General features: G+C 35.7%; 9 protein-coding genes across 21 annotated transcripts in view; 8 read left to right on the plus strand and 1 right to left on the minus strand.

The window, feature by feature from the left end:
- The first annotated feature begins 3,813 nt into the window (after positions 1 to 3,813).
- On the plus strand, positions 3,814 to 15,155 carry LOC115955333 (protein HESO1-like). The gene is made up of 7 exons (XM_031073429.1): positions 3,814 to 3,978; positions 5,251 to 5,397; positions 8,320 to 8,526; positions 9,577 to 9,752; positions 9,832 to 9,933; positions 12,878 to 12,947; positions 14,279 to 15,155. Exons 1-7 carry the CDS (start codon positions 3,903 to 3,905, stop codon positions 14,353 to 14,355), a joined length of 855 nt encoding a protein of 284 aa, XP_030929289.1. The 5' UTR covers positions 3,814 to 3,902; the 3' UTR covers positions 14,356 to 15,155.
- A 1,158-nt stretch (positions 15,156 to 16,313) lies between these two features.
- Positions 16,314 to 30,201, plus strand: LOC115955330 (protein HESO1-like). Of its 4 annotated transcripts, XM_031073426.1 has the most exons (13): positions 16,314 to 16,421; positions 16,540 to 16,999; positions 19,087 to 19,233; positions 22,048 to 22,209; positions 23,362 to 23,534; positions 23,604 to 23,699; positions 24,053 to 24,122; positions 26,070 to 26,200; positions 26,520 to 26,615; positions 26,754 to 27,205; positions 28,665 to 28,752; positions 29,304 to 29,363; positions 29,788 to 30,201. In XM_031073426.1, exons 3-13 carry the CDS (start codon positions 19,095 to 19,097, stop codon positions 29,800 to 29,802), a joined length of 1,482 nt encoding a protein of 493 aa, XP_030929286.1. In that variant the 5' UTR covers positions 16,314 to 16,421; positions 16,540 to 16,999; positions 19,087 to 19,094; the 3' UTR covers positions 29,803 to 30,201. The 4 variants fall into 4 exon arrangements, 3 of the variants coding, with proteins under 3 accessions (XP_030929286.1, XP_030929285.1, XP_030929287.1); XM_031073425.1 differs by lacking the exons at positions 16,314 to 16,421; positions 16,540 to 16,999 and adding an exon at positions 18,118 to 18,305; XM_031073427.1 differs by lacking the exons at positions 16,314 to 16,421; positions 16,540 to 16,999 and adding an exon at positions 18,333 to 18,462.
- Positions 30,202 to 32,906: 2,705 nt separating this feature from the next.
- On the plus strand, positions 32,907 to 44,591 carry LOC115955331 (protein HESO1-like). The gene is made up of 12 exons (XM_031073428.1): positions 32,907 to 33,207; positions 33,832 to 33,978; positions 36,524 to 36,685; positions 37,724 to 37,896; positions 37,966 to 38,061; positions 38,411 to 38,480; positions 40,418 to 40,548; positions 40,877 to 40,987; positions 41,124 to 41,590; positions 43,057 to 43,144; positions 43,696 to 43,755; positions 44,180 to 44,591. The coding sequence occupies exons 2-12, from the start codon at positions 33,840 to 33,842 to the stop codon at positions 44,192 to 44,194; spliced, it is 1,512 nt and encodes a 503-aa protein (XP_030929288.1). The 5' UTR covers positions 32,907 to 33,207; positions 33,832 to 33,839; the 3' UTR covers positions 44,195 to 44,591.
- Positions 44,592 to 47,623: 3,032 nt separating this feature from the next.
- LOC115955329 lies at positions 47,624 to 71,758 on the plus strand. Of its 4 annotated transcripts, none has more exons than XM_031073422.1 (22): positions 47,624 to 47,798; positions 48,577 to 48,723; positions 52,653 to 52,811; positions 54,082 to 54,257; positions 54,337 to 54,438; positions 54,792 to 54,861; positions 56,193 to 56,317; positions 56,636 to 56,737; positions 56,870 to 57,063; positions 58,518 to 58,608; positions 60,256 to 60,318; positions 61,196 to 61,337; positions 63,892 to 64,053; positions 65,062 to 65,237; positions 65,307 to 65,402; positions 65,751 to 65,820; positions 67,756 to 67,886; positions 68,222 to 68,332; positions 68,459 to 68,925; positions 70,403 to 70,490; positions 71,042 to 71,101; positions 71,526 to 71,758. In XM_031073422.1, exons 2-22 carry the CDS (start codon positions 48,585 to 48,587, stop codon positions 71,538 to 71,540), a joined length of 2,739 nt encoding a protein of 912 aa, XP_030929282.1. In that variant the 5' UTR covers positions 47,624 to 47,798; positions 48,577 to 48,584; the 3' UTR covers positions 71,541 to 71,758. The 4 variants fall into 4 exon arrangements, with proteins under 4 accessions (XP_030929282.1, XP_030929281.1, XP_030929283.1 ...); XM_031073421.1 differs by lacking the exon at positions 47,624 to 47,798 and adding an exon at positions 47,818 to 47,952; XM_031073423.1 differs by lacking the exons at positions 47,624 to 47,798; positions 60,256 to 60,318 and adding an exon at positions 47,818 to 47,952.
- Positions 71,759 to 75,971: 4,213 nt separating this feature from the next.
- Positions 75,972 to 83,749, plus strand: LOC115957443 (protein HESO1). Of its 6 annotated transcripts, none has more exons than XM_031075684.1 (10): positions 75,972 to 76,431; positions 76,889 to 76,959; positions 77,085 to 77,236; positions 78,697 to 78,861; positions 80,327 to 80,505; positions 80,588 to 80,683; positions 81,031 to 81,100; positions 82,123 to 82,253; positions 82,917 to 83,027; positions 83,124 to 83,749. In XM_031075684.1, the coding sequence occupies exons 3-10, from the start codon at positions 77,092 to 77,094 to the stop codon at positions 83,559 to 83,561; spliced, it is 1,335 nt and encodes a 444-aa protein (XP_030931544.1). In that variant the 5' UTR covers positions 75,972 to 76,431; positions 76,889 to 76,959; positions 77,085 to 77,091; the 3' UTR covers positions 83,562 to 83,749. The 6 variants fall into 6 exon arrangements, with proteins under 6 accessions (XP_030931544.1, XP_030931542.1, XP_030931546.1 ...); XM_031075682.1 differs by having other exon boundaries at positions 76,894 to 76,959; XM_031075686.1 differs by having other exon boundaries at positions 75,972 to 76,280.
- Positions 83,750 to 84,237: 488 nt separating this feature from the next.
- Positions 84,238 to 90,186, minus strand: LOC115955768 (probable methyltransferase PMT11). Its single transcript, XM_031074090.1, has 9 exons — positions 89,365 to 90,186; positions 88,946 to 89,095; positions 88,584 to 88,854; positions 88,105 to 88,215; positions 87,482 to 87,641; positions 86,333 to 86,590; positions 86,123 to 86,245; positions 85,342 to 85,419; positions 84,238 to 84,901 (listed from the first exon to the last, which is right to left on the minus strand). Exons 1-9 carry the CDS (start codon positions 90,040 to 90,042, stop codon positions 84,694 to 84,696), a joined length of 2,037 nt encoding a protein of 678 aa, XP_030929950.1. The 5' UTR covers positions 90,043 to 90,186; the 3' UTR covers positions 84,238 to 84,693.
- Positions 90,187 to 101,643: 11,457 nt separating this feature from the next.
- On the plus strand, positions 101,644 to 107,115 carry LOC115955950 (BTB/POZ and MATH domain-containing protein 3-like). Its single transcript, XM_031074373.1, is given in 5 exon segments — positions 101,644 to 101,667; positions 101,669 to 102,027; positions 103,590 to 103,938; positions 105,532 to 105,808; positions 106,670 to 107,115. Coding segments are annotated over 5 exon segments (1,227 nt in total). The 3' UTR covers positions 106,888 to 107,115.
- Positions 107,116 to 124,190: 17,075 nt separating this feature from the next.
- LOC115955448 (ultraviolet-B receptor UVR8-like) lies at positions 124,191 to 131,315 on the plus strand. Of its 2 annotated transcripts, XM_031073569.1 has the most exons (11): positions 124,192 to 124,635; positions 125,271 to 125,344; positions 125,717 to 125,801; positions 126,122 to 126,253; positions 126,350 to 126,586; positions 126,682 to 126,918; positions 127,312 to 127,355; positions 129,228 to 129,410; positions 129,799 to 129,889; positions 130,630 to 130,673; positions 130,899 to 131,315. In XM_031073569.1, exons 1-11 carry the CDS (start codon positions 124,416 to 124,418, stop codon positions 131,019 to 131,021), a joined length of 1,470 nt encoding a protein of 489 aa, XP_030929429.1. In that variant the 5' UTR covers positions 124,192 to 124,415; the 3' UTR covers positions 131,022 to 131,315. The 2 variants fall into 2 exon arrangements, with proteins under 2 accessions (XP_030929430.1, XP_030929429.1); XM_031073570.1 differs by lacking the exons at positions 129,799 to 129,889; positions 130,630 to 130,673; positions 130,899 to 131,315 and adding an exon at positions 129,702 to 129,792 and having other exon boundaries at positions 124,191 to 124,635.
- Positions 131,316 to 140,137: 8,822 nt separating this feature from the next.
- The window catches only part of LOC115954420 (wall-associated receptor kinase-like 20), a 3,666-nt gene continuing 187 nt past the window's right edge, over positions 140,138 to 143,616 (plus strand). The window contains exons 1-3 of the mRNA XM_031072271.1: positions 140,138 to 140,995; positions 141,093 to 141,146; positions 142,596 to 143,616. The exon at positions 142,596 to 143,616 is cut by the window's right edge and continues 187 nt beyond it. Of these exons, the coding sequence (XP_030928131.1) occupies positions 140,209 to 140,995; positions 141,093 to 141,146; positions 142,596 to 143,616 (1,862 nt within the window). The 5' untranslated portion in view covers positions 140,138 to 140,208. The remainder of the gene's footprint in view (positions 140,996 to 141,092; positions 141,147 to 142,595) is intronic.

Genomic DNA, 143,616 nt, shown 5'->3' on the forward strand with positions numbered 1-143,616 from the left:
TACATAGAAACCGAGTTTAACAAACTTGGTTTCTGTACATAGAAACCGAGTTTATTAAAATCGATTTCTATGTATAGAAATCCAGAGAGCTCATCTTTTGCTCAAAAAATCCAGAGAACGAAGAAGAAAGAAGCAACGGAGAGTTCAAAATGAAGAAGAAAGAAGCAACGAATGAAACCCAAGCGCCGATTCTGACCAAACCCAGGCGCCTGAAGCTTCATCGTTTTTGTATCGTCGCGGCGGCAATTCTGACCAAACCCAGGCGCCGATTTGACCAAACCCAGGCGCCTGAAGCTTCAGGCGATGCAACGCAGAGATCGGACGTGTTCTTGGCCGCGGCGGCGAGACACGTCCGATCTCTGCGTTTTGCATCGCCTGAAGCTTCAGGCGCTTGGGTTTGGTCAGAATCGCCGCCGCGACGATGCAAAAACGATGAAGCTTCAGGCGCCTGGGTTTGGTCAGAATCGGCGCCTGGGTTTCATTCGTTGCTTCTTTCTTCTTCATTTTGAACTCTCCGTTGCTTCTTTCTTCTTCGTTCTCTTGAATTTTTGAGCAGAAGATGAGCTCTCTGGATTTCTATACATAGAAATCGATTTTAATAAACTCGGTTTCTATGTACAGAAACCGAGTTTGTTAAACTTGGTTTCTGTACACAGAAATTGAGTTCACTAAACTCGATTTCTATGTATAGAAATCGAGTTCAGTAAACTCGATTTTCTACTTTCTCCACGTCAGCTTTCTGGGTAAATCGAGTCTACTGAGCTCGAATTGTTAGAAATGCAATATGTTTCAAACGTTGTCTAACTTATAATATAGAATGTGTTTTATGGTTATTTTTTTAAAAAACCCATGGTATTTATACCTTTATGGGCATGTGCTTAACCTAGTAGCCATTATGGTTACCCTCTAACTATATATGGATGGATGTGATTGGTCTAGACCTACTACGCTGGCCTGGATGCTCTTTTTTTTTTTTTTTTTGAAAGGGATGCTCTTTTCCATTGGTTGGGAACCTTACCAGGAAATAGGTCACATTGCATTAAAATGATAAGGAGTAGACCTTAGTGGAGGTTGGTGGAGTAATTAATATAATTATGATTGATATGGACCTTAATGCAACCTTTTAGATAATGGTAGCGGTCTTGTTATGTGAAATAATTTTGATACCCTTACTCTTTTATTGACTATCCACATTATGATCGGTAGTATTCTTTGTGCGGATATCACTACGTGAAATTACTTCAGTACCCTTACTCAATTTTTGACAACCCACAATAGGTAAAAGAGAAAAATTGAGAATTTTTTTTTGTTAATTTTACACCTTATTTTAAAAAATTATTGAATTTTTAGATGAGTGTCAATTTCATCCTTAACTTTCAATTTGAATAATTAATCCATAAACTTTAGGTTTATGATAAATTAAAATATTTGTAAGTATTTAGGACTTTAATTAGACAATATGCACATATAATAATAATATTTTCAATAAATTCCTATATATATATATAAAAAAAAAAAACTAAACTCATCAATAATTTGATAGGATAAGACATATGACATGTGAATTTTTTCTTATAAAATGAAAATGTATTTATTTATTTATTTAAGAGCATTCTCATCAGGTGTATCAAATGCCAAATATTTGGCATTTGGCACACCAAACACTACTGTTCAAGCTTCATGAGGTGTTCTATATGTTCTATAATTTTAAAACATGCTACAGTATCGTCTCAAATATGAGACGGTACGGACACAAATGCTATTTCCAGAAAATAGTTTTTTATTCAACATTTTCTCTCTCCTCTTAATATTTAATTCAATGTTTTCTCTCTCTTCTCACTGTTTTCTCTCTCTCTGACCCATGTTCTCTTCCTCTTTCTTCTTCAGATCACCTCCCTTACCCTCAAAACAACGGTACGGCGGCCTCACCGATCAAGTTGCCGATCGCAGATCACCTTCCCTCACCGTCTCATCGTTCTACGTACGCCATCGTTCAACGGTACGGCGGCCTCTCCGATCAATGGTACGCCATCATTTTACGTCTCTGTCTAGCATTCTCATCGCTGATCTCGCCACGCCGATCTCGGGTTTGTGGGTTTGTGTCGGTGGATGTGGGTTTGTGCCGGTGGTAGATGCGGATATGGGTTTATGCTGGTGGTGGGTTTAGGATGTGGGTTTGTTTTGGTTTGGTAAATGTGGGTTTTTCTCTTCCTCTTTCTTCTTCAGATCACCTCCCTTACCCTCAAAACAACGGTACGGAGGCCTCACCGATCAAGTTGCCGATCGCAGATCACCCTCCCTCACCGTCTCATCGTTCTACGTACGCCATCGTTCAATGGTACGACGGCCTCTCCGATCAATGGTACGCCATCATTTTACGTCTCTGTTTGGCATTCTCATCGCCGATCTCGCCACGCCGATCTCGGGTTTGTGGGTTTGTGCCGATGGATGTGGGTTTGTGCCGGTGGTAGATGTGGATATAGGTTTATGCCGATGGTGGGTTTAGGATGTGGGTTTGTTTGGTTTGGTAAATGTGGGTTTTTACCGATCTCTCTAGTTGTGTTTTTGTTTTTGTTTTTTTTTTTTTTTAGGTGGCGTTGGTGGATGTGAGTTTGTGCCGATGGTGGCTGTCGGTGTTGTTGTGGCAGTGGTTGTTGGTGGCCGTTGTTGCGGCATGGGGGTTGTGCCGTTGTTGTTGACGATGAGGATGAGGATGATAGGGAGTAATTAATATATTATTTTAATGTGTAGTAAATATTATTTTAATGTATTGTAAATATTATTTTAATGTATAGAATTGAAGTATAGAACATCTGATAAATGGTATATTGTAAAATGATGTGTTAAAATGATAAAGTAGGATTTTGGAGTGTCAAAATGACATTTTTTATGAGAGAGCTGATGGGAATGCTCTTAGTAGCCACATAACTAAATTTTAAGAAGTGAACTTAAGGAATTAAAAAACAACACTTAAAGTACTGTATCTAAATTTTGTTTTTAATGTACACGATTGAGTTCATCCTCCCACCAAAAATGTAAATGAGAAGTGTCTGTACTTTTTACTAGGACTAGGAAAAATTCTCCTTCTCGTTCTTAATCTTATGTCTCTCTTTTTCTTTAGAGTGGTAGGACTCTTAGGGTGCGTTTGATTGGAGGTGTAACAGAGAGGATACAAATTTTTGAAGACAAAATAGAAAAAAAAACTTTTTTAGATTGTGTTTGATTGAGTAGGGAGGAAGAAAAATAAATGATAGGGCTCAGGTGTTTTCTCTCGTGGCCCACGAAAAAATTATCTCCAAAATGAAGAGAAAATACTCTTAAAATTCGCCTTCAAGTCTTCAATGTGTTGACTTTTTATTTTTTCCTTCTATTTTTTCTTCCTTTGTTACTGAGGTGTTGAATTTTTTTATCCTTGGTTTTTTTTTGTTACTGACTTTTCATTTTTTATTATTTTTTTCTTCTTTTCTTTTGTCTGAAGGGAGCTTATTTTCTTTGACTTTTTCTGGATGTGTAGATATATATATATATTTTTTTACTCATTAATTTTGGTTGTTTTTTATTTGTTCTCTTTTTTTTTTTAAAAAAAACATTTTGTTATGCTTTTTTTTATACTTTAATTAGTGTCTATTTATACATAATTTTTAAAAAAAAACATAATGTATTACCTTTTATTTTATTTAATAGAATCGTTTTGACCAATTTATAAGAACTTTATTTTTAACAAAAACAAAAAAGTTTTTTATGTTCTACCCTCCCAACCTATAACACAAATTAAGAAAACTAAAATATTTTTTATCCAGCTATTTTTCTATCCTTTCTGCATATTTTCTAACCTTCAACTTTTTCTTTCTCCCAGACAAACGGACCTTAGAGCACTAATGGAGGAAGGGAAAATATAGAGCATGGGCGCATGGCTACCGTCTACTTGTTTCTGCACAGACCTTATCATTATCAAATGCTACGCACAAGACAAGCAAGGTTAGTACTTAGTGAGGACCAAGACTACACTCCTCCAATCGTCATAAAAATCAAAGTACTTGTTTGATCAAAGACAATGACTGAAGCGAGGAGGAGGAGAGTGTGGACTGTGGACAATTCTAAGATAGACCCAACTTTTCCTTTTCCTTTTCCTTTATTGCTTTTCCAAACTTTCCAGTACCTCGTCAATGGTATTGGTCCCCCACAATTACAAAGGACGAGAAAAAGAAAAACTCTCTCTTCAAGCACAGCCCCTCTACTGTACTCTCTCAACACCGTCATCATGCATGTACTGATATACTATGAGCAGGATACGAAAAAATGTCACAATAATTTTAAATTAATACGTGAATTCACACCTGACCCACCATAATTTTTAATCTAAACATTTAAGTGCGTTAATTTAGGAATGTTGTAAAATTATTGTGAAGTTTGGTTGTGTCTATAACAGTACTCGTATATTATGTTATTACAGTAAAGAAAGTTTTCAACTTGGCCTATATTATAAAAGGCATTGTGATAGGGTGCCTTGACTTACTAGGAACTAGTAAACGGTGGATGAAAAGGGTCTCAGCTAAGCTTCAGGTAATGCTTTTGTTGACAGTGATTCTGATATAAGCTATTTTTGCTCTGGTGTTTATAACAATCTGAAAGATTGTGTGTCTATTTGTTGTCAGTATGATGACTATTGATATGATTAAGCAAATTTTTGATGTGGGGTTTTGTCTTTTTTTTTTTTTGGGTAAAGTTATTTACTTCTATTTGTTTATAGGTTTTTAAGTAATGTGTTTTTTGTTGATAAATCGAAATTAAGGAAATAGGGGTCCTTATGTGAAAAATTCTTGTTGGTTCATTTGTCCTCAGTTTATGTTTTACATCATTATACTCTCCAAATTTATTTGTAATGTTATTTTTCATTCGACAAATGAAACAAAGTATATGATTTTAGATAGAATAGAATGAAGTAAAAGAATAATTGTGGCTGATTCTAACTAATTTTTTGAGACTAGAGATTTGTTGTTTTAAATTAAATATGTGTTGGATGCAATGAATTCAAATGATATATGATTTCAATCTTAACTTTGTGAGCAATACTCAAAGCTCAATTTATGGTTGGTGAACTAAGGGACTTTGAGGTTTTTATTTGATGAAATTCTTCATATTGGGTATTTGCATTTTCAGAGGCGATTTAAAACAGTTTCTACCCTTTTTTGTGTGCCATTTTTGCACTTGATATTTGACACATTGAACTGCATCTCTAATGTTTTTCAGAAATAAAAATGAGTGCCTACAATACATTGGAGCATATTCTAAGGGAAGTACTTGAAGTGCTCAAGACTCTGCAGGAGGATTGGGTGACAAGGTCTCAATTCATTAAGGAATTGCGAGGGGTTGTTGAATCTGTGGAAAGTTTGAGAGGTAATTTGTGCTTTCACAGTTTCATGGCCTTTCAAAAGATTATTATTATTTTTTTGGGGATAAGATTCTGTTAAAGACTGTTGCTTATGGTGTTTGCCAACTTTTGAAACATACTTAGAATCAATAAATCTTCCAGGATTTGCAATTGAAGATACAATTGGTGGGAATGGAAAGATTCTATTCTATATCCCATAAAATTTTTATGCACAGATCCATCCACTAGAATGGTTCATGTTAAAAAAGGGAAACTTCTTGATCTCAGGAATCCTAAGACTGCTTGACCTTCATGCTGTGAAAGAACACATAGTTGGCTTGTAAAAAAAAAGTTTCAATTGAAAGGGTTGTCAGGTGGCATTTAAGGTGAGCTCTAGTTGTCATTAATTGATCTTATGATAATATTAGCAGGAAAGCCTGCCAAAGAATCACGGCTGCTGTTGAACCTGTTTGACTTGTGAGCTGTGTGTAGAGGACGGGGGATCATTTGATAAAATAACCTATGTTGTTTGATCCAAGATGGCTATGTATCACCACTGAGCCATGACTATGTAGTGGCCATGGTTTTCTTTAAGATGTTGAAAATGTTAGTTTTGAATTTACTAATGTTTACATCAGCACATACCTTTTGGCCCATATTTATTGGATAATCGATACTCAGTTGGACCTTTGAATATGAAGAGGGGGCTGGCAGCTGACATTATAGTCGAGCAGATGGTGTGGTAAAAATAGGACTTTTTGTTTGTTTGTTTTCTTTTTAAAGCATGCGTGATTGGTTTTGTGTGACTAATAATTAAATTACTTTTCTTTTTATTTGGAAAATTGAGCACCATCTTCTTCTCGCTCTTAGAACTTCTTATTTTTTTATTTAATTAATAAGATATTTTATTTATTATAAAAAAGGAGAGCTCAAGCTTCCTTAAAGAATTATAAATGAACATCCATATGGTCCAAGGAGGTCAACTAAATAGCTACATGAAACCCCTTGAATCATAATGCAATATTCAAACAAAGTTCTCTTAATATCTTGCATCAATTTCTTGTCATCTTCAAAAGTCCTATGAATACTCTCTCTCCAAATGTTCTGCATGATACAATGAGGATTTGCTTGCCACACAACCTGGTTTCGATGACAGCCAAATGCTCCTCTCTGACCTTTCCATGAATACATCAAGTCTATCACCTGCCTTGGCATCACCCATATCACTCCAAAAGCTGTAAATGCAACAGACCACAACGAGCTATAGGACAATGAAGAAGCAGATGCTCTTACTACACTTGCATGTGATACATTTATTAACAACCACCATCTTCCTCTCAATATGATTATCCAAGATTGTTGTCCATGCAAAGAAAGCCACCATAGGAGATACCTTGCTACTCCCCACCTTTCTAAGGGAATGCAGATACAGGCTTGTCTCAAACACTCATAATAGGATCATACGGTAAACTGCCCTATTGGTACTAGTCCAAAATTTCATGACCTGCTAAGGACATTCCAACTGGCACAAGGGTAGTTGTACCTGTAAAGGAACTGGTATGTGGGATTGAGGCAGTTTTTAGAAGTTACAAAGCAGCAACATTGTGACAACTGTCATTCAGGACCAAGGAAAGAGAGACAAGTAGAAGGAACAAGTGTCAACCTCAAGTATAATAGAGCTCATTATTAAGAAAAGGACACCATTCTCTACTGACAAACTTGCTAATATAGAGATCATAGTCTTCTCTTGAATTTTTAGTTCCTTAGGATATTCTCTCGTAGATCATAGGGCTTTAGAATGTGTTCATGCTTGTAACTGCTTCCTTGTAATCTTGTTACACTGTTTATATTGTTTATGCAAGTTTATTTGACTTTGATTCATGTTTTTAGCTGTTAGACTTGTTTGATCCATAGTGCATTATCTGATTTGATGTTTAGAATCTTTACTTACACTGTGATCTGTTCACTGCTTTGTATATTTTACCTCCAAAATGTTTACTGCTTAGATTGATTAGGCTTTGAATTGCTCTGTTTACAATCAGATTTAGTGTGATCCTGAATAACTTAGTAACATGGAATCCAATGGCATTTGATCTTACTTAGAAGCTTAGTTTGGTAACTTATAATTTTATTTACTTGCATTTCCTCCTTCAAGCATGGACATTCCTCTTAATTGAGACAATACCGAACCACATCCCTTTAAACATGAAGTCAAATAATCCATCACAATTCATAATCAATCAATTCGACACTTGGAAAAAGGCATTGAACTACCTGAAATCACTTCAAATAGGTCAAAATTAAAATAATCTCCAACACGCCCTTTCTCATCTAGAGTCCAAAATAAGCAATCTTCATTTCTTTTGAAATCTTCCTGGAATAAAGTAGACCCATTGATTCAATCACTCCTATCTCCCAATCTAGAAAGTCCCTAAGGAACTTAAGTTGCATATGTAGAATTCCCAACCTATGTATCTACTGTGTTATAGACAAAACTTGTCTCAAATTATCTTGAGGTTCTTTTGAATGTTGGTCTTGGTGAGGAAGCTTCACCTCCATGTGCATAGAGGATCCATCTTTTCTAACTTGAAATATGATGGTTGGGTTAGGGTTGATGTAGTTTGGTCCCCAGAGAAAAAAGAAAAGAGGAAGATTCATGCTACAAAGATTGTCAAATTAAGCATATTTTAGTGAGTTCTGTAGGTTTTTAGCACCATATAAATCTTTGTCTTCATTGTTTGCTTTGTCTCCTTAAGCCGAAAGAGACATGTAACCTATAGTAAAGATCATCAAATTAAATAAATTTTCTTTTTGGTTTCTTTTTTCACTACATTTCATTTGTTGAGTCATCATAAATTTTTTAGGTCTTATTTATATAAAGAATAATGCTTGCCATTAGGTAAAATTTTTATGATTAACAACTTAAATTAATGACTTGGCTCAAACAGGTGCAGCAGTGGAACCGTTTGGGTCATTTGTGTCTAATCTCTTCACAAGATGGAGTGACATGGATATTTCTATCAATTTACCCAAGGGTGGATATATTTCATATGTTGAAAATGACCACAAACAAAGCTTATCAAAAAAAGAAAAAAAAGAAGAAAAAGACTGCAAAATTTTTTTACTGGAAGATTTACAAAAAGCTATGCTGGGAGGTAATTTACTTTTGAGTTCAAGCATTTTTCATTTTGCCCCCCTCTCCCTTTCTCTTGAATGCTTGTATTCTTGCCTCATTACTTTAGCATAGAAGTTTCAGAAAATCCATGTTTCTTATATCTTGACAATCTCTCTTGTTTGTTTGTTAACTTTAATTATTTCTTTATTGTAATTACTTATCTCTAGTGCATGTATTGAAACACATGCTCTTGCAATCAGGACAATTTGTGATAAGGGCAGAAGGTATTTATGAATCCTGGAAATTATAAAAAAGAAAATTATGTTTGAACTGTAACATAAAATGCAAATTGGGGAATTTCAGTCCTTGTACTTATCTTCACCTTTAGCAATATTTTTCTTCCAGAATTCTTATTTAGCATGTCAGTCCAGTTGTGAAAGTTTAGTTTCTGTGTAGTTTGTAATAATGTTATACAGTAGACACTGATGGCCATTTTTCCAGGTTGTAATTGAAAATGTGCAAGATTCTATGAGTGGCTTTTATATGACATTGGAAATATATCATTCCATTGTATTGGACATTGCATTTAACTAGTAAACTAATTGCATCTAAAGGATCATTGTTGGGAGTTGGAACTTAAAGAAATGACTTTTTTATTTTTTCATCATTTTTTTTTCATTCCTCATGCATGTGCTTATGTCTTTGTTTTATCTGTCTTTAAAAAAAAGTTCTTTTAGAAACTATGAAGACAAATCTATGAATGGTGTCAGAGCATTCTCTCTCTAATGTTTGAAAATTTAGAACCTAGGGACCAGGGTTTGTGTATGATGCATAATCAAAGTGGCCTTCTAATAATCTTTTCGAAATTGGATGCTTCAGTTCCATTTGTATTGCCTTTTCGTACTCCAGAGGTTTTCTTTAAAGTTTGAAACTCAGCAGTACTTTTTTGTTATGGGAAAGTGAAAGGAGCATAAATGCATGAGGTAATGCAAGCTTACAAAATTTTTACGGGTTCAACATTGTTCTTCTTTGTTTGATTATTCTTCATTACAATGCCTCTTTCTTCATTCGTAATAGTTTTGATCTGCAGGTCGATGGCAGATGGTGCAATTAATCCGTGGGAGCGTTCCAATTCTAAAATGCAAGAGTAGCCACTATGGCTTCTCTTGTGATATATCAATCGATAACCTAGAGAGCCAAATGAAGTCAAAACTCTTGTTGTGGATCAGTGAGATAGATGGGCGCTTTCGTGACATGGTTTTACTAGTATGTTCTTGAAGCAATCTGATACTTGCTGTTGTGGGATCAGCTATAGTATTTGATGCGTTCTTTCTAGTATGTGTAGGTCAAGGAATGGGCAAAAGCACATGAGATAAATGATGCGACTCCAATAAGTGGGACTTTCAATTCATACTCTCTTTGTTTGCTTGTGATCTTCCATTTTCAGGTAATTCTTGAATCTTGATCATTATTTGTCAAGTCCCAAACCTGATCAGGGTCTAGAGAGCATGAGGTAACTACTTGGTCAATCTGTATAGGTATCTATGTCTATATAATTTTTCAAATTATCTAATCCATAAATATTAGTCTGTTCAATTGGAGACAATCCATAACAAAATTAAATAAAAATTGAACCATTACTCTAAAATTCATGTCACAACTGTCAGAGCTCTAATCCCAATTACAAAACATCAGACTAACAAAAAGAAAGTTCCATCAACAAAAGACATACTCCCTAGAGTCCAAATTACTCATGGACCAGTATTACATCAAATCCCAAAATATGATATCCTCGAAAATCCGAAGGAAATAATCCTCAAGTTCATAATTTAAAACTGTCAACATATAAAACCTCAAGATCAATAAAAATAGACTACAACTGCCTTCATCCAGGGAACCTCTAATCTGTGAGTGCCTCTAAGTATCTGAAATGAGGGGATAAAAAGGGGTGAGATAACTCAATAAATGGAATTTACTAACATGGGGTGTGGGGATGATCCATTTCCAAAAATAGTACCTTTTTAACAAAATCACAACTTTTCAATCATTCAAGATTTCAAAAGCAATTATTTCATAAAATAATAGTGGGAAAACATATCTCACTGCTTCAAAATGGTCACAAAAATGTGTCATATAACAATACAATTTTACTGAGAGCAGTAACATCATGACATATCAAATATAATCACATTAAAAATTCCTCCCTAGGCCTTTCTACTTGTGGTCAATGTTTACACCCCTTAACAGGGTTGTGCAATAGCAAGTTCTCAAGACAATGTTTCAAAAATTTTTTGCAAAGTATTCATAATCACTTTTCTCAAAATATCATGAGTAAAATTGAGCAAAATTTTTCTCAAGGAAACGCAAAGGAAACTTAAACCATATGATTTTATAAAATTTACACTTTTAAAATGTCTCATCCACACATACATAGTTATATAAATTTAGCTTGTCCCACAATATTTTCAAACAAACAAGGAATCAAGGCTTTTAATAATATCCACATCAAATATTTAGAGACTAAGAAACAAGTTGTATACATAAATATAAATATTTTTTCATTATAACCATAGTTTGATAGTCAAAACTATTTTTGGGATAACCCCCACATTAAGAAATATTGCTTACCTTAAGCTTCCTGCAAAACCAACAACTGGGTGCTCCAAAAGTCACTGGCTAGAGCCTATAAGGTTGAATTCAAAGGTACCTTAACATACATGACAAAGCATTGTAATATTAACTACTACCTGAAATAGTGTGCTAGTAACTAAGGCACCCTTGTCACCTAGTGCTGATTTTTCTGCTATAAATGAGAATCAAGTTATACTGTAATTCTATGGTCCTAATTACATTATGAAAATAGTTCCTCCAATTTTCCTTTTATCCATATTCCTTTAACAAACCCAAAACAACTAATTGAACTCTAAAATTCACCACTAAGTCTAGGTTTCACAATCCCATCTCAAGACTTCTCAAAACCAAGCCCTCTACATCAAAATTTAACCAATTTAACTTCAAGAGGAATTGCAAAACCAGCCCAAGGCTGGTTGGTTAGTGCTTAAACAGCCAATCAACTCTGACCCTTGAAATCTTATACTCCCCTTGCACCACTTAATATACTTGATAAATTGATAAAGTGGAATCTTGAACCAAATATTTTTGTGTAGAGAACCTTCTGCTGATATTCAATTGACAAGTCCAATTACATAACAACATTAGGCACTTTAGTTGATTACACAATGACAATTTCGAACTAACCACACCTTCTCATCAGTTAGTATACAAGATTAGTGTGTGTATTCCTTACCCATAACATACCAAATATAATTCAGCCCTTATCATGTGGATTTCTCATCTCCATGGACCCACCCATATATCTATGAACATCACCCAACAGAAACTATTCTAAATCAAAGATGCCCAAGAGACTAACATTAGATTCCATTGACTTACCCCAATGGAACTAACATCAAATGATTTCTAACTTTCCCAAAGACAAGGCGATAAAAGCATTGCTAGAAAACTTCAATTGACTTGCCTCAATGATGTCAACCATTCTTGTTTCTCCAAGATTCAGCTAGGCATTTGGTTGGTCACATGTTGTATAAATTCTGAATTGAGGGAAAGGTTGTGTTGGCTATAGAGTGAAGGAGAACAAATGTGGTGACAAGTGTGGGGAAGTTGTTTTGGCTACAGAGGGTAGGGAAAACAATCTGGTGACACCAGGTAGAGGAAAAATAATATGATAACTAGTGTTTGGTTCCATTGCTAAAATTGCCTAAGATCATTCTCACTTTCTATCTCTATAAGCCCACTTAAATAACTTTCCCCCTTGTATACTTGGTCCTTTGGGCTAATTATCCCATCCAATTTCCTTACCCATGTAAATACGAAATGAACTTCTGGAAAACATTTTATTTTTTATAAATAACCTCTTTTTTTGGTCATTGTGCATGTAGACTTACTAACATGTTCATAAAATTATAATTTCTCTTGTTAGGGTGTGCACCACTTAATATTGATAATTGATTAAGATGATTTAATTGCAGCGTGTTACATTATCTTGTAATGTTTAAAATTTGAAGGTGATTTACTTGCTTCTCTGTGGAATGCATTTAAGATGTTTGCTTTGGACCTGGTTTGCCAAAAACTTTTGGGATATCATGCTGTTGCATCAAACTTATTCCTTTTATGATTAAAATGTCTTGTCATGTTTTGAGACGCCAATATATTCTTCTTCCTACTTACATATTTTTATTTATGTATATATATTCTTGAGTTGGTTTAGTTTCCTGTCTTTGGTTCTATGCATTTTGAAATTTACTTATTCAGTTCTGAGTTCTAACAATTGGTAGGAAGATTTAATTTTCTTTATCACTGTTTTCTTTTAGACATGTGAGCCTGCGATTTTACCACCTCTTAAAGATATATATGATGGAAATGTTGCTGATGATCTTCGAGGTATCTTTCATCTTTAATCTTAAGCACAAAACATCGATGTCATTCTGGATTCTTGGAGTGGTGGAGATGTAAGCTGGGTTATACTCTTTTCTCTGAAAACATTAATTTCTTTTTCTATTTTGTGTGCTGCTAATGGTTTTTTTTTTTTTTTGGGGGGGGAGGGGTGTTTTAGAAGGCCATTGCAAAAATTAAAAAAGAAAAAGACTATTTTGTTTGCCTCACTTATAATAGGATTTTCTAAAGAAAGGAGACATGATCAGGTCCAATAGGTTCTAAGGAACGTATATTTATGTCCGAGGTTCATATGACTCACGTTCTTTCTCTCTGTGCTTTGGGTTTGGTGTTTCTAATTGTTATACTGCCACATTTACACTTTAGTGGTGTGGTCGAAAGGTCATGGAATTGGGGTTTTTGTTTACTTTTCTATTATCAAATCCATACGATTGGTTTGGCGAAGTACTAGGGTAAGTGAGGCATAGATAATAAAACTAGTGCTAGTATTCTTGGAAGAGAGGTAAATGGTAATCTAAAAGGTGCAGTTTACGAAGAAGAGGAGCCATCTAGAATCAGATTGTTTTGTGACTTTTGTCCTAACATAGATATTGAAGTTAAATTAATCACCATATTGGTTTATGAAAGCAGAAATCTTGTCTCAATTTAATTGATATTTAACTTAACTTTAATGTTCTTTGGCAACAGAATTTGTAGTTTTAAAGATTGTGCTATATGACCCATGTGACGGTTGTTGGGAGTACCAAATGGCATCATGTCATGATTAATTAGGAATAGATTAGAACAAATATTTATGATATAATGAAAACACTGATTAGCCAGCATTCGTTTTTCTTCAAAAATATCCATATCTATAGATGGGATGAGTCAAACTGATTATCTACATTTGTCAGTGATGGAATTGAAACATGGTGTTAGAGAGAAGTCACCTACCTAGCAGAATGAAACATTTGGAAAATGAAAGAGGGAAAAGTCTGAGTTCAATTAATGGTATTGGATTGCTTCCTTGCTTTTTGGGGGGTTTCTGGAAGTTACAGTGACATAGCTATGGGTTATTTCTTTCCTTATCAAAATTGGAGGATTGACCAACTTGGCTATAATGGATGTGCGGGATAGATGCATTATTTTGAGTTCATTACAGGTTCTTTAAAACAATTGTTTCTTTTTTTGGGGGGGAGGAGGAGGAGGAGGAGGAGGGGGGGGGGGGGGGGGAGTGATGTTATATATCAAGGGATCCAATTCTCTTCATACCATTTATATTCAATGCCTCTTGTCACCAATTTGCATTACATTGCTGTATTTCAACATGCTTTGTGCAGGCGAGAGAACTGTTGCAGAGAGACATATGGAAGAAGCATGTGCTGCTAATATAAGAAGGTTCAGACAAGTCAGATGAGTTAATCATAGTTCTTTGTCTGAACTTTTCATTTCATTCCTTGAAAAGGTGATAATTTCTGTCATGCTTTCTACCTTAATGAAGAATCTTGGTTGTAGACATTTATATGGTTTGAGATATATTTGATTAACCGTATATATCTAGAGTATAAATTCATTTTAAAATGCTGATTATGTGTTTCGGGCAACACGCCTTATTGGATTGGGTTTCTTATGTAGTTGGAATAATTTAGGATTTCATTTTAGTTTGAGTTCAAATAGGAATGTTAAATGACTGATTGTCCCAAAAGCTTAAGCTATTGGGATATGGTAAATTTAATCATTTAACCACACAATTCTAACAAGGGATTAGTATTTTAGATTGTGATCTGTTGAGTTTTATGGACATGATCTTTTATTCCTGGAAGCTCTATAAAAAGGGGTTTTTAAAAAAAATAACTATAAAACACATACTATATTATAAGTTAGCCAACGTTTCAAACTTATTGCATTTCTAACAATTCGAGTCTAGTGGAGTCGATTTGCCCAGAAAGTTGGCGTTAGGAAATTGAGTTTATTGAACTCGTTAGGAAATTGAGTTTACTGAACTCGATTTCTATACATAGAAATCGAGTTCAGTAAACTCAATTTCTATGTATAGAAACCGAGTTTAACAAACTCGTTTTGTGTACATAGAAATCGAGTTTAATAAACTCGATTTCTATGTGTAAAAACCAATAAATAAAACTAAGAATCTGCTCATCATTTCTGCTCAGAAAATCTCAACTCAATTCACATTACACCCAAAAAAAAAAAAAAAAATAGAACATAAGAAACAGAAAAAAAAAGATTACGGCATCGGAGCGGAGGGGCGACGGCATCGGAGCAGAGGGACGGCGACGGCGACGGAGTCTCAGCTCCGGTCATTCTCGCTCCGTCGCCGTCCGTCTCTCTCAGATCCGGTCATTCCCGCTCCGTCGCCGTCCGTCTCTCTCACTCTCATTCCCTCTTCTTTTGTGTAAAACGTCATCGTCTTTGGCGCCCCAGATGTTGAAACAGGAAGCTTTGATAGAAAGAAGAGAATGAGGGAGTTGGAAAGTGAGTGGCGAAGGAAGGAGAGGAGGTTGTGGGTTTGGAGGAAAGGTGGCGTTTGGCAGAGAGGAGAAAGAGAACAGAAAGGGTTTTGGGTTTTGGGTTGAAGAAGAGAGGACCCAATGGGTTTTGATGATGAGTCTGTGAGAAGAGAAGTGGAGGTTTGAAAACTGATGATACTTGGTCGAAGAAGCTGGAGCTGATGGAGGTGATGAGCAGAACTGGGTTTTTATCAAACTCGATTTCTATGTACACAAACCGAGTTTGTTAAACTCGGTTTCTATACATAGAAATTGAGTTTACTGAACTCGATTTCTATGTATAGAAATCGAGTTTAGTAAACTCGATTTCCTAACGCCAACTTTCTGGGCAAATCGACTCCACTGGACTCGAATTGTTAGAAATGCAATAAGTTTGAAACGTTGGCTAACTTATAATATAGTATGTGTTTTATAGTTATTTTTTTATAAAACCCCCTCTGCTTCAGGTGGTTTATTTTATTGTAGTGACAATTGATCAATAATATTTCAGTTTGGAGGTTTCCAAATTGTTGTGTGCTGATTCCTAACAGCTTAAGTACTGATGCCTAAGTTTTCTTGCTTGGTGCTGATTCTAGGCAACCCCAAGTGTTGATTCTTAGGTTTATCCTTTTAATTTTTTATTCTTTTATTTTCCTCTTGATTTTCCTGCATCATTATGCCCCAGAATCCAGATGTTTATATACTTGGGAAGTGCCCTTTTCTATAATAGTTTGTTGAAGTCTCCCTGGTATCTTCCCCATATCTTATTCTGAGGTTAGAATGGCTGCTATGGCATTATATGTACTTCCTAATGGTATTGATTATAATTCTTTTTTTTTTTTTGGGGGGGGGGGGGGGGGGGGGGCAGTTTTCTAACATAGGTTTCAAGGCCTCAAATGAAGGAATTTGTACCTATACAGGAAAGTGGGAGCTCAGGGGCAATACAAGATGTTTGCGCAAAACTAGGCCAATATTGGTAACTCTCTCTCTCTACACACATGCACATTATTGTCAACTCTCACACTTCATACAATACTATTATTACTGCTGCACTGCTACTGATTTAATTATTGGCACTGTTGATGACTGGTTAGATTGAGGATCCTTTTGATCAGCAAGAAAATTCCGCGAGGGCTGTTTGCAAAAGTGGATTGGCAAGGATAACTAAAGCATTTGAGATGAGTTCGGTTATTTTATCTTCTCAGAATGAGGATTTTCTGCTTGCCAGACTTTTTCGACCACAAGTATCACAGGATATTATTGCCAGGGCAGGTCTTAGGAATCCAGCTTCTAATGTTTGGGGCTACCATACCCACCTAACACGTCCACAAGTGTACAGGAATGTGAAATTACAGTCAGAACTCAGACCCAATTTCAGAACTTGAGGCTAGAAAGCTGTTCTTACAATCCAATCAAGACAGAAACTTTGAACATGAAGGAACAATATCAGTCAAAAACTTGGAACCAATTTCAGAACTTGAGGTTAGAAAGCTGTTCTAACAATCCAAACTTGACAGGAACTGCCACGGCACATCACCATCAAGGCCAGCACAGGTGGAGACCAAAATCTGATAGATAGGTTTCTCCAGCTTTTGATTATTTAAATGGATTTTTACAGCTGCTCTGATATTATGTTAAATTACCGATTGTCCCAAAAGCTTAAGCTATTAGGAAAAGTGAGTTTAATCACTTAACCATAATTCTAATAGGTTTGATTGCCTATTCATAAATGTTTTCATATGTTCGACCATTATTATTATTTAATGGAAAAGTTTGGACCTCTTTAAACTTATAGAAACATATTTGTCAAGGTTCTTATAACTCAATTGGTTGGCACTTAGCACCTTATGAAATTTTCAATGAAGACATCCTGTGGTTCAAATCACCTTATCAATTGAGGGAAAAAAGAAAAGAAAAGGAGAGACTAACCAATTTAAGGCAACATGGTGCCCCATCATATTGATATTATGGTGCAAAATTATGATTGTGGGATCAATTTAAAGGACTTTATTAAATGCATTTACAAATGTAAGTTCAACAATCCCCCCCCCCCCCCCCAATCCAAAAAAAAAAAACCAAGCTTCTTTCTTCTTCCCACTACATCACATGCTGTACTCCTAACTTGGTTCCTCTTTTTTTTTTTTGGGGGGGGGGGTTGTTTAGTTAAAGTAGAAACGATTCTTATTTTTAATTCCATAAAAAAAAATCTTATTTTTAATTATATTTTTTTATGCCAAAAAAATGGACCAAAGTTAGTAATACAAAATGTCATCCAAGTAATATATATATATATATTTATATATATATATATTTAACAAAACTTTCTTAAAATTCTATCGACAGTAATTAATGCGAAATCATGTGTTCCAACAAAAAGAAAATGGCATTAAATGAGAACTGAGAAGTGTTTGTTTTACTAGATAAGAAAATTCTCCTTCATATTCCCATGTCTTTATTTTTCTTCAAAGCGTGAGGACTGAGGAGTACTAATGGAAGAAGGGGAAATAGGCATGGCTGGTAGCTACCGGCTGCTTGATTCTGCACCGGCATTATTAACAAATGCCATGCACAAGAAAAAGCAAGGTTTTAGTACAATGAGAATGAGGGGTGGTGAAGACCAAGACTTCACTCCCAAGTCTCCCACCATCATCAAAATCAAAAGTCTTTGTTTAATCAAAGTCATTATTTCCAAGTCCACCAATGACTGAGGAGGAGAGTGTGGACAACCCAACAAATATTATTCTTTGTTACCCACCTTTTCTTTTTCCATACCTCGTTAAAGGCCCCACAAAAGCTGGAAAAAAAAAACCCCTCTCACTAAGCAAAGCCCTTCTACTATACACTCTACAACTGTATCATGGTATGTACTATGTACTAATAATATATTATTGTAAATAAAGTTCGCAACTTGGTTTGCCTTATAAAAGGCAATGTGATAGCGTAGCTTAGGATTCCTTGGGAGTTCTAGACCTATTCCTAGTAAAGGTGATAGGAAAAAGTCTCAGTGAAGCTTTCAGGTAATGGTTTTGTTGATGATGATTCTGATATAGTATATATATTTTTGTTCTGGTGTATATAACAATCAGAAAGATTTGTGTATTTATTTGTTGTTAGTTTAATTTTTTTTTATATGAATAAGCAATTTTTTGATGTGGGATTTTGTTTTTTGTTTTTTTTTTTTTGGTACAGTTATTTTATTTGATTTGTTTATCGGTTTTTAAGTAATGTGTTTTTAGTGGATGAATTGAAAATGAGAAAATAGGGGTCCTTGCGTAAAAATTCTTGTTAGTTCATTTGTCCTCAGTTTATGTTTTACATGATCAGACCTAGAATAATCATCCCCAAATCTATGTGTAATGTTATTTTTCATTCTATAAATCTAAAGTATATTTAGATGCAATGAACTTTGCTATAGTGACAAAGTGATATACGACTTACATCTTAACTTTATGAGCAATACTCAAAACTTAATTTATGGTTGGCACCAAGGGACTTTTGAGTCTTTGCTTTATGAAATTCTTCATATTGGAATAAGGTGTTACCATTTTCAGGTGTGTCTTTAACGGTTTCTACCTTGTGTTATTTGCCATTATTGCACTTGAATTTTGACACATTGATCTGCATCGCTAATGTTTTTTCAGAAATAAAAATGAGTGCCAATAGTACATTGGAGCATATACTTGAGGAAATACTTGAAGTGCTAAAGCCCAAGCAGGAGGATTTGGCGACACGGGCTCAAGTCATTAGTGAACTACGAAGAGTCGTTGAATCTGTGCGAAGTTTGAGAGGTAATCTGTACTTTCATGGTTCTGTCAAAAGAATTTTTTTATTTTTTATTTTTTATAATAATTAAAATCAGTAAAACTTCCATGATTTGCAATTGAAGATATAAGTTGCTGGGAATGGTAGGATTCCATTCTATATCCCATAAAAATTTATGCAAAGATCCATCCATTGGAAGGGTTCACTGCTCATGTTAAAAGAGGGAAGCTTTTTGATATCTGGAATTATGATACTGGTTGACTTTCATACTATGAAAAAACATATAGTTGACTTGTAAAAAAAATTTCCAATTCAATGGCTTTTAGGTGGCATTTAAGGTGTGTTCTAGTTTCCATTAATTGATCTATGATATATATTTAGTAAGAAAGCCTGCCAAAGAATCATGGCTGCTGTTCAACCTGTTTGGGTTGTGGGCTTTGTGTAGAGGGCGGGGGGAGCATTTGATAAAATTTAACCTATGGTATTTGCTCTGAGATGACTATATATCATCACTGGCCAGTACATTGGAGGGATTTGTGATCAAATTTAACCTAGTGGCCATGGTTTTCTTTAAGATGTTGAAATGCTGTAGCATTGAAATCACTAATATTTACATGAGCACAAACTGTTTGGCTCATATCTATTGGATACTTGGTTGGGTCTTAGAATGTGAAGAGGGAGCTGGCAGCTGGCAATATAGTTCTGCAGGTGGTGGCACATTGGAGGGTTTTTTGAGCATGAGTGACTGGTTTTATGCGACTAATAATTTAGTGACTTTTCTTTTTATTTGGAAAATTAAGCACTTTCTTCTCTTGGCTCTTTGAACTTTTTATTTTTCAATAAATAAGATATTTTATTATATGAAAGGAGAGCTCATAATGATGAGCTTCGTTAAAAAAATTACAAATGGACAGCCATATGGTCCAAAAACTCAACTAAATAGTTACGTGAAACCCCCTCAATCATAGTGAGATATTCAAACAAAGTTCTCATAAAACTACTCTTAATATCCTGCGTCAATTTCTCTTCATCTTCAAAATTCCTATAGTTTCTCTCTCTCCAAGTGGTCCACATAATATAATGAGGACTAGCTTGCCACACAGCCAGTTTTGACCAACTAAACACTCGTCTCCATGAAAACATCAAGTCTATCACCCACCTTGGCATCACCCATATCACTCCAAATGCTAAAAATGCAAAGTACCACAACTACACTTGCACATTATACACTCATTAACAGCCACCATCTTCCTCTTAACATGATTATCCCAGGTTGTTGTCCACATAAAGAAAGCCACCTTATGAGGTACCTTGCTACCCCACACACCTTTCTAAGGATATGCAGATGCACATGTCTCAAACTCTCATAATAGAATCATAACCTAGACCTCCTTTTTGGTATTAATCCAAAATTTCCTGGCTTGCTAAGGACATTCCAAGTGGCACAACAGGGAAGTTAAACCTGTGAAGGCACGGGTACATGGAAAGTGACCTGGGGGCAAATGTAGCAGATCCCATGGCAATTATTGACCCATATAAGTGTATGAAATAGAGAAACATAGATGCAGTTTTTAAAAGTTACAAAGTAGCATCCGATATTGTGACAAGTGTTTTTCAAGCTCAGGGAAAGAAAGACACTTGGAAGGAACAACTGTCAATTTTCATCTAGCCTCAAGTATAAATGAGGGCTGATTCTCTAGAAAAGGACACCATTATTCACTGACAAACTTGCTTATGCAGAGACCATATCATTCCTTGTAATATTAGTTCCTTAGGAGATTCTCTTGTAGCTCATAGGGCTTAAAAGGTGTTCATGCTTGTAAGCGCTTTCTTGTAATCTTGTTGCTCAATTTAGTCTTGTTTATGCAAGTTTATTTTAGTTAGACTCAAGTTTTTAGTTGTTAGTTGTTAGTTCTGTTTCATCCACAATGCATTATCTTCAATTTGATTGGATGTTTAGAATGTTTACTTAGGTTATGATATGTTCACTGCTTTGCATATTTTACCTTCAAACTGTTTACTGCGTTTAGATTGATTAGACTTCGAATTGCTCTGTTTGGAATCGAGTTTAGTGTGATCATGAATAGCCTAGTTACTTGGAATCCAATGGCACCTGATTTTACTAAAAGTTTTGTCCTTGTACATAATTCCTTAGAATATAATTTATTTGCTTTCTATAGTTCATTGTTACCTGCATTTCATCCTTCGAGCCTAAAAGGTCTCCTTCACCCCTTCTAGCTCCCAATTTTGAAAGTCCCTAAGGAACTTAAGATGCATATTTAGAATTCCCGACCTATATGTCTACTGTGTTATAGACGAAACTAGTTTCAAATTATCTTGAGATTCTGTCTCAATGACATTTTTTGATTTTTCTAGAACCTAACTTCTTTTGAATGTTGGTCTTGGTGAGGAAGCTTCATCTCCATGTGCATAGAGATAGGAATTCCTTAAAGGGGATCCATCTTTTCTAACTTGATACAGGATGGCTGGGCTAAAGTTGTTGTAGTTTGGTCCCCATAGAAAAAAGGTAAAGATGATGTTTCATGCTACAAAGACTTCTGTAGGTTTTTAGCACCATATAAATATTTGTCTTCATTGTTTTCCTTTTTTTTCCCTCAATCCGAGACAAGAAACCTATAGTAAATATCATCAGATTAAGCGAATTTTCTTTCTGGTTTCTTCTTTCTCTGCATTTCATTTGTTGAGTCATCATGAACATTTTTTTTTTGGAGAAAAAGTCATCATGAACTTTTATGTCTTATTTACATGAGGAATAATTCTTGCCATTAGTTAAAAAATTTTATGATTAACAACATAAATTAATGACCTGGCTCAAACAGGGGCAACAGTGGAGCCATTTGGGTCATTTGTGTCCAATCTGTTCACAAAATGGGGTGATGTGGATATCTCTATCAATTTACCCAAGGAGGATGGATATATTTCATATGTTGAAAGTGACCGCAAACAAAGATTACTTGTGGATTTGCAAAATCCTTTGAGAGGTAATTTGCTTTGAGTTCAAGCATTTTTCGTTTCCCCCACCTCTCTGTCTCTCTCTCTTAGGCATAGAAGTTTCAGAAAATCCATTGTTCTTATATTTTGACAATCTCTCTTGCACATTTGTTAACTTAAAATTTTGCTTATTGTAATTGCTTGTCTCCAGTGCATGTCTCGAAATACATGTTCTTGCAATTGGGACACTTAATGATATGGGCCAAAAGTATTTACGAATCTTGGAACTTATCTTTAAAAAAAAAAAGAAGACTATGTATAAAGTTGGATATGAACTGTAATTTATATAAAGTGCAAATCGGGAAACTTCAATCAGTGTACCATCTTCACGTTTTGCAATTTTTTTTATAGAATTTAGTCAAACTTTATTTAGCATGCAGACCAGTTCTGAAAGTTTAGTGTCTTTGTAGTTTGTAATTATGTTGTACAACAAACATTCATGATCATTTTTCCAGTTTGTAATAGAAAATGTGCAAGACTTTTTTTTTTTTTAATGAAATATGTGCAAGATTCTTTGAGTGGCTGTTTTCATCAATTTGTTTCATTCCTCATGCACGCGCTTAAATCTTTATTGTATCCATTTTTGAAAAAAAAAGGCATTTGGAAATTGTGAAGACAAGGACACATAATCTGTGGATGGTGTCAGAGTGGTCTCTCTATGATCTTTGAAAATTTAGACCCCAGGGTTTATATGATGCTTAATCAAAGTGGCCTTCTAATAATCTTTTGAAATGGATACTTTGGTTCTATTTGTATTGCCTTCTCAAACTCCAGAGGTTTTTTTTTTTTTTTTTTTTAAGTTTTAAATTCAGTTTTACTTTTTTGTTATGAAAGTGCTGGGTATATACGTGTGAGTGAAATCCCACATTGAATAATAATGAAAAGAGTGAGTGGTTAATATAACATAATTGGCCTCAAACTCATAAGTTTAAGCTTTTGGGTTAAGTGGCATCCCAATATGTTTCATTAATGACTCAATTGGAGGTTCTCCAAGGTGTTTATTTTCCAACTGAAAGTGATAAGAGCATAATGCATGATGTAATGCAAGCTTAATTTTTACTGGTTCAACATTGTTCTTATTTGTTTTATCATTCTTCATTATGATGCCTCTTTCTTCATTTCATAACAGTTTTGATCTGCAGGTCAATGGCAGATGGTGCAATTAATCCATGCAAAAGTTCAAATTCTAAAATGCGAGAGTAGCCACAAGATCTTTTGTGATATATCAATTGATAACTTGAAGGGCCAAATGAAGTCCAAACTCTTTTTGTGGATCAGTGAGATAGATGGGCGCTTTCGTGACATGATTTTACTGGTATGTTCTTGTAGCAATCTGATATTTGCCATTGTTTGGCATATGATGCATTGTTTCTAATTTGTGTAGGTCAAGGAATGGGCAAAGGCACGTGACATAAATGATCCAATTAATGGGACTCTCAACTCATACTCTCTCAGTTTGCTTGTGATATTCCATTTTCAGGTAATTCTTTATAATTATTTCTTGTATAAGTTATAAAAGGTTTAAAATTCGAAGAGATTTACTTTTTGCTCCATGTCATGCATCCAAAATGTTTGCTTTGGACTTGGTTTGCTTAATGTTATTAAAATAAAATAAAATAAGTATTATACTGTTGCATAAGTCTTGTTCCTTTTATGATTAAAATATGTTGTCATGTTATGAGACGCCAAAATATGTTCTTCTTCCTATCTATATATTTTGATTTATGTATATATATTCTTGAGTTGGTCCGGTTTCCTATCTTCACTTTCATGCATTTTGAAATTTACTGATTCAGTTCTGACAAGAGGTAGGAAAATTTAATTTTCTTTCAGACATGTGAACCTGCAATTTTTCCACCTCTTAAAGATATATACGCTGGAAATGTTGCTGATGATCTTCAAGGTAATTTTCATCTTTAATCATAAGCACAAAACATCTATGTTGTTTTGGAATTTTACAGTGGTGGAGACATAAACTGAGTCGTACTCTTTTCTCTGAATACATTAATTTCTTTTCTATTTTGCATGCTGTTATTATTATTTTTTTTTTGGGGGGGGGGTGATTTAGAAGGCCAATTGTAGTTTTTTTTTTTTAAAATAAAAAAAAAGGCTATTTTGTTTGCCTCGCACTTATAGTAATATTGTCTAAAGACATGGCATGGAATCGGGTCAACTAGGTTCTAACATGGCATGGAATCGGGTCAACTAGGTTCTAAGGAACATATTCCTACGTCCCAGGTTCATATGAATCATTTTCTTTCTCTCTATGTTTGGGTTTGGTGTTTCTAAATTTTATATAGCCAAACTTACACTTTAGTGGTGTGGTCCAAAGGTCATGGAACCGGGGTTTTTGTTTCCTCTTCTATTATCAAAGCCATATGATTGGTTTGGCTGAGTGCTAGGGTAACTAAGGCTTAGATAATAATATTAATGCTAGTATTCTTAAAAGATACCTAAATGATAATTCAACGGTGCAGTTTACTTGGAAGAGGAGCCATCTAGCATTAGATTGTCTTGTCATAACATAGATATTGAAGTTATATTAAACATCATATAGGTTTATGAAAGCAGATATCTCATCTCAATTTAATTTGAATTTTTAGTTAAATTTAATGTTCTTTGGTAGAAGAATTTGTAGATAAATATTGTGTTAATTATATGACCCATGTGACGGTTGTTGGGATAAATCAAACTGATTATATACATGTGTCAATGATGTAATTGAAACAAAGTGTTTGAGAGAAATCATCTACCTAGCAGAACAAAACATTTGGAAAATGAAATAGGGAAAAATATGAGTTCAATTAATGGTATTGTGAGTGGACCAAGTTGGCCCATACTAGGCGCGGGCCGAGGACTATTAATCCTTGGCCCGGTCCACAGGTGATAGGTTCGAGTTGAACTAACGTGTAAGCCATCAGCTTACTATTAAGGAATCTGCTAGCTGAGCACAGACCTTGATGCTTGGTTCAAGTTACAAGGGAATCATCGTGGCGACGGAGCCAAAGGGGACCCACTCCCTGGTTTGAGATTTGATAAGCTGGAACAACGGCTTAAACTCAAAGGGCCACTTAAACTTGGTGAATGGCGAGACTCATGCACAAGTGGAATATATACCCATGATTACTATCCCACTGATGGAAGAGTATAAAAGGACAGGGATTCAAAGGAAAAGGGGTTGGAATATTTTTCAGGGGAGAGAAAAGGAGAGACATTCTTAACCAGAATTGGGAAAAGGTGATCCAGCTTGGGACACCTAAAGAGCACCTTGGCCACCTGAGGCTGAGATCCTCCTTGGGTAGTCAGGCATTCAGTCATCAACCACCGTTCAATAACCTTGCTCTACCAGACACCAACTAGATTCCTCCTTGGACCTCCCATTTGGGCTATACCCTTAACCAGCACACAAATTAATTGGGTTCCAAGCCCAACGATCCCGACATCGTTGTGGTCTGCACCACCACAGTATTGGATTGCAACCTTGCTTTTTTGGGGTTTTTGGAAAAATAGGAGGATTTTGATTTATTGGAGGATTGACCAACTTGGCTGTAATGGATTTGTAGGATAGATGCATTATTTTGAGTTCATGACAGGTTCTCTAAAACAAATTTTTTTTTGTGGGGGGGGGTGGGGGGAGTGTGTTCAGGGGATCCTATTCTCTTATGCCCTTTGTCTTTAATTTGCATTGCTGGGTTGAGCGCTTTCTTTTTTGGTTTAATCATGTTTGTTTGTAGAACTCGAGACTATCACTAAAAAAACTTACCTATTGAAATAATCTGTTGAATCAAAGTAGCAGTTGACCCAGGAGGAATATAGTCATGGAACCTGTATTTCAACATGCCTCATGCAGGTCCGAGAACTGTTGCAGAGAGAAATATTACTGAAGCATGTGCTGCTAACATAAGAAAGTTCAGACAAGACAAATTCAGACGAGTTAATCACAGTTCTTTGTCTGAACTTTTCATTTCGTTCCTTGCAAAGGTAATCATTTCTGTCATGCTTTCTACCTTAAAGAAGAATCTTGGTTGTAGACATTAATATGGTGTTTATCAAATTTCAAGATATATTTGACCTGTGTATTATGTGATTAACGCCACATATCTGGATTATAAATTTATTATAAAATGTTGATTATGTACCAGATGTTTTTATACTCGGAAAGTGCCCTTTTCTTGTAATAGTTTGTTGAAGTTTGCCTGGTATCTTCCCCATCTCTTAAGGGATGACTGCTATGGCATCATATTCACTTCCTTATGCAATTGATTAGAGATTTTTTTTTTTGGGTGGGGGTGGGGGGCAGTTTTCTGACATCGGTTTCAAGGCCTCAGAGCTAGGAATTTGTACCTATACAGGAAAGTGGGAGTATATAAGAGTGCGCAAAACTAGTGCGATATTGGTAACTCTCTCTCTCTCTCTCTCTCTCTGTACAAACATGTACATTATTGTCAGCTCTCACTTTGACATTTCAACAATACTATTATTACTGCTGCCACTGCTGCTGATTTTGTTATTGGCATTGTTGATGGCTGGTAAGATTGAGGATCCTTTTGAGCAGACGGAAAATTCTGCAAGGGCTGTTAACAAGAGTGGGTTGACAAGGATATCTGAAGCATTTGAGATGAGTAGGGTTATTTCAGACCTGGATTCTATCCTTGCCACACTTGTTCGACCACAAGTATCCCCCGAAATTAGAGCACGTCTCAGGAATCCAGTTTCTTATGGTGGGGGCTACCAGCCCCACCTAACACATCCACATGTGCACAGGAATGTGAACTTACAGTCAGAAATTCAGAACAAATTTCAGAACTTGAGGTTGAAAAGCAATTCTAACAATCCAACCCGGACAGAAACTGTGAACATGTATGGAAAATTTGAGGCATCTGAGTCAAAAACGCAGAACCAATTTCAGAACTCGAGGTTAGAAAGCTGTTCTTACAATCCAAGCACGACAGAACTTGAGCAAGGACGAAGTCAAGGCCAGCACAGGTGAAGACCAAAATCTATGGATAGGTTTCACCAGTTTTTGATTATTTAAATGGCTTTTTACAATATAGTTCGTTGTTTCTTTTGAAAGTTTAATGGCACCCAGGTATTTTGATGTTTTCCCGAATAAACTGTTGAATATTATGTGCTGCCCCCCGCCAAATCAACTCAGAGAAGCAGATTGACTTATGTGACTTATTTCCGGTTTCTTACTAAGGTTATCAATCCTTAACGGGTAAAGGTTTTTCCAAAAATGCAATAATCTAAGTGTATTGTAACTCCCGATGGGCTGTGGAACACAGGCACACACATATTGATATGCAAATCACAAAATGAACAAATGTGGGCACCCACATTGATTTTGACCTATTTTGGATCTTGAAAACATGGAAAGATTTGTAATGTTTATTGATGCTTTGACGAAATTATGTTTTTATTAACCATTTTGATGCATTTTTTATTGTGGCCATATTTTTAAGATCCTCATAAAGTTTAAAGCTTACAGGGACAATATTTTTTTGCATGACTTTAAGATCTGTTTTTGGGATCATCAATGGTTTACTGTGTCCAGAAGGGGAGGAGGAAAAGGGATGGGGGTATACTCCTCTGTTTGGGTTTTTCTTTTTTTTTTTCTGTTGGGATAAATTACAAATTATAAAGCATGGAACTACCATGTGCTCTATTTGTGAATTGTGACACTTACATCCCCTGTGGTTAGCCGTGTGAAGTATGTCCGTTAAACGGAATCATTGATGTGGCAAGTGGCAACATTGCATATTATGAGAATTGAAGAAACAGATTGTACTACACTCATATTTCTGATTTCTCTTGAATTTTCTCCTTAAATCCTTATTTGGTTTCTCTCAATTCATATGGTGTAAAAGGGTAGAACATTCTTTTCCTTCAATTCTTCCCAATAGGTGATGTAGGCACTTGCCACATCATCAAATTCTAAAGTAACAAAAATGCTTCACGGAGCTAACTACTAAGCAGGTAAGATAAGTGTCACAAAATAAAGCACATAGTAGTTCCTTGTTTTAAAGGTATACCATTGGGGTGATAGCTGTAATTTACCATTTTTTGGGAGATGGGGAACAGATTTGTTGGGTTTGAAGGGGCATCTTGGGAATATTGTTAATTGCTTCTTTATTCTATTAATTCTGGGACTTGGGTGGTTGTTGTTTGTAGGCTATTTATTTTTTTGGTTGCTGAGAAAGCAGATGAAAGTAGAAGAAATTTAAAAATGAGTTTGTGTGATATGTTAATTTGAAAAACGAAAGAAAAAGTTTTAAACACGTTGCAGCCGCAAGACTTGAACCATTTACATTTGATGCAGTTTACAGTTAATCTTCTTTCACTTCCCGTAGAGGTTTCTGTTTTTTCCTGTTAAAAGAATCTTAGCTACTTCTCAAGTTGTAAGGATATCTTTTTTCTAAGCACTTCCTATTTTGTGCAAGTGCAGTGGAGATGCTGGAAAATCAAGTCTCTCCATTGGTGGCCTTTTGTTGGGAGGCTTGGTAGCTGGACTAGGCTACATGTTTGCACCCGAGGTATTGTTGGATTATTTAGCTTTATATATCTTACTAAAACCCAACCTATTTGGTGTTGGGTGTCTATGTTTCCTAAGGTTATCAATTAATTAGTGGAGTGGTGTATATGTTTGTTTCATCACATTAATGATTTAAAATATGATTTATTTGGTGGAAGACCAAATAGTGCAAGTATCTTTTTTGATAGTTTTGTATTGGGAGAATTGGGTGTCTCTGTTTCCTTTAAGTTTAAATTAGGTAGAGCGGTGTATATGTTTTTCGACACATTGATGTTACTAATCTTATTTTTGAGCCTGCAGGTTAAAGATTTTTCACTTAAGTTTTACTTTCACAAGATGGGTTAATGTATATAGTTATTTGGTCCAATTAAGCATGTGACATATCAGTAATTAATGGATTGGACCTTGCTAGAAGTTCACTTTTAGGCTATGACGTGGTTAATGTACTATTTATCTAAGCAACAGCTCAGAGGCTTTTTTTTTCCCCCACTAATATATTTGGCCAAAGTTCTGATGACACCAACTGATATATCGTGATTTTACTTTTTGTAGATAAGCAAGGCAGTTGATGGTTTGAAGAAGTTTAGAGATAATTCTGATGATGATTCAGATGTGAGAACTTGTTTCTGCAATTGCAATCCTTAAAAGTTGCTCGTTATCTGTGTTTGCATGTTTGTTAATGTGTTTGGTGTTTGAAAGTAAAGTCTTTTAGTTTAAACAAGAGGACTACTCAAGGTTGGTTTCATTAGAAAAACATGAATAAAAGAAATGTATAATTCTCTCTCCTAGGTTTTTAGGCATCACATTCTTGGGCCTGGGCAAGGCTTGATTTGTATGATTCATTGTGCATAAATAAGCTTTAGGATTTGTATCTTTGCTGCATTGGAACCTTCAAGAAAAGTAAACACTTTACAATAGTTTATGTTAACTTGTATTTTCATCATCTTTTAACTGTGATTGATGTTGTTTTAGTTGGGTCATTTATGATGTTTACGATGCATTGATACTGCATTGGTCGTGTGATTTATGAATACAGGAACCAAAAAAGTGAGTAGCATTTGCAGTTGAATTCTGCCATAAATGATGTTTCTGCTCAGATTTGTGGAGATGATGCCCCCCTAATGGAGCTGTAGTGAATTCAGATAAAAGCTGTAGCTTTAACGTCACAAAATATTTTGTTGAAATTTCCATATAAATTATTACTACTTTTGTGTGATTAGTACTGCAAAAACAGTGTTTGGAATCTTTTAATCCATTTTGATTTTCTTTTAGTTATGGATTGAGGTTGATTGTGGAAGACTGTATCAGCTATTAAAACTGTCACAATTGTTCCAACCTCTTTGCAAGTAAATGTAATTTATTTCCCTATATGTTAGAGAGGGTAAATGTAAATTCCCCTATATATTAGTGAAACGGAAATAATGTGTAATTGGGTTGGAGATTGAAGGATGCAGAATATGTATACGGGCATCATTTTAACCAGGAATTTTACACAGAAATGGTACTGATGTAAAATGATTAAATTGTGGGGTGTTACATTATCTCGTAATGGTTAAAATTTGAAGGAGATTTACTTCTACGATGGTACAATGAATGGTTTAATAGAATTTCACGATTTGATTTTGTTTAATTAACGAACTCTTACTCTTATTAAAGTCTCAGTTCTGAATGCCTGGGATTTGTGTGCCCAAACCATTCACTTCACTGCAATGTGGACTCATCCTTATTATTATCATTTTTTAAAGTTAAATTCACGTCAAAGATCTGACCTTTTGAACCACGGGTTCCATCTGGAGGTTGCAATCACCTTGTTCTCTTCCTGCCATGATGTCACAGCCAAGGACTTGAGTTTTTGTTTGAGAGAGGTGGAGGAAGGTGAGGAATTGTGGTGGTGATAGTGGTGGCTAAATTTGCCAAATAGCATGAATTTAAAAAGAAAAAAAATTAGGTGAATAGTACTCCGACGAAGTTATTTAGTTATGTAGCAAATTTTTTAGAACTTGAATTTGTGCTAGAGCTCGAGTTTGACAAACTCGAGTTTCAAAAATGTTCTTAATATCTAAATAACTTTGTGTGTGCTATTCTCTTAATATTTTTCTAAAATTGTGTTATAGAGCAAATTTTGCCTGAAGGTGGTGGTCCATGGGATTGGAGGGTATTTTCAGGAATTTATCTATGTATTTGGAGGTATTTTAGACTTTACAGTATACATAATAAAATATTCTAGGTATTAAAAAATTCTGTTAAATTTAATTGAAAGAGAAACGAAATGAGGGTATTTGCTCATTTTGAAAACATAAATGGGGAAATTAGTAGGTTTCAAAGATAATGGGCGAAATTATGAATCACCCCAAACATAAAGGGGGAAAGTGTTTTTTTTTTTTTTTTTTTTCCAAATAAAAATGAGTCAATTAATATATATATATATATATATATATATATATTTTGATCATTTGTTCTTTGATAATTCAATAGTTGGTGGTGGGGATTTAGTATATGCCTGGAAAAAAAATTCAGCTTTCTTTTATTAAAAAAAAAGAAAAGAAAAGAAAAAAAGAAATCAACAAAACTAGCATATATATATATATATATATATTTTTTTTTTTAATATAACAAAACTTTCTTAAAAAATAATTTACCTTTTAGCTTTTTTTTTAGAATATTAAAAAAAAAATTATATATGCAAATAAGTTATCCGAAACTACGGTCCCAAACAAACACTTAAACCTTGGATGTCTTGACGAGTCTACTGATATTATATGCACAATTGGCAGTTTTCTCTTTGACATGTGATGGTATTTTTATTTATCTATTTAGTGGGGAGAGTGAAGATTTGATCCTAGAAGTCTCAGTTGTAAATTAAAGAAGGTGGCACTGTGACAGTTTAGCCTCTTGGAGATAGTGATGATATTCATTCCCACACTTCTATAGATAGTAATAAACGCGAAATCATGTGTCCCAACCAAAAAAGAAATAAGAAAAAAGCATTAAATGATAAGTGTTTGTTTTACTAGGACTAGGAAAATTCTTCTTCATATTCCCATGTTTCTGTTTTTCCTTAGGGTCTGTTTGGTTGGAGGGATGGAAAAGTGGAAGAATAGAAAATAGTGGGAGGATGAAAAAGTGAAAGGATAGAAAAAATTTTAATTTCTCTCATTTTTATTTGGTTAGGAGTGAAAAAATGGAGGGATGAAAAAAGTGAGTTTGTATAAATTTACTTATACACTCTTGTTAAAAAATGATAACCAATTAAAACATAAAAGTGGCAAACAACTAAAAAAAAAAAATGCAATCATCCAATTTATTAAAAAATAAAAATCATGTCTAGTTAAAAAAAATAATAATAAAAAATAAAAAATAAAAACAAGACAACTATCATACAAGAAGAAAAAAAAAATGGTAACATGCCACAGCCACAGCCACAAGAAATCAAAAAATTAGTAAAAAAAGAAAAAGCAAAGTCCAGCCGTCCCGGAAAGAAAAGGAAAAAAAAATATGGCACTTTTGTTCATTAAGCAGCCTAATTTTCTTTCTTCAATTTTCTCTATATTTTGGATATAAAACTTTTTTATGGGTTCGGAGAGAAAACATCTGGACCCCACCATTTATTTTTCTTCTTCTCTACCCAACCAAACATACTCAAAAAAGTTTTCATTTCTATTTTCTCTCTAAAGTTTTTCATTTACCCTATTTCACTCCAAACAAATGCACCCTTAGAGTGTGCGGACTGAGGAGTACTAAGGGAGGAAAGGGACCTTCGCACATCTTTGATGTGATGATTATTCTACAAGTATAAGTGTCTGTGGGATGTGAGAGATAAAAAATGAGATTCAAATCTCCAAGAGAGAATTTCATGTATATATTCACTTAAATTAAGTTAGAATAGAATTTTGATCTCGTTAAAAAAAAATAAAAATAAAAATGCAAGAAAGGGAAATAGGCATGGCAAATAGCTACTGGCTACTTGATTCTGCACCGACATTATTATCAAATGCCATGCAAAAGAAAAAGCAGGGTTAGTACAATGAGAATGAGGGGTGGTGTCGTGGTGAAGAGTGAAGACCAAGACTTCACTCCCAAGTCTCCTACCTTCATCAAAGTCGAAGTCTTTGTTTGATCAAAGTCATTATTTTCAAGTCCACCAATGACTGAGGAGGAGAGTGCGGACAACCCAACAAGTATTCTTCTTTGTTACCCAGCTTTTCCTTTTCCGTACCTCGTTAAAGGTCCCACAAAATCTAGAAAAAAAATCCCTCTCACTAAGCAAAGCCCTTCTACTATACACTCTACAACTATATCATGGTATGTACATTGTACTAATATATTATTGTAAATAAAGTTCTCAACTTGGTTTGCCTTATAAAAGGCAATCTGATAGCGTCGCTTAGGATTCGTTGGGAGTCCTAGACCTATTCCTAGTAAAGGTGGTAGAAAAAAGTCTCAGTCAGGCTTTCAGGTAATGGTTTTGTTGATGATGATTCTGATATAGTATATATATTTTTGCTCTGGTGTATATAACAATCTGAAAGATTTGGGTATCTATTTGTTGTTAGTTTAATGACTTCTGATATGAATAGGCAATTTTTTGATGTGGGGTTTTGTTTTGTTTCTTTTTTTTTTTGGTACAGTTATTTTATTTGATTTGTTTATAGGTTTTAAGTAATGTGTTTTTAGTTGATGAATTGAAAATGAGGAAATAGGGGTCCTTGCGTAAAAATTCTTGTTAGTTCATTTGTCCTCAGTATATGTTTTACATGATCAGACTTAGTATGATCATCCCCAAATCTATGTGTAATGTTATTTTTCATTCTATAAATCTATAGTATATGTTAGATGCAATGAACTTTGCTATAGTGACAAAGTGATATACGACTTACATCTTAACTTTATGAGCAATACTCAAAGCTTAATTTATGGTTGGCACCAAGGGACTTTGAGTCTTTGTTTTGATGAAATTCTTCATATTAGAATAAGGTGTTACCATTTTCAGGTGTGTCTTTAACGGTTTCTACATTGTGTTATTTGCCATTAATGGACTAGAATTTTGACACATTGATCTGTATCGCTAATGTTTTTTCAGAAATAAAAATGAGTGCCAATAGTACATTGGAGCATATACTCGTGGAAATACTCAAAGTGCTCAAGCCTAAGCAGGAGGATTTGGCGACACGGGCTCAAGTCATTAATGAACTACAAGAAGTCGTTGAATCTGTGCAAAGTTTGAGAGGTGATTTGTACTTTCATGGTTCTGTCAAAAGAATTTTAAATTTTTATTTATTTATTTTTTTATATACTTAAAATCTGTAAAACTTCCATGATTTGCAATTGAAGATATAAGTTGGTGGGAATGGAAGGATTCCATTCTATATGCTCAAGCAGGAGCGTTTGATAAAATTTAACCTCTCTGATTTGCTTCTGAGATGACTATGTATCATCACTGGCTATGGTACATTGGAGGGTTTTTTGGATAAAATTTAACATAGTGGCCATGGTTTTCTTTAAGATGTTGAAATGCTGTAGTTTTGAATTCACTAATATTTACATGAGCACATACCGTTTGGCCCATATCTATTGTATACTCGGTTGGGTCTTTTAGAATGTGAAGAAGGAGCTGGCAATACAGTTCTGCAGGTGGCGTGGTAAATTGGAGGGTTTTTTGAGCATGAGTGATTGGTTTTATGCGACTAATAATTAAATGACTTTTCTTTTCATTTGGAAAAATAAGCACCTTCTTCTACTGGCTCTTAGAACATTTTATTTTTCAATAAATAAGATATTTTATTATAAGAAAGGAGCACTCATAATGATGAGCTTCAATAAAAAATTACAAATGGACAGCCATATGGTCCCAAAAAAAAAACCTAGATAGTTACATGTAACTCCCTCAATCATAGTGTGATATTCAAACAAAGTTCTCATAAAACTACTCTTAATATCCTGAGGCGATTTCTTTTCATCTTCAAAAGTCCTATGGTTTCTCTCTCTTCAAATGGTCTACATTATATAATGAGGACTAGCTTGCCACACAGCGCAGTTTTGATCAACCAAACACTCGTCTCCATGAAAACATCAAGTCTATCACCCACCTTAGCATCACCCATATCACTCCAAATGCTATAAATGCAAATTACCACAACTCTTGAGCTATAGGACAATAAGTAGATGCTCTATTGTTTCACAACTACACTTGCACATAATACCCTCATTAACAACCACCATCTTCCTCTTAACAAGATTATCAAAGGTTGTTGTCCACAAAGGAAGCCACCTTATGAGGTACCTTGCTACCCCACTTAGAATGCAGATGCACATGTTTCTAACTCTCATAATAGGATCATACACTAGACTGCCTTGTTTGTATTAATCTGAAATTTCTTGGCTTGCAAAGGACATTCCAAATGGCACACCAGGGAAGTTAAACCTATAAATTTATGGGTACGTGGAAAATGACCCGGGTCAAATGTAGCAGATCCCATGGCAGTTATCAACCTATATGAAGTGTATGCAATAGAGACAAGTGGCATTGATGCAGTTTTTAAAAGTTACAAAGTAGCATCCAATATTGCGACAAGTGCCTTTCAAGCCAAGGAAAGAAAGACACATGGAAGGAACAATTGTCAATTTTCATCAGGCCCTCAAGTGTAAATGAGGGCTGAGGGCCTGATTCTCTAGAAAAGGACACCATTCTTCGCTCACAAACTCGCTTATACAAAGATCATATCATTCTCTTGTAATATTAGTTCCTTAGGAGATTCTCTCGTAGTTCATAGGGCTTAGAAGGTGTTTATGCTTGTAAGCACTTTCTTGTAATCTCGTTACTCAATTTAATCTTGTTTATGCAAGTTTATTTTAGTTAGATTCAAGTTTTTAGTTGTTAGTTATGTTTAATCCACAATGCATTATCTTCAATTTGATTGGATGTTTAGAATGTTTACTTAGGTTATGATATGTTCACTGCTTTGCATATTTTACCTTCTAACTGTTTACTACTTAGATTGATTAGACTTCGAATTGCTCTATTTGGAATCGGGTTTAGTGTGATCATGAATAGCCTAGTTACTTGGAATCCAATGGCACCTGATTTTTATAAAAGTTTTGTCCATGTACATAGTTCCTTAGAATATAATTTATTTGCTTTCCGTAGTTCGTTGTTACCTGCATTTCATCCTTCGAGCCTAAAAAGTCTCCCTCACCCCTTCTAGCTCCCAATCTTGAAAGTCCCCAAGGAACTTAAGTTGCATATTTAGAATTCCTGACCTATATGTCTACTGTGTTATAGATGAAACTAGTTTCAAATTATCTTGAGATTCTGTCTGTCTTGATGACATTTTTTATTTTTTCTGGAACATAAGTTCTTTTGAATGTTGGTCTTGGTGAGGAAGCTTCATCTCCATGTGCATAGAGATAGGAATTCCTTAAAGGGGAACCATCTTTTCTGACTTGATACAGGATGGCTGGGCTAGAGTTGTAGTTTGGTCCCCATAGAAAAAAGGGAAAGATGATGTTTCATGCTACAAAGACTTCTGTAGGTTTTTAGCGCCATATAAATATTTGTCTTCATTGTTTTCCTTTTTTTTTCTCAATCCGAGAAAAGTAACCTATAGTAAAGATCATCAGATTAAGCGAATTTTCTTTCTGGTTTCTTCTTTCTCTGCATTTCATTTGTTGAGTCATCATGAACTTTTATGTCTTATTTACATAAGGAATAACTCTTGCCATTAGTTAAAAAAAATTATGATTAACAACATAAATTAATGACCTGGCTTAAACAGGGGCAGCAGTGGAGCCATTTGGTTCATTTGTGTCCAATTTGTTCACAAAATGGGGTGACGTGGATATCTCTATCTATTTACCCAAGGAGGGTGGATATATTTCATATGTTGAAAATGACCGCAAGCAAAGATTACTTATGGATTTGCAAAATCCTTTGAGAGGTAATTTGTTTTGAGTTCAAGCATTTTTCATTTCCCCCACCTCTCTCTGTCTCTTAGATGCTTGTATTCTGTCACTTAGGCATAGAAGTTTAAGAAAATCCATTGATCTTATATTTTGACAATCTCTCTTGCACATTTGTTAACTTAAATTTTTGCTTTATTGTAATTGCTTGTCTCCAATGCATGTCTCAAAATACATGTTCCCACAATTGGGACACTTAATGATATGGGCCAAAAGTATTTATGAATCCTAGAACTTATCTTAAAAAAAAAATAGATTATGTATAAAGCTGGATATGAACTGTAATTTATATAAAGTGCAAATTGGAAAACTTCAGTCAATGTACCATCTTCACCTTTTGCAATTTTTTCTTACAGAATTTAGTAAAACTTTATTTAGTGTGCAAACTAGTTCTAAAAGTTTAGTGTCCCTGTAGTTTGTAATTATGTTGTACAGCAGACATTCAAGGTCATTTTTCCAGTTTGTAATAGAAAATGTGCAAGATTCTTTTTTTTTTTTTTTTTTAAAGAAAAATGTGCGAGATTCTTTGAGTGGCTGTTTTCATCAATTTGTTTCATTCCTCATGCACGTGCTTAAGTCTTTATTGTATCCATGTTTGAAAAAAAAAATGCTTTTGAAAATTGTGAAGACAAGGACACATAATCTGTGGATGGTGTCAATAATCTTTGAAAATTTAGATCCCAGGGTTTTACTTTTATGTTATGAAAGTGTTGGGTATACATGTGTAAGTGAAGTCCCGTATTGAATAACAATGAAAAGAGTGAGTGGTTAATATAACATAGTTGGCCCCAAACTCATAAGTTTAAGCTTTTAGGTTAAGTGGCGTTCCTATATGTTTCATTAATTACTCAATTAGAGGTTCCCCAAGGTGTTTATTTCCCAACAGAAAGTGGTAAGAGCATAATGCATGATGTAGTGCAAGCTTAATTTTTAGGGGTTCAACATTGTTCTTCTTTGTTTGATTTTTCTTCATTACGATGCCTCTTTCTTCATTTCATAACATTTTTTATTTGCAGGTCAATGGCAGATGGTGCAATTAATCCCTGCAAAAGTTCCAATTCTAAAATGCGAGAGTAGCCACAAGATCTTTTGTGATATATCAATTGATAACTTGAAGGGCCAAATGAAGTCCAAACTCTTTTTGTGGATCAGTGAGATAGATGGGCGATTTCGTGACATGATTTTACTGGTATGTTCTTGTAGCAATCTGATATTTGCCATTGTTTGGCATATGATGCATTGTTTCTAATTTGTGTAGGTCAAGGAATGGGCAAAGTCACATGACATAAATGATCCAATTAGTGGGACTATCAACTCATACTCTCTCAGTTTGCTTGTGATATTCCATTTTCAGGTAATTCTTTATAATTATTTCTTGTATAATTTATTAAAGGGTTAAAATTCGAAGAGATTTACTTGTTACTCCATGTCATGCATCCAAAATGTTTGCTTTGGACTTGGATTGCTTAATGTTATTAAAAAAAAAAAAAGTATTATACTGTTGCATCAGTCTTGTTCCTTTTATGATTAAAATATGTTGTCATGTTATGAGACGCCAGGATATGTTCTTCTTCCTACCTACATATTTTGATTTATGTATATATATTCTTGAGTTGGTCTGGTTTCATGTCTTTGCTTCCATGCATTTTGAAATTTACTGATTCAGTTCTGACAAGAGGTAGGAAGATTTAATTTTCTTTCAGACATGTGAACCTGCAATTTTTCCACCTCTTAAAGATATATACGCTGGAAATGTTGCTGATGATCTTCAAGGTAATTTTCATCTTTAATCTTAAGCACAAAACATATATGTTATTTTGGAATCTTATAGTGGTGGAGACATAAGCTGAGTCGTACTCTTTTGTTTGAAAACATTAATTTCATTTCTATTTTGCATGCTGTTATTATATATTTTTTTTGGGGGGAGGGTGATTTAGAAGGCTAATTGTAGTTTCTTTTTAAAAGGCTATTTTGTTTGGGACAAGATCAGGTCAACTAGGTTCTAAGGAACATATTCCTTTGTCCCAGGTTCATATGAATCATTTTCTTTCTCTCTATGTTTGGTTTTGGTGTTTCTAAATTTTATACCGCCATATTTACACTTTAGTGGTGTGGTCCAAAGGTCATGGAACTGGGGTATTTGTTTCCTCTTCTATTATCAAAGCCATATGATTGGTTTTGCTGAGTACTAGGGTAACTAAGGCTTAGATAATAATATTAATGCTAGTATTCTTAAAAGATACCTAAATGGTAATTCAATGGTGTAGTTTACTTTGAAGAGGAGCCATCTAGCATTAGATTGTCTTGTCATAACATAGATATTGAAGTTATATTAAACATCATATAGGTTTATGAAAGCATATATCTCATCTCAATTTAATTTGAATTTTTAGTTAAACTTAATGTTCTTTGGTAGCAGAATTTGTAGATAAATATTTTGTTAATTATATGACCCATGTGATGGTTGTTGGGAGTACAAAATGGCACCAAATCATTTTCTCTTTTCTTCATCTAGAATGGATTTAGATGGGATAAATCAAACTGATTATATACATGTGCCAATGATGTAATTGAAACAACGTGTTTGAGAGAAATCATCTACCTAGTAGAACAAAATATTTGGAAAATGAAATAGGGAAAAATTTGAGTTCAATTAATGGTAATGTGAGTGGACCAAGTTCGGCCCATACTAGGCTCGGGCCAAGGACTATTGATCCCTGGCCTAGCCTACAGGTGATAGGTCTGAGCTGAACTAACGTGTAAGCCATCAGCTTACCATTAAGGAATTTGCCAGCCAAGCACGGGCCTTGATGCTTAGTTCAAGTTACAAGGGAATCATCATGGCGACGGAGCCAAAGTGGACCCACTCCCTGGTGTGGGATTAGACAAGCTAGAACAGTAGCTTAAACTCAAAGGGCCACTTAAACTTGGCGAATGGCCAGACTCATGCACAGGTGGAATATCTTCCCATGATTACTATCCCACTGATGGAATAGTATAAAAGGACAGGGATTCAAAGGAAAAGGGGTTGGAATATTTTTTAGGGGATAGAAACATGAGAGATAAGGAGAGACATTCTTTACTAGAATTGGGAAAAGGTGATCCAACTCAGGACACCTCGGCCACCTGAGATCCTCCTCAAGTAATCAGGCATTTAGTCATCAACCACCGTTCAATTACCTTCCTCTACCGGACACCAACTAGATTCCTCCTTGGACCTCCCATTGTGGGCTATACCCTTAACCAGCACACAAATTAATTGGGGTCCAGGCCCAACGATCCCAACATCGTTGTGGGCCACACCACCACAATATTGGATTCCAACCTTGCTTTTTTGGGGTTTCTGGAAAAATAGGAGGATTTTGATTTATTAGAGGATTGACCAACTTGGTTGTAATGGATTTGTGGGATAGATGCATTATTTTGAGTTCATGACAGATTCTCTAAAACAACTTTTTTTGGGGGGTGGGGGGGGGGGGGGGGGGTGTCGGTGAATGTTATTTCAAGGGATCCTATTCTCTTTTGCCATTTGTCTTTAATTTGCATTGCTGGGTTGAGCGCTTTCTTTTTTGGTTTAATCATGTTTGTCTGTAGAACTCGAGACTACCACTAAAAAAACTTACCTATTGAAATAATCTGTTGAATCAAAGTAGCAGTTGACTAAGGAGGCATATAGTCATGGAACCTGTATTTCAACATGCCTCGTGCAGGTCTGAGAACTGTTGCAGAGAGAAATATTGCCGACGCTTGTGCTGCTAACATAAAAAGGTTCAGAAAAAACATATTCAGACGAGTTAATCACAGTTCTTTGTCTGAACTTTTTATTTCGTTCCTTGCAAAGGTAATCATTTCTGTCATACTTTCTATCTTAATGAAGAATCTTGGTTGTAGACATTTATATGGTGTTTATCAAATTTCAAGATATATTTGACCTGATTATGCAATTAACGCTATATATCTGGATTATAATTTTTTTTTTTAAATGTTGATTATGTACCAGATGTTTATATACTCGGAAAGTGCCCTTTTCTTATAATAGTTTGTTGAAGTTTGCCTGGTATCTTCCCAATATCTTAAGGGATGACTGCTATGGCATCATATGCACTTCCTAATGCTATTGATTAGAGATTTTTTTTTTTTTTTTTTTGGGGGCGGGGGTGGGGGGGCAGTTTTCTAACATCGGTGACAAGGCCTCAGAGCAAGGAATTTGTACCAAAACTGGAGAGTGGGTGTGCAGAAGGAGCAATAAAAGATGGTCGCTGAAAACTGATCCAATATTGGTAACTCTCTCTCTCTCTCTCTCTGTGTACAAACATGTACATTATTGTCAGCTCTCACTTTGACATTTCAACAATACTATTATTACTGCTGCCACTGCTACTGATTTTGTTATTGGCACTGTTGATGGCCGGTAAGATTGAGGATCCTTTTGAGCAGCCAGAAAATTCTGCGAAGGCTGTTAAAATAAGTGGGTTGACAAGGATATCTGAAGCATTTGAGATCAGCCGCCGTAGGCTTAGTTCAGCTGATCAGAATCAGGATTCTCTGCTTGTCACACTTGTTCGATCACAAGTATCCCAGGAAATAAGAGCATGTCTTAGCAATCCAGTTTCTTATGGTGGGGGCTACCAGTCCCACCTAACACATCCACATGTGCACAGGAATGTGAACTTACAGGCAGAAACTCAGAACAAATTTCAGAACTTGAGGTTGGAAAGCAATTCTAACAATCCAACCTTGACAGAAACTGTGAACATGTATGGGAAATTTGAGGCATCTGAGTCAATAACGCAGAACCAATTTCAGAACTCGAGGTTAGAAAGCCGTTCTTACAATCCAAGCATGACAGAAATTGTGCAGGCACAAAGTCAAGGCCAGCACAGGTGAAGACCAAAATCTGATGGATAGGTTTCACCAGTTTTTGATTATTCAAATGCCTTTTTACAGTATAGTTCGTTGTTTCTTTTAAAAGTTTAATGGCACCCAGGTATTTTGATGTTTCCCCAAATAAATTGTTGAATATTATATGCTGCCCCCTGCCAAATCAACTCAGAGAAGCAGATAGACTTATGTGACTTATTTCCGGTTTCTTACTAAGGTTATCAATCCTTAACGGGTAAAGGTTTTTCCAAAAATGCAATAATCTAAGTGCATTGTAACTCCCGATGGGCTGTGGAACACAGGCACACACATGTTGATATGCAAATCACAAAATGAACAAGTGTGGGCACACACATTGATTTTGGCCTATTTTGGATCTTGAAAACATGAAAAGATTGTAATGTTTATTGATGCTTTGACAAAATTATGTTTTTATTAACCATTTTGATGCATTTTTTGTTGTGGCATATTTTTAAGGTCCACATAAAGTTTAAAGCATACAGTGACAATATTTTTTGCATGACTTTAAGATCTGTTTTGGGGTCATCAATGGTTTACTGTGTCCAGATGGGGAAGAGGGGTGGGGAGGAGGAAAAGGGATGGGGGTATACTCCTCTGTTTGGGTTTTTCTTTTTTCCTGTTGGGGTAAATTACAAATGTTAAAGCATGGAACTACCATGTGCTCTATTTGTGAATTGTGACACTTACATCCCCTGTGGTTAGCCGTGTGAAGTATGTCCGTTAAATGGAATCATTGATGCGGCAAGTGGCAACATTGCATATTATGAGAATTGAAGAAACAGATTGTACTACACTCATATTTCTGATTTCTCTTGAATTTTCTCCTTAAATCCTTATTTGGTTTCTCTCAATTCAAATGGTGTAAAAGGGTAGAACATTCTTTTCCTTCAATTCTTCCCAATAGGTGATGTAGGCACTTGCCACATCATCAAATTCTAAAGTAACAAAAATGGTTCACAGAGCTAACTAACTAAGGAGGTAAGGTAAGTGTCACAAAATAAAGCACATAGTAGTTCCTTGTTTTAAAGGTATACCATTGGGGTGATAGTTGTAATTTACCATTTTTTGGGAGATGGGGAATAGATTTGTTGGGTTTGAAGGGGCATCTTGGGAATATTGTTAATTGCTTCTTTATTCTATTAATTCTGGGACTTGGGTGGTTGTTGTTTGTAGGCTATTTATTTTTTTGGTTGCTGAGAAAGCAGATGAAAGTAGAAGAAATTTAAAAATGAGTTTGTGTGATATGTTAATTTGAAAAACGAAATAAAAAGTTTTAAACAAGTTGCAGCCGCAAGACTTGAACCATTTACATTTGATGCAGTTAACAGTTAATCTTCTTTCACTTCCTGTTGAGGTTTCTGTTTTTTCCTGTTAAAAGAATCTTAGCTACTTCTCATGTTGGAAGGATATCTTTTTTCTAAGCACTTCCTATTTTGTGCAAGTGCAGTGGAGATGCTGGAAAATCAAGTCTCTCCATTGGTGGCCTTTTGTTGGGAGGCTTGGTAGCTGGACTAGGCTACATGTTCGCACCCGAGGTATTGTTGGATTATTTAGCTTTATATATCTTACTAAAACCCAACCTATTTGGTGTTGGGTGTCTATGTTTCCTAAGGTTATCAATTAATTAGTGGAGTGTTGTATATGTTTGTTTCATCACATTAATGAGTTAAAATATGATTTATTTGGTGGAAGACCAAATAGTGCAAGTATCTTTTGTGATAGTTTTCTATTGGGAGTATTGGGTGTCTGTGTTTCCTTTAAGTTCAAATTAGGTAGAGTGGTGTATATGTTTTTCGACACATTGATGTTACTAATCTTATTTTTGAGCCTGCAGGTTAAAGATTTTTCACTTAAGTTTTACTTTCACAAGATGGGTTAATGTATATATTTATTTGGTCCAATTAAGCATGTGACATATCAGTAATTAATGGATTGGACCTTGCTAGAAGTTCACTTTTAGGCTATGACGTGGTTAATGTACTGTTTATCTAAGCAACAGCTCAGAGGCTTTTTTTTTCCCCCACTAATACATTTGGCCAAAGTTCTGATGACACCAACTGATATATCGTGATTTTACTTTTTGTAGATAAGCAAGGCAGTTGATGGTCTGAAGAAGTTTAGAGATAATTCTGATGATGATTCAGATGTGAGAACTTGTTTCTGCAATTGCAATCCTTAAAAGTTGCTTGTTATCTGTGTTTGCATGTTTGTTAATGTGTTTGGTGTTTGAAAGTAAAGTCTTTTAGTTTAAACAAGAGGACTACTCAAGGTTGGTTTCATTAGAAAAACATGAATAAAAGAAATGTTTAATTCTCTCTCCTAGGTTTTTAGGCATCACATTCTTGGGCCTGGGCAAGGCTTGATTTGTATGATTCATTGTGCATAAATAAGCTTTAGGATTTGTATCTTTGCTGCATTGGAACCTTCAAGAAAAGTAAACACTTTACAATAGTTTATGTTAACTTGTATTTTCATCATCTTTTAACTGTGATTGATGTTGTTTTAGTTGGGTCATTTATGATGTTTACGATGCATTGATACTGCATTGGTCGTGTGATTTATGAATACAGGAACCAAAAAAGTGAGAAGCATTTGCAGTTGAATTCTGCCATAAATGATGTTTCTGCTCAGCTTTGTGGAGATGATGCCCCCCTAATGGAGCTGTAGTGAATTCAGATAAAAGCTGTAGCTTTAACGTCACAGAATATTTTGTTGAAATTGCCATATAAATTATTACTACTTTTGTGTGATTAGTACTGCAAAAACAGTGTTTGGAATCTTTTAATCCATTTTGATTTTCTGTTAGATATGGATTAAGGTTGATTGTGGAAAACTGTATCAGCTATTAAAACTATCACAATTGTTTGAACCTCTTTGCAAGTAAATGTAATTTATTTCCCTATACATGTTAGAGAAGGTAAGTGTAATTTCCCCCATATATTAGTGAAATAGAAATGATGAGTAATTAGGTTGAAGATTGATGCAGAATATGTATATGGGCATCATTTTAACCAGGAATTTTACACAGAAATGGTACTGATGTAAAATGATTAAATTGTGGGGTGTTACATTATCTCGTAGTGGTTAAAATTTGAAGGAGATTTACTTTTACGATGGTACAATGAATGGTTTAATAGAATTTCACGGTTTGATTTTGTTTAATTAACCAACTCTTACTCTAATTAAAGTCTCAGTTCTGAATGCCTGGGATTCGTGTGCCCAAACCACTCACTTCACTGCAATGTGGACTCATCCTTATTATTATTATTGTAATTTTTAAAGTTAAATTCACGTCAAAGATTTGACCTTTTGAACCACGGGTACCATCTGGAGGTTGCAATCACCTTGTTCTCTTCCTGCCGTGATGTCACAGCCAAGGACTTGAGTTTTTGTTTGAGAGAGGTGGAGGAAGGTGAGGAATTGTGGTGGTGATGGTGGTCGATAAATTTGCCAAATAGCACGTATTTAAAAAATAATAAATAAATAAATTAGGTGAATAGTACGCCGATGAAGTTATTTAGTTATGTAGCACATTTTTTAGAACTTGAATTTGTGTTAGAGATCGAGTTTGACAAACTCGAGTTTCAAAAATGTTCTTAATAACTAAATAACTTTGTGTGTGCTATTCTCTCAATATTTTTCTAAAATTGTGTTATAGAGCAAATTTTGCCTGAAGGTGGTGGTCCATGGGGTGAAAAGATTAGAGGGTATTTTCAGGAATTTATCTATTTATTTGGAGGTATTTTAGACTTTACAGTTTACATAATAAAATATTCTAGGTATTAAAAAATTTTGTTAAATTTAATTGAAAGAGAAATGAAATGAGGGTATTTGCTCATTTCGAAAACATAAATGTGGAAATTAGTACGTTTCAAAGATAATGAGGGAAATTATGAATCAGCCCAAACATAAAGGGGGAAAGTGTTTTTTTTTTTTTTCCCAAATAAAAATGAGTCAACTAATATATATATATATATATATATTGATAATTTGATCATTTGTTCTTTGATAATTCAATAGTTGGTGGTGGGGATTTAATATATGCTTGGAAAAAAAAATCAACTTTCTTTTATAAAAAATAAAAAAAAAAAGAAAAGAAAAAAAGAAATCAACAAAACTACCATATATATATACATTTTTTTTTTTAAATTTAACAAAACTTTCTTAAAAAATAATTTACCTTTTAGCTTTTTTTTTTTTAGAATATTAAAAAAAATTATATATGCAAATAAGTTATCCGAAACTACGGTCCCAAACAAACACTTAAACCTTGGATGTCTTGATGAGTCTACTGATATTATATGCACAACTGGCAGTTTTCTCTTTGACATGTGATGGTATTTTTATTTATTTATTTAGTGGGGAGAGTGAAGATTTGATCCTAGAAGTCTCAGTTGTAAATTAAAGAAGGTTGCACTATGACAGTTTAGCCTCTTGGAGATAGTGACGGTATTCATTCCCACACTTCTATAGATAGTAATAAACGTGAAATCATGTGTCCCAACCAAAAAAGAAAAAGAAAAAAGCATTAAATGATAAGTGTCTATTTTACTAGGACTAGGAAAATTCTTCTTCATATTCCCACGTCTCTGTTTTTCTTTAAGGTCCGTTTGGTTGGAGGGGTGGAAAAGTGAGAGGATAGAAAATGGTGGGAGGATAGAAAAGTGGGAGGATAGAAAAGATTTTAATTTCTTTTCTTTTTGTTTGGTTGGGAGTGAAAAAATGGAGGGATGGAAAAAGTGAGTTTGTATAAATTTACTCATACACTTTTGTTAAAAAATGATAACCTATTAAAACAAAAAAGCGACAAACAACTAAAAAAGAAGAAGCAATCACCCAATTTATTAAAAAAAAAAAATCATGTTCCTAAAAAAATCATGTCTAGTTAAACAAAAAAAAAAAAAAAATCAACTATCGTACAAGAAGAAAAAAAAAATGGTAACGTGCTCACCCACAGCCACAGCCCCAGGAAATCAAAAAATTAATAAAAAAAGAAAAAGCAAAGTCTAGTAGTCACGGAAAGAAAAGGAAAAAAAAAACGAAAGGAAAAAAAAAAAGGGCATTTTTGTCCATTAAGAATGCGTTTGGATTGGGATGAAAACTTCTGCATTTGCGTTTTGTTTGGTTTTTTTTTTTTTTTTTTTTTTCACGCGTTTTTGAGCGTTTTGAGTGTTGCGGCTACTGTTCATGTACTGTTCAATGAACAGTAGCCGCAAACTTTGACTTTTCAAATTTTTTTGACCAATCACAGCACATTGTGTACTGTTTACGGACCCACAAATTTCATTTTTCAGCAACTTTTTCATTAAAAATGGGTCCCACGATACTATTCATACATTTAAAAATTATTTCGCTACAGTGTTTTTCAGTTTTCAGTTTCAATTTTCAGTTTTCAGCTGTATCCAAACGGACCGTAAGTAGCTCAATTTTCTTTTTTCAAATTTCTCTATATTTTGGATAGAAAACTTTTTGGTGGGCTCGGAGAGAAAACACCTGGCCCCATCATTTATTTTCCTTCTTCTTTACCCAATTAAACACACTCAAAAAAGTTTTTTTTCCCCATTTTTTCTTTAAAGTTTTCCATTCATCCTATTTCACCCCGAACAAATGCACCCTTAGAGTGTGCAGACTGAGGAGTACTAAGGGAGGAAAGGGACCTCCACACATCTTTGATGTGATGATTACTTTATAAATATAAGTATCTGTGGGGTGTGAGAGGTAAGGATTGGAATTCAAATCTCTAGGAGAGAACTTCATGTTCATATATAATTAAATTAAGTTAGAATAAAATTTTTATTTTATATATAAAAAATAAAAATGTAAGAAAGGGAAATAGGAATGGCAAGTAGCTACTGGCTACTTGATTCTGCACCGACATTATTATCAAATGCCATGCAAAAGAAAAAGCAAGGTTAGTACAATGAGAATGAGGGGTGGTGTCGTGGTGAAGACCAAGACTTCACTCCCAAGTCTCCTACCTTCATCAAAATCGAAGTCTTTGTTTGATCAAAGTCATTATTTTCAAGTCCACCAATGACTGAGGAGGAGAGTGCGGACAACCCAACAAGCATTCTTCTTTGTTACCCACCTTTTCCTTTTCCGTACCTCGTTAAAGGTCCCACAAAATCTGGAAAAAAAACCCCTCACTAAGCAAAGCCCTTCTACTATACACTCTACAACTATATCATGGTATGTACATTGTACTAATATATTATTGTAAATAAAGTTCTCAACTTGGTTTGCCTTATAAAAGGCAATCTGATAGCGTCGCTTAGGATTCGTTGGGAGTCCTAGACCTATTCCTAGTAAAGGTGGTAGAAAAAAGTCTCAGTCAGGCTTTCAGGTAATGGTTTTGTTGATGATGATTCTGATATAGTATATATATTTTTGCTCTGGTGTATATAACAATCTGAAAGATTTTGTATCTATTTGTTGTTAGTTTAATGACTTCTGATATGAATAGGCAATTTTTTGATGTGGGGTTTTGTTTTGTTTCGTTTTTTTTTTGGTACAGTTATTTTATTTGATTTGTTTATAGGTTTTTAAGTAATGTGTTTTTAGTTGATGAATTGAAAATGAGGAAATAGGGGTCCTTGCGTAAAAATTCTTGTTAGTTCATTTGTCCTCAGTATATGTTTTACATGATCAGACTTAGTATGATCATCCCCAAATCTATGTGTAATGTTATTTTTCATTCTATAAATCTATAGTATATGTTAGATGCAATGAACTTTGCTATAGTGACAAAGTGATATACGACTTAGATCTTAACTTTATGAGCAATACTCAAAGCTTAATTTATGGTTGGCACCAAGGGACTTTGAGTCTTTGCTTTGATGAAATTCTTCATATTGGAATAAGGTGTTACCATTTTCAGGTGTGTCTTTAACGGTTTCTACCTTGTGTTATTTGCCATTAATGGACTTGAATTTTGACACATTGATCTGCATCGCTAATGTTTTTTCAGAAATAAAAATGAGTGCCAATAGTACATTGGAGCATATACTCGAGGAAATACTTGAAGTGCTCAAGCCCAGGCACGAGGAATTGGCGACACGTGCTCAAGTCATTAATGAACTACGAAGAGTTGTTGAATCTGTGCCAAGTTTGAGAGGTAATTTGTACTTTCATGGTTCTGTCAAAAGATTTTTTATTTTATTTTATAATTAAAATCAGTAAAACTTCCATGATTTGCAATTGAAGATATAAGTTGGTGGGAATGGAAGAATTCCATTCTATATCCCATAAAAATTTATGCACAGATCCATCCATTGGAAGGGTTCGCCACTCATGTTAAAAAAAGGAAGCTTTTTGATCTCTGGAATTGTGATACTGGTCGACTTTCATACTATGAAAAAACATATAGTTGACTTGTAAAAAACATTTCCGATTCAATGGGCTGTTAGGTGGCATTTAAGGTGTGTTCTAGTTGCCATTAATTGATCTATGATATATATTTAGTAAGAAAGCATGCCAAAGAATCATGGCTGCTGTTCAACCTGTTTGGGTTGTGGGCTTTGTGTAGAGGGCGGGGGGAGCATTTGATAAAATTTAACCTATGGTATTTGCTCTGAGATGACCATATATCATCACTGGCCACGGTACATTGGAGGGATTTTTGATCAAATTTAACCTAGTGGCCATGGTTTTCTTTATGATGTTGAAATGCTGTAGTTTTGAATTCACTAATATTTACACTAGCACATACCATTTGGCCCATATCTATTGGATACTTGGTTGGGTCTTAGAATGTGAAGAGGAAGCTGGCAGCTGGCAGCTGGCAATATAGTTCTTCAGGTGGCGTGGCACATTGGAGGGTTTTTCGAGCATGAGTGATTGGTTTTATAAGACTAATAATTAAATGACTTTTCTTTTTATTTGGAAAATTAAGCACCTTCTTCTCTTGGCTCTTCGAACTTTTTATTTTCAATAAATAAGATATTTTATTATATGAAAGGAGAGCTCATAATGACGAGCTTCGTTAAAAAAAATTACAAATGGACAGCCATATGATCCAAAAAATCAACTAAATAGTTACATGAAACCCCCTCAATCATAGTGCGATATTCAAACAGAGTTCTCATAAAACTACTCTTAATATCCTACGTCGATTTCTCTTCATCTTCAAAAGTCCTATTGTTTCTCTCTCTCCAAATGGTCCACATAATATAATGAGGACTAGCTTGCCACACAGTCATATTTGATCAACCAAACGCTCGTCTCAATGAAAACATCAAGTCTATCACCCACCTTGGAATCACCCATATCACTCCAAATGCTATAAATGCAAAGTACCACAACTACACTTGCACATTATACACTCATTAACAACCACCATCTTCCTGTTAACATGATTATCCCAGGTTGTTGTCCACACAAAGAAAGCCACCTTATGAGGTACCTTGCTACCCCCACACACCTTTCCAAGGGAATGCAGATGCACATGTCTCAAACTCTCATAATAGGATCATACACTAGACCTCCTTGTTGCTATTAATCCAAAATTTCCTGGGTTGCTAAGGACATTCCAAGTGGCACAACAGGGAAGTTAAACTTGTGAAGGCACGGGTACATGGAAAATGACTTGGGGGAAAATGTAGCAGATCCCATGGCAGTTATTGACCTATATAAAGTGTATGAAATAGAGGCAAGTGGCATAGATGCATTTTTTAAAAGTTACAAAGTAGCATCCAATATTGCGACAAGTGTTTTTCAAGCCTAGGGAAAGAAAGACACTTGGAAGGAACAACTGTCAATTTTCATCAAGCCTCAAGTATAAATGAGGGCTGATTCTCTAGAAAAGGACACCATTATTCACTGACAAACTTGCTTATATAGAGACCATATCATTCCTTGTAATATTAGTTCCTTAGGAGATTCTCTCGTAGTTCATAGGGCTTAGAAGGTGTTCATGCTTGTAAGCGCTTTCTTGTAATCTTGTTACTCAATTTAATCTTGTTTATGCAAGTTTATTTTAGTTTGATTCAATTTTTTAGTTGTCAGTTTTGTTTGATCCATAATGCATTTTCTTTGATTTGATTGGATGTTTATAATGTTTACTTAGACTATGATATGTTCACTGCTCTGCATATTTTATCATCAAACTGTTTACTGCTTAGATTAATTAGACTTTGAATTGCTTTGTTTGGAATCAGGTTTAGTGTGATCATGAGTAACCTAGTTACTTGGAATCTAGTGGCATCTGATTTTACTAAAAGTTTTGTCCTTGTACATAGTTCCTTAGATTATAATTTATTTGCTTTCTTTAGTTCATTGTTACCTGCATTTCATCCTTCGAGCATAAAAAGTGTTCTTAATTGAGGCAATGCCGAATCATTCTCCTTTAAACATGAAGTCAAATAATCCATATCACTTCAAATGCAATCAATTCTAAACTTGGCAATAGGCATCAAACCACATATTATCACTTTGAATAGGTCAAAGTTAAAATACTCTCAAATACACCCTTTTCCCATTTGGAGTCCAAATTAAGCAATCTTTTTATCCTTCACCTCTTCTCGCTCCCAATCTTGAAAGTCCCTGAGGAACTTAAGTTGCATATTTAGAATTCCTGACCTATGTCTACTGTGTTATAAACAACACTTGTTTCAAATTATCTTGAAATTCTATCTTGATGACATTTTTTTTTCTTTGAACTTGAGTTCTTTTGAATGTTGGTCTTAGTGAGGAAGCTTCATCTCCATGTGCATAGAGATAGGAATTCCTTAAAGGGGATCCATCTTTTCTAACGTGATACGAGATGGCTGGGCTAGAGTTGCTGTAGTTTGGCCCCCATAGAAAAAAGTGTTAGGGTCATATTTTATATAATTAGCTAATCCTTTGAAAAATACACTTTACTTGTAATTTGGTAGATCTAAGTTGGATTTAATACATCAAGAAATATGTTGTTCAAGCATATCAAGTGTTCGTATTAAAAGACAAGAAGATTGGTCCAAGAAACAAGTGAAGAAAAGTTGTTCATTAAATCTCAACAAATAGCTTGACAGATGATTGCTATTGAGACTTAATACGAAACTTGATAGATAGCTTGACACATCCTTGATCTATCGAGAATTATGATTTCATAATTTTCAAGTCTGGAATTCGGCTCAAGCTTATGTATTTGTGTAGGGTTTCTTTTCTCACAACCCTAAACATATATATGGCTTATTTTAAGAGCTGTCACATATGGATACAGAGACAAAGAGATTTATTTTCTCTGTGAGAAGCTACTGCATTTGTACGCTATAGGATTTTGTAACCGAGTGCTTCCTGATATTCATTGTTGATGAAGTGAAGAATTTTGCAGCCAACAATATCATTCAAGTTGCTAGAGTTAGTCACGTACTGAGATCCATGCAAAGGGTTAGTCACAGATTGGAGATTTGTGAATCAGGGGAAAGAAGACTACTACAAGATCAAGTTCGATTGGATATTGAAGCGAATGTTCAATTGTAGGTTGGTATTTTGGGTTAGGCCAGGATAGTGGTAAGATTCTTTATACTTGTAACCACTTGATTATTAATTAGTGGACTCTTTGGAGTAGTGACCTTAAAATCACCTGGTGGAATTTTTGCCTTGCGAGAGGTTTTCCTCATTTATCAACAAATCAACGTGTTAATTTATTTTCCGCTGCATATTAGTTTATTTGGTGATTTGTTGGTGCCTCCACGATTTGCATGCAATTGAACTTAATTAATCAACTTGGGTAAATTGAATTAATTAACCGAGGTCAAGCTATCTTAATTAACCCAACAAAAAGGAAAAGAGGAAGTTTCATTCTACAATGACTTCTTTAGGTTTTTAGCACCATATAAATATCTGTCCTCATTGTTTTCTTTTTGTTTCCTCAATCCGAGAGAAGTAACCTACAGTAAAGATCATTAGATTATGTAAATTTTCTTTCTGGTTTTTTTTTTTCTCTGCATTTTATTTGTTCAGTCATCATGACTTTTTATGTCTTATTTACATGAGGAATAATGCTTGCCATTAGTTATTTTTTATTATTATTAACAACATAAATTAATGTCCTGGCTCAAACAGGTGCAGCAGTGGAGTCATATGGGTCATTTGTGTCCAATCTGTTCACAAAATGGGGTGACGTGGATATTTCCATCAATTTAACCAAGGGTGGATATATTTCACATGTTGAATATGACCGCAAAATAAAACTACTTGGAGAATTGAAAAAATATTTGATAGGTAATTTGCTTTGAGTTTGAGCATTTTTTTCCTTCTCTCTCTCTTGGATGCTTGTATTCTGCCACTTAGGCATAGAAGTTTCAGAAAATCCATGGTTCTTATATTCTACAATCTCTCTCACCCGTTTCTTAACTTTTGTTATTGCTTTATTGTAATTGGTTGTTTCCAGTGCATGTCTTGAAACGCATGTTCTCGCAATTGGGACATTTAATGATATGGACCAAAAGTATTTATGAATCCTGGAACTTATCTTAAACAATATATATATATATATTTTTATATGTATGTATGTATGTATGTATATGTGTGTGTGTATGCATGCATAAAGCCAGACATGAACTGTAATGTCTTTAATTTATATAAACTGCAAATTTGGAAACTTCAATCAGTGCCGCATCTTCACCTTTTGATATTTTTCTTCCAGAATTTAGTAAAGCTTTATTTAGCGTGCAGATCAGTTCTGAAGTTTAGTGTCTCTATAGTTTGTAATTATGTTATACAGCACACTCATGGCCGTTTTCCAGTTTTTAATTGAAAATGTGCACGATTCTTTTTTGAAAAGAAAAATGTGCAAGATTCTATGAGTGGCTGTTTTATGACATTCGGAAATATATCATTCCATTATATTGGACATTGCAACCGTAAATAGTAAACTAACAGCATTAATAATGAACTTTCTTATTTTTTTCAAAAATTTATTTCATTCCTCAATCCTCATGCACGTTCTTATGTCTTTATTGTATCCATATTTGAAAAAGAAAATGCTTTTGGCAATTGTGAACACAAGGACTCAATCTGTGGATGGTGTCAAAGTGGTCTCTCTATAATCTTTGAAAATTTAGACCCCTGGGTTTATGTATGCTTAATCAAATTGGCCTTCTCTATTTGTATTGCCTTTTCAAACTCTAGAAGTTTTATTTGAAGTTTTAAATTCAGTTTTACCTTTTTATTATGAAAGTGTTGGGTATACACGTGTGAGTGAAGTCTCACATTGAATAATAATAAGAAAAGTGAGTGGTTAATATAACATAGTTAGGCCCAAACTCATAAGTTTAAGCTTTTGGGTTGAGTGGCATTCCTATATGTTATATTAATTACTTAATTGGAGGTTTCCCAAGGTGTTTACTCCCCAACAAAAAGCGAAAGGAGCATAATGCATGATGTAATGCAAGCTTACTTAACTTTTACGGGTTCAACATTGTTCATCTTCATTTGATTATTCTTCATTATGATGCCTCTTTCTTCATTTCATAACAGTTTTGATCTGCAGATCAATGGCAGATGGTGCGATTAATCCCTGCAAGAGTTCCAATTCTAAAATGCGAGAGTAGCCACAATATCTTCTCTTGTGATATATCAATTGATAACTTGATTTGCCAAATAAAGTCCAAACTCCTTTTGTGGATCAGTGAGATAGATGGGCGGTTTCGTGACATGGTTTTACTGGTATGTTCTTGTGGCAATCTGATACTTGCTATTGTGGGATCAGTTATGGTATTTGATGCATTCTTTCAAGTATGTGTAGGTCAAGGAATGGGCGAAAGCTCATGAGATAAATGATGCAACTTCAATGGGTGGGACTTTCAATTCATACTCTCTTACTTTGCTTGTGATATTCCATTTTCAGGTAATTCCTTATAATTATTTCTCTTATAAATTATAGAAGGGTTAAAATTTGAAGAGATTTACTTGCTGCTCCATGTCATGCATACAAGATGTTTGCTTTGGACTTGGTTTGCTTAATGCTAATTTAAAAAAAGGAGTATTATATTGCTTGTTCCTTTTATGATTAAAATATGTTGTCATGTTATGAGATGCCAGGATATGTTCTTCTTCCTACCTACATAATTTGATTTATGTATATATATTCTTGAGTTAGTCTGGTTTCTTGTCTTTGCTTCCATGCATTTTGAAATTTACTAATTCAATTCTGAAAAGTGGTAGGAAGATTTAATTTTCTTTCTCACTGTTTTCTTTCAGACATGCGAGCCTGCAATTTTTCCACCTCTTAAAGATATATATGCAGGAAACGTTACTGATGATCTTCAAGGTAATTTTCATCTTTAATCTTAAGCACCAAACATCTATGTCGTTTTGGACTCTTATAGTGGTTGAGACATAAGATGAGTTGTACCCTTTTCTCCAAAAATATTAATTTCTTTTCTATTTTGTATGCTGGTTAATTTATTAGGGGGTGATTTAGAATGCCAATTTGCAGGTTTTTTTTTTTTTTTTTTTTTTTTTTTTTTTTTGTCTTTTAAAAGACTATTTTGTTTGCCTCACACTTATAGTAGCATTGTCTAAAGACATGACACAAGATCAAGTCAACTAGGTTCTAAGGAAAATATTCCTATGTCCCAGGTTCATATGAATCATCTTCTTTCTCTCTATGTTTGGGTTTGGTGTTTCTAAATTTTATACTGCCACATTTACACTTTAGTGGTGTGGTCTAAAGGTCATGGAACCGGGGTATTTGTTTCCTCTTCTATTATCAAAGCCATATGGTTGGTTTGGCAGAATACTAGGGTAACCGAGGCTTAGATAATAATAATAATAATGCTAGTATTCTTGAAAGAGAGGCAAATGGTAATTCAAGGGTGTAGTTTACTTGGAAGAGGAGCCATCTAGCATTAGATTGTCTTGTCATAAATCTCATCTCTATTGAATTTGAATTTTTACTTAAATTTAGTGTACTTTGGTAACAAAATATGTAGTTGTAAAGATTGTGTTAACCATATGACCCATGTGATGATTGTTGGGAGTACAGAATGGCACCAAATCATGAGGAATTAATGAAAACACTGATTAACCAATGTTCATTCTTTCTTCTAGAATATATGTAGACGGCATAAATCAAACTGATTATCTACATGTGCCAAAGATGTAATTGAAACATAGTGTTTGAGAGAAATCATCTACCTAGCAGAACAAAACATTTGGAAAATGAAAGAGGTAAAAATATGAGTTCAATTAATGGTATTGGATTGCAACCATTCTTTTTTGGGGTTTCTGGAAGTTATAGTGACATAGCTCTGAATCCAAAATAGGAAGATTTTGATTTATTGGACGATTTGCCAACTTGGTTGTAATAGATGTGTGGGATAGATGCATTATTTTGAGTTCATGACAGGTTCTCTAAAACTTTTTTTTTGGGTGGGGGGGTGAATGTTATTTCAAGGGATCCTATTCTCTTATGCCTTTAGTCTTTGATTTGCATTGCTGGGTTGAGCGCTTTCGTTTTTGGGTTAATCATGTTTGTCTGTAGAACTTGAGACTATCACTAAAAAAACTTACCTATCTAAATAATCTGTTGAATCAAAATAGCAGTTGACTAAGGAGGCATATAGTCCTGGAACCTGTATCTAAACATGCCTCATGCAGGTCTGAGAACAGAGAGAAATATTGCTGAAGCATGTGCTGCTAACATAAGAAGGTTCAGACAAGACAAATCCAGACGAGTTAATCACAGTTCTTTGTCTGAAATTTTCATTTCATTCCTTGCAAAGGTAATCATTTCTGTCATGCTTTCTATCTTAATAAATAATCTTGGTTGTAGACATTTATATGGTGTTCATCAAATTTCAAGATATATTTGACCTGTGAATTATGTGATTAACACTATATGTGGATTGTAAATTTATTTTAAAATTTGATTATGTACCAGATGTTTATATACTGCCCTTTTCTTATAATAGTTTGTTGAAGTTTGCCTGCTATCTTCCCCATATCTTAAGGGATGGTTGCTATGGCATCATATGTACTACCTAATGCTATTGATTCGAGGTTTTTTTTTTTTTTCTTTTTTGGTGGGTGGGGGGGTGCAGTTTTCTGACAAAGAATTCGAGGCCTCAAAGTTAGGAATTTGTACCTATTCAGGAAAGTGTGAGAGCAGAAGAAGATGGTCAGACAATTCTGATGCGATATTGGTAACTCTCTTTCTCTCTTTCTCTACACACATGCACATTATTGTCAGCTCTCACTTTGACACTTCAACAGTACAATTATTACTGCTGCCACTGCTACTGATTTTGTTATTGGCACTGTTGATGGCCGGTTAGATTGAGGATCCTTTTGATCAGAAAGAAAACTCTGCAAGGGCTGTTAGCATGAGTGGATTGACTAGGATATCTGAAGCATTTGAGATGAGTAGGGTTATTTCAGAAGATCAGAATCTAGATTCTCTGCTTGCCACACTTGTTCGACCACAAGTATCCCAGGAAATTAGAGCACGTCACAATCAAGGCCAGCACAGGTGAAGACCAAAATCTAATGGAAAGGTTTCACCAGTTTTTGATTATTCAAATGGCTTTTTACAGTATAGTTTGTTATTTCTTTTGAAAGTTCAATGGAGCCCAGGTATTTTGATATTTTCCAGAATAAATTGTTGAATATTATATGCTGCCCCCTGCAAAATCAACTCAGAGAAGCAGATTGACTTATGTGATTTATTTACAGTTTCTTACTGAGGTTATCGACCCTTAACTAGTAAAGGTTTTTCTAAAATTGCAATAATCTAAGTGCATTGTAACTCCCGATGGGCTATGGAACACAGGCACACACATATTGATACGCAAATCTCAAAATGAGCAAATGTGGGCACCCACATTGATTTTGGCCTATTTTGGATCTTGAAAACATGGAAAGATTTGTAATGATTATTGATGCTTTGACAAAATTATGTTTATGTTAACCATTTTGATGCATTTTTTGTTGTGGCATATTTTTAAGATCAACATAAAGTTTAAAGCATACAGGGACATTTCTGCATGACTTAAAGATCTGTTTTTGGGGTCATGAATGGTTTAATGTGTTCAGGTGGGGAGGGGGGGGGGGTGGAGGAGGAAAAGGGATGGGGGTATAGTCCTTTTTTGGATTTTTCTTTTTTTTTTTCATTGGGGTAAATTAAAAATGTTAACATGGAACTACCATGTGCTCTATTTGTGAATTGTGACACTTACATCCCTTCTGGTTAACTGTATGAGGTATGTCCGTTAAAAGGAATCATTGATGTGGCAACATTGCTTATTACGAGAATTGAAGAAACAGATCATTCTAACCTCATATCTCTGATTTCTCTCAAATTTTCTCCTTCAATCCTTATTTGGTTTCTCTCCATTCAAATGGTGTAAAAGGGTAGAGCATTCTTTTCCTTCAACTCTTCCCAATTGGTGATGTAGGCACTTGCCACATCATCAAATTCTGAGGTAGCAAAAATGCTTCATGGAGCTAACTACTAAGGAGGTAAGGTAAGTGTCACAAAATAAAGCACGTAGTAGTTCCTTGTTTTAAAAGTATACCATCAGGGCGATACCTCTAATTTAATTATTTTTTTGGAGATGGGGAGCAGATTTGTTGGGTTTGAAGGGGGCATCTAGGGAATATTGTTAATTGCTTCTTTATTCTGTTGATTCTGGGACCTGGGTGGTTGTTGTTTGTAGGCTATTTATTTATTTGGTTGCTGAGAAAGTAGATGAAAGGAGAAGAAATTTAAAAATGAGTTTCTGTGTTATATGTTAACATAAAAAACAAAAGAAAAAGATTTAAACACGTCGCAGCTGCAACACTTACATTTGATGCAGTTAACAGTTAATCTTCTTTCACTTCCTGTTGAGGCTTCTGTTTTTTCCTGTTAAAGAATCTTTAGCTACTTCTCATTTTGGAAAGATATCTTTTTTTCTAATCACTTTCTATTTTGTGCAAGTGCAGTGGAGATACTGGGACATCAAGTGTCTTGGTTGGTGGCCTTTTGTTGGGAGGCTTGGCAGCTGGGACACTAGGCTACATGTATGCACCCGAGGTATTGTTGGATTATTTAGCTTTATATATCTTACTAAAACCCAACCTATTTGGTGTTGGGTTTCTATGTTTCCTTCTCAATTTATGTGATTTAAAATATGATTTATTTGGTGGAAGACCAAATAGTGCAAGTATATTTGTTGATAGTTTCGTATTGGGAGTATTGGGTGTCTGTGTTTCCATTAGGTTCGAATTAAGCAGAGAGTGGTGTATATGTTTTTTGACACATTGATGTTACTAATCTTATTTTTGAGCCTATAGGGTAAAGATTTTTCACTTAAGTTTTACTTTCACAAGATGGGTTAATGTATATAGTGAAAGTTCAAAAACGTGTAAAAACACCTTTGAACGTTTAGACCCCCAAATTACAATTTAATCAATTCAAGCAATATGTCAAACAACTAGTGTGCGGAAACTTAACATATGCTATAATATGAAATTGATTAAATACTATCTAAGCCATAACAGATTAAAATCCACAGCAAATAAATAAAAGGCAAAGATAGAGAGGAAGGAAGATGCAAACACAAAGACAACACGCGATGTGTTATCGAAGAGGAAACCAAAGCCCTCGGCGTAAAACCTCTCCGCCGCCCTCCAAGCGGTAAGCAATCCACTAGAAAATACAGGTGGGATACAAGGACAGCAATAGACCCTCCAAGCCTAATCTACCCAGTGCACCTAAGCCCTCCAAGCTTCTTGCTCCAACGAGATTGCGCCGAACCTTTTTCTTTTCTAGCTTCCCGGATTCCGCTACTAGACCGTAGCATCAACCAATGAAGATTGGTTCCTTCCTAACTGCTTCCCAGAAATCCAAACAGCAGTCTCACAATGATGATGATGGTGAGAACCTGGTTTGGTATAATGTCTCTCAAGGATTTGACAATGGAGAGGAAGAGAGTTGAGGAATTTGAAGAGTCTCTAAGGTATAGATTGTGTGTGAATCAATCTTGTTTTTCTTTAGGGTTTCTCTCTCAAAATTCTCTCTGGAAGCTCTCTTTCAATCGTGGGTAATAGGGGTATTTATACTGGAGTGGGAGAGGAATGTGAAACGTCAGGTTTTACAAAACAGGGGTGGCTCACGGCTTGACCTCGCGGCTTGACCTCGCGGCTTGACCTCGCGGCTTGACTAAGTCGCAAGATCTAGTCGCGAGATAACCGTATGGCCAGTTGTCCTATTTTGTCCTGTAGTGCTCCAGCTAGCATGACTGTTCATTTTCCAGCATGCTTGGCACATGTGTTGCTTCTGGCGGCTTGTAGCCGCGAGTCACCCGCGAGTCTCAGCCGCGAGTCTCTGTTTTCTTGCACACTCTTGAGCAAACTTCACTCTATCTCACTCACTACCCTTACATCAAACCCACCTAAATACAGGGTTACTAAATGCTGAATTACAAGCAAATTTGGCACGGAATAAAGCCAATTAGATGGTTGAATAAATTCAACCTTACATATAGTTATTTGGTCCAATTAAGCATGTGATGCATCAGTAATTAATGGATTGGACCTTGCTGGAAGTTCACTTTTCGGATATGATGTGGTTTATATACTGTTTATCCAAGCAACAGCTTAGAGGCATTTTTTTTCACTAATATATTTGGCCAAAGTTCTGATGACACGAACTGATATATCCAGATTTTACTTTTTGCAGTTAAGCAAGGTAGCTGGCGATCTGAGGAGGAAGTTTTTTGATGATTCTTATGATGATTCAGATGTGAGAACCTGTTTCTGCATTTGCAATCCCTAAAAGTTGCTCATTATCAGTGTCTGCATGCTTGTTAATTTGTTTGGTGTTTGAAACTAAAGTTTTTTAGTTAAACAAGAGGACTACTCATGGTTGGTTTCATTAGAAAAACAAGAATAAAAGAAATGTATAATTCTCTGTGTTAGGTTGTTAGGCAACACATTCTAGGGCCTGGGCTAGGCTTGAGTTGTATGATTATTGTGCATGAATAAGCTTTTGGATTTGTATCTTTGCTGCGTTGGAACCTTCAAGAAAAGTAAACACTTACAATTGTTTATGTTAACTTGTATTTTCAGCATCTTTTAACTGTGATTGATATTGTTTTAGTTGTGTCATTTATGATGTTTACAATGCATTGATACTGCATTGGTCGTGTGATTCATGAATACATGAACCAGAAAACTGAGAAGCATTTGCAGTTGAATTCTTCCATAAATGATGTTTCTGCTCAACTTTGTGGAGATGATGCCCCTAATGGAGCTGCAGTGAATTTAGATAAAAGTTGTAGCTTGAATGTTGCAGAATATTTTGTTGAAATTGCCATATAAATTATTACTGCTATTGTGTGATTAGTACTGGAAAAAGTGTTTTGGATCTTTTAATCCATTTTGATTTTCTTTTAGTTATGGATTCAGGTTGATTGTGGAAGACTGTATTAGCCATTAAAACTGTCACAATTGTTCGAAACTCTTTGCAAGTAAATGTAATTTATTCCCCTATATGTTAGAGAAGGCAAATGTGATTTCCCCTCTATATTAGTGAAACAATACTGATGTGTAATTAGGTTGGAGGTTAGAGGATGCAGAATATGTATATGGGCATCATTTTAACCAGGAATTTTACACAGAAATGGTGTGCCAATAGTACATTGGAGCCTATACTCGAGGAAATACTCAAAGTGCTCAAGCCCAAGCAGGAGGATTTGGCAACACGGGCTCAAGTCATTAATGAACTACGAAGAGTTGTTGAATCTGTGCAAAGTTTGAGAGGTAATTTGTACTTTCATGGTTCTGTCAAAAGAATTTTTAAATTTTTTTTTTACATACTTAAAATCTGTAAAACTTCCATGATTTGCAATTGAAGATATAAGTTGGTGGGAATGGAAGGATTCCATTCTATATGCCCAAGCAGGAGCATTTGATAAAATTTAACCTATCCTATTTGCTCTGAGATGACTATGTATCATCACTGGCCATGGTACATTGGAGGGTTTTTTGATAAAATTTAACCTAGTGGCCATGGTTTTCTTTAAGATGTTGAAATGCTGTAGTTTTGAATTCACTAATATTTACATGAGCACATATCGTTTGGCCCATATCTGTTGGATACTCAGTTGGGTCTTTTAGGATGTGAAGAGGGAGCTGGCAATATAGTTCTGCAGGTCGTGTGATAAATTGGAGGGTTTTTTTAGCATGAGTGATTGGTTTTATGCAACTAATAATTAAATGACTTTTCTTTTTATTTGGAAAATTAAGCACCTTCTTCTCCTGGTCTTAGAACTTTTTATTTTTCAATAAATAAGATATTTTATTGTAAGAAAGGAGCGCTCATAATGATGAGCTTCATTAAAAAATTACAAATGGACAGCCATATGGTCCAAAAAAAACCTAGATAGTTACATGTAACTCCCTCAATCATAGTGTGATATTCAAACAAAGTTCTCATAAAACCACTCTTAGTATCCTGAGGCGATTTCTCTTCATCTTCAAAAGTCCTATGGTTTCTCACTCTTCAAATGGTCCACATTATATAATGAGGACTAGCTTGCCACACAGCCCAGTTTTGATCAACCAAACACTCGTCTCCATGAAAACATCTAGTCTATCACCCACCTTGGCATCACCCATATCACTCCAAATGCTATAAATGCAAATTTCCACAACTCTTGAGCTATAGGACAATAAGTAGATGCTCTATTGTTTCACAACTACACTTGCACATAATATACCCATTGACAACCACCATCTTCCTCTTAACAAGATTATCCAAGGTTGTTGTCCACACAAAGAAAGCCACCTTATGAGGTACCTTGCTACCCCACATAGAATGCGGATGCACATGTTTCAAACTCTCATAATAGGATCATACACTAGACTGCCTTGTTTTTATTAATCTGAAATTTCCTGGCTTGCTAAGGACATTCCAAATGGCACAACAAGGAAGTTAAACTTGTAAATTTATGGGTACGTGGAAAATGACCTGGGTCAAATGTAGTAGATCCCATGGAAGTTATTAACCAATATAAATGAATGCAATAGAGACAGGTGGCATTGATGCAGTTTTTAAAAGTTACAAAGTAGCATCCAATATTGCGACAAGTGTCTTTCAAGCCAGGGAAAGAAAGACACATGGAAGGAACAATTGTCAATTTTCATCAGGCCCTCAAGTATAAATGAGGGCTGATTCTCTAGAAAAGGACACCGTTCTTTACTGACAAACTTGTTTATACAGAGCTCATATCATTCTCTTGTAATATTAGTTCCTTAGGAGGTTCTCTCATAGTTCATAGGGCTTAGAAGGTGTTCATGCTTGTAAGCACTTTCTTGTAATCTTGTTACTCAATTTACTCTTGTTTATGCAAGTTTATTTTAGTTAGATTCAAGTTTTTATTTGTTAGTTCTATTTGATCCACAATGCATTATCTTCAATTTGATTGGATGTTTAGAATGTTTACTTAGGTTATGATATGTTCACTGCTTTGCATATTTTACCTTCAAATTGTTTACTGCTTAAATTGATTAGACTTCGAATAGCTCTATTTGGAATTGGGTTTAGTTTGATCATGAATAGCCTAGTTACTTGGAATCCAATGGCACCTGATTTTACTAAAAGTTTTGTCCTTGTACATAGTTACTTAGAATATAATTTATTTGCTTTCCGTAGTTCATTATTACCTGCATTTCATCCTTCGAGCCTAAAAAGTCTCCCTCACCCATTCTAGCTTCCATTCTTGAAAGTCCCCAAGGAACTTAAGTTGCATATTTTGAATTCCCGACCTATAAGTCTACTGCATTATAGACGAAACTAGTTTCAAATTATCTTGAGATACTGTCTCGATGACATTTTTTATTTTTTCTGGAACCTAAGTTCTTTTGAATGTTGGTCCTGGTGAGGAAGCTTCATCTCCATTTGCATAGAGATAGGAATTCCTTAAAGGGATCCATCTTTTCAGACTTGATACAGGATAGCTGGGCTAGAGTTGTTGTAGTTTGGTCCCCATAGAAAAAAGGGAAAGATGATGTTTCATGCTACAAAGACTTCTATAGGTTTTTAGCACTATATAAATATTTGTCTTCATTGTTTTCCTATTTTTTCCTCAATCCAAGACAAGTAACCTATAGTAAAGATCATCAGATTAAGCGAATTTTCTTTCTGGTTTCGTCTTTCTCTGCATTTCATTTGTTGAGTCATCATGAACTCTTTTTTTTTTTTGAGAAAAAGTCATCATGAACTTTTATGTCTTATTTACATGAGGAATAATTCTTGCCATTAGTTAAAAAATTTTATGATTAACAACATAAATTAATGACCTGGCTTAAACAGGGGCAGCAGTGGAGCCATTTGGGTCATTTGTGTCCAATCTGTTCACAAAATGGAGTGACGTGGATATCTCTATCAATTTATCCAAGGAGGGTGGATATATTTCATATGTTGAAAGTGACCGCAAACAAAGATTACTTGTGGATTTGCAAAATCCTTTGAGCGGTAATTTGCTTTGAGTTCAAGCATTTTTTGTTTCTCTCTCTCTCTCTCTCTCTCTCTCTCTCTTAGATGCTTGTATTCTATCACTTAGGCATAGAAGTTTCAGAAAATCCATTGTTCTTATATTTTGACAATCTCTCTTGCACATTTGTTAACTTAAGTTTTTGCTTTATTGTAATTGCTTGTCTCCAATGCATGTCTCGAAATACACGTTCTTGCAATTAGGACACTTAATGATATGGGCCAAAGTATTTATGAATCTTGGAACTTATCTTTAAAAAAAAAAAAAGATTATGTTTAAAGCTGGATATGAACTGTAATTTATATAAAGTGCAAATTGGGAAACTTCAGTCAGTGTACCATCTTCACCTTTTGCAATTTTTTCTTACAGAATTTAGTAAAACTTTATTTAGCGTGCAGACCAGTTCTGAAAGTTTAGTGTCTCTGTAGTTTGTAATTATGTTGTACAATAGACATTCAAGGTCATTTTTCCAGTTCGTAATAGAAAATGTGCAAGATTTTTTTTATTTTTTAAAGAAAAATGTGCGAGATTCTTTGAGTGGCTGTTTTCATCAATTTGTTTCATTCCTCATGCACGTGCAAAGGTTTTGGAAATTGTGAAGACAAGGACACATAATCTGTGGATGGTGTCAATAATCTTTGAAAATTTAGATCCCAAGGTTTTACTTTTATGTTATGAAAGTGTTGGGCATACACGTGTAAGTGAAGTCCCGTATTGAATAACAATGAAAAGAGTGAGTGGTTAATATAACATAGTTGGCCCCAAACTCATAAGTTTAAGCTTTTAGGTTAAGTGGCGTCCCTATATGTTTCATTAATTACTCAATTGGAGGTTCCCCAAGGTGTTTATTTCCCAACAGAAAGTGATAAGAGCATAATGCATGATGTAATGCAAGCTTAATTTTTACGGGTTCAACATTGTTCTCCTTTGTTTGATTATTCTTCATTACGATGCCTCTTTCTTCATTTCATAACATTTTTGATCTACAGGTCAATGGCAGAAGGTGCGATTAATCCCTGCAAAAGTTCCAATTCTAAAATGCGAGAGTAGCCACAAGATCTTCTCTTGTGATATATCAATTGATAACTTCAAGGGCCAAATGAAGTCCAAACTCTTTTTGTGGATCAGTGAGATAGATGGCCGCTTTCGTGACATGATTTTATTGGTATGTTCTTGTAGCAATCTAATATTTTCCATTGTTTGGCATATGATGCATTGTTTCTAGTTTGTGTAGGTCAAGGAATGGGCAAAGGCACATGACATAAATGATCCAAATAGTGGGACTATCAACTCATACTCTCTCAGTTTGCTTGTGATATTCCATTTTCAGGTAATTCTTTATAATTATTTCTTGTACAATTTATGAAAGGGTTAAAATTCGAAGAGACTTACTTAGTGCTCCATGTCATGCATCCAAAATGTTTGCTTTGGACTTGGATTGCTTAATGTTATTAAAAAAAAAAAAATTATTATACTGTTGCATCAATCTTGTTCCTTTATGATTAAAATACGTTGTCATGTTATGAGACACTAGGATATGTTCTTCTTCCTACCTACATATTTTTATTTATGTATATATATTCTTGAGTTGGTATGGTTTCCTGTCTTCACTTCCATGCATTTTGAAATTTACTGATTCAGTTCTGACAAGAGATAGGAAGATTTAATTTTCTTTCAGACATGTGAACCTGCAATTTTTCCACCTCTTAAAGATATATACGCCGGAAATGTTGCTGATGATCTTCAAGGTAATTTTCATCTTTAATCTTAAGCATAAAACATCTACGTTGTTTTGGAATCTTATAGTGGTGGAGACATGAACTGAGTCGTACTCTTTTCTCTGAAAACATTAATTTCTTTTCTATTTTGCATGCTGTTTTTTTTTTTTTTGGGGGGGCGGGGAGATGGGTGATTTAGAAGGCCAATTGTAGCTTTTTTTTCAAAGGCTATTTTGTTTGGGACAGGATTAGGTCAACTAGGTTCTAAGGAATATATTCCTATGTCCTAGGTTCATATGAATCATTTTCTTTCTCTCTATGTTTGGGTTTGGTGTTTCTAAATTTTATACCGCCACATTTACACTTTCGTGGTGTGGTCCAAAGGTCATGGAACCAGGGTTTTTGTTTCCTCTTCTATTATCAAAGCCATATGATTGGTTTGGCTAAGTACTAGGGTAACTAAGGCTTAGATAATAATATTAATGCTAGTATTCTTAAAAGATACCTAAATGGTAATTCAACGGTGCAGTTTACTTGGAAGAGGAGCCATCTAGCATTAGATTGTCTTGTCATAACATAGATATTGAAGTTATATTAAACATCATATAGGTTTATGAAAGCAAATATCTCATCTCAATTTAATTTGAATTTTTAGTTAAATTTAATGTTCTTTGGTAGCAAAATTTGTAGATAAATATTGTGTTAATTATATGACCCATGTGACAGTTGTTGGGAGTACAAAATGGCACCAAATCATTCTCTCTTTCTTTCTTCTAGAATGGATTTAGATGGGATAAATCAAACTGATTATATACATGTGCCAATGATGTAATTGAAACAAAGTGTTTGAGAGAAATCATCTACCTAGCAGAAAAAAAAACATTTGAAAAATGAAATAGGGAAAATTATGAGTTTAATTAATGGTAATGTGAGTGGACCAAGTTCGGCCCATACTAGGCTCAGGCCGAGGACTATTGATCCCTAGCCCGGCCTACAGGTGATAGGTCCGAGCTAAACTAACGTGTAAGTCAGCTTATCATTAAGGAATCTGCCAGCCAAGCACAGGCCTTAATGCTTAGTTCAAGTTACAAGGGAATCATCGTGGCGACGGAGCCAAACTGGACCCACTTCCTGGTGTGGGATTAGACAAGCTGGAACAGCAACTTAAACTCAAAGGGCCACTTAAACTTGGCAAATGGCAAGACTCATGCACAGGTGGAATATCTTCCCATGATTACTATCCCATTGATGGAAGAGTATAAAAGGACAGGGATTCAAAGGAAAAGGGATTGGAATATTTTTTAGGGGAGAGAAACACGAGAGAAAAGGAGAGACATTCTCAACCAAAATTGGGAAAAGGTGATCCAGCTCAGGACACCTAAAGGACACCTTGGCCACTTGAGATCCTCCTCAGGTAATCAGGCATTCAGTCATCAACCACCGTTCAATAACCTTGCTCTACCAGACACCAACTAGATTCCTCCTTGGACCTTCCATTGTGGGCTATACCCTTAACCAGCACACAATTAATTGGGGTCTAGGCCCAACGATCCCAACATCGTTGTGGGCCACACCACCACAGTATTGGATTGCAACCTTGCTTTTTTGGGGTTTCTGGAAAAATAGGAGGATTTTGATTGAGGATTGACCAACTTGGTTGTAATGGATTTGTGGGATAGAATAGATGCATTATTTTGAGTTCATGACAGGTTCTCTAAAAAAACTTTTTTTTTGGGGGGGGGTGGTTGAATGTTATTTCAAGGGATCCTATTCTCTTTTGCCATTTGTCTTTAATTTGCATTGCTGGGTTGAGCGCTTTCATTTTTGGTTTAATCATGTTTGTCTGTAGAACTCGAGACTACCACTAAAAAAACTTAACTATTGAAATAATCTGTTGAATCAAAGTAGCAGTTGACTAAGGAGGCATATAGTCATGGAACCTGTATTTCAACATGCCTCATGCAGGTCTGAGAACTGTTGCAGAGAGAAATATTGCTGAAGCTTGTGCTGCTAACATAAAAAGGTTCAGAAAAAACATATTCAGACGAGTTAATCACAGTTCTTTGTCTGAACTTTTCATTTCGTTCCTTGCAAAGGTAATCATTTCTGTCATGCTTTCTACCTTAATGAAGAATCTTAGTTGTAGACATTTACATGGTGTTTATCAAATTTCAAGATATATTTGACCTGATTATGCAATTAAAGCTATATATCTGGATTATAATTTTTTTTTTTTAAATGTTGATTATGTACCAGATGTTTATATACTCGGAAAGTGCCCTTTTCTTATAATAGTTTGTTGAAGTTTGCCTTGTATCTTCCCAATATCTTAAGGGATGGCTGCTATGGCATCATATGCACTTCGTAATGCTATTGATTAGAGATTTTTTCTTTTTTTCCTTTTTCCTTTTTTTTTTGGGGGAGGGGGCAGTTTTCTAACATCGGTGACAAGGCCTCCGAGCAAGGAATTTGTACCAAAACTGGAGAGTGGGTGTGCAGAAGGAGCAATAAAAGATGGTCGCTGAAAACTGATCCAATATTGGTAACTCTCTCTCTCTGTTCAAACATGTACATTATTGTCAGCTCTCACTTTGACATTTCAACAATACTATTATTACTGCTGCCACTGCTACTGATTTTGTTATTGGCACTGTTGATGGCCGGTAAGATTGAGGATCCTTTTGAGCAGCCAGAAAATTCTGCGAAGGCTGTTAGAATAAGTGGGTTGACAAGGATATCTGAAGCATTTGAGAACAGCCACCGTAGGCTTAGTTCAGCTGATCAGAATCAGGATTCTCTGCTTGTCACACTTGTTCGATCACAAGTATCCCGGGAAATTAGAGCACGTCTTAGCAATCCAGTTTCTTATAGTGGGGGCTACCAGCCCCACCTAACACGTCCACATGTGCACAGGAATGTGAACTTACAGGCAGAAACTCAGAACAAATTTCAGAACTTGAGGTTGGAAAGCAATTCTAACAATCCAACCTTGACAGAAACTGTGAACATGTATGGGAAATTTGAGGCATCTGAGTCAAAAAAGCAGAACCAATTTCAGAACTCAAGGTTAGAAAGCCGTTCCTACAATCCAAGCATGACAGAAATTGTGCAGGCACAAAGTCAAGGCCAGCACAGGTGAAGACCAAAATCTGATGGATAGGTTTCACCAGTTTTTGATTATTCAAATGCCTTTTTACAGTATAGTTCGTTGTTTCTTTTAAAAGTTTAATGGCACCCAGGTATTTTGATGTTTCCCCAAATAAATTGTTGAATATTATATGCTGCCCCCTGCCAACTTAACTCAGAGAAGCAGATTGACTTATGTGACTTATTTCCGGTTTCTTACCAAGGTTATCAATCCTTAACGGGTAAAGGTTTTTCCAAAAATGCAATAATCTAAGTGCATTGTAACTCCCGATGGGCTGTGGAACACAGGCACACACATATTGATATGCAAATCACAAAATGAACAAATGTGGGCACCCACATTGATTTTGGCCTATTTTGGATCTTGAAAACATGAAAAGATTTGTAATGTTTATTGATGCTTTGACAAAATTATGTTTCTATTAACCATTTTGATGCATTTTTTGTTGTGGCATATTTTTAAGATCCACATAAAGTTTAAAGCATACAGGGACAATATTTTTTGCATACGGACTTTAAGATCCGTTTTGGGGTCATCAATGGTTTACTGTGTCCAGATGGGGAAGAGGGGTGGGGAGGAGGAAAAGGGATGGGGATATACTCCTCTGTTTGGGTTTTTCTTTTTTCCTGTTGGGGTAAATTACAAATGTTAAAGCATGGAACCACCATGTGCTCTATTTGTGAATTGTGACACTTACATCCCCTGTGGTTAGCTGTATGAAGTATGTCCGTTAAATGGAATCATTGATGTGGCAAGTGGCAACATTGCATATTATGAGAATTGAAGAAACAGATCGTTCTACACTCATATTTCTGATTTCTCTTGAATTTTCTCCTTAAATCCTGATTTGGTTTCTCTCATTTCAAATGGTGTAAAAGGGTAGAACATTCTTTTCCTTCAATTCTTCCCAATAGGTGATGTAGGCACTTGCCACATCATCAAATTCTAAAGTAACAAATATGCTTCACGGGGCTAACTACTAAGGAGGTAAGGTAAGTGTCACAAAATAAAGCACATAGTAGTTCCTTGTTTTAAAGGTATACCATTGGGGTGATATAGCTGTAATTTACCATTTTTTGGGAGATGGGGAACAGATTTGTTGGGTTTGAAGGGGCATCTTGGGAATATTGTTAATTGCTTCTTTATTCTGTTAATTCTAGGACCTGGGTGGTTGTTGTTTGTAGGCTATTTTTTTTTTTTTTTTTGGTTGCTGAGAAAGCAGATGAAAGTAGAAGAAATTTAAAAATGAGTTTGTGCGATATGCTAATTTAAAAAACAAAAGAAAAAGTTTTAGACATGTTGCAGCCGCAAGACTTGAACCATTTACATTTGATGCAGTTAACAGTTAATCTTCTTTCACTTCCTGTTGAGGTTTCTGTTTTTTCCTGTTAAAAGAATCTTAGCTACTTCTCATGTTGGAAAGATATCTTTATTCTAAGCACTTCCTATTTTGTGCAAGTGCAGTGGAGATGCTGGAAAATCAAGTCTCTCCTTTGGTGGCCTTTTGTTGGGAGGCTTGGTAGCTGGACTAGGCTACATGTATGCACCCGAGGTATTGTTGGATTATTTAGCTTTATTTATCTTACTAAAACCCAACCTATTTGGTGTTGGGTGTCTATGTTTCCTAAGGTTATCAATTAATTAGTGGAGTGGTGTATATGTTTGTTTCATCACATTAATGATTTAAACAATGATTTATTTGGTGGAAGACCAAATAGTGCAAGTATCTTTTTTGATAGTTTTGTATTGGGAGTATTGGGTGTCTGTGTTTCCTTTAAGTTCAAATTAGGTAGAGTGGTGTATATGTTTTTTGACACATTGATGTTACTGATCTTATTTTTGAGCCTATAGGGTAAAGATTTTTCACTTAAGTTTTACTCTCACAAGAAGGGTTAATGTATATAGTTATTTGGTCCAATTAAGCATTGTGATATATCAGTAATTAATGGATTCGACCTTGCTAGAAGTTCATTTTTAGGCTATGATGTGGTTAATGTACTGCTTATCTAAGCAACAGCTCAGAGGCTTTTTTTCCCCCCACTAATATATTTGGCCAAAGTTCTGATGCCACCAACTGATATATCGTGATTTTACTTTTTGCAGATAAACAAGGCAGCTGATGGTCTGAAGAAGTTTTTTGATAATTCTGATGATGATTCTGAGGTGAGAACTTGTTTTTGCAATTGCAATCCTTAAAAGTTGCTCGTTATCTGTGTTTGCATGTTTGTTAATGTGTTTGGTGTTTGAAAGTAAAGTCTTTTAGTTTAAACAAGAGGAATACTCAAGGTTGGTTTCATTAGAAAAACAAGAATAAAAGAAATGTATAATTCTCTCTCTTAGGTTTTTAGGCATCACATTCTAGGGCCTGGGCAAGGCTTGATTTGTATGATTCATTGTGCATAAATAAGCTTTCGGATTTGTATCTTTGCTGCATTGGAACCTTCAAGAAAAATAAACACTTTACAATAGTTCATGTTAACTTGTATTTTCATCCTCTTTTAACTGTGATCGACATCGTTTTAGTTGGGTCATTTATGATGTATACAATGCATTGATACTGCATTGGTTGTGTGATTTATGAATACAGGAACCAAAAAATTGAGAAGCCTTTGCGGTTGAATTCTGCCATAAATGATGTTTCTGCTAAGCTTTGTGGAGAAGATGCCCCTAATGGAGCTGCAACGAATTCAGATAAAAGCTGTAGCTTTAACGTCACAGAATATTTTGTTGAAATTGCCATATAAATTATAACTACTTTTGTGTGATTAGTACTGGAAAAACAGTGTTTGGAATCTTTTAATCCATTTTGATTTTCTTTTAGTTATGGATTCAGGTTGATTGTGGAAGACTGTATCAGCTATTAAAACTGTCTCAATTGTTTGAACCTCTTTGCAAGTAAATGTAATTTATTTCCCTATATATGTTGGAGAAGGTAAATGTAATTTCCCCTATATATTAGTGAAACAGAAATGATGTGTAATTAGGTTGGAGATTGAAGGATGCAGAATATGTATATGGGCATCATTTTAACCAGGAATTTTAAACAGAAATGGTACTGATGTATGCCTTGATACATTATGTCAGATGGTGCTCAGAGCCTAGTTGTCAAGCCTGGTTTTATTCAGTTGTGTCAGACTGGTGCTCAAGGCCTAGGCGTGAAGCTTGGTTGTATTCAAATTGAGAATCTAGTCTCTTTATGCTCTGCAGAGGTTACCCATTTTTGTTATGGCCTTGAAGTTGGCAATATTTTGGTGGAAATACTGCAAATTAACAGTTAACTTGCATGAAGTTGAAGTACAAAATACACAATGGCTGAACATGAGTGAGTAGAGTAGAGAATATACATTGGTATCGGTAGCTTAGGAACATACTTATCAAAAAAAGTTTAGGAACATGAATTACTGTGACAATCTAAACACTGTACTCAGGGTTTGAGAAAGAAGGACAAAGATCAAGTCGCATTTTCTCCGCGTGCGCGCACTCACACACACAAAAAAAAAAAAAAAAAAAAAAAAAAAAAAAAAAAAAAGAGATCAGGTCTCCCAAATGGGTTCAGCCCTCATTTTGCCCGATTTACATAACCTTGACACCAAGGTACTTTCTAATGAAACAAGTTTTCGTTCGAACATTTGTTATGTTGTAAAAGACATGAGTATGAAATCATCAATTCATCATCTTTGAGTATTATAACATCGTCATATTTGAGTAGTTTCTAATTTGACTTAAACATAACACAATTCTATTGATATAACCCAAATTTATTATGTTTTGACACTAACATTTATATGAATCCAAACATATTGACTCTTATTTATAGTCTAAATACTATACTTGACTAGTAAAGTAATCTAGGAATACCTATAGATCATAGTATACCGGATTGAGATCTAATGCAATTGTTACCGTGCAATTATCCCCAATCTACTCACAATATTTTTTTACTTTTACTCATTTTTTATATTTAATCGTTGAGATATTTATACCAATTGAATATTGCTTGTGATCTCAATCCATAGTATACCATGTAGCAATTATCTGCCACCAACCAAAAGTCCCTCATTAACTCAATGCAATATGTTCAAAACATAAAATTCTTGTATAAGACGGTGCATGGGACCCATATATCATTGAATCATAGGTCTCATGATATCGACTCATACATAGAATCCACATGACGTAGATCTCATGCGACAATCTAATACAATAATTACTCGACTTTGGATTTAATGAGTCAATGGTCCATGGTACGGCTACAAGAATCTACCATAAAAGTCCAACCAATGAAACTGTTGCCGACGAATCTTGCATGCGAAGTTTACTTCTTCCTTTTTTTAAACAGTTCGCAAGAGACAAACTTGCACAGTTGCACTTACCAATTAAAATAAGGGAACATGGAGCTCCATCATGTTGTATGAAATGATATAATTGCATTTATGGTACAAAAATATGATGGTGGGGACAATTTAAAGGTTGGCATTTATCATATGCGTTTGCAATTTTGAGTAGAGTGACATGTTTTTATTTATAATAATTTGGGTTCTTTTACACCTCAAAATAAATATTATTCTTTAAAAAATTAGATTTTAAAAAGTTATATATAAAAGCTAAACGGTAAATAGCAAACCTATATAAGTTAGTCACAAAAACATATGAGCCTCGATTTCATCTTTAAACTTTCAGTTTGAATATTTAATGTATACACTTCAGATTTATGACAAATTAAAAAGTTTATAAATATTTTTCGTTAAAACTTAACAACTTTTTTTTTATGATATGAAAATAATAACGATATTTTAAAATTCATAAACAAAGTAACAAAAATCATGTATACATCATGCGATTAAATGCATTTGACTGGTGGATTTCAGTTAGCTCAACTGGTAAAGTTTCTAATGATTGAATAATAGATATGGGGTTCAATATCCGCCTACATCAAAAATCGATTGGTATCTTAATCTGATGATAAAGAGTTATTATTAGAAACGGACGTCATCAAATGAAACTATCTTAAAAAAGAAAAAAAAAAGCATTTAATTGTGATAGAAAATACAAGTATATCCATAGAAAAAAAAATACAAGTATAATGTTTTATTTAGAACAAATCTAATGTTCAAACTTCTTTTCTTTTTTTTTTTCTTTCTTTCTCAAAAAAAAAAAAAAAAGTATCAATTGATACAAACATAAAATTCCAATGGTTAACTAACAAATCCCTTAAAATAATCCATTAATTATAAGGTGGGATTCATATTGAACCTCATACGTTACGTTATATCTTGTAACCCACGGCATGGATAAAAGCAAGTGAGTAGGGATAGTATGAAAGCATGGAATATTGACTTGATCCGGTGAGAACAGTGTTTTTGGTAAAGAAAGAAAATATAGAGCAAGTTCTTTGATTCTTTGTTGTATAAAGAAAATAATAAAAGTTTAAGAAATCTTATAAAAACATGTAATTTACACCATCAAATATAGCAACGATATTAATATGCCCCCCTAGTAACATCTGTTAGGTTTTTGTTGTCAATCCATTCAAAAGCAATGTAATTTTTTTATTTTTCCGGTTAAAAAGCAATGTCATTTTGAATAAAACATAAAATGATATTGCTTCTAGGGTAAAACTAAAGGTGAAAATGTGGTCGACTATTACGGAAAGGAACATTGGCATTGTTATAATAGTAGATGATATAAATTAGAAGTTTTGAAAGTTGAGAAACTAAAAACTAATTTATAAGTAACTTCATCAAATGTTGATGGTGTAAATTCATCCTAATATTTCCACCTTATGGTTGTTATTGTTACGATATAAATGTGACTTTTTAATAAGTCATCTATTCCATGTCTATAATTATTAGTTTATTTATTTACTTATGTAAATGTGGTTCCTTAAAACTTTTCAAAAAAGAATAAGAAAAGAAAACTTCATTTTAAAAAAATTCCTTAAATGGATAAAAGTAAAACTTAACTACAATATCTTAGCTACAAAATATTGGATTTTTTTTTTATATAAATATTAATAGATAATATTATTTGTATTTTATTGGTTAATGCAACAAATTATTTGAAATTGGAAAACCTAATATCGGTTTTAGAATTTCAACCTAAAGGTTTTTAGTGTATGCAGAGTTTAAACATTATATACTTTATTTGACAATAATAGACTTTTTCACGTTATGTTTCACGCTATAATGTGAATCTATGAGTTTTAATCTATAACGTCAACTTTTAATAATTGTACTTGTGGAGCCCAATAATTTGTGGGCCAGGCCCATTTGCTCGTGGAGAGTCCGAAGGCCCAAGCCGAGGAGAGTTATGACCCAAGCTCGATAATATAGAGTACAAGACAGTTTTGGGATACAGCCGAGGACAGTTCAGTCCTGGGCAGATCCAAAATCCCACCGGAAAAAAAAGGGTAAAACTGGTATAGGACTAAACTTGAAAGAAAATCTAAAAATATCCGGAGAAAGCTGCTCTCATCGCCATTCAATGCTCTGCACCTGACAAAGCCGTATTCTTCAACTGTTACAACCACTCCCAACCACTTTGGGTATGGGCTGATGGGACAAATATCTGCCCTAGAAACACGTGGGCGCTGGAGAATGGCTACATGTTGGTATAAAAAGGAAAGATAATCCATGTAGAGGGGTGGGTGGAAAAATGGCTAAAAAACCAGAGCCTCCCAGCCCACCTCTAGGAGAAAGACTCCAAGGGTGAAGACAACTCAACCATGTGTGAACACCACGAAAAACCCACCGCCTGGTGACCAGGGCTTAGCCTTTCCAAACCCACTCTCTACAAATCATATTGTTCGGATCTTTTACATACGAACCCAAAACCCTTTTTGGGAAATGTCAAATTACTGATCAATTTTGAGTGCAAGCAAAGATTAAACCGTATCTCATTTTCAGCTGTGAATCCATCCAACTTTTTCAATTGAGGTGACCGTACGGTCAAATTTTATGGGTGAGGACCAAGACTCCGCTCGTCCAATCATAATTCACTCCCAAGTAAACCCAACATCAAAATCGAAGTCTTTGTTTGATCATAAACTCCATCGCTTTTATGCCTCCTATAACTAGCAATGGCCCACCAAAGCAAAGCAAAAACTGAGGAGGGTCTGAACTCTGGAGTACTGGTGAAACACACATGAGAGAATTCACTCCCAACAAAGATTCAACCCCAACAAAGATTCAACCTTTGTGACTACCCAATTCAGCCCAACCCTTTTTCTTTTTACGCTTTTCCAAACTTTTCGTACATCACCAAAGAAGCCAATGAAAACCCCTTCCTCTAAGCAAAGCTAGACTCTACAGCTCTACTCTACACTATACAACTCTGAGTCATGGTATATACTATATACTGATAATATTATTTGTATTGCTCTTTAAGAAAGTTATCAACTTGGTTGCCCTTATAAACGCAATGTGATTGGGTACATTGGTGTGATTGGAGTCATAGAAAAGGTGGATGAAAAGGGTCTCTCTGTTATGCTTCTGGTAATGTTTTTTGTTGACGATGATTCTGATATATGTTTTTTGCTCTAGTTATTTTTTTAAAACAGACTGAGTTATATTGATAATCTACTGTTAAAATCTGAAAGATTGACCAAAATCTCCATGTGGGGTGTTCTCTTATTGGGTAAAGTTGTTTTCTTTTGTTTGTTTATGGGGTTCTGAGTAATGGGTTTTTTGTAGATGAATTGAAAATCAGGAAATAAGGGTGCTTCTGTGAAAATTCGTCTTTGTTCATTTGTCTTCGTTATATAAACTTTTTATCATATTTGTTTTACTTCATCGGGCTTGGTAGGCTCATCCCTAAATTTATGTTTAGTGTTATGTTTCATTCAATAAATCCTTACTTCTGCATCTAAGTATACATTAAATGGAATGAACTATATTGTAGTGACTGCATGATATATGAATATCGTCTTTATTTTGTGAACAATACTCAAAGCTCAGGTTATGGTGGGTGAACTAAGGGGCTTTGTGGCTTTGATTTGATGAAGTTCTTATTATTGGAATAAGGTATTAGCAATTGTAGGTGTGACTTAAATACTTTATACCTTGTGCTGTGGTTGATTTTAATTAACACTGAATGCCATCATTGCGCTTGAGCTTTGACTAATTGAACTGTCTCAAATGTCATCCAGAAATAAAATGAGTGCCTATATTACATTGGATTTGGAGCGTATACTCAAGGAGATACTTCAAGTGGTCAAACCTCAGCAGGACGATAGGTCAACACGGTTGCAAGTCATTAATGAATTACAAGGAGTCGTTGAATCTGTGGAAAGCTTGAGAGGTAATTTGTAATTTCACAATTCTGTTGAAGGATTATTACTTATGTTGTTTAAACTTGCCAACTTTCAGCTGAAAAATAATTAGAATCAGTAAAAATTCCATGATTTGCATTAGAATTTATGAATATATAAGTTTGTGGGGATGGAAAGATTCACTCTATATTCCATAAATTTTTAATCCCAGATCCATCCACTGGAATGGATCATGTTAATAAAGGGAAACTTTTGCATCTCAGGAAATCCCTGAAACTGGTATACTTCCCTATTGTGACTGAAGACACAGTTTACTAGTAAAAAAAGAAGGTTCCAATTCCATGGGCTGTTAAGTGGAAATTAAGGTTTTCTGGTTGCCGTTAATTGATCCTTGATTATAAATTAAAATTAGTTAAAAAGCCAGCCAAAGAATTGTGGCTGCTGATCATTGATCAACCTGTTTGGATTGCGGGTCCATTGGAGAGGGAGGGGGGTCATTTGATAGAATTGAACCTATGGTATTTGCTCCAAGATGGCTAAATAGCACCACTGGGCCAAGACTATATAGTGGGTATGGGTTTCTATAAGATGTTGAAATTTTATAGTTTTTAATCCGATAATGTTTACATGTTTGCATACCTTGTGGCCCATATTTGTTGGATTCTCAGTTGGATCTTAGAATGTAAAGAGGGAGCTAGCAGCTGGCATGATAATTGTGCAGGTGGAGTGGTTAATAGGAAGTTCTCTGTTTTGAGCATGAGTGATTAGTTTTTGTATTAAGAACAATTAGATGACTTTTCTATTTATTTGGAAATTTGGGTTACTTTTTCTGGTTCTTAGAACTTATTATGCTAAATTGCATATGTGGAATTGACTTTGAATGAGAGGTTTTGACTCTATGACATTTTTGTTTCTTGAAGGATCTAAAGTTCTTATGAGTGTTGTCTTTGGTGAGGAAGCTTCACCTCCATGTGCATAGAGATAGGAACTTCTTAGCTGATCAGCACACTAATTGGAGTCAGAGTCATCCACTATGTCTATGGATGCATGACCCACCCCCCTCCCCTGCACATTATGGGAATCCATATTTCTGACTTGATGGGGTGGCTAGGCTGGGGTTATTGTGCTTTGGTCCCTAGAGAGTGAGAGAGAAAGAAAAAAAAAAAAGCGATTCATGCGCGTGCTACAAGGACTGAAATTTTTAGTTCTGTAGTTTTTTTAACGCCATATTAACCTTTTTGTCTTCTTTGTGTCTTTTTTCTTTGATTCTCTTCAAGCAGAAAGAGACAAGTAACCTATAACACGTCTCATTCCATCAAAAATAAATAAATAAAGATACATCGCATTAATTGAATTTTTATTATCCACTTCTTTTTTTCCCCATATATCATTTGTTTAGTCATCATGTAATTTTATGTCTTATTTACATAATGAATAAGGCTTGAAATTAGGTTAAATGTTTTATGAACTCATTACTTGGCTCAAACAGGTGCAACAGCGGAGCCATTTGGTTCATTTGTGTCCAATCTGTTCACAAGATGGGGTGATTTGGATATTTCAATCGACTTACCCAATGGTGCATATATTTCATCTGCTGGAAAAAAGCGCAAACAAAATTTACTAGTTGATTTCCAAAAAGCTTTGAGAAAGATGGGTAATTTACTTTCAGTTCAAGCTTTTTCTCTCTTGGATGCTTTTTCTCTCTTAACTTTAAGTATTGCATTATTGTAATTGCTTCTCTAGTGCATGTGTTGACACATGTTCTCACAATTGGGACATTTTATGATATGGAACTTATCATTAGAAAGGAAGAGAAGAAAAAAAAATGTATGAAGCCGGAAGTGATCTGTAATATATATTAAATGCAGAGTAGGAACTTCAGTCATTGTACCATCTTCACCTGTCGCAATCCCCCCCCCCCCCCCCAAAAAAAAAAAAAAATTAGTAAGCATGCAGGTCAGTTGTGAAAGTTTATAGTCTTTGTAGTTTGTAATATGCTATACAGAAGAGACTCGAGGCCATTTTCCCAAGTTGTAATAAAAAATGGTTAAGATTCTATAAGTGGCTTTAATATTCCCAAATGCATCATTCATTATATTGGACATTGCATCTGTAAAAGAGTAGATTAATTGCATCTATAGGATCAGTGTTGGGAGTTGGGACTTAAAAAATGATGTTTCTCTTTTCTTTTCTTTTTCTCATCATTTTGGTTTATTCGTCATGTGTGTGTTTATGTCTTCATTGTGTCCATCTTTAAAAAAAAAAAAAGTGTTTTGGAAACCTTGAAAACTAGGATCATAATCTATAGATTGTGTCTGAATATCAAGATTAAAACAAAGTATATGGAATGTTACTTTAATAAGTTCAAGTGAAATTTTATAAGATTGTTATAAAACCAGATATACTCTATTGTGTTGAATGTTGAGTTGCTAAGAAGCAACATGTTCATAAAATAAGCGTAGTCGAAATGAGAATGTTAAGTAAGTGGAGATACAAGGAAAGATAGGATTCGAAATGAGATGACTCCCATTGATGAAAAGATGAGTGAGGATAGCTTGCGATCCTTTGGCATTTGCATCGGAGAGCAATTAATACACGAGTGAGGAAGAATGAGTTGATTCAAGTCCAGGGAACAACAAAAGGTAGAGGAAGATCTAAAATAACATTAGTAGAAGTAGTAAAAAAGGACATGTCCAATGAAGGAAGTAATGGAGAGTATGACTTCATATGGAATAGGATGAAGAAAAAGAATATATGTCACCAGTCCTAACTAGCATGTAGGGGATCAGTAGTCGATCCCAAAATTTTGGAACTAAGGCTTGGTTGTTGTTATCATTGGGTTTAGGTTTAATTCTTAATCAAAGTGGCCTTTTGATAATCTTTTCGATATTGAATCCTTCTATTCCATTTGTATTGTTTATTTAAACTCCAGTGATTTTGCCTATAAAGTTTTAAATTTAGTAATACTTTGTTAAAATGGAAAATCAACAAGGAGCATAATTTCATGATGTAATGCAAGCTTACCTAAGTTTTAAAAGGGTTTGATATTGTTCTTTTTTGTTTGATTGTTCTTCATTATGATGTCTCTTTCTTCATTTCTTAACATTGTTGATCTGCAGGTGGATGGCGCAGGATAAAATATATCCCCAATGCAAGAGTGCCAATCCTAAAGTTTGAGAGTAGCCGCCAGAGCATCTCTTGTGATATATCGATTGATAACCTGCAGGGCCAAATGAAATCCAAACTTTTATTTTGGATTAGTGAGATAGATGAGCGTTTTCGTGACATGGTTTTACTGGTACAATTTCATAGCAATCTAATACTTGCTGTTGTGGGAATAAGTTCTGGTATTTGATGCATTCGTTCTAGTTTTTGTGTAGGTAAAAGAATGGGCAAAAGCACATGATATAAATAATCCAAAAAGTGGAACTTTCAATTCATACTCTCTTAGTCTGCTTGTGATCTTCCATTTCCAGGTAATTCTTCATAATTATTACTATTGAATTATTATTTTTTTTAATGTTAAAATTTAAATGAGATTTACTTGCTGTTCCATGAAATGAATCCAATATGTTTACTTTAGACCTGGTTTTGATAAACATATTTTTGGAATTATTATATTGTTATTGGATCAATCTTGTTCCTTTTTTACTTTTGAGACCAGGATATAATCTTCTTCTCACTTACATATTTTGATTTATTTATATAAATTCTTGAGGTGTTCTGTTTTCCTGTCTCTGCTTCCATGCATTTTGAAATTTACTGATTCAGCTCTGACAAGTGATGGGAAGATTTAATTTTCTTCTTTACTGTTTTTATTCAGACATGTGAGCCTGCAATTTTACCACCTCTTAGAGATATATACGCAGGAAATGTTGCTGATGATCTTCAAGGTACTTTTCTTTTAGATTGTACAAGGTTAATTTCACTCATGTTTACTTTCTCTCTCTCTGTGCTTATATTTCTAATTGAGAATGTGGTTCAAGGGCACTTTCAGTTGAAGTTAAAGGATCAAGATAAACATTATAATGATGGTTCAGAATCAGAACTGATTAGCACAGGCTTTCTTCCTTAGAGAAATTCCATGTCTGTACTTTGTAGATGGGATAAAAGGTTAAACTATCTGATTGTCTACATATGTCAATGATGGAATTTAAACATGGTGTTTGAGATTAGTGACCTGCCTAACAAAACATTAAAAAATGAAGGCTAAAATGCAATTCAAACTCTTTAAGTTTGATGTCGCTTCTAAATCAGTTTCTTGACTTTCAAAACTTGCAATTTACACCCTCGGCTATTATAATGATGTCAATGTACCCCTTCGATTATGCTCTGTGACATTGTCGATATTAACCTGCCTATAAATGACAGTCTTTTTATATTTTTATTCAAAACAACATCATTTTTGGGTTGGTTAACGGCAAGAATCTAACAGACGTTGTCAGAAGGGACACTTTTACACTGTTGTATACTTGAGGGTGTGAATTGCAAGTTTTCATAGTCAAAGGACCGTTCTAGAAGCAACCTCAAATTTAAAGGGTGTAAATGGTATTTTAGCCAAAAATGAAAGGGTGAAAAATCTGAGGTCAATTACAAAGATGGTTATTTCTATCTTTTATTAAAGATAGAAGGATTTTGGTTTATTAGAGGGTTGGTCAACTTGATTGTAATGGATGTGCAGGATAGATCATTCTTTTGAGTTCATTACAGATTCTACATGACACTTTTTGACACTAATTTGCATTGATGGTTTTAACCCTTTCTTTTTTGGTTAATCATAATGGTTTCTAGAACTCTAGACTATTACTGAAAATGCTTAGGAGTACCTGTTGAAATATCTGTTGAATCAAATATCAGTTAGCTACCTCAGAAGACAAATTGTCATGGAAACTGTATTACAACATGCTTCATGCAGGTGTGAGAGCTAATGTAGAGAGACATATTGCAGAAACATGTGCTGCTAACATACACAGGTTCAGGCAAAACCGAACCAGAAAAGTTAATCGCAGTTCTTTGTCTGAGCTTTTCAGGTCATTCCTTGCTAAGGTAATCATTTATGTCATGCCTTCTACCTTGATAGATAATGAAAAATATTGGTTATAGAGATTTATATGATGTGTTCATCAAATTTCAGGATATAGTACACCTCTGTATTACTCCATTAACTAGAAAAATTACACTTCATCCCCTTAAACTATACCTCATTTTACACTTACCCCCCCTAAACTATACCCTCTTTTACACTTGCCTCCCTAAATTATGAGAATACACACTTAACCACCTAAATTATTACCTGTGTAACACTTACCCCCCTACACTATGAGAATACACACTTCCCTAAACAATTACCCATGAGATGGGGTGCAAAGTATTACACGGGTAATAGTTTAGGACGATAAGTGTGCTTTCTCATAGTTTAGGGGGGCAAGTGTTACACCGGTAATTATTTTGGGAGGTAAGTGTAAAAGAGGGTATGGTTTAGGGTTTAGGGGGGGTAAAGTGTAATTTCCCCCCACTAACTCAATACACCTAGATTTTAAATTCATTTTAAAATGTTTCAAGTCAAATGATGATGAGATTATGTAGCAGATGTTTATATGCTTTGGAAAGTGCCTTTCTCTATATTAGTTTGTTGAAGTTTGCCTTTTATATTCCCCAATCTTAGGATGGTTGCTATGGTGCTGATTAAGGTTTTTTTGTTTTTGGCAGTTTTCTGACATAGGTTTGAGGGCCTCAGAACTAGGAATTTGTCCCTACACAGGAAAGTGGGAGTATATAAGGAGCAATATGAGATGGTTGCCCAAAACTTATGCCATATTTGTACATCTCTCTCTCTCTCTCTCTCTCTTCAATGATAAAATTATTACGGCTCCATGGCTACTATTTCTGTTATTGACACTGTTGATGTCTGGTTAGATCGAGGATCCTTTTGAGCAGCCAGAAAATTCCGCAAGGACTGTTAGTATGGGTAACTTGACAAGGGTATCTGAAGCATTTGAGAGAAGCCGCCGTACACTTAATTCAGCTGATCAGAATCGGGGTTCTCTCCTTGCCACACTCGTCCCACCACAGGTATCACAGTATATTGAGAGAGCAGCACCCCTTCGGAGCCCAACTTACAATGGCGGATGCTACCATCCCCAACCAACTCGTCCACAAGTGTACAGGAACATGCACATGCCCTCACAAACACGGCATCAATTTCAGAACATGAGGCTTGAGACCCCACAAACACAGCATCAATTTCAGAACATGACGGTTGAAACCCGGTCCAACAATTCAACTGTGACAAGGCCTGTGCAGGCGAATCACAATCAAGGACAGCAGAGATGGAGAGCAAGATCTGACAGATAGGGTGTCACCGGTTTTTGATTATTCAATTGGCTTTTTACTGCACAGTACATCGTTTCTCTTGAAACTTTAATATTACCCAGTTGTTTTGTGTCTGCCAAGAGTATAATTGTTGAATAGTATATGTTGACCATTGCCAAATCAATTGAGAGAAGCTGATTGAGTTTTGTGAAGCATTAGCGGTTTCTTGAGGATCAAATTTGTATATTCTAATCATCTTCCATTCTCCTTTCTTCTACTCTACCTTCAACTCCCTCCATCCAAACATTATCGATTTTTACAAAATGAATGTTCACCGGGTATAGCTGCTCGGACCAGGCTTAGTTTTAATCCAATGACAGAAACAGGCATGATCCATTGGTCCCCTTATTACCCTCTTCTCTACTCAAAATCCTTGATCATAACAACAATGTCTGGGTCTGGGACACGAACCATTCATGCTTCCAACGGCTCAGGAATGAATTAAGCGATGTTAAAAAAGTGAAGAACTGAAGGAGAAACAAAACAAAGCCAAATACAAATCTAGAGAATTCTGAACTGTGGTATACAATAATCAACATGTAGGACATACATAAATGTACAAATAAATACGGTTTCCATGTATCTGTTAAATCTGGGGAAAACGATGTAATAAATGAACAAAACAAAGCCAAATATTAAACTAGAGAATTCTGAACGGTGATACACAATAATCAACACGGGGGGACATTAATAAATGAACAAATAAAATATGGTTTTTATGTATCTCTTACATCTGGGTAAACAACGTAATAAAATTCTAGCTTAAAAATCTTGGTTGTAGTACTATGACATGGTATATTACAGGTAAGTTACACGACGTGCTGCAATCAATTGGGCCTGTATATAGTAAAATATTGTTTCCAACATCTGTGCGCCCCCCCCCCCCCAAACCACAAACACCCACATGGTTAAGTCTCCAAGATCACAATGCAATCTCAGTGTACCAGATGTCAATAGTCAAATCACTACACAATAAAAGCAATTCTCTCTCTGCATGATTGTCATTCTCAGTGACCTTTTCAATTGCTCTTAAAACTGTCCTGTTAGAGAAAAATAGCCTGGGTTGCAGATCTTCGATTTGGGCAATACAATACGGTTCGTGATTTCCACAACTTCAACCACGCAAAAGGTGTTTATCAGCGGTCAAGATCCTATAACTCGCATGAGGGCCCTCAGATGTATCACGCATAGCGATATGCCAATCCATGGCCTTTGCAATCTCTTGAAGTTCATCCATTATGGCAAGAGTGTCACGAATATATACACGCCCACCAGGTCTCAGTATCCGATCCATCTCAAGCATGATTGAAGAAATATTGCATCTGAAACAAAGAGATCAAACAAATTAAGGAAAACCACTAAAATACACCAAGGGGGATCCCAAGCCCACATCATGAGCAAAAACCCTGATAACAAGTAAATGTAGGCCTAATCAACCTTTCTAAACCCACATTATTTGACATAATTTGGTGCTCCTTATATCAAGAAAATTCAAACATTATTTAAATAAAATCATATTTAAAAGTGATAATACAACTTCCCCACTTTAGATCTTAGTAGAGTAGAGCTGTTGATTATAACCAAGAAATTCTGAAATTCTTAGCCAGGCACAATTTGTCAACCCTACATGCCACTATGCCTGTTCATCAGTTATCTCTATTCTCTATAAAAGAACAAGACAGATGAAGAAAAACAAAAGCACGTAACAACTTTAATATGGGAATTGACTACCTAGGATTTTTTTAATAAGAGTTGGGCGTACCTTTTTCTCTCGATAGAGAAGAGGCCAGCTGCATGCAAAAAATCATAGGTTCTTGGGTATGTATCAAATGGCTCACACCTGGAAAATAATATGCAAGAATATTTCAGCCACAAAGCAACAGTAACCTATAACTCAATTAATTTTGATGCAACAATATATGCACACACCATCAATTTATAATTTAACCAGTACCAGAATTTAAGTGCAACCTATCCCAAAATGTTAAAAAGTTAACCACAGAGAGAGGAAAAAAAACAACTACTTGGACAAAGAAGGGTACATATCAATATGTCAAATATCAAGTAATCAGAACCATCAATTACAGTATCCAAAAAAAAATGACCAACTGGATTACTCCAATAATGTACATATTTGAGGTGCATATGACCAATAAGATAGATAGATATACATATATATATTGGGAAAAGTAAGTGAGTATTTTATTGAAATATAATACTTCATGAACATGGAAACGAACGCAAAAGAGTCTAAAGACTTACAAGATGCTATGTACAGAAGGAAAATTACTCTAAAAACACAAGAATGAAGTTACAATTAGTAAAACCCCACACCTGAGACCAATAAAACAACAATCTAGCAAACAATTCTATCAAATGTGTCCCTGAAATTTCGAAATCCTCAAATGTAGGACGATTACACTCCCACCATAATATCCACATCAAACACATGACTAATAAGATTATGTAATCCAATCAACTACAGTATCCATATATGTACATATTTAAGGTGAAATACGATAAGAAAAAGTTTTAGAAAGTACCAATCATGCATAACTCCAATAAGCCCTCGGTCATATATAACAGGTAAGGTGTTAAACCCGCTAACAGGGACAACATTCATAACCCAAGAATCAAGATTTTGTTGCTTTAATGCCGTCGCAAATCTGCCAATTCCAGTTTATAGACCATTAATGATGAGAGATGTATACAAATATAAAATGGAAGAGTAAAATATGACATTAATATAGTACCCTCCAAAGCCAGCTCTCATGTCCATTACATTTCTTAATCTAATCTTCTTCCAATGTAAAGCACGAACATAGCTTTCTATTATCTCATTCCAGTATCTTGACTCTGCCTTGAAAAGCTCATTTCTTGATAATAAGGCATCTAGTTGTATGCTCTGAAGCCTATCAGGTGGAGTTTGCAAACGTGCAGGCCATGTAGTAATATTTGCTCCATATCCATTCTCAGGAAGTCGAGTGATGCATGCCTTCAGATCAACATACCTAACATGGTTATGCAAAGAATACTATTACTGACGACTAAAATACCTCATAAGTCATAACAACAAGAAAAAATTTCATTGTGGATGACTGAATATTTTTCAAAACAAAATCATCAAATTATCGGCAAATATATCTTAACTGTTTGAAGATGAATAAAAATCCTCTATTCCACAGTTTGTGTGTCCACTTTATGTTCCACCAATCATAGTCTGTCACATGTATCTTCTTCTTTTTTCGTTATTAACCAAAGTTCAAAATGAGAAGGGAGAAAGAAAATAAACCAGACACATGGCATACTACAGTTGGTGGAGCATTAAGTGGAACACTACAAGTAGGACAAATGATTTATATTTTAAAAATACCATCAACATCATTCAAGCATGTGTTCTCAGATCTTTTCCACTGGAGAAAATAACAAAGAATAACCTGCACAGCTTTAATGCAGGGACAAGTAGAAAGGTCTAAGTAGTGAATTGGATTTTTTTGTATTTTGATCAGTAAAAGCAAATTTTATTCATAAATAAATAAATACAACACAACCACAGTACACAGGCAGTGTACAGGGGTCATGTAGTGAATTGGAATTAAAAAGCATCACGGTAAGGGGGGCCAGTGAATGATAGAGCACCAAAGCACGCTGACTTTGATGGTCTGAAAGAAAAAGAATCAAAGGACGGCTGAAAGATGATGAGTGAAAAAAATGATAATCTCTTGCTCTTAATTCAAGAAGTTTGTTTTAAAATATAAAGCAACCATTATATTTACTTTTTATATATGGGAAAGCTCTACTTGATCAAACAAGAGCCACAATATTTACTAACAAAATATCTTAGGTTTGACAGATATCTTAAAAAGAAAAATAGGTGATGAACGGCAGAATTGCAAACACACCAAACATTGTCTGGGTCATCATCTTGTTCACACAGTGGAGGTACAGTTCCTGCCTCACGGTTTAAATAACAGCCGTTGTTAAATGGCTTCCGCCATATTGCAACATATCCATCCTTTTTCACAAAGTCCCAGCAGAGACGAGCAGTAAGGTTAAGCATCTCTGAAATATAGAGGCAAATAAACATGCGTGGTTAATATATACAACAACCAACTCAAATAGGATCTGTTTGGATATTGCTTATTACTGAAAACTGAAAATACTATAGCAAAATAATTTTTAAATGTGTGAATAGTGCCGTGGGACCCAATTCTAAAGAAAAAGTTGCTGAATGAAGGTACTTGTGGGTCCCGTGAACAGTACACAGGACCCACAGAAAAAAAAGCTTCTGCTGGGAAACGCGCTTCCCAAAAAGAGGCTAAATGTTCAGGTCAGAAAGACCAGCAAAGTAACATCTGTTAAACTAATTATAGCAGTCAGAAGAAATAGACATGAGACAGTTTTTAGAACCCTTTCTATGCACTTCTATTCCAAAATCTGAACTCTCTCTAGTTCTAATGTTAGAACTGAACACTACCACTTTAAACAAGAATACCATGAAAAAAAAATTTGCTAGTAGTAATACCTTTCCATTGTTCTTCCAGGATTTCTTCATGCTTATAAACAGGCTGAGCTGCCCAAACAAAGTATCCTCCTGCGCGGAGCATCCTATTGACCTCAAGAAGTAATATTCCATCTTCATCACAAAGTAATGGAAGGATGAGCTTGGGGTTCAAAAAACCCATTAAGTGTGTATGCAGCATACCAATAAAAAAAGTAATGAAAGGATATGATTAAAAAAAAACAATTAAACCAAATTTATATAATTTTTTTTAGGAGGATTAAAACAGCAATGTTGGAGAAAACTTGTGTCAAAAGTTCACCAGGAGCAGTTTTTCAAACAATTGGAAAAACTAATCCATTTCACTAGTAAGTAAAAAAGTGTAAGTGAGCACAACAAAATGGCACCAAAAAACAAGAACCTTATAAACACTCTAATGCTTGATCGATTTTCCTTCTTATCTAACAAGGATAAAAACCAATATGCAAACAAAAAGGACATACCATCACGAGTCCAATTGATTCTACATCGTGAACAGTGTATCAAGTCAAAAGCTTGGCTTGGATACAATAAGCGTCGAGTGGCAAATGCTGCCACCATTGCCGGTACGCCACGCTCAAGTGCAAATTGAATCTGGTTTTCATGAACATCCTTGGGTGCAACAGACATGGTGATGACATCCCGTGACAGCAAATAGGCTCCAAAACTAGCTACACCACACCCAACATCTAAAACAACTCGGGTATGATGACCAAAAGCAATTTCAGGGACCATCTACACATACAGATGAGAAATTTAAACATTAAAAACAAGATACAATACCCAATTCCTAGATTCCATCCCAGAATTTTAAAAAAATAATAACCTTATTAATATGATCCAAGTACTCATCTGCCCCATGTATAAACTGTGTACCACCTCCAGGAAACTTAAACTTGTCCTTCTCTCTTGTAATCCAGTTTTGACCCCCTTTATCCTCGACTAGACGAGTATGAGGAACATTGTCGAACCAAACCTACAACAAAACCCAGCATCTCCATTAACAAAATACATTTATGTTTTTATTCGAACTAGTGACCTCTGCTTCATCAGGTGCAGTCCAATAAACTTTCATATTGGTAACCAATGAAATATTTGTCAACAATGAAGTGTTTACTCAATCACCATGTAAATCTAACTAGTTACCAATTTTGATCAAAACCCAGATTAAATTCCACGCATTTTCATCATAGAATTGCAAGTGAACCTAGCAAAAACGTAAAGGTAGAGAAACAAAAACAATACCTCGTCCCGGCTTTTCGGCCACGGAATCGGAGTCCGGTACTTACTGGGCGCCGGAACCAAGCAATCCAATCCATGACCTTCCTCCGGGCAATGCCGCTCGAATCGCTCCCCTCTCTCCGTCGATTCCAGCTTCTTAATCGCCTCCACATTATCCAAACACGGAATATACTCACTCATGCTCGTCGGACACATCCTAAACTTCGTAACCCTAACCCTACTCCCCTTACCGGTATCCGAATCTCCATCGCCAACCTTCGTCTCGTTCCTCCACTCCTCCACCAAATCGCCTTCGCCCAACTCACCGACGTCGAACTCCTCCGACATCGTCCCATTGTCGTTCACGATCCCGAATCGATTAAACGGCGGCGGTGGGGCCGAGATCGCGATCGAGGCTGGGACTTGGGCTTGGTCTAGGGTTTTGTCGGTGACGATGGATTGGGTGTCGTTTTGGCCAATGAGGGCGGAGAGGTTAAACGACCTGTCGTTGTTGGGAGAGAGCGCGACGGCGGAAGAAGAAGAAGAAGGGTTTTGGCGCGAGGTGTTGAAGAAAATGAGTTGTTGGTACCCATCGGACCAGTGCTTGCCCAAGTAAAAGAATGTGATCGAAATTACAAAGAAAGCTGAGATTTTCAACACCACCGGTGTTTTTAACAATTCCCCATTTACAAGGGCTTTCATTTCTTCCTAAGAAAAAAAAAATGTAGATCTTAGATCCGTGCGGCTGAAGAAATGTGAGCCTTTTGGAGTGGCTGTGTTGTGAGTGTGAGACTGGTGCTGATTTTGAGGAATTGGGGGATTTGTTAGAGTGACAGGGGTGATGGATATCAGGATATGAGGTTGTTTTTTGTTATACACGTGGTGGGATTTGGGGGTGGGCAGTATGGAAGTTTGGTTTTATTGGAGGCTATGATGAGTGGGATTGATGGGGCTAGGGGGTTCGTTACGGTTGGAATTTAGCGGGAAATTGATAGACATTCGTGTAAAATCTCTCCGGGAATTTTGACTTGAGTTTACTGGTTAATTAATGAAGTTGAAATCTTATCATTTGAAAGGAACCTTCAAAAGTATTGGTTATGGACTTACTAGAAGTAAGTTCTTTTTTTTTTTTTTTGCTGAATTAGACGCAAGTTCGATTGTGAGTATTGAATCATAAGCATGAAATCATGTAGGGTCCTTATTCATCGATTTGACATAAACCAACGTTGTAATAACTAATTAATGGCTGAGCCATTTTAGGGACCAATAGAAAACTGTTAAAGTTATTATAGATTTTATTTAGAAAATTTAGGTGCAAGAAATATTTTTTGAATCTTTTTATTAAAAAATAAATAAATTACAATTTTTTTATTTTTTTTCCCATAAAAACTTTCTTTAAATAGATTATTAACCAATGGACATTCGTTAACATTTATCTTTTTATAAAAGTAATACTCCTTCCATCCCAATTTGTTTATTCTCTATTTTATTTTGAGATATTCTAATATATTGTCCTGTTTTTAAAAAATAAAAGTCATTAATTTACTAATGTTCCTATTATACCCTTACTTTATTTTCGAAACTATTTGAAAAGAAAACTAACAAATATTTAAAAAAATTAATATAATTGGGACACATTTTTAGTTGCCTCATTAAGAATAATTTTTTTTTAAAAAAATGATAAATTTATTTAAGGGTAATTTTGTAAACTTATACATTTTTATAAGACAGACAAGATAATAAATAATGTTTCTTTAAAAAATTTGACTTTTCAAACAAGATAAACAAATTGGGACGGAGGGAGTATCAATTTTTTTTTTCTAAAATTGTCCATTAACAAATTTCATAAGCCCACATCCATTAACTATTAACATGACCATTTTATTATATATAAAACTTAAAAAAGCATATGATAAGTTGATGTGCTTTAACTATTTAATAAAGGTGAAAAACCACTTTTAGTCCCTACATTTTTAGGCGATTCACATTTTAGTCCTTACATTTTATTTTTACCGCTTTTAGTCTCTATCCTGAAAAACGCTTCTCGTTTTGGTCCCTGTCATTACATCAGAAACAGAAAAAACTGACGTGGCAAACGGCAAGAATAAATAATAGTAAATTAATGTCCACGTGGCCTAAATTAATATTAAAAAATGCCATATCAACATTTAAATTAAAAAAATTAATTTATTAATTTTAACTAAATAAAAAAATAGAATTAAAAACTAAAAATTACATGAATTGAGATTTAAGTGTGTCTTGAACAAGAACACAAACCCAAAAATTAAAATCCAAAAATTAAAAATCTCAAAATCACCATTTTCTCAAACCCAGCAATATCATCAAACCCTAAAGCCTCATAGTATCAAATCAATACAAAAATACAACACAACCAATCCAAACAAAAAAATCTCAAACTCAAAACAACCCATCTCATTTAAAAAGAAACCCAGCAAACCCACCTCAAGCAAACCTAGATCCGGTGGCCATGCTCCCCACCAACGAGCTCTTCTCCGACGAAAAGCTCATTCCACTACAACTCTCGTCGGTCAAACGTGAGAGAGCACATCCACCTGAAAATCGCATAGCCCATCCACCTAAAAACCATCGGCCCATCGTGAACCCATCAGCCCGACCAGATCAGGTCCAAGGCGGCGACATGGTGGCATTAAGTTCTCTTTCTCTCCCTCTTTCGCATTTGGCTTTTGTTGTTGGTCTTGGATTTTTGGGTGGAGGGGGGGGGGGGTTTGTTGATTGTGTTTGTTGGGAGTGGGCCACGGTGTTTGTTCTAAATTCGTGGGTTTCATGGGTAAATTTTTGTTGGGTTATGGTTCCAATTCGGGTCAGGGTGGCGGTGGTTGGTGGTTCCAATCTGGGTTTGGTGCGTGGCTTGCTTCGTGGTTTGGTTCTTCATTTGTGGTTTGGTTTATGATTTATTGGTGGGTTTGGTCACTGTGATTGTCCTTGGATTCGTGACTTGCTTCAAACGTGGTGGTTGATGGGTTGTTTTGAGTTTAAGATTTTTTTGTTTGGATTGGTTGTATTGTATTTTTGGATTGATTTGATACTATGAGGCTTTAGGATTTGATGATATTGCTAGGTTTGAGAAAATGGTGATTTTGAGATTTTTAATTTTTGGATTTTAATTTTTGGGTTTGTGTTCTTAGATCTGGGTTTGTGTTCTTGTTCAAGACACACTTAGATCTCAATTCATGTAAATTTTAGTTTTTAATTCTGTTTTTAATTTTTTTATGGGCTAATTACAATTTTCCCACCTATGATTTAGCCGAAATTTAAATTACCTACCCGTGGTTTGAAATTTGGCACTTTACCTACCTGAGGTTAGCTCAGTTAGTGTTCCGTTACCCACCTCTGTTAAAAATGTGGCTAAATATGTATTTTTGCTTTCTTTTATGTCTCTCTCCTTCAAAACATAAAAACAACATAAAAGAATAGGAGAAAACAAGATAAAAAAGTGAGGGTTTTGTAAAAATTATGAACAAACATTATCACCACTGTAGAAGCTTCTCTCGGCTCTGGGATCATCAAAATTGGGTATTTTTTGGGTTTGCCTTCACAAACCCCTTAAGGACTTGAAGTTCTGCGAGCTTCCATTGCCCCTTGGGCATACGAGCTAGCAGATAACAGTCAGAAAGACCAAATAGCTGAGGTTCATGGGTTGGGCTATCTCCTTTGGAAGCACCTTCAGATTGTGACGCTCCCTGAGATCCAAGACCAACAAATTGTTGTGCTTACCTATGGAATTTGGAAGCTCAGTAATTAGAGAGATCCCTTGAAGGCTTAATTCTTTTGAACTCGTCAATCCATTTAAGAATTCAGTGCTCTCCACTTCAATGTGATATTCAATTGCTCCAGGCCAGCTTCCCAGACAAACAACTTTGGCATTTTCATCTTCGATAACACGCTTGGCTCTTTTGTCTGTACTACATTTATATCTTTCATCTTTGTTAACAATGCCAATTCGAGATCAAAAAAATTCTCATTAACATTAAATAATGTAACGAGATTTTCCAAATCTTTTTCTGTAAACAAGAAGGCACTTGAGGTTGTGGATGAACCAGCAGTCGTACCCAAAGGAGAAACAATCAATGTTGGAACCAAGGATGATGTATCAGCTGTGAAGAAAGTTGGATGTTGCTCAACATTCTCTTTGAAATTCTATCTCATGTTCATATCTTTGTAGAGGTCAGCAACTGAAAGATTTTGTGTGTGATATGTTTTGACAGAAGCTTCTTTGTTCATAATTTTTACAAAACCCTCACTTTTTGATCTTGTTTTCTCCTATTCTTTTATGTTGTTTTTATGTTTTGAGAGGAAAGACACGTAAAAGAGAGCAAAAATACATATTTAGCTTCATTTTTAATAGAGGTGGGTAATGAAACACTAATTGAGCTAACCTCAGGTGGATAAAGTGTCAAATTTCAAACCATGAGTAGGTAACTTAAATTTTAGTTAAATCACAGGTGGGTAAGTTGTAATTAGTCATTTTTTTATTTAGTTAAAATTAATAAATAAAATTTTTAATTTAGATGCTGATGTGGCATTTTTTAATGCCAAAAAAAAAACTTTATTATTAATTTAGGCCACGTGGACATTAATTTACTATTATTTATTTCTGCTGTTTGCCACGTCAGTTTTCTCCGTTTCTGATGTAACGGCAAGGACCAAAACGAGAAGCATTTTTCAGGATAGGGACTAAAAGCGGTAAAAATAAAATATAGGGACTAAAATGGGAATCGCCTAAAAATGTAGGGACTAAAAGTGGCTTTTCGTCTTTAATAAATGAATGTTTAAATTATATTTTTATTGTTTGGTAATAAATCAATTTGCAAATTTTATGTGATGAAATTCGTAATATTATTTTCTAGTATCACTTTATTAAAATGTTTTAAAATTTTTTTTTTGCTAAACATTTCAAGAGAGAGAGGAGGGTATTTTTAAAGAGTCGGAGATATTCCCTCCCTCCAAGAACAACCTCAGGGCCTATTTGGATTGAAGGGGGAGGAAGGGTGAGTGGAGTGAAGGAAAGTAAAGTTAGCTGAAAATTGGCTAATTTTTGGCCAACTTTATTCTACTCTCCTTCCTTTCCCCTCAATCCAAACGAAACATCAAGGTTAAGCACCTCAATGCCCAAGCTTGTTACAAGAAGAACAACCTGGATGAGGACAACGCCAGAATAGCAATGCGGGGTTCTCAGAGCACATTATCTATATCCATAGAAACAAATATCTTAAGCTCGGGATATCTGCCACAAGTAAAGATTCCGCCCATAAAATGCATGGTTAGTGTCCTTCAACACAATCAAGATAATTGCAAAAATTGAGTAAATCGAACCACCCCAAGGTCTAAACTAAATCCCACCAATCTCCATTGCCAAATATGAAAGCCATAAAATAGTAAATGGGGAGCCTGGAAGAGTGTGGATATAGAGCTCGCACAACAAAATTGCAAGCTCATGTAGAGATATTTTGGCAACAGGATTGTCATGCATTGTGTCTAGTGCATCAATTGTATCAAATACATTAGAATGCAGACACATTTTTAATCTGTCCTATCATGTTCAGTGTACTAATACACTGGACACAAGCCGTGTCCTTGGCAACAACACTCACGAGGTAGATCCTTTCCTCAAAATGACGAGCAAGTGCGTTTGAACTATAAGAGGAAGTTGATAGCCCTATGGCATGCATGCGACATACAAAATATAGCCATTCAATAAATTATTTGTCAACCACTTCATAAGTGGTAAGGGGTACAAGAAGTTGACACCTACACTTTGAATGTCAAGCAACGAGAAGGTTAAGTGAAACATTGAGGTTGTACATGGGCGCGATTCAATAAGAAGATCGTTATGGCCAATGATGTGGATGAAAAGGCCACATTTGTAGCATTCATGCGAGGACTTCTACCTTCCTAGTTCCTTTTCTAGTTGTCTAGCAAAATTCACATTTTATATTTTTCTAGGTATTGTTCCTTAGGTATATCTAAAATTCTCCAATTAAATTTAACCATATCTAAAACTTTCCAATTAAATTTAACCGTGTGACTTACTGGGCGATACAATATAACCATTTCACTTAATTGGCCAATAAACTTTGTCATGTATAATTTTAGCATCCAACTCACTTAGTTGAATTTAATTGGGCTACACTTAAAGGGATATACTTAAATATAACTATCTCACATTTGTTGAAAATGGCATATAATATATATTAAAAATTATTATAATATATATAACATATAGGGTCTATTTGGGATCCGTTTATATTGTTGAAATTGAAAACTTTTTTCTAAAAGTACTGTAAATAAAAGTAAAAGTTAGCTAAAATAATACAATAAGACTCATAAATAGTACCAAAAAATGCAGTGGGGCCTATGAATAGTAGTAAAATTAAACTGAATAGTAAAATATGCTGACTTTTTAATTTTTGACAAACGCACGCTTAGAGCCAAACGCACACATACTATTGTAATCTTATTTTATTATATAATTGATTATTAGCGAGTCACCCTTGTGGACATAGGTAAACTACGGACCGTTTGGATATTGATTATTAGTGTCTGCATTTTTTTTTTTTTAAGTGCATTTTTGTGGCTGTGATTGCTTTTCCAGTGGGTCCCGTGTACTGTTCACAGGACCCACAAATCTCTTTTTTCAACAAAACTTTCATTAAAATTGGGTCCCACAATACTATTCACATATTTAAAAATTATTTTGCTACAGTGTTTTTAGTTTTCAGCAAAATAAGCGGTATCCAAACACACCCTACATAACGACGTAAATTATTTGAGTTGATTTCTCTATTTTTTTTAAATCAAGTAAACTATTTTTTTTTTTTAATTTCAATGGAGATAGTCTTTTTAAATTGGTGATAGAATTACCTGAAAAATATGTTACATTAATCACAATAATTTGTTTTTCTTACAACAATTTTTTTTTTAATTTTTTTTTAGTTTGACAAGTTTATTACAACAAATGTAAAAAAGAATCGGCGGCATTTAGTCAAACTAATGCTTCCTAGTCCCTTTTCTAGTTGTCTAACAAATTTCACACTTTATATTTTCCTCTTTTCATAATAAGTTTAATGTAGGTATTGTTCCTTACGTATTATATCTTAAATTCTTCAAATAATTTTATCAATGTGACTAGGGGCGTAGCCAGGAATAAATACTTGGGGGGGGGGGCGAGTTTTAACAGGGATATACTAAATATAATTCTTAAGTCTATTGGATACAAAATTATCAACTTTCATATATCATTATATACTTGAACATGTTGGGAATTCAACCGAAATTCCAAACCTATGAGAAAAAAAAAATAGAGAAAACAAAACGCTAAAAGAAAAACAATCACACGCACAAGACAGTATTTACGTGGTTCGGCAATTTGCCTGCGTCCACAGAGTTGCAGGAATTTCACTATTATCAAAGAAAATTATAATGTGTGGCTACAGTGTTTTTCTTTCTCAAAAACAACAACAAGACAAAACCCTAATCACCAAAAAAATGGCTTTTATATCCTGCGCACAGGATTCATAATGGGCTACAAAACGGGCCAAAACGGGACGACCTATTGGTTTCTTACTAAAAAGGTAGCAAGGTAGACAATATATCGCATCCATTGAAGGTGAGTATTCTAACCAATCCTTATGTGAATCAAACCATGAAGGTTGAAATCGACGACGATGAGTATTATCATTGTATGGATAGTCTATATTTTTAGGTTGATATGGATCTTCTATGAAATAAGCTCATTGGATTTCATCTTGTTTGTTGATAGGAAATTCACATATTTGTTTACGTGATCCTGGATCACGATCTATCTCTTCAAATTGAAGTTTTGGACATTTGGAGGGGTGTTCATCAGGCATTGAAGTATTAACATTTGTTTCTACAGCCACAAGTGTCCTAATTTCTGAATTGCTAACATTTTTTTCTTAAAAAATGCATCAATTTTTTTTCGTTTGCTCATAATTCTTTTAACTTTAAGAATATGACTAAAAAATTAACCTGAAAAGAATTTTAAAAAATAAAATTTTAATTAGAAATTTTTACTTAGTTATATGAATGTTATTCATACTCAAGAAAAAAACAAAATTTCCACTATAATTTAAACAGTCAACCCATTTTTAATACAACTTTAATTAATAATAACCCCTCAAACAAAAACAAAAATAATTTAATTAATTTGTCTTTTATAATGTATTGGTTAATTTAATTATATAGCTTTTAATTATTGTTGTTTAGCGTAACAATAAACTATATTGCTTTAATTTATTTGTTATTAATTATATTGCTTTAATTTGTTATATTGTTTAGCCCTTTGTACATATTACATTAAAAGAGCCGAGCATTATACATTCCATATGCTGCACAATAATTAAAGCAGTGTAATGTGCTACACATTACATTGCTTTAATTATTGTTTACCCGGCCCCATGAGCCCATCTACCCCCTCCCCACCCCACTCAACAGACAACAGACAAGCACAACATGCGCCCCAATCACAATAGCCAGCTGCAATCAGAAAATTTCGCAATGCTAATCACAAATCACAACACACGTTACACCAAATGACAATTAATATTTCACCAACACCAACACCAATACACTGACCAACAAAAAGGGATAAGATAAAGCCAAATTTAAAAAGACAAAAACAGGAAAAAAGCAAAAGCCAGCCAATAAGAGACTCACAGTTCAAAAGAGAGAGAGACTTACTGAGATCAGATAGGCTATTAAAGAATAAAGGGAGAGACTCGTTCATAAATTTCATTTCATTTTTTCATTCAGTGAGATAAAGAGAGAGAGACTGAGAGAGAGTTAGAGAGAGAAACCTTGAGGGAGGGCCGGATTGCCGGAGGGAGCAACGAGCACCGCTGCACCGAAGCAGAGGCAGAGCGATTTGCGATCTCTGATGACCGATCTACGATCTGCAAAAATTTCATTTCATTTTTTTCATTTCAGTGAGATAAAGAGAGAGAGAGACTGAGAGAGAAAAGGAGAGAAAAAGAGAGAAATACCTTGAGGGAGGGCTAGAGGGAGCACCGAGCATCGGAGCAGAGGCAGAGCGATCTGCGATCTACGATGAGGGGCGAGCGACGACGAGCGAGTTGCGGCGACGTGACCGTGGGTTACTGGGTTTGGTTTGCTGGGGTTTGGTTTTGGTTTGTGTATTGGGGATATTTTTTTTTTAGATAAACACCTTTGTGTTTGGTTTGCTGGAGTTTGTTTTGCTTTTGCTCTGTATAGACAGTATTGGGGTTTGATTTCTCTACCAGCGACGTGATGGGTTTGATTTCTGATTCTCTGTATTGATTTTTTTTTTTTTTTTGGTTGAGAATCCGTGGGCTTGCCGTGAGCGAGCTACCTCTGTAATCTATTGGGCTCGCCGTGGGCTTGGCTCTGTTACAATTTTTTTTTTTTCAAATTTTAGTTCAAATTTTTTCTGGGCTTTTTTTTTTTTTTTTTGCTTGAAAGTAGAATAGATAATTTTTTTTTTTTTTTAATTTGAAGATGTTCCTAATTTTTGATTAAGGGCTGGGAGAATGGGTGAGAAATGGGTAAGGGGGGCCCATTTATTTTTTCTTCAGTCTAATGGGAATTTTTTTTTTTTTTGTAGGGGCCACGGCCCCCCCAAGCCACTATGTGGCTCCCCCCTGAATGTGACTTATTGGCCAGTACATTTCGTCACACATAATTTTAGTATTCAAGCTCACATAGATGAATTTAATTGGGCTACACTCAATAGATGTACTTAGATTTAACTATCTCACATTTCTTAAGATGATATATATGTGTGTGTGTATGAGGCTCAGATGAGGAATATTACCAGGCAGTCTTGACTTGAGGAGAAAATGGGCTTGGCTTCTCACCAGCCCTAGCCCAGCACATTGATAAGTGCCCCGATATGGAAACCAAGGAAACGACTTGCCCGAAGAGCCCAAGGAGCAAACACTCCTCAGAGGACTGTAGATAAGCCACTTGAGCCAAGAGATTGTGACCAAGGAAAGAAGTGGAGCCATGCAATTAAAGAAAAGGGGAAGTTTCCAAATAAAGTATTCATTGGGTCCGGCTTGTGTCCAGTGAAAGTTTTCACTGGACACGTTAGATCTTTAACACGTGTCCAAATCTTGCCGTGTCCAGTGAAAATTTGCACTGGACACAAGTCTTGCCCGTATTCATCATCTTTGCATTCAATGCACTGTACCAACTCAACTGGCAACATTAATGGCAAAATAACCCTTGAACAATGCCCTCACAACTAACAGGACATTCTACTACCTCCAGCAAGCAGTGACAGCTCTAGGAATTTTTTTCAGGGTGTTCCTTAAGAAGCATAAATTATAAAATCTAATAAAAAGAGAAATTCATATATTAACAATAACAATTTTAAAAAAAAATGCCAATACATAAAATTTACAATTGTCTTCTACGAGTTTTCATATTTTGAAATCGTTGCATAATAGTTTCATTATCAATGCTATAAGCTACATCTCTTTCAATGTACACAACCAAGTAATCATTCATTCACTGAATGTAGAATAAATTATGGAGCAAAATTTAATTTTATTTGCATAAAAAAAAACTAAGGGTGTTCCCAATTTTTTTTTTGAAGAGTAGAGAAGTAAAAAATTTTAAATTATTATATATATAAAAATTCAAGTTAGGGTGGTCCTGGGACCACCCTGGCCTTAAGGTGGCATTGCCCTTGCCGGTAAAGCCTTGATGGGACAAGCATCCAAATGAGAAACGGTGACTGTCTAGGTGAAAGGCTGAGATGCATTCCAGGTAGCTATATAAGGAAAATAAAGTCCTCCAAAAAAGGGTATGGAAAGAGACAGAAAGAAGAGATCAAGTGTAATGAAGAACTTTTTGTAACCAAATAAGAAGTGTAATCAAACTATCAAAGACTTCTCGGACCATCTCGAGGAAGCAATTATACCTATATTTTCCTAATTTTCCCTTATTTCTTTCCTTTGGAAATCTTTCATTGACCGCACAACCCTCTCTTAATCACTGACATACTCAATTAAGTTTAAAATGTTGACCTCACCTACCTCTATAAATTAATTGTATTGGGTCACAATATAGCACCATAACATCTACTTCGGGTTGGGCCTTTGGTTTTTGGCCCACACAATATGTAACATACTATTGTAGTATTATTTCTTATATAATTGATTATTAGTCACTTGCTCTTATTGATATAGGTATGCTAACCACAAATTATAAGTCTGTTTGGAAATAGTTAGTTTAATTGAAACGGAAAGCTTTTAACTGAAAGTATTATTGATAAAACTAAAATGTAGCTAAAATAGTATAATGGGGTCTATAAATAGTATAAAAAAATGTAATAAGGCTCATGAATAGTAGTAAAAAAAAACTCAATAGTAAAAAATTTGACTTTTTAAGTTAATGGCAAACACAACCTATTTGTGTTGAATAATTTTATTTTCTTTACTCAAATAAATTAAAATTTTCACAACACAAAAGTAGTGTCTAATTGAACATTTGGGTATGGTTTCAATTGAAACAGTCATTTAAAATTAGTGATAGAATTATGTGAAAGGGATGTCACACTAATCACACCAATTTTATTTTATTTTTGTTTTTTTACAACAAATGTGTGTGTGTGACTGTGTGTGTGTTTTTTTTTTTTTTTTAAAGAGAAGTTTCTTGCAACAAACGTGAAAGAGAATCCGCCGCTTCTCGAGTCAATAAAAGTAACAGAAAAAAAGTTTAAATTTTTGGTTGGTATAGCAAATTACGCAGCATTTCTGAGTTTACACGTCACTCTAATCCCCCACCTCACCGACCACGACCCAGCGACCCAGTAGTACTACCGACTTTTCAGACCCGTACCAAAAAAAAAAAACACACAACATTTAACTCAACACGAGGCTAAATAGTTGAATGGGTAATTACCCATTTTCGCCCCCCTACTGTTTTCTATTTCTATTTTAATTTCTATTTCTAGGCCGCCCACAACTAGGTCCCGTTATATATAAAAGGCGCTCTCACTTACTTTTTTATTCTCTCTCTCACAATCATACACTTTTGATTTTTTTTTTTTTTTTTTTTTGGTTTCATTACATTCCCATCTCTCACTGCTCCTCCTCTCCGTCACGGCAAAACCCTAATTTCCCCTGCATTCCGTAGAATTACTCCGCCGAAAATTCCCAAATTGCCCCCAATTCATGCTGCGAATTACTCTCCGATGAACGGGAAGAATCAAGAACCCATGGCGAATCCGGCCGAATCGCCGAATCAAGCGAACCCATGGCGAATCCCAAGCCCGGCGTCCGACAATGGATCGTCTTCCAGCTTCATCAGCGAGACGGTGAACGGAACGCACCGTTTCACTGTGCAAGGTTACTCGCTGGCCAAAGGGATGGGCGTGGGTAAATACATAATGAGCGACACGTTCACGGTGGGCGGTTACGACTGGGCGATTTACTTTTACCCCGACGGTAAAAACCCCGAGGACAATTCGATGTACGTCTCGGTGTTCATCGCGCTCGCGAGCGATGGTACCGACGTGAGGGCTTTGTTTGAGTTGTCGATGGTGGATCAGAGTGGGAATGGGAATAACAAGGTGCATAGTCATTTTCAACGCGCGCTTGAGAGTGGTCCGTATACGCTTAAATACAGAGGCAGCATGTGGTATGTGATGGTTTTTTTTTTTTCTTGATTTCGTGGATTTTTGTTGTTGTTGAATTTGTTTTTGCATCGTGGTTTTTGGAATTAGGGTTTTAGAGCTGGGGATTTGGGGGGAATTGGGAATTATTATGGTTTTTCTAGTGGCTTGAATTCAATTTAATTGAATTGAAAGGTTTTAGGGATGTTTGTGTGCGTTTATGGTCAGTTTTAATCAAAAAAGAATGGTAAGTTTTAATTTAGGTTGATAATTGAGTAAGCTTTTGAGGTGGATTATGACATGCAAATGATATTTGAGTGTGAGAGGAATGATTTGATGTGGGACAAGTGTGTAATTCAGTAGCTAATTTAGTAACTTAATGGTCTTCATTAACAATTGTGAGTTATTTTATGTTGTCAATTTTGTATGGATGTTATATTTTGAAGATGGGTGTGCTTATATTATTTTATTATTGGTAAGTTAGGCATGCGCTCTTGATGGGTCTTGAACCCACAACCTCACCCTCCACCTTATTTCTACAAGGGGATGAGGTTCCATAAAAGGCTTTGAAGAAGGCTATTTTTAAATGGAAGAAGCAGCTATTCATGCATGTACATTATGACCATTCTGGTTAGGAAAATCATTAGGATATCACTTATTTATAACATCAATGGGAGAGCTAGGAGGAAATTGATGGGGAAAACCAGAAAAGAAAAAATCACTATATTTGTTAGAAGTGGAGGAACCAGTTATGCTCTCCTTTGTTGGACTTCTATTAGACTAGCTTATGAGTGGTGCATTGGTTGATAGGAATGCTAAATTTAAAGAGGAGCCTTGGAAGAAAAATAGGAAGAGATAGTAATGGAATTTAAGGAAAATCTGGATCTGAAAGCCTAGTTATGAAAAAAGGACATATTGCCAGAAATAGAGGATACCTACTAAGAAGTTTCATTTTACTCATTTTCTATGTATGATATGATTTGAGATAGTGGCGGATTTAATCATTTATAAATTTCTTATATAGTTTTTGTTTATATTTCCTAGCTAAATGCTCTATAGTGGCCACAGGTGGAATTTGGATTTTTAAGCCTTCTAGTTCTAGGACACATTTATAAGAATTTGAAGCATTCAATTGTTATTAGAGTTGGATCTACTAATTTTCATTTAAAGACACACTATGTAGGTTTATGATTTATTAAAATTTTCTGGATATAAATAAAATCTACTGACCTAATTGTTTGACACCATGAAGCTTTATAAGGTGAACCAAGGTTTGAATCACCCCTTCCCCGCTTATTGTAATAATTGAATTATCAAAATTAAATAAAAATTAAAAAAAAAATTATTTAACAGTTTTTTTAATTCTTGCATTATGCCCGCTGAGCTGCCTGTCATGGGATAATCGTCATCAAGCTTTCATACTTGTGCATATTTACAAATTATTCTACAAAAATTTTATTTTGAGTAATCTTTGTCCTTCTGCTACACTGCTGTGCTTTTTCATATATATACGGGCGGGGGGGGGGGGGGGGGGGGGGGGGTGAGATTTATGTGTTGTACTAATTTGGCTGTTGCACATGCATTTCAGGGGTTACAAGCGATTTTACAGAAGAAATCTTTTAGAAGCTTCGGACTATTTAAAGGATGATTGCCTTGTCATGTACTGTAAGGTTGGAGTTGTCAGAAATCATCTTGAGTGCCCTAAACTGCGTACTATTTCTGTACCCCCATCAGATATGGGTCAAGGTTTTAAGGACTTGCTAGACTCTGAAGTTGGGTGTGACATAGTTTTCCAAGTTGGCAATGAAATGTTCAAAGCTCATAAGTTGATACTTGCTGCTCGTTCTCCTGTATTTAGAGCCCAGTTTTTTGGACTTGTTGGGAATCCTAACATAGATAAAGTAGTAGTAAAGGATATTGACCCCTTCATCTTCAAGGTAATGCCTCTTGATCATATTGCTCCCTTTTGTTACAATTCTAAGGAAGAGAAATGATTTGATCATGTGAACATCCTTTAAGATTCTTCTCTATGTGTGCGTTGCACTTTGGTAGATTGGAAATGTGTTCTTTACTGCAAATGCTTTACTATTTTGCATTATGCTGTTAAGATGTATATTTTTAATTGAGTAAATGCAGAATCGTGGACACAAATAAGACAATTTGGTGTGGATATTATTGCTCTTTGAGAGAGAGAGAGAGAGTCTTGGCTATAATGTTTGAGGTATTGACATTGATGCAGTCTTTGTATATCAGCCTCTTGCACATGCATTCTGTAATTTTTGATGATCTATGATCTATATGGCTTGATACCACTAGTATGTGAAGAGCTTAGAAAAACTAGTTGCAAATAACTTGAAATACTCCTAATCCCAAAACTTAATATGAAACCTTGGAAAATTTATAAAATAAAAGGCTTCCCAATGTCACAGCATGCATATGGATATTTTTCTTTTTCTTTTTTTTTTGGGGGGGGGGGTTTGGGGGAGGGGGAAGGAGTTATGGGATATAGTTCGATTTGAAGTTAGAATAAAATTGACCAATAACTGTTGTATGAAAAAGTGAATGAAAGTAAATAGACTTTTAAACACTGCATTTTCTGTGTTTTCTAATATGCTGGAATTTGGCATGACATATTGTGTAGAGAGACATTACTAAAAGTTTTGTTTCCTGAGCTATTCCAAATTGCTAGGGATAGATGTGCTACAGTGGTGAACTATATGGGCTGGTGAAATGGTAATTTCCATTGGAATCCAAGTTTCACTCGGGCAGTGCGAGACTAGGAGTTAGAATCTTTGGTCTTTTTTCTTGATTATATTACCTACTAACATTTGTGGATTACTGATGATAAAATGATATAGTCCTTTCAAGCAGTCAGTTTTGAGTTTAAAACTTTCTACTTGGCTTTCCAATCACATGGGGATGTTTCATCTCCTTGGAGGAGAATTTGGATGGTTAAAGCCCCACCAAGAGTGGCAATTATCACATGGGCACTGTTTGATTAATGATTTAGATCTGCTGCGTATGAATGCTGGCAGAAAATAAAGGAAAACTGAGCTAGAAAAGTGGCCAAACTGTACCATTTCTTTTTGGGTCAGTACGGTGCTGTTTTGGGGGTTTCTTGATCAGTCTCAGTTCCCAGAATGGCAAAACTGAAACCCTCAGTTCAGTGCCAAATCCCTTTTCCACACTGACTGCACCAAACTGGGTTCAGCCCTAGTAAATTCTTTTCTTAAAAGAATTAAAGTTAAGTGTAAAATTTAAAAGGATAGAAGAAAGCTAATGATTGAAACCTATGATCTATGTGGTGCTTTGAAATTACTAGCAGTGATTATTTAATGGTTAGAAAAAGGTAAAAAGATTTGTAAGATGCTCTGCTGTTATTTTGTTATGTGGCTTAGCTGCACTTTAAAATGGATGTCTTGAAGCCTATTTTTTCCTGAAAAGTCAAACCATAAATGTTATCAAAGTATGAAATGCTTTTGTTTAGAACATTTATATTGAGTTGCATGGACCTTTATCTGTTTTTTCAGGCGATGCTTCTGTTTATCTACACCGACAAACTTCCTGATGTAGACGAAGTTGAGAGCACAGTTACCATGTGCTCATCCACTGTCATGGTTCAGCATCTGTTGGCTGCTGCTGACCTATATAATCTGGATCGACTGAAATTATTATGTGAATCAGAATTGTGTAAAGCAATCAATATTGACACTGTGGCGACAATACTTGCCTTAGCAGAGCAACACCACTGTCCACAGCTCAAGGACATCTGTTTAAAGTTCACAGCAAATCCAGCAAACTTGGGAGGTGTGTATTACCCATAGTAGTGATGTGCAAAGTCTCTGGTTATGTCAAATCTTTTATTATGTTCTGCTTAATCTAGAATATTAAGGCTTCATCATGCATAGGTACCTTGTCAAATATATTCAAGATATATTAATCATTTACAATGGTCCAATTTTCCAATTGTTTCTTTCTTGAAAAGGCAGTATGAAATTTTTTTTTTACATATTGTGTAACTGTTAAATACCAGTTTAAAAGTGTGAACTCATTAGGCTGTCTTCACAAGTGTATGAATAAAGCAATCAAATGCAGTTTTCAGTGCAAAATTTTATTGAAAGAGGTTAAAGCTTGTTTAAATAGCTGGCTTGCCTTCTCTTTTGTATATATCCTATGTACTAGGGCATTGCCTTCCCCCACATCCCCGTCTCCCCCATCCTCTTAATGATAACTTTTTTTTCTTTCTTTTTTTAAAATTTTAAATTATTGAATATTTTGAGCAATTATATACAAATGAAGCCTACAAAATTTTCTAATCGACTTGGCTGCATGCTTTATAGGTCAAATGTGCGAGGATGAGGCCGTGTTTCACACACGTCTTTGATGTATGAGTTCTCGCATCATTTAGGATCGCACGTTTGCAAAATTTGTCTGTATGAAAAAAACATTCCTTGTTTAAATGCATGACTTTATGTTGTCTTGAACATATTATTTGAGTGCGTCTTCACTTCTTTGTGTTGTTTATCCAAATTTATAATTTTGTTATACATGATCTTTGCCAAAGAAAGTACGCATGTTTCGCAATCTTTTGTGACGGGAGAACTCCCTTGTTTTGAGGGTAAGAGTTGTGCTGTATGTTGAAGTAATCATATCCTTTCATGTTTGTAGCGGTAATGAAGTCGGAAGCTTTTGGGCACTTGGAGGAGAGCTGCCCCTCATTGTTGTCAGAGCTGCTGGCAACATTTGCATCAATGGATGAGAACCCAAATTCTCCATTGAGTAGGAAGAGGAGTAGCAGCAGTGTATTTGGGCTAGATCTAGCAGGAGATGGTGCCGAAGCAGAATCAGTGAATCCTAATGGCAGGCGCTTGAGGAGGCGATTGTAGTCTGTTTAGTAATCTTTAGTGCTCAGAACCATTAAACCTAGAAGTTGTCTCATAAACAGAACTTTAGTTATGTATAACATTCTAGTCACTCATTATGTTCCTCTGAGTTAGTTCCTGTATAAAGTTTTAGGTTCTGAAAGGTGAAATTTGTCCCAAACTTCCACATTATCAAGTTAATTACTTTGGGTATCACTGAACTTTACAAGGGACTTGAATGGCCTTGCTGAATTTTTTTTCCTGTGGGATGTGAAGGTGTAAACTATTAATTAATGAAATGTAATTATAAAAGAGGGTAATTATCCAAATAATTTTGTACCAAGTAAATCCTAACAGCCATGGATTCTCAAATAAAATAACAGCTACACCCACCTTTGATTCTTCCATCCTTACAATGAGAGAGAATTTCTTGTGACAGGCATCTTAAATAATCCATATAAGTATGTAACAATCCAATAAGTATAAACCATGTGGGAGGTTGAGGTTGATGGGATTAATTCTGATAACGGATCACATTCTATGGGCCATTCTCTATTTTTTACCCGTATTGGTCCTTTAATGCTTCCTATTAGTTGATGAGGATGATTCTTTTTCTTTGGATACTACATATTTTAATATGAAAAAACTACATCATCTTTGGTCCTTTCATCCTCCATTCTAAGATACAGAATTCGCGAGTCCTGCTAATGGAACTTTAGCCGGCGAGGGTGATCTTCAGAAGTTGGGGGAACAAGTGTTTTAGGTCTATATTTCTCGTGGACTTTACTCTCAATCATACCCACTACTCTAATAAGGCAACCAACCAAAAAAAAACGTGGGATGGGGTTGAGAAAAAGAAAGAGACAGGGCAGCAACAGCTCAGCGACTCAGAGGTTTAAGGCCCAACTAAGTCGACCAATTTTGGGCTTTTTTAAAGAGTATTTTGGGCTCATTTTTATTTGTGGGCGTGGTACCTGTTATATGAAATAAATAAATATTATATATCTCGAGCATGTTTGAATGAAAGAAAGAAAAACAGATCATGTCATCCCATTTTAATATTGCAGCTGAAACATAATATAAAATGCATTTAACGGAGTAACAAGAACGTCTTAATATGAAAAAAAAAAAAAAAAAAAAAAAAAAAACTTCGGTCACTATCCAGCCCTCTTAGGACCGTTTAAGACTTTCAACAAGCACAAGACTTGGGTTTTGACTTTTGAGAAGGCACATCAACATCAAGATGATATATATATATATATATATATTTCATATTGGAATGTAAAAAACAACAACTATTTAGTTTTCTTGTTGGAAGAAGATGAAGTATGTTGAAAGCTATGATGATGATAAGGAGAAGAGTAATTAGAATGGTGCTGTAAATCAGGCCAGAGAAAGGCACCCATTGCAAACTCTCTCTTGTAATCCAAGTCACCATGCGTAGACAAGCCATATTCAGCAAGAAGCTGGTCGAGCTTCCACTCAGGCATGTCCAAGTATTCCTTCTTGCTGTACCTTGGGTAGTGAAGAGGCATTTGAAAGAAACTAACACCATTCTTTTCTCGACTTCCCATCTTTCTTAGTAATTAAGCTTAAGGTACATAGAAGCTTCGGTTTTATAGACACAATGGGAAGATTCATGAAGGCAGGCTCTAGAGGCATGCCCGGATCACACGGATGGGTTGGTTTACCTTCTCACTTCTCATGTAACTCGCTTGTTGCTGTTATACACTAGTGCAGCGAGCGTGTGCTAGTGAGAGAAATATCCTGGGCTAGCTAGGAAGACAATAGAGATGTATAAGCAGTCGTACTTTCTAATGAGGACCAAATTCGTTGCAGTTCGTATACAACTCCGAAACACCACTAAATTGATTGTACAAGACAGCCTTATTGGGTTCCCGTTCCATGCACAAAGGAGATTTTGTCAACTTGCACTTCTTTATCCATTTTATTTTGAAATGCTGATATAAGACTCAATAATTTTATAGGACCTATATGCCAGATAATTATTTGGTTAAACTTATTTTTATTTATTTATTTGGATTCTTATATTTTTTTTTCTTCTTAAATTTGGGTTCCATATAGAGCCTTATAGTCGGTGGCATTATCTAATTTTTCTATTGTGAAGAACCTGTTTAGTGTTAACCCTTAAGTTCAAATCCTCTTCTCTATTTAAGTATTTATTGCAAAGAAAAAAAAAATTAAGGCTGTTTTTGTAAATTTATTATGTCTTTTTGATAACATATCATATTGCATACATTGATAATGTTTAGAATACTAAAGAATTACTTTACATGGGAGAATGCATGAACTTATGAAACCTCATGATATTTTCAATGGAATGTTTAAAGTTTGAATTCCTTTTCTCTACTTGAATATATTAAAAAACTTTCTTGAAATTTGGCCGGCAAATTGGGCTAGTATTATGTATTTATGGATAAATTTTTCCAGTGGAAAAAGCCATACAAATCTGAGATGCCAAACAATCCTCTCATTTTGCTTAATTTGTACCATTGTTTCTAATATTATAAAGGGGTTTGGTTATTGGGTGCCCTTAAAGGATATTTGTTGATGAACCATTTTAGAAAAATTTTACTACAACTTTTATGGATAATTAAAAAAAAAAAAAATTAAAAAAGCCAAAAAAAGTTAGTTACTTTTTTTTTTAATTTTCTTATAAAATATTTTTTTAAATATTTCCTTAACCATTATCCTTAAAACATTCATTAACTTTTTCCTATTACAAATAAATGACAGATTGGTATCATAATTATGAAAGATGAAAGTGAAAAATATCCTTAAGTTGTTCTTCAATTAATTGAATTCTTGATTTACGAAAAAATTGGATGAATGAAACTCAATTAATATTCTCAAAGGGCTTATCACAATCCGTGGTCATATTTATTTGAGAACCAGGTACACTTTGGTTATTTGGGCTTGAATCCTGTTCAGCTAATCTAATGCAAGACAGAGTGTAGGACTTCCTCTCTTTTTTTTGGGTTTGAGTAAAAGAGTGTAGAACCTTTATATAATTATATGTAATCTATGATGGGTAAATGTTTATATCTACGTCCTTTTTCCACTCTCGAAATGTATTAACTTGTCTCCAAATGTTTTCTAAAAAAGTCAATAATTGGTATACTAGACAGTGATATTAATTTTACGAAAAAATCTTGTATGTGACGGTCTTATGAGACCCATGTCTCACTGACATGTGAGTTCCACATACAAAAGACTCACATATTAATAAAACATAGGTCTTATGAATTAACCGGTGTAAGAGATACTTTCTTTAGTTTAACACTCAGTACAAAAAGAAAGAGATATTATTATTGTGATAGTTTTGTGTGATGTGTAGTTTATTTGTGGTAATCTATTGAGTATATAATAATATTACAATAAATATTTTTTTTCTTAGAAAAACAGAAAAAAAAAAAAAAAAAAAAAAAAAAAAAAAAAAAAAAAAATTGCTATATTGACTTGTTTTCCGAAAATCGTGAAAAATTAACGTTTTCTGTTGATTTGTACTTTTCATGGTATCAAATACCAAAAAAGTATGGAAAAGATTTTCCACCAAAACCAACCAGGCACAAGTGTAAAACCATTGCTTTACTGTTTACTACCACCACTCGGGTCATGTTGTTCTATGATGCCACCATTATCAAAACCTGAATTTGCATGGTATTGCTCTCATCCTCATCCACATCCACAAGATATTAGTCCAAAAATTTTAGCTTTCATTTTCTTTTTCAATAACAATAAAAGAAATAAAGTAAGCATATATTAAAATGTATATACATGACTTAAAAAAAAACTTTACGATAATAAGATTTTTGTAATACAGTAGTATTATTTTCTCTTTTTTACGAGGCAAACAAAATTCAAATCACACTCCCTTAGTGTTATAATTATCAAATTATTAATAAAGAAAAATACCATGTGATGCAATTAAATTTTAGTTTCCAACTAGAGATGTATATAGAAACACAATGAGGAAATAATGAAGCTCAGAAACCCTTCACCAACTTAATGAGGACCACACTTAGAGGCGGGGAAAAACTTAATGAGGACCACCACATTTTGCTAAAAAAAAAGTGGTGTGTGTATCATCCAGGAACCACCATGGAAATTTCACCTACACAACCAACTGACCCATCAAATCATTTCTAACAGTCAGACACCCACCAATACCATAGAAATTCACCTACACAAACAAAATCAAGGGACCCCAACAGATGATTGAAGCCCAAAATCAAACAAATAAAGAGTGTGCATGAGCAGTGTGTGTTACAGAAGTCCCCTTAAATCTTAGTAATACCGTACTCATAGGGACAGCAACAACATTTTACACCATAGGATGTTTCAAATACAAGATCAGCCACTCAAATACAATCATTGGATCACTTTTCTTCCAAGAGCACATGATGATCTATTATACCAAAACAAGTGACCCCGTCAGATGATTTAGTAGATAAAATATGACATTTTATGAGAAGTGATAGTGTGATACGTCTATAATATTTTTTACAACAAATTATAGACGGTTAGTTATTATTGGTTATAATTTGAATTTATCACTGAAATGAATTTTTCGCTCCACTAATAATAACTCATAATAACTTGTCATTTAAGATTTGCTATGAAAATTTTGTGGAGATAACATTTCTCATATTTTATATATAAGATAGAATTTCAACATTATGTTCTTAAATTTTCAGTTATTTAATAATATGCAGCCCTGATCTTTTTCTTGAAAAAATAAAATAGAATCAACTTATAACGTCAGCATTATAATGATTATTTTTTTAATCATTAGACTAAAATATCAGTTAATTTTTTTTTTTTTTGTATAAAGAGGTTCGAATCTAAATATCTTGTTTACCAAATTTTCTTATATGAAACTTTACCGACTGAACTAAATTATTATATGAAGCTTTAATGCAAACGTTTATATAGGATATTGGATGTTTCTCAACAAAAATATATATATATATATATATATATATTTATAGGATATTGGTCTTATTATTAGCGGTTATACAGATCCGTAAGTAACTAGCCGACCATTGAAATGACAAGACCGACTACTTTTTCATGGGGATGTTTATAGACAATCATTGAGCATACCTTCCTAACCACACAATTGCTCATTCAAAGCAAGTGACCCCATCGAATGATTGAGGGGAGAGACACGTGTTGTTATGGGCCCAGTTACGATATATGGGGAACCAATGTTTTATGGTGCATAAAGCCCAAACGTAGTGGTTTGTCAAGAATAATGGCCTAACGAGTGGCCTCACGGATCCGTACCAGATAGACCGCTTATAAATTAGTGGCTTCCCTGTTTTATGAGCTTTATCCAATTATTTGAGTGTGGAAGCTTGCCAATCTTCTTTTTGGGCTGGGCCTGTGGGCCAGTTGTGTCACAATGAAATGCTAAAAACCAATTGACTCAGAAGCTAGTGAGCCTCTATGGATTCACACGCTGAGACTGAGACATACACTTGGATGAATCATGAGGCTGAGATTTCATGCCATTTATGGTTTATTTATTTATTTATTTTTAAGGTTTTAGGTTGGTTATTTCCATGAAAATGTAATAAACACTTATAATTTACTCAATATCCAAGATCAAAGTGTGAAGATGTTGCTCAAACAAGTCAAACTATGAAGATTTTATGATTTCGACCATCGTTCAATCATCATTCGATTGATCGAAATCTAGGTTTTGACAACTTTTTGATTGCAGCTCAATCTATCGAAAAATGTTCAATGGCATCTTGATCAATTGAAAATCAAGAATCCAAAATGTAATGTACTTTAATGAAGTTGATCGCTTGGTGCCATCCAAATTAAAAACAAATATTAAAGTATTCTTCTAGAGGTGAATATAAGACTAATATCAACAAACTTTATCAGTTATCTATATATATATATATATATATATCATTCTTTAACTCTTCTTTTTTTTTTTTTTTTTGGGAAAAAAAGCATCATATATCATTCATTTACTTCACTTACCTGAAAAAGAATAAAAGGGACAAAAATGCTGCTTCATTGGATTTACCATTTGCTTAAAAAATGCCAACTTTGTTTTCAAAACCCATAACCTATAATAATTTGATCACTTGTCTACATCATAATTCAAAGAAGTTGAGAAATTGTCCTCCATTATTTCCTGAATTATGGTACTAAATCTAATGATAAAGACATGAAATCTTCATGCACGTGGTTTTAGTCCTCCATTATTTCCTGAATTATGGTACTAAAATAATTCAATTACATTTATTGTTAGGTAACCTTGCAGACAGAGCAAAAATTTGGATTACCTCACACCGACAAGTTCTTAGCCTTTTTTAAATTATTTTTGAAGTCTTTAGGGACAGTTTTTATATTTTTGGTTGGTCTGGGGGAGGAGAAAAAAGTGCTCAACTAATGATCTTTCTTCAATTATTACTGTCATTTTGGCCTATTGCCTAAAATCCAAAGGTCGGAGACAGTGAGGCATGAATGGCTCATCCAAAGCCTTAAGCAAGAACAAAAGAATAAAGAATTCCTACTCTTGATTTCTTTTTTGGGGCTAGGCTTATATAAGGTGGACAATGTCTATTATACACTGATAAGGGTAAAATTGTGAATGTGAATATTCATGAATATAGTATCATGAAGCGACGTTCAAAATAGACCCGTCGGCCTCACTTGTCATAAATGGAAAGTTGACACTACTAAGTTGAAGGAAGTAGGTGAAGCTGACGACCTTGACGAGGCTGACGACCTCGACAAGGGAGTAGGCGAAGCTAACGACCCCGACGAGGGGGTAGGCGAAGCTGACGACCCTGACGAAGCTGACGACCCTAACAAGGGAGTAGACGAAACTGACGACCCTAACGAGGCTGACGACCTCGACGAGGGAGTTGGCGAAGCTGACGACCCCGACGAGGGGGTAGGCGAAGCTGACGACCCTGACGAGGCTGACGACCTCGACGAGGGAGTAGGCGAAGCTGACGACCCCGACGAGGGGGTAGGCGAAGCTGACGACCCTGACGAGGCTGACGACCTCGACGAGGGAGTAGGCGAAGCTGACGACCCCGACGAGGGGGTAGGCGAAGCTGACGACCCTGACGAAGCTGACGACCCTAACAAGGGAGTAGACGAAACTGACGACCCTAACGAGGCTGACGACTCCGATGAGGGAGTAGGCAAAGCTGACGACCTTAACGAGGCTGACGACCCTGGCAAGGGAGTAGGCGAAGCTGAAGGCAGTAAGCTGAAGGCAGTAAGCTGAAGAGAGTAGGCTGAAGAGAGTAAGCTGAAGATAGTAAGCTGAAGGCAGTAAGCTGAAGACCGTAAGCTGAAGAAAGTAAGCTGAAGGCAGTAAGCTGAAGGCAGTAAACTGAAGGCAGTAAGCTGAAGAGAGTAGACTGAAGAGAGTAAGCTGAAGGCAGTAAGCTGAAGACTATAAGCTGAAGAGAGTAAGCTGAAGGCAGTAAGCTGAAGGGAATAAGCTGAAGGGGATGCACAAAGCTGATGGTCCCGACATAACCTTGACTTGGCTTCCACGCATGGGTATATAAGGAAATACCTTGCACATCACGCTCAGTGTTAAACTCCTACAAGGAAAGGATTCCGCAAAATACGCTCATAAAGACTCCTATAAGGAAAAGACTTCTACAGCAAGAAAAAGAGGTCAATCCTCTACTACTATAAAAGCCCCAATATCCTCACTAGTTAAGGTACGCAGAATTTACCCTCTCTAACACTTTAGAGTTGTGAGAAGTTCTAACTTGACCTTCGGAGGGTATTTGGCCGGCACCACACCGGTGCTCTCTGCGAGGTCTTCTCTTTTTGTGTTGTGCAGGCATTGTTTCGAGCACGTGAGTGTCGTGTAGCTCACTGACGATTTTTTGGCATCATCATACACTGTTCTAATATACACAAAGCATACATAATTCAATTTTTGAATTGAAATTTTAGTCTTGAAGTTACCGACTAACTTATAATAGCAATTACTAACTAGACGTGCTAGTCAGTCGTCATTACTCATTACCCTTGGGCCTTGACTAGTGTTTCGTGAGTGTTTGTATAGGTGACCTTTTTTCCTGACTTGAGTAGGACTTGCACAAATAAAGAAAAGGCTTTAACTATTATTAAAAAAAAAAAAAAAAAAAAAAACTGTCTCATGGCATGAGTCGATAATTTAGTGGCTTTGAACTTTTACCAAGATTTTGTCACTTTTTAGTTTCTCAAAAAAGAAAAAAGGATTTTGTCACTATCAACTATTTTAAACTCCATTACAAACAAGGTTAAAACAATCAACGTCATTGTTAATAATTTATATATCTTGCCTGAAACAATGCTCCTATGTGTACAAAAAGATACATGTTACTGTTATTTATTATTCATTATAAATAGCCAAACCAAAGTTCCAACATGACCAAAAACAGAAATTTCAATATTATATTATTTTTCATTTTGCTAAGTGTTAGTGTAGTGTGTATCCAAAAAAAAAAAAAAAAAGTGTTAGTGTAGTGATATCCATTATTTGGTAAGCGAAAAGGGACACATGCTATAATGAACAACATTGATTATTAATGAACACAAGGAAATTAGTAAGGCTGAATGTCTCGGGCGTTGATGATCTGTGTTACTTGGAATATCCTGAAAAGACGAACACAAATTCAGAGGAGACCGGGAAAGACCGGCTAAGAATTCTCCGATGGTAAAGTTAGTATTTTTGGAATTCCAATTTGTATGGAAAAAAATGTCTGAATGCCTTACCTTCCTGTAGAAGAGCCTTTATATAGTGCTTGTCTGAGGCAGTTACCTCTTCTACCGTTGTAGAGTTCGGAGGATTCGGAGGTAACTTCCATAACCACCAAGGAAGTTACATTTTTTGGGGTCTGTCTTCCACAACCGTTTATTGGGGGAGCGGTTTGTAGCATGACAGGAAAACAGAAGTAGCCTCAACATGTTCAGGACGCAGGGAGTTCGTCCAACCGACTTTGTGGACGGACAAGCTTACCTTGGACGGATAAGCCGTATGCCATCCATCATTTCCTTAGGACGAGCCATAAGGACGAGCTTAGGAGTTGGCGTATTTTATAACACCATCAATTATTATTATTTTGTGAATGGAAAACTTGAACAACATTGATTATCATTATACCAATAAACATATGCCACATCTCGATGTCAACCATGATCATCATTTGTCTCACTCTCAACTGCTAGAATCATACTGCGAAGATTTGATTTGGTATAGTCACTTGTTGCAATTTAGACTCTTTCTACCATTGGTTATAAATGCACGTACCAATTGGTTATAAATGGCAACTTGTAATAAAATTTATTACCCTTCTAAAATAAAATAAAAATTGCTAAACCATGTATTTAGGGCATTAAAAATTTGATATTGCAACTGCTACAAATTTTATCACATAGACTTTATAAATTGATCTATAAATATTTTAAAACTAAAAAAAAAAAAAACATTTTAAATCATATTTTGTTGTTTAAGTACAGTTTAGGAAGTGTACCAAATTAAACCTATTATTTCAGTAATAACAAATGATATATTAAGTTGAAAGATAACAAATTAAACCCTAAAAAAAAAATCTCATTCCACTAAAGACAAGTTATAGTTTTTTTTGTTTGAACACGAAGACAAGTTAGAGCATTTCCATCAAAACTTTTAAAAATTTTAGCATTTAGTATCTCAAAAAGTCACTTTATCAATTTTAATAACTCATTTTACAATATACCAAACATCGAAGGTTCTATTTTTTTACTATTTCATTTAAAATAATATAAACTACTCATTAAAATAATAAAGAAAACAACTACACAAATCACCTTTTCCACCACATTCATTAAAATAATAATATTTTTTTGAGATTGGAGCTACAGTGAGCTTTCAAAGATGAAAGCCACTGTAGCTCAGTTGCTTTTTTTTTTTTTTTTTTTTTTTTTTTTTTTTTTAATTTTTTATTTATTTTTAGTTTAGCATATTTGTTGTAACTTACTTTTTGGTGCTTTTTACAAACTTGATGTTAAAATTTAGTATTTATAACATTTAGCATTCTTAATGAGAATGCTTTAGTTTAATTTGTTACTTTTTAATGCATCAAGATTTAACACGTTATTTTTGAAATTATTGCATTTTGTTACACCACTAGGCTCTGACTAGAGAATTTAAAATATATCTTTCTCCAAAATATAATTATTTAATCATTAACGTGATAACTTAATTTTTGTAATAAAATTTCCATGGTAATTGTAAGGACACGATTCGTAACGAACCGTAGCAGTGTTAGGTTCGCACGTGAAAAGGCCCAAACAATATCATTTGTTGAGCGTGGGTATGAAAGGCTAGGCCTTGGTCACCAGGTGGTGGGTTTTTCGTGGTGTTCATGCGTGGTTAAGTTTTCTTCACCCCTGAAATCTTTCTCCTGGAGATGGGCTGGGAGGCTCTGGTTTTTGGCCATTTTTCCCAGCCCCTTGCTTGGTGCACCTACCTTTTTATTATATAGTCTGTCTTGGTTGATCCTGGCCCTCCACTTGTTGGTCAGGCAAGTGCTTATTTCTGTATCCATCCCATCAACTGTCCCCTCTTACTTTCTATTAGTTGTGAAGATTGAAGTTTACACCGTCCAAACGTCTTTTCCCATTAATCGGATCTAGGCGCTGGCAGATGCATTTAATGCGGGGAAGGGGAACGCATTTTCCTTGATCCAATCCTACACCCTACTTCCTTATGGGCCCCCCTTCCACTCATATCCCCTTGAGGGGGCTGTTTGGGGATTACCTCCACCAAGATGTTGGTCTTCCCATTAAAGTTCTGGAATGCCGAGGACAGGGTAGTTTCTCAGCCGTTCCCCTTAACACCCCGGCCATCGATCATTCGTCCTCGGCAAGAGACCTCCTCGGCACGGGCCCCGGACCCAGATAGAGTTTGGGCCGGATTGTAAACTTCCCGGACCCACAATAGCCCCTCAAAATCCTGCTATCCGTCTCTTCGGACGGATAGGAGGGTTTTGATGACATCAGAGATCCTCCAATACCTGTCGATCCTTGTCACCTATCGGTTCCCGAGGCTTTTCACCTGCCCAAGGCACATTCCTAGAGCCCTTGGAAGGCGAAACGTGGCCTCATTAAATGCGGGCGATTTTGTGCTTCCCACGTTCAACGGTGTGATGGAAATCGAACGGTGGTGATCTCCTAGCCTCTTTGGGCGGGAAAAGGTGTGCAGTTACCCTACAAAGTATAAAAGATTTTTTGGAGATGGATTCGTCTCTTCAGTTCTGCACTTAAGAGTTTTAGTGCGTGTATCCTGGGTTCATCTGAACTTCCACCCAAATTCAAGTCTATCTAAAGCACATAAAGCCTATCCGAAGCGTAATTCTTCTCTTATGTAAGTTCCCTACCTCCATTAACTCGTGCTTTTTCTTTTCTGAGTTTATTTCTCTTTGGCTCCCTTTCTTTCCCGTCGCGGGTCAGGTTTATTTTAGTAAATCACAACGATGACTAAATTGAGATTGAGGAAGTTAGTTGATACTGAAAAGGCGATGAATAAGTTCATCGTTGATTATAGGATTCCCCCCAACGTAAGTCTGGAGCACTGTAAGATGGGGGAATGACACTATAAGAGGGGAACGGGCGCGGTGGTAATTCCCGTCCTCGCCTTTGTTGAGGGAGGTATGAGAATCCCTATGGGGCCAGTGACGAGGGGTTATCTCAGACATTTCCGTTTAACCCCCACCTAATGTGCCGGTAACGTTTTTAGGATTCTGGGGTGCGTGGACGCTTTAAATGAGAAGATGGGGTTAAGACTGACCCATCATGACGTGAACTGGTGCTATGACCTCCAAAAATTGAAAGGGAAAACCTACTACATGAGGTCGAGGGACGAAAGGGTTCAGTTGATCCAGTGCCTCCCTGACTCCAACAAGGGACTGAACAAGGATTACCTTATCGTCTCTAGGGAATGGCACGATGGCGATCCATGCCCCGTAGTAGAAGGAGAACCAGGTGGGGTACTGGGAATGGAAGGGGGGTAACCCTTTACGCCATTCTAATCTAATGTTGTTCGATAGCTAACCATGCATATGTGTTTGTTGTTTTCTTTTTTTTGTAGATGAACACGCCTACACACAGCATTTTCACTTAGTCAATCGGGCGGACTTGGAGACCGTTTTACAAGCGGCGGTTTTTGTGAATGACAGAGATGGCCAAGTTCGAGCAGCTCACAAAATACTAGGGTACCCTCCTGTTCAGAAATCATTTGGGGACGCAAGGCACGTGATCAGTGTCCGCCGTCCTTGGCTTCCAAAAATTACCGTAGTTGAGACGAGATTTTTAATCTCTCAGGAGCTAGCTGTCCCCGAGAACATCCCATAGGTGGGCCCCTCCTCGTCTCATCCAGTAGCAGAGGACGAAGATGAGCCAGATCAGCCCGAGGAAGGTTTTGGGGTATTTGACCTAGTCTATCAATCCGAGGACCCTCCTGGTGACGTAGGTGACCTAGCCTTGTCCGAGGCGGAATTGTCGTCAATAGGCACCTCTTCCCAAGCCGAGATGGGAGTCAAGAGAATACCCTTGACCCCTCTTCTCCAACTCCTCGAGGGCCAACCAGAGAAGGATACACAGAAAACACCACAACCCGATGCTCCTCCTCCACCACCTCGGCCCCTTACTATCCAAACCAGGTCATCCTCCACCAAGTCCCAGCCATAATCCACCCGCCCCGAACTTCCCACTTCCTCCCAACCAGCTCGGCCTCCTCGACCTGAAGGCGCTGATTCCAAGAGAAAGAGGAGCCCCAAGGGCAAGGGCGTTGTGGACGAGGGAAAATCCCAACCTCCTAAGGAGAAGGATGAGACTCCGCGCACAAAACAACTGAAGATCGGACACCAAGGCAAGGGCAAAGAAACTGAAGTTCAAACTTCTCAAGGCAAGGGAAAGGGGATTGAATCCCAGTCCCTACCGAGTGCCTGGCTTCCTGCCCCAATACTTCACGGGGGTCCACTACTGGAGACAGCCTCTCTGAGGGACCTTGGAGACAGCGATGGTGACTACGTGGCAGATGCATTAGGGAGAACCATGTTACTCCCTAATGACATGGATGAGCTGAGGAGAATGAGGATGCAGGAGGTTTTTCTCAGTACTAAGAGGTACTTGGGCATGGTAAGATTTCTTGAAACCTAACACTTTATTAACTCTTACCACTGGTTTGTCACTGACTGCACGCTTATCTTTCTTGACAGGCTTTCCAGGCAACCTATAGGATGGAGGAAGAAGTGCATGACAGAAGTAAGGCGGCCGAGAACGAACGCAAGAAGCGCATAACGTCCTCGAAAACTCTCGAAGCTTCTGAGGATGAACTTGCCAAAGTCAAGGCTGACTTAACAATAACTACCCGCGAGAGGGATAACGTCTCGGCGGGCCTAGCTAGCGCCCAAAAACAGGCCAAGGACCAAATAAAGCGTGCACTTGAAGCCGAGGACCAGTTGCAAATAGCCAAAAACCTGATCGAGGATTTAAATAAGCAACTGGCCGCGGTTGTGCATGAAAAAGGAGTGGCAGAATATGCCCGTGATGAAGTCGTAAGGGCAAAGCAGGAGGCCGAGTTTGCCAGGAATGATGCAGAGGCTGCCAAGAATACGGCCGAGGATGACGGTTACAACATGGGAGTAGCCGAAACCCAGGCCACCCTTAAGGCGCAGATTCCTGGAGTGTGCAGGTTTTATTGCTCCCAGGTTTGGGAAGAAGCATTGAAGCAAGCTAGGGTGGATGCTTCATCTGATTTGTGGAAGGCGGAGAACATATTCTACCCGGCGGCCATCCGCGAAGCCACTTCTACCAACTCCGCGGCTACGGATGATCAACTCGAGGAAGAGGTCACCCCGTTGGAAGACTTACAGGCCAGCAGTTCCTCTAGCAAGGCGCCCAAAGAGGGAGGATTTCAGGATGTGATAGTGATATCCCAGCATACGGACCCTGAGGCACCTAAAGAGGTTACTGAATCCGTGGTCGGCATTCAGGTGTCTAGTACAGAAGAGCCAACCACACTTGCCCAGCCGCCGTAGGCCATTCCCCTTGTTGTGGTCCTTCAGAGTACCAGTGCTGACCCTGTTCAGCCTTCCCCAGCAGGGACCATCCTTCCGGGCATCGAAGCTGATCCCGTTCCTTCCTCTCAGGACGTGACTGACGAAAAAGCAGAAAAGTAGAGGTCCTGGCTAGGCTTTTGTATTCGTTTCTATTTTAACGATTGGCTTGTTTCTTTTTATTTCAAAAACTTCCTAATTTATTGATGATTTGCCAGCATTTGAACATGTATATATGAAATCTTGTTTTTCCTTTTTCCTTTTGGTTACATCGTTATCTGCCCTTGTTGATATGCAATATTGTTTATGAATTCTGCGCTGATTCATATTAATATGTACGAATATCTATGCATGCAATACATTCATCATCATGTTCCCCAAACCCTAGTTTACTTGCACCCGCAGAGGCTTTAGACTCATGTCTAACCCTCGTTTAACGAAGGTATAGGCACCATTTTCGACGTCACGCATAGTAGCTAGGTCTTGCTTAATGCCCAATTTTTCTCATCCAATTAGTAGTTGGTTTCCCCATAGGCTTGAGTCCGAGGACCATGCAATGCCTTGGTTCTGTCCAAAACCTAGTTTTCCTCATCCAGGTAGTTGGTTTCCCCATAGGCTTGAGTCCGAGGACCAAGCAATGCCTTGGTTTTGTCCAAAACCTAGTTTTCCTCATCCAAGTAGTTGGTTTCCCCCTTGATAGGGCTTGAGTCCGAGGACCATGCAATGCCTTGGTTCTGTCCAAAACCTAGTTTTCCTCATCCAGGTAGTTGGTTTCCCCATGGGCTTGAGTCCGAGGACCATGCAATGCCTTGGTTCTGTCCAAAACCTAGTTTTCCTCATCCAGGTAGTTGGTTTCCCCATGGGCTTGAGTCCGAGGACCATGCAATGCCTTGGTTCTGTCCAAAACCTAGTTTTCCTCATCCAAGTAGTTGGTTTCCCCATGGCTTGAGTCCGAGGACCATGCAATGCCTTGGTTCTGTCCAAAACCTAGTTTTCCTCATCCAGGTAGTTGGTTTCCCCATAGGCTTGAGTCCGAGGACCATGCAATGCCTTGGTTCTGTCCAAAACCTAGTTTTCCTCATCCAGGTAGTTGGTTTCCCCATAGGCTTGAGTCCGACGACCATGCAATACCTTGATTCTGTCCAAAACCTAGTTTTCCTCATCTAGGTAGTTGGTTTCCCCATAGGCTTGAGTCCGAGGACCATGCAATGCCTTGGTTCTGTCCAAAACCTAGTTCCTCATCCAAGTAGTTGATTTCCCCATAGGCTTGAGTCCGAGGACCATGCAATGCCTTGGTTCTGTCCAAAACCTAGTTTTCCTCATCCAGGTAGTTGGTTTCCCCATAGGCTTGAGTCCGAGGACCATGCAATGCCTTAATTCTGTCCAAAACCTAGTTTTCCTCATCTAGGTAGTTGGTTTCCCCATAGGCTTGAGTCCGAGGACCATGCAATGCCTTGGTTCTGTCCAAAACCTAGTTTTCCTCATCCAAGTAGTTGGTTTCCCCATAGGCTTAAGTTCGAGAACCATGCAATGCCTTGGTTCTGTCCAAAACCTAGTTTTCCTCTAGTTTTTGGCGTGGGACCTTGGGTTTAGGGGAGTCAGCTCCTCAACCAAGCCCCTAGAGTTATCTAAGCGATTGACGCTAGCAAACGTAGCCCCTAGTCAAGAATCATAGCCCCTAGCGGATCTTTACACTAAAACTCTATAACCAGTTGTTAAAAATGGCAAAGGAACTCTCTCAACCTACCGTCTATGCCAACACACAAGCCTCCCCACAGATGGCGCTAATTGTAAGGACACGATTCGTAACGAACCGTAACAGTGTTGGGTTCGCACGTGAAAAGGCCCAAACAATATCATTTGTTGAGCGTGGGTATGAAAGGATAGGCCTTGGTTACCAGGTGGTGGGTTTTTCGTGGTGTTCATGCGTGGTTAAGTTTTTTTCACCCCTAGAATCTTTCTCCTAGAGGTGGGCTGGGAGGCTCTGGTTTTTGGCCATTTTTCCCAGCCCCTTGCTTGGTGCACCTACCTTTTTATTATATAGTCTGTCTTGGTTGATCCTGGCCCTCCACTTGTTGGTCAGGCAGGTGCTTATTTCTGTATCCATCCCATCAACTGTCCCCTCTTACTTTCTATTAGTTGTGAAGATTGAAGTTTACACCGCCCAAACGTCTTTTCCCATTAATCGGATCTAGGCGCTAGCAGATGCATTTAATGCGGGGAGGGGGAACGCATTTTCCTTGATCCAATCCTACACCCTGCTTCCTTATGGGCTCCCCTTCCACTCACATCCCCTTGAGGGGGCTGTTTGGGGATTGCCTCCACCAAGATGTTGGTCTTCCCATTGAAGTTCTAGAATGCCGAGGACAGGGTAGTTTCTCAGCCGTTCCCCTTAACACCCCGGCCATCGATCATTCGTTCTCGGCAAGAGACCTCCTCGGCACGGGCCCCGGACCCAGATAGAGTTTGGGCCGGATTGTAAACTTCCCGAACCCACAGTAATAATTTCCACACAAAAAAAAAAAAAAAAGTTTCTCTTCAAACTAGTTTGGAGAGAAACTTTTCAAACTTCTCATATATCTCTTTTTTTGTGTGAATTTTAAAAATTTAACCGTTGAATTTCATGTTCCTTATATTCTTAACATGCATATCAAATTTTATTCAAATTGGATATTATTTACTATTCGATCAATAAACTTATTTTTTATATACAATTTTAGATCATAAAAATTTGAAATTTCAATTGATTTTTGATCTTCTTTAAATTTTATATGCATGAAGAATATAATAAGAACATACAAACTAATTGTTAAATTTTCAAAATTTACACTTAATATAAAAATAGAATGTCTCTTTAGACTAATTTGAGAGAAACTTTGTTAAAAAAAATATCTCATTTGTCACAAAAACCAGAGGGACCCGCGCCCGACCTGTGACTACATTTCGCAAACGAGCCACCCTCGTCCCTACACGTGTCAACTCGTAATGATTAGAGCCCGCATCCGAGTCGGACACGTGGCAAGAAACTAAAGGGGATACGCCAGTACCCTTCCCCCGCTCGTGTTTATAAAGTAACAACCTTCCAGAAACTTCCGACCAAGTACCGGCTACCAGTGGACCAAAAATCTACCGGCCAGAAATTGGCCACGTGTCCATTACAACCACGTGAGCGTCTTACGTGGCACACCCCATTACCCTGAGAATGATACGCCCCTTTCTTTATTTTTTTCTTACACGCACAAAGCAAAATTTCATTTCTCATTCAACAGCTCAATTTGAAAATGACCAAAACTCTCACAAACACAGACAAACACTAATAAGTGTTAATTTTTTTGTGTGTACTTCATAATATTAATATCTTTCTCTCTCTCCCTCTCTCTCTCTTTTCCTTTCCTTTCATTTCGTTACCTTTCTTTTCTTTTCTTTTCCTTTCCACTGTTTGGTTTGGAAATGAATGGAGAGGGAATCGGAGGAGGAGAAGAAGAGGCGGAGAGAATGGAAGTGATTAGGGAGAAATTGGTGTACATGTGGGGGTATTTGCCCGGAGCTTCGCCGCAGAGGTCGCCGTTGATATCGCCGGTGGCTGTTAGGGTTCCGGCCGAGACCCTTGGGGGGGACTCCTGGAAAGATGTTTGCGGTGGCGGTTGTGGTTTTGCCATGGCCATTTCTGGTGCTTTTCTTACCTCTCTAACTAATTTTTGTTTTTTGTTTTAAGCTCAATTTGATTTTTTTTTTTTTGTATTTTTTTTTTAAAGTTTCTGGTTTATTTGGGAATGTCGTTGATTGCGTATGGTGGTTGACGTCGTTGATTGCGGCATTTGACCCTGTTTGGTTGCCGAGAAAATGTGACTAAAGGATTGGGGAAAAAATGTTATTTATTTCAATTCGTTAAAAGTGGGGCCGACAATTTTATTTTATTTTTAGTTTCTACTGTTGGTCTTTTGTTTTTTTATTTTTATTTTTTCTCTTGCAACTTATTCTTTCATTTATAGTTCCCAAATTAATACTACTTTTCTCTTGTACTAAATTCTAGTTGGTGGCTTTTTTTTTTCTTCTTTTGGGCACTCTGAAGCTTCAATGTCTGGGACTTTCATTAATAGCTTAATTGACTTTTAAAGTTCAAATTCAGAGTAAACCTGTTGTTTTGCATTCATAGTGATTGAGTCTTTCTCTGGTTGCTTGCAGAATTTTGAGTTTAGCTAGCTGAAAAGTTAAAACTTGTGTTTATAAGTGTAAATTTTGTTACATATAGCTGCACTTATAGTGATATTTTTATATTTTTATAATTTATAATTTATAAATCAGATTCCGGAAAGCTCATTACATGGGGTTCAACAGATGATCTTGGGCAAAGCTATGTGACATCTGGGAAGCATGGGGTATGCAGCAAAATTTAATCTTTAGTTCATAGAGTACTAATTTTTTCTTAAACAAATAAGTAATAGCTGAATAATGGCTTAGCCTTATTACACTGGAAGCATAAAAGAGATACTCGAGGGCAGAAAAGAAAAGAAAAGAAAACTAGGATCTATATTTGTTAAGATTTCTGAAAAAAATGAGGAAGAGGCAAAACCCGTTATTGCTCTTATTCAATCGAAGAGTGGCATCAAAAACTGAAATACATGTTTAAGCAATGAGACTTAAGTTCCATGAAAGGTCTTGGCATTTTTGTCCCACCAAATGCATCACTTGACAACTACTATCTTTTTATTTATTTATTTGTACTAACATAAATTTTTCTACTTGTTTAGGAAATTCCAGAGCCATTCCCTCTCCCAATGGAAGTTTCGGTAGTGAGAGGTGCGGCGGGTTGGGCACATTGTGTTGCAGTTACAGGTAATTTTGATTTCATTGTTGTAGTGCTTCAGTTAAGAGGGGGAAAAGAAAAGGAAGACTCTTTTTAGGTAATGAATGAAGGGTTTAGAAACATCTAAGCAATTGGTAACTGATTTTTTTGATAAGTAAATTCTTAAAAATATGTCATGGGGGTGCAAACCAAGTTCAGAAAAAGAATACAAGAATGACCCAGCCTATACAAGCTGTTGGTAACTTATTGAAATATAGAAGCCAGTCAATTCACCCATGTCTAATAGTGCTCTGTGTAATTTACTCCGCCTGGAGGCATTTAGTGAGTAAGTTTTCTTGTTTATATACAGAGAGCGGAGAAGTATACACATGGGGATGGAAGGAGTGTGTTCCCTCCGGGAAGGTCTTTGGCGACCCATCGTTGGGTGGGAGCTCTGAAAAGGATGTATTTGAAAGGCAGAGTTCATTTTTGACAGAGCAAGGTACTTTCAGCAATTAGGCATCTTTACTATGAATTATGAAAGTGGAGAGAGGTTTGTATTCCTTACTGCTGACTATTTGAGTTGGTTCTCTGACAGTGAGCCCTCGCTCTCAAGGCTCTCGATCAAGTGGCGGAACTGTATCTGGCACTGATGCTAAAGGAGGTGGAGAAGAAAGTACAAAACGAAGAAGAATATCATCAGCAAAGCAAGTAGCCGAAAGTTCATCTTCTGGTGATGAAACTCTCTCAGCTTTGCCATGCCTTGTAACACTAAACCCTGGAGTAAGAATAGCTACTGTTGCTGCTGGGGGGCGTCATACTTTAGCATTGTCAGGTGATTTAACTATGTTCTAAATTATTGTTAAGACACAGTTTTATGCGTAGTTGTCTTTGTATTCTGGTCATGATACTAATTTTCCCAACTTTCAGATATTGGACAGGTGTGGGGTTGGGGTTATGGAGGTGAAGGGCAGCTTGGTTTGGGCTCCCGGATACGTATGGTTTCCTCTCCTCATCCTGTACCTTGCATAGAGTCTCCTTATGTAAAAGATAGATCCACAGCACTCTCTAGAGGAAGCATGGGTTCTGAGGGACAGGGTTTTAGAGCTCCTGGAAGTTATGTAAAGGGGATTGCTTGTGGAGGGCGACACAGTGCTGTAATTACAGGTATTATTACGAACTAGTTCCACCTTTAGGTATGAGGTCATGAGCATTCATGCTGGATCCTCTCTGATATTGTTACTTTGAAACTTTTATCTCATCTAATTACCTGGTCATATATGCATATTCTCCGGCTCTTGTGTCTGTTAGAAATTTATGATTCTACTGATACATGAATTTTGAAAGGGAGTTGGTCCAGTTGGGTTCAAATTTACAGAAATAGGCTGGAATTTACATTTTAGATTAGTACTTTGGTAATTAAGTTTCATATATAGTATGTTTGATATTTACGTAGTACTACCAAGATGAACTGGTTGTTGGATGTTTCTATTTGGCCATCTATATGTGGTCAATATGACCTATACTAACGTTTTCCATTTACCCCTTTTTGCATTACAGATGCTGGAGCCCTGCTTACTTTTGGTTGGGGAATGTATGGACAGGTGAGTTCTTCTGGACAAGGAATCTTTTGTGTTGGATGCTTAGTGTCTCATGCTTTCTCTTCGTGAAATTTGGCAGTATTTATTTTATAAAAGTATTAATTTAGCAGTATTATTATTGTTGTAATATTATTAATTAAATAGAAATGCTAATTTTTATGGTTCAATGATCAACAAATATATGTAAGCTAGTTATGTAGTTCACTGGATCTGATCTGACTGCTCATCTGAATTTGGATGTTGATCACTGTAAGGTTTAAAATGATATCTGCAAAAGCTTCATTACTCAGAAACTTTTTTTTTTCTTCCTTCTCTCTCTCTTTCTCTCTCATTAAATGAGTGTAGCTAAAATGAGAATGTGTTAAAGATGGATAAGTGGAAATACAAGAAAAGATAAGATTCAAAATGAGGAAATTCTCCTGAAGGTAGGGGTAGTCCCTAATGATGAGAAGACGAGGGAGAGTTTATTGAGATGGTTTGGTCTTGTGTAGATGCGCATAAATAATGCACTAGTTAAGAAGAGTGAGTTAATCAAATTAAAACAATGAACAAAAGGTAGAGGAAGACCTAAAATAACATTAGTAGAAGTAGTAAAAATGACATGTTAATTAAGGAGGTGACAGAGAGTATAGCTTTGGATTGAATGGTGAAAAATAATACATGTAGTCGACCTTGTTTAGGCTATGGAGGATTCATAGCTGCCCTCAAAGTTATGGGACTAAAGATTGTTGTTGTTAATGAAGCAATCTTATTATGATGTAGGATAAATTTGATTGAATATGCTATATAATACTAGCTATATGTTATATTGTTGTTGAAGGGATTTAGTGTTCGTTTGGGATGAGCTGAAATTTTCAGCTTATTTGCAATTTTAGCTTATTTTTGCTACTATTCATGGGTCTCATTGTACTTTTTGATACTATTTATGGGTCCCATTGTACTATTCAACTTATTTTTCAACTTTTTTTCTACACTTTCAACAAAAAGTTTTTAGTTTCAGCTAAATAAACTATTCCCAAACGGACCCTCAATGTATCACTTATTAAAACCCTGATAAATACATAACTAAAGCAATTCATATAGGCCAAGTACTATGATCTAGCACAAGTTCTGTTAACCCAAACTCCTTGGGGTGAGGGATTATTTAGTTTATATCATGAGTTGTAACGGTCTCTTAATTTGTTATCGCAATTAATATTATCATCTTTAAAATTTCTGAATCATTACTTGCCTATTTACCTAACATGTGACTCAAAATATGGTTGGTCTTGAATCCATAACCTGACCCTCCACCTTTCTCTTACAAGGGTAAGAGGAGTCATTTGACCTAGAGCGCATTATTTCATCGAAGCATTCTATTAGCATTATTTCAGTCATAGAAGGATGTCTCTTGCTTAATACTAAGTTGTTCTTTATTGAGAACCTTATTACCCAATCTTTTGAGTTTGTACAAAGAACAATGCACTGGATTGAATCATGTCTGCTGCTTTGCTCGATATGGGGGAATTATTAATTACGTGTTTCTGCAAAATTGATTTCTTGATTGTGAAAAGCATTGGGTTTTGGCTTCAAAATTATACAACCAAACTGCCCAAATCATATACTCTTCTACTTCAGCTGGAATTTTTGACATTTAATCCTTATATCAATCCCTGGCATTGCTTAGAGTCCCAACTTTTAACTATTCTCAGGATTAACATGTAGGTAAAGTAGAAAATGATGGAGAAAAGCACTGTAGATGTTCAAGATGAGGTTCACTCAAAAAGGGATAACCTATTCTATTCCTTTCCAACATTATTCTCTCTTTTAACTCTCTTGTTTTGGCTAACCATGATAAAGTAGTAAACTGTTTGCTTTTCTCATGTCTTTGTCAAGTGTGGGCAAGGAAGTACAGATGACGAGTTAAGCCCAACTTGTGTTTCTTCCTTACTTGGTATCCGGATAGAGGGTGTTGCTGCAGGACTGTGGCACACGGTCTGTATATCTGCTGATGGTGATGTGTATGCATTTGGTGGAAATCAGTTTGGGCAGTTGGGAACTGGTGCCGATCAAGCTGAGGTATACTCACTTATTCTTCAGTTTATGAGTTCTCTCTTGTCCTTATTACAATAGAGAGACAATGATATTCTCATCATATCACATGGTATTGCTAGTGGTACATGATATGTTTGTCTAGATTCCTATCTTAGAATTCTATGCAACAACCTATGTTAATCGTACCATGGTTTGCAATGGTGTAGAATCCTAGCTTGACAATCTGGTGAATGAACTATCCTGATCATACTAGTTCTTGTTCATATCTTTATCTTATAATGTTGGAATTTGGATGGCTTTGATTAATTAAATCAGGAGCACAGGATCTCTACCTAACTTTCATTGTTGAGAAATTATATCCCTTGGGGGATTTTTTGCAATTAACTTCAGTATTTCCTGGACTTAAAACCAGACTATTCCAAGGCTATTGGAAGCTCCAAGCTTGGAAAATCTGCATGCAAAAATTGTATCTTGTGGGGCTCGTCACAGCGCCTTAATTACAGGTATGCCACAATGGATTTGTGTAGGCCTCCATAATTTCTTTTTGCTAAGTGCTACCTGGAAACTGCTCTTAGATCCATGAACATGTCATGTTTATGCAAATTTGAACGCTGCAAGACTTTGGCTTTATGCATCGCACACCTCCACCAATCCACACCAAAAGGCAAACAGAAACGGAAAAAGAAAAGGAAGAATCTTGGGTGTATTTTATTGTTCCCTTATATCAGTACTGAATCCAGGAGTGGGAGTTAAATGAAAATACCACAAAATTTTCTGTAATACTTTTAATATGTTTGCTCATATATAGTAATTTCTACATTATTTGGTTACATGTCAAAAATTGCATTCAATATATTCAGCCTCTAAGCATAAATATTTCCTTTTAGAAAAATCCAGCTAATTAGGAAATTTCTTAATATTGGGATAACGGAGTGGAGAAAACACGAAATAAGCTAGAACTCACTACTCCATAGACTGAGATTTTACTTTTGTGATTGCAAATAGTGGTACGGTGTCAATTAAGGACTTTGAAAGATCCATTTGTGAAAGGCTTAGAGGGGTGAATTGGTAGTCATATTCCATGTTTTACTTTGTTGGTGAGTCATGTGCAACAAAGCTAATTGCTACCCGGTTGCAACTAGATGTCATTTATGTGAGAATTTTAGCTTTAATGATTTGATGCTTACAAGTGTGTAGTTATTGATATACCTGTTGACTTACTTCTTGCCTCTATTTTTTGAAGAGGATGCAAAAGTATTCTGCTGGGGTTGGAACAAATATGGCCAGGTATAAAGCTTGGACTGATCAATCATCAAACCAGGGTTTCCAGGACACCTCCCTGCATTGATAAAATTGCATTGTTTTTTATTTCATATCAAATGAAATGAGTTTTTAAAATGTTTTACAGAACTTAAAAAGGACCAAGTTATGCTAGGGAATGGAATTTAGCATTATTTGGTTTCCACTTCCATACTTTAGAACTAATTGAGAATCTTTGCGTGCATTTAACAGCTTGGGTTGGGCGATGTAATTGACCGCAACATTCCTTCTCAAGTCATTATTGATGGTGGTGTACCTAGAAATGTTGCTTGTGGCTGGTGGCACACCCTTCTTCTTGCTGAATCACCCACTTGAATTCCAAACTTGCTGGAGGCCTTGGCACAATTTTGTAGTTAGCAGTTGTTTAGATTGGTAAATTATTTAGTTATATGTGTATGTACATACAATAGCCTGTAACGTATACATATATGCTTGTGTTCATTCTTTGATGTCTGATGTTCACCATCACTAGCACTATTTTTAACACCGTTGCGAGAATGAAGCATCGGTTTCAAGATGTGCAAAATCGTTAATCCTTAATGTATGGATCTATTATGTAATTGAACTTTATGATATGAAATCAAATGTATTTAAACTTTGTAATTTTTATGTATAGGGGTGCTTTTGGATTTCTTCCATTATATATGGAATGATGGAATATGGAGGATGTTTTGCATTGTATCACCTAAACGCAAATTTGCCTGTCTTCTATTACGATCCAAATTCAATTCCAAGAAGTTCAGTAGATCCATAGGTGTCTCCTTAGGTCCTTCCCTATTCCTTAATGGAGAGTAAAACAGTAAAAAAGCAACATAAAATTTTAGTTATGTTTGGTGGGATGGTGATGTTACATATCTTGGTCTTCAAGACTAGACTAGAAAGAAATGGTTCTCCACTCTACTTTCTTTACGGTTACGAGCTAACGAATTGATGATGATTTGTGAAATATATTATGAGATTTTAAAAAAAATCTCCAAGTGAATAATAGAAATGAAATAAACGGAAAGAAAAGAAAAATAGACAATCACACAAAAGAGAACGTTAAGAATTTATGTGGTAGCTTATGTCCATGGCCACCTAGCACTAGAAAATTATATTAAGGGTTTTTTGTTTTTTTTTTTTTTTGTTGTTGTTTTTTATTTATTATTATTATATAGAGAGTGGTTATTATCTAGATTTAATTTCCTGATATATCTCGAGCTCAATAAAGTTTTTCTAGATAAAATTTGTAGGATAACATTAAAAGTTATAAAAAATTTCACCAACTTATTAATTTCTCATTTAAGGAAAATAATTATTTTGCCCACCAATAACAATTGAAGGAGTAAAGGGCCCAAGAGTATATACTGGGTTGTGGGCTTTGTCTGAGCACGTTTAGTAGTTCAAGGACAAATAAACGATAGTGAAGACATAAGAATCAGAACTCGATGAGCAAGTTATGACTGAGAAGATTGGGGAAGGTGGGCCGAGGAGGAATGCCTCCTCGGCTAAGTAAAGCAGGGGTCAAAAAGTGTGGTCTACCATTCAGAGTAACGTTCTAGGATATTCTATTGATAAGAGAACACCTCATGAAAGCACAGGACAAAGGGAAGCTATAAAATATTTAAGAGAAAGCTGCCATCACTGCATTAAATATTTTGCAGCTAACTTTGTGGCCACATTAATGTGAAAGTGATATCTGAACAGTAATTTTAAGCCTTACAGCTACTCGCAAAGATTTCAGGAAGGTATTGATGGGACAAAGATCAACCAGCGACCTAATCTATAAGTGGAGGGTGGAGATGAAAATGAAGAAGATAGTATAAAATAAAGAGGAACAAGAATGGGATTTGTAACCAAATTCAAAAAAGATATATACAAGAACTAATTTCCTTAGATTGTGCCAATGACGATTTTCTTTGAGTAAAATTAGTTTATCTTTGCTTTCTTATCATCTGGGCCAACTATAATCGTTGTCTGACTCATTAGAGTTTAATTTTCTAACACATTTTCTATAAATTCATTGTATTAGACTCTTTGGGCCTAAATCCTTTAATCTTTTGGGCTTAGGGATCAAATTTTGCCCTTACAACAACAAATAACACCATATTGCCTAAAATTTATTGTGAAAATGTTGTGAATATATAATTTTTTTTTTTCAAAAAAATATATTACTAATTGAGTTATCTAGAAGGTAGAGGCTAACCTACCCATATGTTGACACCGTCTCTTTTCTTTTTTTAGGCAATCATTGTCATTGACACCATCTTAATTACACATTAATCACAATTGATAAGATTTAACAACAATAATAAACTTTCTTTATTTCACTTGATTTTGCTTTTTACCATTATAACCCTTCTACATTCATTTTCAACCATCAATAAATAACTACACATTTTCACCCCCACCCCCCACGTTGTCTCTTATCAAATGGAGGCAACGCATAAGCTTTTCATCTTCACTTTCGCAGCGCTGGTGCTAATACTCACATCCTCAGCCCAACAACAACAACAATGCTCGGACTGTGGCAACACCGCAGTCCCATACCCACTCAGCACGGCTCCCACGTGCGGCGACCAGTCCTACAAAATCCGCTGCGACGCGGGCAGGCTCTTGTTCGATACAGTCAACAACACGTACCCCATCACGTCCGTCAATCCCACCAACCAACGGCTCGTGATCAAGCCAGCGACATTATCGTCCAACGACACGTGCGTGACCTCGGACATTGTCTACGAAGGAATCCAGCTCAGCAGTTCGCTGCCTTTCAATATTACGAGCAGTAACACAATCTTGTACCTTAACTGTACCGAAACCCTGCTTCAGTCTCCGCTGAATTGTACGTCGGCGAGCTTGTGCCACGTGTACGCTAACCAGACTGACAGCGTGGCTCCTTGTAGGGACGCTGGGTTGTGTTGTACGTTTAGGACAGGTGGGTCCAGCACTGAGCATAGGATTCGGGTTAGGGAGGCTGGGTGTAGTGCGTACACGAGTTTTGTCAACTTGGACCCGAACTTGCCAGTGGACCGGTGGCCTGAACCGGGTTTGGAGATTCAGTGGGCTCTCAGTGGATGAGACCCAGCTTGAAGGGTTGTGAAAATAAAGTGAGCATGTTTGCTTATGAGTTGGTCCAAATGATAATGATACGGGAAGATTATATAATAAATAAGATTATTTGTATTAATCATTTTTGTTTATTATATAAATTTATCTAGTGGGAAAAGAGATTCAACATGCCTCTTATATATCTTGTGACCTGATTCTCAAAAAAAAAAAAAAAAAAAAAATCTTGTGACCTTGTCATAAAAGATCTAACATCAATATCAATTTGAAAAATGCTAATAATAAGTCAATAAGATTCTCAATAATGTATGATGTGAAACTCTAAAATATGAGTTTGACTTACTTTTAGTACTTTATTAATTTCCACATTTTATTTAGTTAATGGGTGATGTGACAGTTTCTCGTTAAAACAAAAAGAGATTTCTTTTAAAAATGTATTGGAAGTAAGTCAATCCCCTAAAATATGTGAGAAAGTTACTTTGACTTAATTATTACCTATCCAAAATGATCCAAATAATAATAATAATGATAATAATAATAATAAGGGCCGAGAGTTATCGTGGAGTGGGACAGAATTAATAATTTAAAAATAAAATTATAGTAATTTTTGTAAATCAATTACACCTCATGTTTACATTTCAAGGAGAACTAGGGTTTAAATCCTTCATTCTCCAACAAACGAATTATCACCAAAAAGTAATTCTCATATGCATAACATCAAAATAAGATTGTATGCATGTTGATATACTATATATCCCAATCGGCATTGATTTCACTCCTGGTGGTGTAGTGAGAGGTCACATATATGCATGAATTGCTTTACCTTAGAGGAAAAAACACACACATACACACATTTTTTCTTAGTCCATAATTCAAAGAAGTATAACAAAAACAAGGGCTAATTAAAATTATTGTGTGCCCATAAAATACAAATGACTTTGTGATTTGATCAATGATAGCTAACTCTTATGTTCTTAGATCCTTTAGTAAGTTTGGTTAACTTAATTTGAATTTAATAATGTGATGAATGTATGTACCGTCTATTGTTGTAGAACTTAAGGAGAGGGGGGGGGGGCATTTATACCTTTTTGATGCACAATAAACAATCCAACACATATTTTAAGAGGTGCAAACCAGTTGATACAAGACACTTGGTATTTTCTAGTTGTAACTTAACATTTTTATGTATAATAAGTTGAATGACTTACAATTTCCTCAAAAAAAAGAAAAAAGAAAAGTTGAATGACTTACAATAAATATTTGTCTCTTTTTTTCCCCTTCTTTTTATTTTAAAGAAAAAAAAAAGGAATTTGAAGAGGTGTGATATGGATTGGTAGGTGAAATTGTTCGACTTTGACAAGATATGAGTTAGGGTTAGATTCACGGATTGAGATCCCTAGGGTATTGCACGGGGAGTAATAGCTCTAATTTCAGCCCTTGATGTAATCTTATGACTACATTGAATTGACACGTCATTGATCCTCGTCAAAAAAAATTTCCTCTTTGTTTTTTCCCCTTCTCTCTAGATATACCAAATTTAAAAAAACTCTCTCTCAATCTCTCTCTTTAACCAGAAAAATTTGTGGTTGAATCCCTTTTCTCTTTGTCGCTAAATCTCCATGGTTGCAGCCAGCAACCACCAAGTCCCATACACCACCACATTTGGTGCTATTTGGTGTTGCGTTCTCCTCTTTTAAGGCCTCCCTCTCTTGAACCACGGATTGAGATCCCTAGGGTAATGCACGGGGAGTAATAGCTCTGATTTCAACCTTTGATGTAACCTAACGGTTACATTGAATTGACATGTCATTGATCCTTGTCAATTTTTTTTTCCTCTTCGTTTTTTCCCCTTCTCTCCAAATATACCAAATTAAAAAAAATATCTCTCTCTCAGTCTCTCTCTTTAACCAGAAAAATTTGTGGTTGAATCCCTTTTCTCTTTGCTGCCGAATCTCCATGGTTGCAGCCAGAAACCACCAAGTCCCATACACCACCACATTCGGTGCTATTTGGTGCAGCGTTCTCCTCTTTTAAGGCCTCTCTCTCTCAAGCCCAGTCGAGCTTCTGTTTGCACCTATGCCACCGCTGTTGGCAGCGCTTCTCCATCACCACCACTCATGGTTTCCGAGTTCCCTCGATCTTTCCCTCTAATGTCTTTTCTATTTTATTTTTCTTTTTGTTTCTCATTTTGTTTGCTTTTTAAACATGAAAAAAAGCTTAATTTCGCTTGGGTTTGAAAAATGGATATGGAAGAATGTACTATGATTGAATGAAAAATTGCATGCTTGTAGTTTTGTGTATAGGTCTCTTGGCTTTGGCATTAAGGAAATTTTGACATCAAATTTATTTATTTTATTTTACTTTCCTTGATTTCTTTACCAAAGATTCATTCCTTTCTTTCATTTATGTTTTACAACACTAAAGATTATCACTTAGTATCTTTCATTGAAATACTACTATGCTTCTTAGCTTAATAATATTTCTTAGTTTGAATTAGTTTTCTTTCATTCCCCTTAGTTTGTTGCTATTGTGGTTTGGGTTTCACAGTGGTTTATTGTTTTATTTTAATATTGATTTTGGAAATGCACATAAGATGTTTGTGAAAATTTTTGTTCAAAACATTTGATGTGAGGTTAATTTATTTTATATGCATACTATGCAGGCTTGAGGATGATTCATCAAATTGAGAAATGCACCAAAGTACTCTCTGAATGGGCTGATTCCCTTCACTTCCTACTCACGGAAGAGAAGGATGTAGCTGAGATCAAACAAGTTTTTGTATTTATCATCATATATCGTGTAAAAGGGGAAAAAATGAAGTATGTAATGGATTTGTCCCAACCATTGTGTTCTGCCATTTGTTGTTGCTATGTAATTGAATCATTGAGCAAGTTGCATCTTCATGTTGTATCTAATTTTGTGTTGATGAATAGATGTATATAATTCTGTTTCTATTATTAGCTTTCTTTGGGTATGAATATACATAGATCAAGTACTAAAATTTTGGATAACTTAAAAACACAAATTACATCCAGGTGTTCACACTTCTCACATGGATTTTATTTTTGTGAAAACAAGGATTATATATAAATTCTTCCAATAAATACTTGACCTCAAGAGAATAGCCAAGAAAGGATGGAATTTGATTAAAAAATGAATTTTTTTTTTGGTTAAAATGTACACTTTGATCACAAGGCCATAATAACAAGAATATTAATGTAGACTTTGCACAAATCATCTATGCCATCTCTCCATGTTCAAAAGAAAAAATTTGCATGTAAGTAGCTATAAGGTTACTTAAAGGAAATTTTTTATTCCAAATCATGAAAAGTCTAAAAATCCAAAGCATTCATTCTTTTCTCTAATTCTTTTCTCCCTATACATCATAAAGATGAAACATAGATAACCCAAAAAAATCATTAAGAAAAGAAAGGAAATAGGAACAAAACATATGTATTAGTCAAATGCTCTTGTTGCTCACATTACCTCACAATATAGAAGGGAAAAAAAAAATCTCAAATACAAGGAAAAATAACACTAAAATAATTTTTATGAACTATTGAATCATTGACAGATGGAAGAGTGTCTAAGATTTGACCATGAAAATCTAATAACAATTGAAGTTACATTATTAGAAGAGTAACTCTCATCCCTTCTACCCAAAATCAGTGAGCTTGTAATAAAGCACAATTTTTTATAATTTCAAAAGGAAACAAAAGGAATCCAAACAGAGGAGGAAAAAAAAAAAAAAACACATACCAAAATAACAATACATTAAAAAAAAAAAAAAAAAACCACCTATTTTTATAATCAGTGAGTTTTAACACCACTTCAAAGTTTCAAACATATATTTTCACAAACACGTTCTATGCATTTCCAAAATCAAACGTTAAAATGAAATAAGACAATGAAGTATTGCCAAACATAAACAATGAACACCAATGATGGTGATGCCGGTAAGAAGCGCCGCTAGTGGCGGTGGCATAGGTGCAGACAGAAGACTTGAGAGAGCGAGAAAAGAGCGAAAAGCCTTAAAAGAGGAGAACGCCACATCAAATAGCACCGAAGGTGGTGGTATGTGGGACTTGGTGGTTGCTGGCTGCAACCATGGAGATTCGAAGATGAAGAGAAAAGGGATCTAGCCACAAATTTTTTTGGTTGAAGAGAGAGATGGAGAGAGATATTTTTCAAATTTCGTATATCTGAAGAGAAGAAGAGAAAGGTGAAAAAACGAAGAGAATTTATTTATTTTGACAAGGATTGATGATGTGTCAATTCAATCTAGCCATTAGATTATATTAAGGGTTGAAATTAGATCTATTGCACCCCATGCAATACCTTAAGTATTGCACAACATCTCAATCCTAGATTCACTTCCTCTCCATCTTGGATTCTGTGCTATAACCTTCAGAAGAAGTTAGTGTCTCTTTCGTTCTCTCTATCACTAATTTGTCTAGTTGTTGTTTTATTTTTATTTTGTTGAAATAGTTGTCTTTTAATTGTTCAATAATAATGTTAGGTATTAATCGAAGATCGTATTATATTCCTTCTTTATATATACATATTTCATAGTATCAACTCTAGCAAGATAAGATTCATTGTAAATTTTATATATGATATATATATATATATATTTATATTATATCATATGTAAAATTTACACACACACACACACACACATATATATATATATATGTACATTATGCCCTATCTTATCCTACTTTAATTTTTTCCCTACAACCCAGAGTATTTAAACCTGAAAATAAATGACAAGAAACCCAAAGAATTAAGTTTAGACTTAACAACTTACATTAAGGGTCTGTTTAAGATCCGCTTATTTTACTGAAATTGAAAACTTTTTGCTTAAAGTATGGTAGATAAAGGTAAAAATTAATTGAAATAGTATAGTGGGACCCATAAATAGTAGCAAAAATAAGCTGAATAATAAAATAAGTTAGCAAAAAAAACTTTGCCAAACAGACACTAAGGGGCTGTTTGGATAAGAAAATTTCATCACTCAATTTCCGTCACTCAATTTCCATCACTCATCACTCATAACTCATAACTCATCACTCAATTTTTCACACCCGTTTGGTATCATCACCCAATTTCCATCACTCAATATTTTTCACACTATTTGTGGGCCCATACTTGTCAGCCGGTGCAGCATTATTTTTTTTTTTTTTTCAGTACCCAAACTCACCGAAACTAAAAAAAAAAAAAAAAAAAAAAAAAAAAACAACCTAGAACTGAAGATCGAACCAGTGAAAGAAGAAAAAAGGAAAAAAAAAAAAAAAAAGCCAGAACAGACCGAACCAATGAAAGAAGAAGAAGAAGAAGAAAAAAAAAAACCGAACAACCAACCCAGGAAAAGAAAGGAAAAAAAAAAGTCAAAAGTGGTCAAAAAGTGCGACTGGTACTGTTTGTAGGTCCTTTATGTGTGTTTAATTACAATATTGTCATTAAGTTATGAGTTATGGAAATTGAAAACATCCAAAATGTGTTTTCAGTTTCCATAACTCAACTCAAAAATCAGAGAATTGAATAATGGAAACAGAGTTATGGAAACAGAGTTATCGGTTTGCCAAACAACCTTTTTGCTATGAGTCCCAACATTTTTGAGTTATGAATTATGAAAATTGAGAATTGAGTTACGAAATTTGCCAATCCAAATAGCCCCTAAGCCTTTTTTTTTTTTTTTTTTTCAACTTACATTAAATTAGTTGAGCAAGTAGTTTACCTTCTTATATTCACATTTTAGTATAGCGAAAAAAGCAACTGACAAATTTTTTAGCAAAAGATAAAGAGGTTTGACTGTTTGTAATTTAAATTTATTCACATTCATCCTCATAAATTTGATTTTTTATATATATAATTTTCAAGTTAAATCATTTTTGTAAGAGCATTTTCCACCCAAAAAAAAAAAACTATAAAAGATTTATGTGAAAATGGACAAAAGTTTGGAAAAGAGCCTTCACATTCCATGTCAACATATATATATATATATATATATATTTGGTTTGATGAGTACAAGTTATAAAATATTTACATAGACTAAGAAAATGCAATGACCTAAACTAGTCAAAATTACATAATAAATACAACTGTCACCCACCCAAACAAATAAATTTAAAAATATAAAGTCAAAGATAATATACATTTTATTTTATTATTATTTTTTTTTTCTGAGCAAAGATAATATACAGAGATATGCACAACTTTATTTATTTATTTATTTTTGCTACAAGACATGAACAACTTGTTACGAAAGAATCTTCTATTGTCTACTTCGATACAGGTCACCATAAGAGTTTGACTTCAAATAAAACCTACTCTATAATATTATTCTATACCTCTCTCTCTCTCTGTACGTTCATTTTCAACTATTAATAGTAAAGATAGAAATGTAGCACCCCATCCACTTCCCAACCCTCCCCCCATCTCTCTCTCTCTCTCAATGGAGACGAAACGTCAGCTTTTCATCTTCACTGCGGCGGCGCTGCTAATCTACGCCGGGTGCGCATCCTCCGCCAAACAATGCTCCGACTGCGGCAACACCACAGTCCCATACCCACTCAGCACGAGCCCCACCTGCGGCGACCAGTCCTACAAAATCCGCTGCGACGCGGCGGCTGGCGGCGGCACGCTGGTGTTCGACACACTCAACAACACGTACCCAATCGCATCTATCAACCCCTCCGCCCAGCGCTTCGTGATCAAGCCGGCCACCCTGGTCTCCAACGCCACCTGCGTCACCTCCGATCTCGTCCACCAGGGTCTCCAGCTCAACAGCTCGCTCCCATTCAACGTCACCAGCAGCAACACCATCTTGTACCTTAACTGCACCGCCGACTTGCTCCGCTCGCCTCTGAATTGCTCGTCCTCGAGTCTCTGCCACGTGTATGCTAATTACACCGGGGGAGTCTGTGCCAACGCTCCGCTGTGTTGTACCTTCAGAGCAGGTGGGTCGTCCACTTCGTACATGATTCGGGTTAGGGAGTCCGGGTGCAGTGCTTACACGAGCTTTGTGAACTTGGACACGAGTTTGGGAGTGGACCGGTGGGGTCAACCCGGTTTGGAGATTCAGTGGGTGTCGCCGAGAGAACCGGTTTGTGGGTCCCAGGTGGATTGTAATGATGGTGGGAACTCAACTTGTGGGCTTGACCCAGCTGAGAGTGGGGTCAGGAGGTGCTTCTGTAACTCTCCACTTGTCTGGGACCCAATACAAGGGGTCTGTGTAAAATGTGAGTTGCCTACTTGTCTTTTATTTTATTATTTTTATCAGTGGAGTATTGTAATTGGCTAACATGTTGGCAATTTTTTTTGTGTGTTTTTGTGTAGATTGTCAAGATGCTCAGGGCTGTGGCAAAGCAGACAGGACAGCACTTATAGCAGGTAGTTTTGCTAGTAAATACCACTACCCTTTTGTTTGGGTTGGCTTGCAATTATTTGTGATTGATTGTTTTAAGTTACCACTTACGGTCATTTGCAACCATTTGGTATATGTGTTTTTTTTTTTTTTTTTTGAGAGATAATTAGTTTTTTTGGTATATGTGTTTAGATATATATTTTTAATTTTTAAATAATATTACATGTATTTTTATATACTTTTTCATCTATACATATTTTTAAAAAATGCAAACAACATTACTAAAACACTATTACTAAACGGGCTAGATAACTCAGTTTGGTTTGATTCTAACTTATTCTAAAAACTAATTGGTATTTGGTAATAATAATAAAGAACTCTCATTAGAAATGGCCGCAATAAGCTAAAATCCTATCTAAAAATAAAAATTTACTATCTCTTAAATTTTAGTTATGGCCCATTGTTTTTATTTTTCAAAAATATTTTTTAACATAAGTCATTACTCATTACACCTAAAACACGTGATTTTGGAGAATTTAGAGGATGGTTTTTATTTTTTTAAAATTAATCTTTCTTGCTTGAAGAACTTATTCTTTCTAGATGGATAATATCCTTCCTGGACAAGCAACAATCGGATGGCACACGTTTTCTTACTGGTCAAACAATCGAAAACAGGGGTGAGGTTTGAAATTTAAGCCAATTAGGTGCGAATTTCTCATAAGGAGTGCCATGTACTCACTGTAATTTCTACGTTAAGATTCTCTATTAGAGCTTTACTTCGTTTTTCCGAATTTGTTTATCTAGTTCTCTAGGAATGAGATGTAATAGGTATATGTAATATCAATCTCATAATAATCTTTGATTTGAGTAAGAATTTTTTATATGCAACTAGGACCTAATTCTTGCTTTGATACAGAAACCTTCAACGCTGGTGATTGTGAAGTGGTGGTTTTACTTAGTGAACGAAGTAGTTATCTTGACTTTCATATGGAGTATTATTAGTAAGTTACACTAAGCGCTAAAATTAAAACATTGGTGATTGTGAAGTGGTGGTTTTACTTTGTGAATGAAGTTGTTATCTTGACTTTCATGCCGAGTATTATTAGTAAGTCACTAAGCGCTAAAATTAAAACAAACACTTGATTTAAAATTAAATTATAATTAGAAGTTAATTTGGATTTGATTTGGATGCTTTGACTTTAACATAATATATATGATATTTGATGATAAGTAAGCAATATCACACATATATATACACACAAGTTACTTTGATACATAATTAAATAGTTGGAATTTCCATTGGAGATCTTTGGAGCAAATTCATACCTTTTCTTAGAAACAAAGTCATACTTAAGGACTAGAAATTTCAATTTCGCTGGTCAAAATACAAAAGTGATTGCAACCAAATGAGCATGCAAATATATAAAAATTTCTGCACTATTACGTCTAACAAAATTGAGAATATTTTGGTGTAGGCTTAACTTCTGGCCTTGGTGCAACGCTATTTCTAGCCATCATCGCCATCCTACTCTATAAACGCCATAGGCGCATCATAGAAGCACAAGAACGCCTGGCCAAAGAGCGCGAAGATATCCTAAATGCTAGTGGTGGAGGCAGAGCTGCAAAATTATTCACTGGCAAAGAAATTAAGAAAGCAACACATGATTTTTCCAAGGACCGCCTCCTAGGTGCTGGTGGGTATGGTGACGTCTACAAAGGCTTTCTACAAGATGGCACTGTTGTAGCAGTTAAGTGTGCTAAGCTTGGAAACACCAAAGGCACTGATCAGGTCCTCAATGAGGTCCGAATTCTATGCCAAGTTAATCACCGGAGCCTTGTGCACCTTCTAGGTTGTTGTGTTGAGTTAGAGCAGCCTATTTTGGTCTATGAGTACATTGAGAATGGAGCGCTTTTAGAACATCTGCAGGGTCTAAAACATGGCGGGCGAGGCCAACTTACTTGGAGCCATCGTCTCCGCATTGCTCATGATGCTGCTGAAGGTCTCGCTTATCTCCATTCATCTGCTGTTCCTCCAATATATCATCGCGATGTCAAGTCTAGTAACATTTTACTCGATGAGAAATTGAATGCTAAGGTTTCTGATTTTGGGTTATCTAGGTTGGCTCATACTGATATGAGTCACATCTCAACGTGTGCTCAAGGAACTCTGGGATACCTTGATCCTGAATATTATAGAAACTACCAGTTGACCGATAAGAGTGATGTTTATAGTTTTGGAGTTGTGTTGTTGGAGCTATTGACGTCTCAGAAGGTGATTGATTTTAATAGGGCAGAAGATGATGTGAACTTGGCAGTTTATGTGCAGAGAATGGTGGAGGAAGAAAGGATAATGGATGTCATTGATCCGTTGCTAAAAGAGGCAGCAACCACTTTGGAGATGGAGACCATGAAGGCTTTGGGTTTTCTGGCAGTGGGTTGCTTGGAAGAACGTAGACAGAACCGGCCTTCCATGAAAGAGGTTACTGAGGAGATTGA

The sequence above is a fragment of the Quercus lobata genome, chromosome 8, assembly GCF_001633185.2.
Source record: "Quercus lobata isolate SW786 chromosome 8, ValleyOak3.0 Primary Assembly, whole genome shotgun sequence".
Classification (NCBI taxonomy): domain Eukaryota; kingdom Viridiplantae; phylum Streptophyta; class Magnoliopsida; order Fagales; family Fagaceae; genus Quercus; species Quercus lobata.

Bases quoted from the DNA above. Each gene is read 5' to 3' on its own strand.
- LOC115955333 (XM_031073429.1), top strand. From the start codon at position 3,903: ATGGGCGCATGGCTACCGTCTACTTGTTTCTGCACAGACCTTATCATT. The intron at 3,979-5,250 runs GTTAGTACTTAG...AATGTTTTTCAG, and splicing joins CTACGCACAAGACAAGCAAG to AAATAAAAATGAGTGCCTAC. The intron at 12,948-14,278 runs GTATCTTTCATC...TGCTTTGTGCAG, and splicing joins TGTTGCTGATGATCTTCGAG to GCGAGAGAACTGTTGCAGAG.
- LOC115955330 (XM_031073425.1), top strand. From the start codon at position 18,146: ATGACTGAGGAGGAGAGTGTGGACAACCCAACAAATATTATTCTTTGT. The intron at 19,234-22,047 runs GTAATCTGTACT...TGGCTCAAACAG, and splicing joins ATCTGTGCGAAGTTTGAGAG to GGGCAACAGTGGAGCCATTT. The intron at 23,535-23,603 runs GTATGTTCTTGT...TAATTTGTGTAG, and splicing joins TTCGTGACATGATTTTACTG to GTCAAGGAATGGGCAAAGGC.
- LOC115955331 (XM_031073428.1), top strand. From the start codon at position 33,840: ATGAGTGCCAATAGTACATTGGAGCATATACTCGTGGAAATACTCAAA. The intron at 40,988-41,123 runs GTAACTCTCTCT...ATGGCCGGTAAG, and splicing joins TGAAAACTGATCCAATATTG to ATTGAGGATCCTTTTGAGCA. The intron at 43,145-43,695 runs GTATTGTTGGAT...TACTTTTTGTAG, and splicing joins GCTACATGTTCGCACCCGAG to ATAAGCAAGGCAGTTGATGG.
- LOC115955329 (XM_031073422.1), top strand. From the start codon at position 48,585: ATGAGTGCCAATAGTACATTGGAGCATATACTCGAGGAAATACTTGAA. The intron at 56,318-56,635 runs GTAATCATTTCT...GGGGGGGTGCAG, and splicing joins TCATTTCATTCCTTGCAAAG to TTTTCTGACAAAGAATTCGA. The intron at 60,319-61,195 runs GTGAGAACCTGT...AATTTTACACAG, and splicing joins ATTCTTATGATGATTCAGAT to AAATGGTGTGCCAATAGTAC.
- LOC115957443 (XM_031075684.1), top strand. From the start codon at position 77,092: ATGAGTGCCTATATTACATTGGATTTGGAGCGTATACTCAAGGAGATA. The intron at 77,237-78,696 runs GTAATTTGTAAT...TGGCTCAAACAG, and splicing joins ATCTGTGGAAAGCTTGAGAG to GTGCAACAGCGGAGCCATTT. The intron at 80,684-81,030 runs GTAATTCTTCAT...GTTTTTATTCAG, and splicing joins TTGTGATCTTCCATTTCCAG to ACATGTGAGCCTGCAATTTT.
- LOC115955768 (XM_031074090.1), bottom strand. From the start codon at position 90,042: ATGAAAGCCCTTGTAAATGGGGAATTGTTAAAAACACCGGTGGTGTTG. The intron at 89,096-89,364 runs GTATTGTTTTTG...GTTTTGTTGTAG, and splicing joins GGCCGAAAAGCCGGGACGAG to GTTTGGTTCGACAATGTTCC. The intron at 85,420-86,122 runs GTACTTTCTAAA...ATTATTTTCCAG, and splicing joins ATTGGAGTTATGCATGATTG to GTGTGAGCCATTTGATACAT.
- LOC115955448 (XM_031073569.1), top strand. From the start codon at position 124,416: ATGAATGGAGAGGGAATCGGAGGAGGAGAAGAAGAGGCGGAGAGAATG. The intron at 126,919-127,311 runs GTATTATTACGA...TTTGCATTACAG, and splicing joins ACACAGTGCTGTAATTACAG to ATGCTGGAGCCCTGCTTACT. The intron at 129,411-129,798 runs GTATACTCACTT...ACTTAAAACCAG, and splicing joins CTGGTGCCGATCAAGCTGAG to ACTATTCCAAGGCTATTGGA.